Source organism: Solea solea, chromosome 11 (assembly GCF_958295425.1).
Source record: "Solea solea chromosome 11, fSolSol10.1, whole genome shotgun sequence".
NCBI lineage: Eukaryota > Metazoa > Chordata > Actinopteri > Pleuronectiformes > Soleidae > Solea > Solea solea.
The window spans coordinates 22,085,295-22,190,937 of NC_081144.1; the positions used below are offsets into that span (position 1 = coordinate 22,085,295).

A 105,643-nucleotide genomic window follows, 5' to 3' on the forward strand; every position below is an offset into this window, starting at 1 on the left:
AAGTGGACTCAACTCCTGAAATCTTCGTTAGCAAAGCCAAGCCAAGAGATATAAATAAAATCATATGTAGCTAATGGTGGCCGATAGGATATTTGCACAGTACTGTTCACAAGCATGCTTATGGGTAGCATTCAGTTTTGACCAATAACCCCTTTTTACACACTGGACCTATAGCCTAAAGCACTTGTATAAATACAAACCGGTTACCATTATCTTAACTTACCATTTCATTATTTTGAGCACTGAAGTTGCTACTTGTGTGTGTATGTATGTGTTTACATGGATTTAAATCTTTGAGAGGACCAAAAAAACAGAAAATCCTGTCTGTAAGGGACATTTTGTACAGTCCACACAACTTTAAAGGACTTAAAGGATGTCTCTGAGTGTCCTCACTAAGATATACAAACAAGTTTGTGCTCTTGTATATTTATATCTTTGTGAGGACCAAAAAAAAACATCCTGTCAGCCCTTAGAAAGACTTTTGAGGGTGAAGACTTGGGTTAGGGTTAGAATAGATCTGAGGTAAGGGATAGGAATAAGTATTTAGTTGTGATGGTTAAGGTTAGGGTGAGAGGCTAGGGAATGCATTATGTCTAATGTCCTCACTATGAATACTGCGCAAACATGCGTGTGTGTGTGTGTGTGTGTGTGTGTGTGTGTGTGTGTATCCCTCCTCCCTTCCTGCCCACCAGCAGCCCTGAGCTGAGTGCATGTTTGTCGGCAGGGAGTAGTGAGAAGTGGAAATTTACAGTCTCCCACGTCGGTACCTGAGTTGTGTGTCACAGCGAGGCTGTGTCCAATCTCCACTGTGGATTTAATTGTCTTTAGCCGCGCGGGGGCGGGTCCTGCTGTCAGCTCCACTCCGGGTCACCCGTGTCTGCATAAAGGCGTTCAGTACAGAGGAATGGTGACAGCTGAGAGAGAGGATCACAGTACACAGCCGCAGCCATGAAGGAAATGTAAGTTTCTAAATGTATGATTTTTATTTAATTGATATTTAAATTAATTTGTAAAGCAAATAAATGTATTTGTATATATTTACTGAGTTTGCTATCTGTGTTTTATATTTATGTGCGTAAATATGGTAAAAAAAATCGAATGATTTAAGAAAATTATAATAATTATATATAATTATATAATATATTATATTATAATAATGACTGTTTAATAACGATATCATAGAGAAAGAGGCTGCGCACGTCTTACTGATTTAGAGAACTAGACATAACAATTAAATATCCTCTCTTTTTTTGCACTTTTTGCACATTTAATATGCTGAGATTTATTATTAATTCCATCTTAATGAGGGTGAGGAATTCCGGTTGAAAATAAAGCAGTGTTGTGTGAAAACCTACAGCATATTTGCGCGCCGAGGAGGCTCGAGGAGTAAAAAGAGGAGAAAACGGGGGGGGGGGGGGGGGGTAAGAGAGACAGGATGAGAAACGGAGTGAACAAGAACTGATCCAGTTATGTAAGCAGGTTTGCTGCGAGTGGAAACGCGGCTCGCGCTGACTTGTCATGCATAACAGGAAGAGAGAAATCCTCGAAAAATGATGCGCGCGCCAGGGGATATGGTTAGATGGATGGACGGTGGATGGATGCAGTGCTTGTTTTTCAAACCTTAATTAAATCAGGAGACCCGTAGCTCCCAAAAGGAATGCTGCTGGTTCTCGTTTTCCTCATGCAGTTGCTGGTAGAGATAACGCTCCCTGAGAGGGTTATTAAATAGTTCTTATATTTTTATTAGTATTATTATGAACGCTGATCTACCAAGTAAATAACTGATGACATTAAAGTTTTACGTTGTCCTTGGTCTGTGTGTTAGGGTTATTGTTTGCCAGCTGGCAAACAATAAATCAAATTCAGTCTTGACATGTCTCACATAGCTATTTCTGTCCTATCAGGGTTTCATTTAGGCTCACACACAGGGACACAGGATCTGTTGGTCTGTAACAAATCCAGTCTTTCTTGGAAAGACGGTTCGGAGTGTAAACACATTAGTGGACTTGAATGTGATTATCCCCTTCCTTTTAAATTTAAATCACAATGACAAAATAAGAGCAAAAATGAAACGGAAAGAAAAAGAAAGTTCCCCTCTGGTGCAGGCGAGGTCAAAAAGCCGAACATCCTGTGCAAACTTTCTCTTCCCTTTGTGACAATGTGACTCCCACAGAGCAGAAAAATGAACCTTGAGGCTCAGAGGGAAGTGTAGCACTGCACTTGTGACTAAGAGAAACATTAATGTGAATATGCAGATGCTGTCAGTGGGTTTCTAAATCACACAGTGTATTATGTATGCAAGGCTGCTGTAGATGTTTTTACTCAAACCCAAACACTGTTATCTGACTGCCTGAGTGAGAGTCGCTGATAGGGAAACACAGTGGGCATTCTTTCTGTTTGATTGTCCTTGTGTAATGTATGTGTGATGCTGGGCTTGGACTTGGTTTGTATTTTTATCAACAGTTTCAATTATATAAGAACTTTGACCTACATTTGCATGTTTTTTTTCCACATTCTGATTTGATTTAGTTCCATTGTGTGTCGTAAATCAGCTCCCCCAACATTTCTGCAGTCCGAATGACCTCCATGCATCACTCTCTCAGATTACCGAGATTAGAATAGTACTGTATATCATGGACACAACCTGTAACGCAATCAGGAGAAAGCATTATCAGCCTAATGCTCCTCACTATCTGTGTCTTATCCCGGTCACCTCTGCCTAACTCCTCTGTTTCTCTTTGACTGTGTGCCCTTTTCCCTTTCACTGTCCACAGCATCTCACAAAAAGAGAAGTTACAATGCCTGAAGGATTTTCACAAGGACACGCTGAAACCGTCGCCAGGGAAGAGCCCAGGAACTCGGCCTGAGGATGAGGCAGAAGGGAAGGTTACGCAAAGGGAGAAGTGGTCCAGTAAGCTCGACTTTGTTCTGTCTGTGGCCGGAGGCTTTGTTGGATTAGGAAACGTCTGGCGGTTCCCTTACCTTTGCTATAAAAATGGTGGAGGTGAGCAAAAGCTATGCGACAGATGCCAGAGATGTGGAGATTGAGATCATGAAATGACTTCAAGTTGATTATTGTGTCACTCTTTCAGGTGCATTTCTCATTCCTTACTTCATCTTCCTGTTTGGTGGTGGTCTACCTGTGTTCTTCCTGGAGGTTGCACTGGGCCAGTACACTTCTGAGGGAGGCATCACCTGCTGGGCCAAGCTCTGCCCCATCTTCACTGGTAAGTTCATACAAAAGCTGTGTGTCCATGATTGGTCCAGTATGGTATGGTTGAGCTGCCACGTCGGCGAGATACGTAGTGTGACGTCGTACTGGTGCGACGACAACAAATGACAACTTCAAACGCGACACAACAAACAACACTGGAGGACATCCAGCAGCTCTTTCTCCTGCTCGGGTTGTGGCTGTTTGTCAAACTTTGTGTGAGAATAGACTCTGGGTGTGGTCGGTCTTTGGTGTGTGAACGAAGTGGGGCAGACGTACCGTACTTAGCCATTTGCAGTGTGTGCCTGAAAATATTGCAGGGTATATAAATGGGTTATTGGTGGTAATAAAACACAGGTGCATGTAATCAGCCAGTGCCACGCAGCTCCTGCACACATATAACAAAGACACACAGTTAAAACCACAAATGGAATGAAGGACTGTGACAAAACTGAAGAAGCATTTCCTGATCGCTGAATTTCTGATTATTTTTAGGTGGCAGATGATTTGGAGGAACATTTGGTTAGAGCACAGTCATTTCTTTACTGTCCAAACTGTTTATGTTACCATAATGTTACAATGGTTACAGCTTGTAGTGTTGACTTGCAATGTAAATTACAGTCAAAAAAATGTACGTTGTCTACAGGACTAGGGATTAGACACCATGTGACTGACCATCCAATAGGTGCCTGGCTGCAGGTGGTAGGTGGACATGCAGTGGATAAGCTCTCAGTCAGGCTCCCCTTTGTTTTTCCTAACATGGTTTCTTGTGGTTACCAATGTGGTGCTGGCCAAAATATTAAACTTGAGGCTTCAAGATGGGAATTCACAAGCCACTGGGTGACATCACGGACAGCGGGTTGCCACTAGTGTAAACAACAGTAAACAGCAGAAGTGCCGCAAGAGCTGAACACTAATAGTAACACAGAACTGCTTCAGACAGCAGATCTGCATGTGTGTGTGTGTGTGTGTGTGTGTGTCATGGATTGATGAGTTTTTTCCACTGTGGAAACAGACACAGTGAATACTTAGTTGTTAAGCAATGAGGGTAATGTCGTGCAGCAGATTTAAAACAAAATCACCATACTACTTTTTGCCAACATGGTACTACAGTGAGGATCCACCGGTTTGTTTTAGCGTCCTGGCTGTTTGCCAAAACAATTGACAGATAAGTATTTTTATTTAGTGTGACCTAGCCTTACACTTCCTGATTTTGAAAAAATGCCCAGAAATGGGCTGAGGGTGGAGGGAGGGAGAGTGGGGAGCAGTGCATGGGGTGTAGTCGAGTGAGACGAGTCTCTCAATCAGTTACCCTGCACTTCCAACGGTGGCGAGAGAAAGGCTCTGGCATTTATAAAAGAAGAGACAGCGAGCCTCACACTGGTTTGACAAGAGGGCAACGAAAGATTGTACCAGTGACGCAGACGGTACTAAGAAAACCAGTAGCAACATTGTAGTGCAGTAGCAGAGTCAGTAGATGTCCCAAATTTTATCTCAACATGTATCATTTCAATACTTTAGATTAAACTGTGAAGGTTAGTACCTGGATCAGCAAATAACATTACTAGATACTCATATACACTGGTTTACAGCTGAAAAGTGAACACTAGCATGACACTGGCTCTTAAAACTGGAGAACCCCAGGGTACTAATCTTTGTCTTACTATTTCATGGAGAAAAATATCTGCTGTGAAAAATGTCTCTTACGCCAAGACATATATTGTACGAGGGTAACTCATTGACAGTTTGCTAATATTTAAGACAAACTTTCAGTCACATCGTTCTAATCCAAATACCGATGGTAACAAAATTTAACAGACAAAAAAACCAACTTTTACACAGTACTGTAAGTGTCCTCCATATAAGAGGTGTCAGGGCGGGGTTCTCTCATTAGCATCTCAACCAGCAATTGAGATCTTCTTAAACTACTGATACTTAGATAAGATACTTTCAGGGTCTGTCATCGCTCTGATATGCAATCCATCTATCTTTGAGCGACAGCTGTCGCAATAGGCATCCTCAGCTGCTGTGACCCCCTTACTCATGTTCACACAAGGTAGTGACACATGAAAAGAGAGGAACCTGAGTGGCACCGCCTTTCCAGCAGCTGGTCGCTGCTATTCAAGGAATGCCGAGGCTGTTGTCTGTCAATCTGGTTCAGCCCCTGACACGACGGCAAACGAGCAAATCTACATCTGCCATTATTCGTCCTGATTTCATGTGTTTTTGGCCTTGATTCAAATACACCCTAACGACACATCACATGCCAAGAAAATGCCAGCAAACAGCAGATAGCTATTGCTGTCTGTTGTGTCGCGTTCGGTGACGTCGCTCATTGTCGTCGCACCACTATGAAGTCATGTATCTCGCTGGCACAGCCCACACCAACTAGGTATTCAAGCCTGACCCAGGGCTTTACCATTCCAAGCCGTGCCGCATTGTACTAAACCAAACATACCATGAAGGAAACACAGCATTTGTCTACTGCTTAATCCCAGCTGACATAAGGCCAAAGGCGGGGGACACCCTGGACAGGTCGCCAGTCCATTACAGAGCCAACATATAGAGACGAACAACTATTCACTGTCACATTCACACTTACAGTCAATTTAAAGTGTCCAATCAAGCTCTGCATGTTTGTGGACTGTGGGAGGAAACCCGCAGAAAACTCTGGATTTGAACCGGTGACAAGTACGGTAATTCAGAGAACATCAGCTGAGGAGATGCGTCCTCTAATGAAGATGGATTGAGTTCATAAATGGTCAGGAATGTGGCCACATGCATCAGACCACCTCTCAATGTGTTTCTTGTGATCAGATCTGAGGACGCATTCATACTTAATGCTGCTCATATTTGATTGGATCACTCAGTTCACTTTTGGTATGTGGGACTGATGAGAAAGGCCAATCCAGATGATGAGTTTAAAAATACCCTGAAGCAGTGGAAAAGTACTGGGAATTGCAGCGTCTGGGTTCATGACAAAGTCATTTAAAAATAGCATCAACACTGTAAGGACATTATAACTGTTGATACGTGAGTCTAAGTTAATGTAGACTTATCTGTTCTGAGTTTTTACTTTAAAGTTCTTTATCTCACATAAGCAGTTAAACCCTTTGCATACATTTTTTTAAAGAGTCATTTAACGACAGGCTGCGCCGTGGAGGGCGGTTTATGGCACATACGACCAGAAGAGATGTTCCAATCCACGGGCGGGATCCTCTGGATTGTTCATTAAACTGGATGTTGTCAATATGCATCAGAGTGGAGCAATGTAGGCGGTCACATTTTAGTTTGAGCCGTCAAATTCTCCAAATGCAGCCAACATTTGCCTGGCCACCACCTTTGTGGTCGACCATATCCCAGAATTTGTTGCCTGCCAGCGTAACAAAATTGGTGACATAACCAGCAGGTTCTCTGAAGGCTAGAGCACCTAATTTCAGAGCACTTTACTTCCGTCTCCTCTGAAGGATGCAGTTCACAGACTGGACTCTGTCAACCAGCCCATGGATTGGAACAAAGCTTGTGCTTCTTCATCACTGCAGCAGGATAAGAAGTTAAACCACTAAAGGACAGGAAATGATAGATTTTCAGCTGCTGCAAAAGTGATCATTATTATTATTATTATTATTATTTTTACAGCAATGCATCAGACTGCTGCCCTGGGTTATTGTAACTTCTTTCTGACTCTCAAAAACCATGATAGCGTCTGTCAAAGTGACAAAGACCAAACATGGTCTTTTGACCACCCCATTGCAGTTCTGATGGTTGTGTGTCAAGGAAGCAAGGGGAACAACAAAAGAAGTCAAGTGTTCCACAACAGGTACTTACAAATAATAAAGTCTGAGAAGTCACCCATTGGTTTGTGAACTGCTTTTTTCCAAGCTTTGAATTTTATAAAGTTTGTCAAAAACCAGAAGAGACCATATATGAATGAGAGGAAGGCACTGGGGAAAAAGTCAGTGGGTCTTACTGAAAAGGCGAGGACCAGGAGTTGAAGTCACAGCATTGGCTTGACTTTCCGACCCCACAGACTACGAAATAGAAATTTAGAAATTACAACCTTGAGCTGGAACCTTGTGTGATATTTTAAGTTAGTTTTGTAATCTGCTCTCTCTTTTTTCCCAGGTATTGGCTACGCCTCTATCGTGATCGTATCTCTACTAAACATCTACTACATCGTGATCTTGGCGTGGGGCCTCTACTACCTGTTTCATAGCTTTCAGGCGGAGCTTCCCTGGGCAAAATGCAAGCAGCCCTGGAACACAGAATACTGTGTGGAGGACACAGTCCGCAAAAACAAGACTTTCTGGCTGGCAGCCAACATGACCAACTTTACCTCCCCTGTCACGGAGTTCTGGGAGTGAGTATTCACTCAAAGTATTACTGTCACAAGACATGCACATGTGAAAACAGGAACACAACCCAGCCACATGGTTAAACATTTCCTGAGAAGGCTGGTTTGCTTTTTAAATGTACTTTTATTTCTTTGACAGTTTATTATGTTTGGACTGCACCTTTTTACATGCAGCTCAAAGTTTGACTGTAGTTGTCAAACTAAACTGAAGTACCAAGTGTTTGAACTTGATTACAATTTCTCACAGCATGTATTACTTACAGTACGTGTTTGGACTTTATCAGACACTTAAAAGTTCTGGCTTCAAAGTGTAGTATATTGCACAATCATTGCAACATTTTACTGTAGTCTGACTCTGGACGAGCAGCAGAACGAAGGCCAAGATTAATTGACTGTATTTGAAAATGTGCAGGATACCCTTTTCTGTTTCACTTTCCACAAAATGCCTATAACTCTTTCCTCTGTATCCTGTGTAGACACAATGTCCTGAGCATCTCCTCTGGGATTGAGGACATAGGGCCCCTGAAATGGGACCTGGCCCTGTGTCTCCTAGCAGTGTGGGTTATCTGCTTTTTCTGCATCTGGAAAGGAGTCAAGTCCACTGGGAAAGTGAGTGCTTAAGTGTATACACATCCTGTGCTCGCTGTGTTGCCTGGATGCTGTTTGGCCTTTAGTTTTTACCCCAACAAATGAGTGACAAAACACTGTTGCTTAGAGAAAACCCACATGCTTGGAAACAAGGCTGATTTAGAGACACAAGTCTCTGGACTGCCCTGAAAGTTGCTTCTTGGCCAGACTTCCTGTCGGCTGTAACAGTTGACTGCTGCTTCTTAGAACCTGTCTCTGTTCCTGTTAGCAGGACTGGAACTGCTGCTTGGTCTCAATTCATGTACTTCAATCCTCAAATGTGCTGTTTTGAGTACATGTTAGTGTGTTAAACTATGACAATATGCATGACAATGTAAGCAACGCATGGATACTTCTCACCCTCAATGGTTGTCACCTTGGTGATATAGACGGAGTAGAACAACCAACTTATTGTGAAGTCCACATTTAAAACAGATTTAGATCTGATCACTCTGATGAGCTCACATCACATGCTCCGGAACATTTTAGCCACCCATCCAAAAAGCTGGACTATTATTATTATTATTATTATTATTATTATTATTATTTATTATTATCTACTAATGTGAGGACTGAGGAGAGTATTGCTTCATGTGTTGGCAAATGCTAGCTGCCTAGCTGCTGATGTATAATTGGTTTGACAAAGCAATTGTCCGATGGTTTAGCCCAGCACTCAATCACAGTATCAGCTTTAGCTTCACATAATGAGATGAAACCTTTATTAAAAAGTCATTAGTGATTGTGACATTTATGTGGCTTTTGTGCGTTTGATAAAGTTGTAAGAGAAGAAATCGTAAAACCATTGAGTTAATTAGCAATAGTAACATTTACTATGCTAGTTTGTTAAACTTAGCTAAATGCCAATAAGTAGCATCAATGTTGAAAGTTATGTAATATTAATTTAGTAGCTTTATTGCTCAATCTGTTATCGTAGGCTTTGTCAATAATGACACACCTTATTAGCATTTAGGGAGGTTTTGCTAATCTCCCATTAAACTCACATTGTGCAGAAACAAAAGATCAGGGCGTGAGTGATGAAAGATGGCTGCTAATAGTTGGAGTTTGGTTGAAAATGCTGAAGGGCCTGAGAAAAGTTTATAAACGGATAATGCTGCTGAACAAACTCTAGACTATACACACCTTGATAAATACTAAATTGAAAAGAGAATTCTGCAGAATGTTGGTTCATACCCAGAGTTCCTCAGAAGGGCAACAGAACTTCAACACAGGAGCTTTTACTCGCCTTTTTGTAGCCGTAACTGGTGTTTTAATCCAGAATGCAGCTGTTTCACTCAGCCACAGGTAATTGATTAATATAGCTGGTTTGCCAAGTCTGACCATGCATCTTGGCTATACAGTAATGTGGCCCCCCTAGAAAATTCTAGATAAATTTGAAATTTGAAATTTGGCACAGATAGGATCTATTTTGGATGCATGAAATAAACCCCAACTGGAAGGTGGCCATTTTGGATCAAACAGCCATTTTAGGGCAAGTTTTGCAATTTGGCACATGTATTTTAACAAACTCCTCCTACAGATTTAACTCTTAAAGTTTTCTTCTTTATTGCAATCAGATCACAGAGGTGTAATTGGGGTAACTGTTTGTGGATGAGTGGCATAACAAAGACAGCTTGAGATACTGTTTATTATCTCAGGTTTTATGTGTCATAAGTCTATGTTCTGATCGTGAGCAATTTGTCTCATACTTTCCCTTTTCCTGTCTAGGTGGTCTACATAACAGCAACTTTCCCATTTATAATGCTGATTGTGCTATTGATCCGCGGTGTGACTCTTCCTGGGGCATCTGAAGGAATTAAATTTTACCTTTACCCAGACCTGACCCGCCTACAGGACCCAGAGGTACAGCTGAAAACGTCTTCTTTTTTTTTTCTCACAGTGTTACAGCTCTAGACCTTATCTTTTGCATTTCTATCTGTAAAAGAATAGTTTGAGATTTTGGAAAATATATTTGTTATTCTCTCTCAATGTACACCAAATCTCTCTAGATAAATCTGTGTACTGTACAGTTTTAAATGACAATGAGGGTATTTATTTAGTATCAATAACTTGACCAATTAATTTCTCATTGAATCAGCATCAAAACTAACTCAACAGGTGTTTATTGGCTTTCCACCATGTGCTCATGCTGATCTATTTAAACAAATGACATTGAGCTCTGCTTCTGCCCACAGAAAATGTTTGCTCACCTCCGCAGCTCCCTTCTGCTCAGTCGAGTTTTTGATTTTATGACCCTTAAGTGTTGTTTCACTTTTCCCTACACCCAGGTTAAATTTCAAGCCTCTATTCATCTTATATTCACAAACATAACATCCAGAGTGGCCAAAAAATGGGGATCATGATATAATTTCCAAAGCAGAAATGAAAGCAGGTTCATTTCCTCCAATCTGGATAACCCTGTGAAATTCAGCACAGCACGTCTTCTCTCTCCTCAGGTGTGGATTGACGCTGGAACCCAGATCTTCTTCTCCTATGCCATTTGTCTGGGAGCCATGACATCACTGGGGAGCTACAACAAGTACAGATACAACTGCTACAGGTGAGCCGCATATCTGCTGGGAGCTGTGGGACTGTAGTAGTGACAGCAACTCGTGTCAGAGACGGTTGCGTGAAAAGAAAATGGGAACTTCGGTTCCTCCTGTGTTCATTAACATCCTCCATGACATATGTGTGACATAGGGACTGTTTGCTGCTGGGAGGCCTCAACAGCGGTACCAGCTTTGTGTCTGGCTTCGCAATATTTTCCGTCCTGGGCTTCATGGCACAAGAACAAGGGGTGGACATTGCCGATGTGGCAGAGTCAGGTACGAGGGTCCGAGGTGATGGCAGCAGTGATGGTGGGCACTGCTGCAAAAAAGAAAGAAAGGAAGAAAAAACAAACAAACAGGAAATTGGAAACTTAAAAAAAGTAAATGATGGGAAAAAAAAAAGATAATGCTGAAATGTAGAGGTATCGGCAATTGCACACTCCTTGAATAAAAGCCTCAATGAAACAGAATTGTTATTACAGTGCCAGATACTGTATGTTCCACCTTTTTGAGGACAGACTACTCTGGTCAAGTGTTGTCTGTTTTGTGCTCCACATTGAACTGTGGTGTTCCTTGTGTACTGGGCCGACATCATTGTTATCACAGGTGCTCAGTGACCACATTCAACCTGCTCATGTTTTCCAGTAGCTTTATTTCTTTTTCATCAGTGGGGCCTGCTGTATGTGCACCACTGTTGGTGATTTTTTTTCTTGCACTGCACTGTAAAACTGTAAAGCCCAGTTCTGTTAACAAGCTGTGGATTTCCTGAGTGTGGCGGAGTGCCAACAGCTCTGTTTCTGCCTTGCTATGTGGATTTTGAAGGAGATGCGTCTTATTTCAGCATGCTTGCTTTGTTTAGTTCAAACTAAGTCCTTAAAGGGACAGCTCGGGGTTTTTATTAGTGCGGTTGTATGAAGCGCTGATATATTGTCAGCGTTGCCCCCTGGATGCCCTCTGTCAGGAGGCCGCCAGACACAGGAAAGAATGCTATCAGTGAAAACATTGCTGCCAGGGACACAAGGAAAAAGTGATTCCAGCTACATAACAAAAGATTTGTCTAATAAAATAAACGCCAGCTTAAGAGAACTCTATATTAAGAATGTGTTTGTCACTGTATTTCACTGTCAGATAGCCTGTAACGCCTGGAAACCCAAGTTTGTCTTATAAACTTCTTGCTATCCTGCGCCAAACTCCATAGACAAAAATCTGCATTTTGAGCTCCGTAGGACACAGGACTGTTGCCTGTTTTGGTGTGGCAGGATGTAAAATCACTCATTTTCTGTATGGAGCAAATTATAAAGCAAACACAAATTTGTTTATTTATTGATTTATTTATTTTGTCAGGCATAGATTTTATTAGGCGAGAGTTTGTTTGTTTTTTATTGTGGCTAAACAGCTGGCAGCCACGTTTTTAGTGCTCTCAGGTGCTCTCGACACAGGTGGGTGTGCAGCGGTCAGCGCTGATTTCATGCCAGTAAATCATACAACTGCACTTCAAAGAAACCTGAACTTTGCCTTTTAATGATTGCAACTTGAAAACAATGATGTGAAACTGTATGACAATGCAGTGATTCTGTGGACAAATACGAACACACACACACACTCTCGCACACACACACACACACACACACACACTCTACATACATATTCCACCCTTGATTGTGTGTCTCATTCTTTGTCGTATCATGTTGAGCTGGTTCACGGCTTTGTCAAAAACCTCATCTGCTTGATGGAGTTTGCATTAATTTAGTTTGTTGCACAAGATTAGCAGTATTACAAAACCAGGTTAGCCTCTTACAAACTGTTTCCATACATGTGGATGTATAGATAACATAATGTACAGAGTTAAAAGTATGATGCCATCAAATGGGAACTTCATGACTTCCATGACGTGATGTTTTAAACATGACATGCTTGGCATTTGGATGTTAAAGTTATGAGAACGCTGTTGCCTGGCAATGACAACACCAGCTAGTGTCCCTATTTGGAGGCACGGATCGACCTAGAACAGGAGAAAAGAATCAAACTGTGATACGTGTGGGACAATATACTGTATATGAAATGTTAAGCACATGTGTTTGAAGTAGCAGCAGAACCTCATCAGTAGAATGCTCTGGTTCCGTCATAGATGATTTCAAATATGAGCAGATACAACACTTACACCCTAAGCCACATCATACATCATTTCTGTTGTCAGATTATACTGTATATTATTGTTGATACTTGTGGTGCACATAAACACAAACACATGACACCTTTAGCATGAGAAAATCTGCTCAACAGTATCAACAAGTCCATCCAATTAAATTTATCTTGTTTCATCTGGGGGCCAAATTAGTGTTGGATCCTTTCGCATCAGAACCTGCTCAGCGTTTACATCATCATTCAGATCCCCTTACAGAATGTCGTCCAAGCTGAAATCAGATAGAAATGTTAATTCTGTCCTCTCTCCATCTCCCCCCCCCCACTTCCCCATTCTGTTTGCCCCCCAGGTCCTGGCTTGGCCTTCATCGCCTACCCCAAAGCTGTGTCCATGATGCCGATGCCAACGCTCTGGGCCATCCTCTTCTTTATCATGCTGCTGCTTCTGGGCCTCGACAGCCAGGTCAGTGTTGTCACAATGAAACTGCCGTCGAGGTATATACACAGAAGCACAGAATATCAGTTCTTTTGTATGATCTCCATTCATTTCACACACAAGTCCCACATGTTAGTTTGCTTCCTGCCACTTGCAATGTGTAAAACACATTTGGTGTCTCTCAGATCCGTATCTAATATCCACAACGTATCAGATAACTGACAGCTATGTAGTACAGCCCATCATCACAAAGACATTTTACGACCACTCGCGATTACCCTGTGTGTGAAGACGTGAACCTTTTTCATGCTTTGCAATGTCACAAATGAGGTTTTTAGCAGCTGATGGGCGATTAGTAGAGGTCACTGCAATAGCCTGGGACTTATTTATCGAGCACTGACAGATTTGAGTTAGACAAGATAACCCAAGTGGACAAAACCCAAATGTACACCAGAGGGATTCTCTGGCTATATCACATTTCCTGCATTCAAGTGTAATTCTACTCGTGTGCTAACTCCGTCCTGTAAATGGCCCGCGACTCCTCTCAGCCATTTGCGATATCAGGCCAATGCTCTAAATTGAGTTCATGTAAATAGTCCCATGCAAGTGCAGCCACTTACAAACCAGTGCCAGTGTGTGTGTGGGGGTGTGTGGGTGCATTTTTCCACCATAAATTTCATGCACATTTGTGGTCATGAATGCTATATATTGTTATCATCTCTCACCCACATGCCACTGTTATGTAAGGGCTTTTTGTTTGGTTTTCATGTAGCAGACGAGTGTGTCCTTGGTGCATAAAGCCAGTGCAGTCTGATAAATGGGGCTAATTTTGTAATGTTATGACATGTACCAGTGTGAGGCAATGAGCCACATGGAAGCAACAGAGAGACACAGGCACTGTTGTTTTGTCTCTGTGTCTCCTGGTGTCTTGGCATATTATAAATAAACTGACTTAGACTGTACTTGTGTACAGGACGTCAAGCACTTGCACTTATTCTTGTTTTATTTCTGTTGGCATCATTTCTCAGTTTAAAGTGTGTTAAAAATGCCCCAACATTGCATTTGAGTAGTCATTTCTGCGAGGCGCCAATTTCTCTGTATGGTAATTTTGCAGAAACGTGTTGAGTTGGCTTATGAAATATCTCAAATCTGAGTTTTTATTCAAATAATTAAACATGCAAGTACAAGATTTCCCACTGTAATGTCTGTGCACCCCTCTGCTTATGTGTATTAATCCAAAGTGGTAAATGAAGGCAGTTCTCTTCCTCTTTTGTCCCAACAGTTTGTTGAAGTGGAAGGACAGATCACCTCTATTGTGGATCTGTATCCATCTGTCCTCAGGAGGGGTTACCACAGAGAGATCTTTATAGCTGTGATTTGTTTCATGAGCTATCTCCTGGGACTTGCCATGGTAACGAAAGTAAGTTCACCAACAGGCTCCTTCAGTGAGCCTCTGCACTCTTGCCTCATGCCGCCTCATCCTGTTTGGAAAAGGGAGAGAGACCTGAGTGTATTGGGCTCTCCACAGCAGAGATAACAGACGTTCCGCTCGCCCGACGCCTGCTGCATTTCTACGACCAAATATGGCTTCACTTCACTTTCACCATTCACATCCTGTGTGTCTGAATGGTGCAAGCTGGAATGCCATTTTCCATCCAGCAGTTCACTGTGGGCTTCAATGACGTTCTCAGCACCTGTTGAACTCTGCCTCTATTGGTAGAGTGCCAGCATTCTAGTGTGCTGCTTTCAATGCCCTCTGCACACTCGGATTTTATGCCCTCACCTCTATTTCAGTAATCCTCTTTCTTTCCACACACAATAATTGATGTCGTTTTCTGCCTTTTCTTTTTTCCAGGGTGGCATGTATGTGTTTCAACTCTTTGATTACTATGCAGCCAGTGGTGTGTGCCTTTTGTGGGTTGCATTCTTTGAATGCATTGCTGTAGCCTGGGTTTATGGTAAGTGGAAATCAGTCTGATGAGTGTGTCGTTTTGTTTAGTTTTTCTTTTTTAAAGTAATGGTCGTGGAGAATTACTCGCACAAATGACTTCTATGGCGATAAACAAAGGTTTTCCTTGTGGTTCATTACACATCAGCACTAAATAAGTTTAACTGCTTGCAGAGGTGTGGCGAGTGGGGCCGTCTTGTAGCATGGGATTGGCTAATCTGGGATACACCTCTCATCATTGGTTAGAAAAAAACGAGCCCCATTGGACTATGTAATCAACATGTTGTTAAGTGTGTAAGGCCATTTGATTCTTTTGATTAGAATGAATCATTCATTATTCAGGAAAACACAGTAGATCATGCACACAAAAAGGCCCTGCTATTCAAAATGTTGACCACTGACTGCCTGTATTAAATCTCACTGTGGCTGAATCACAGAGAACAGTAGCGCCTCTTCACAGGGACTGTTTTTGTTTGAGGACAATAGAGGCATCTTAAAATATTGGCTCCCAGCTTAAAGTTTGGGACGTCTAATTCTAGTGAACTGTAACTAAAGACCCCACAAAGATGTATTTTCCCAGTCGAATTATTGGCAATTTAGAAATCGAAATAGAATCATGTATTTTCATCATTTGTGTCAATTGTTTTGAGTGTTGAACACAACAGTTTTGAGCGTTTTCTTTACATTAGTAATAATAGTAATGATCAGAATATCTATTTACATAGTACCTTAGTACCATGGTACCCATCGAGAACAGAGGTTTAATAATAATAACTGTCAATGGGTTGGATAAAAAAGTGAAAAAATAAATAAATAAATAAAAAGACAAGGTTACGCGAATGCCAGTCTATAAAAAAGTGGGTTAAAGTGTTTTAAAAGAAGTCACTTATTCTAATATTGTTGTTGCAATAATATTAACTAAATATGAAAGACAGTTAATGGGCTGTTTCCTAAAAATGACTGGAGAGTTTGATCTCTTCATTTAAGTTTTTATAGAAATATGCTAATAGATGGTAATGCAGCATCATAGAGGTCTTTAGTAGCTAATTTATTTATTCATTTCTATCTGTGGCCCCTAAAATGGAGCTAAACAGTGAATAAGTCAACAACAAAAAAGATATAAAAGTTAAAAGTGTAAAGCACAGTACACTTACCCTAGTAAACAATGCAGTAAAAACATAATACCTAGCATTAAGGAAGTATGAATAAGCAGTTTTATCTGACAAAGCCTAGACTGTTTACCATATACTGGTACCTGGCTCAGTGTAAATATGGGCCTGTGATGCCGTTTATGGCATACAGAGAGATAAAGGCCTCATAAATGTAGTCATTTCCACAGATGCTCGTGATAGTAAACAATAGCACGTGCACAGTTGACAGCGATTATAGTCCGTCCTACATTCAATAATTAAACCCACTTTCGTCATTTGCAAGCACTAATTCTTTATCCCCTTTGTGTTGCATAGGAGTCGATAATTTCTATGACGCAGTGGAGGATATGATTGGCTACAGACCAAACGCGTGGATGAAATGGAGCTGGACCTTTATCACGCCTGTCCTTTGCATGGTGAGAATTCAGAGTCAGGTTATTGTTCTGGAGGGGGCGAGAGATACTGATGACATGTGACACATGTTGACAGGTCAAGGTCACAGAGACGTGTAAAAATGCAAGTTCTAAATGTAGCACGTTTGTTGTTTCCCAGGGATGCTTTGTCTTTTCCCTGGTGAAGTACAAGCCCCTGACCTATAACAAGGTGTACGAGTATCCTGACTGGGCCATCGGTGTGGGCTGGTGTTTGGCTTTGTCCTCCATGATCTGCATCCCATTGGTGATGGTCATCAAGATCTTGCAGTCTGAGGGATCACTGATTGAGGTGAGCGGACATGACTCCCCTGAGGTTTTAAAGCAGCAAAACAAATGAATAAGTACATTTGTTGGCATGTTTTTTCTGTTCATCTGATTTAAGTTAAAGGGTTTTTTGATCATTTGTTTCTTTACTTGGAGTTTGTTCAGATAAAGTATCATAAGTTAAAGCTCAGGCCAGTACATGATTAGCTTAGCTTAGCTTAGCTTAGCATCAAGACTGAAAACAGGGTGAGACAGCAAGCATAGCTTTGTTCAAACAAACATTTATAACATTATATAACATTATATATTTTAACATTATAATACCTCTTTTGTTAACTCTGTCAAAGGGGGAAAAATTGCATAGTTAGCTAATTGGCAAGCTGAATGCATCTGTAAGCTAGTTTCTGCTACACATTTTGTAGTAAAAATCTGTTATATCCTTCATTAATTAGATGCTAGGCTAAGATTATCTGCTGCTAGCTACAGATATGATAGTGTTACGGCCCATTTATAAACCATTTACACATTACATCCTCTAGAGGCCAGTGCAGACTACCAAGTTGCAGGCATCAACATAGCGACCATTAAAAGAGCTTATTTTTTTTGTGCTTGATTCAAGATCAGACCACTAAATGTAAGTCGTCCCATTCATGGGGAATATTACTCATTGGTGTCAATGAGAGAGATGGATGACGAGTTGCTTTTTCAAAATGTCCGTATATATCTGCCACGACATTTGACAACTGAGATCGGTCACTCTCCGTTTTCTGGCTGCAGGGATGAGCCACTGAGCTCTGGCAGCATGTTTTACACTTGTTTCACTGCAAGTGTGGGTTGCTTCTTCTTCATCTTCTTGACTGATTGGACTATTGACTCAATACTGCCCCCACAATTTCCAGTGGTATTGCTCCATTTTGTCCGTCATCGTAGGTTGGCGCACAATGAAATGAAATGAACGCCAAGTACGGATGAAAGGCTCCACCTGTCTCCGTCTTTTGCGTAGACTATGAATTGGCCTAAAGTAACATAAAGTTACCATAACAAGTACCTTGAATAAAGATTTACGCCATTTGAAAACAGATGCTCATTTCTAGCTTAAAACTGCTTAAAACGTTTTAAGATTGCTATCCTAATCGTTCCTGTCCTTTCCCACAGAGGATCAAAGCAGTGGCAGCTCCTGCAAAGTCAGGTGTGAGCTCCCGCCCAAAGGAGTACAACTTGACGGCCAGCGAGTTGACACAGCCCCTGGACCCAAGCGGGAACAATGGCTTGAACAAGCCCACCGACACCATTGTGGAAACAGTGATGTGAGCGCTCTCTGTGAGAGGAATACGATTGTTGTGCTTTCTGTGTTACCTTATTTGCTAACGTTGATAAAGGTAGGTTTACGTTGTCCAATATATTCGCGTTAGAGAGATTCGATTTGTATGACGAGGGTTGTTACTGTTGTTGTATTCTTTTTCTCTTGTTTTTTGTTTTTTTTCTACTATACCAATATTGATGTTACACTTGTTGCTGTAGCTGGCACTGATCTCAGTTGAAGCAATGTTTTCCGATAGAACATGTTCAGTGTTTAATACCTTCCATTGATTCAATTGAGATAGGGAATTGTTTTGTTTTTCCGTGTAATAGAAGAAATGATGAAATTCTCATAAACCTAAATAACTGACTATGCATAAGGTAGAAAATGTCTAAACAATCTTTGGCACCGCTTTGCCAATTCTAACTTCTAATATTAGTTGTTGTGCATCCCACAGTGAAAATGAATGTAGCTCTACAATCCACCCATATCTCTCACGTCGTACTCACAGGATCATATTTGTCGGTAGCGATGTCCAGAAGCCCGCGTAAATATTGTTGCCGGAAGAAGAGAGAGGAAGAGCGGCAACGTCTTTTCACTGTTAAATTGATGTTACTCTGATTTTAAGAAGTAGTAGAAGTACAAACAGAAGTCATGTAGATGTCATCTCTGGATGACCACGTACTTAACAGTAATACAGGCTGAAACATGTCGGTGAAATCTCGATGCTCAAGTTTAATTTGAACTATTCCAACAAGCCTGTGGATGTCATTACTAAGTGCAATGACGCGACACATGAGGTTATTTTCATTCTTTCTCATTAAATGCCGATACAGTTTCCTATTTGGAATTTTTCCATGGAAAGTTTCGAGAAATGTTTTGTGCCCCCTAGTCCTTACATTAAGTTTGTATGTAATTTGGTGGTACAACAACATTTGAATTCCATTTTGGTGTAAACACATACATACATATCCAAAACATGTGAAGGGGTAAAGTGGATTGTGGACTGCAGATTGAATTTAGTTCGACACCCTTTAAATTGCTAGTTCACCAAGGCCTTGGCCAAATACTGTGAGAAATGCATTCATAAATAGAAACATCCTTAAAAAATAACCAAGATAAAAAAAGAAATAATGGTAAATAGCAGTGAAGAAAAAGAAGAGTAAGGAGAAATGGAAAGTGGCATTTTTAGAGTATTTGAACACTGCCTGTGTGACTACTATAGTCAGTCCCAGTGCATTTATTGAAACCTCTTTTTTGCACTTTATATGTCGTTTCACCTTTATTGTAGTATTTGTTGCGTTTGCAACACTTATCAGGAGGAAATATTTTTAGCTTCTAACTTTTTGATATTGTAAACTTTGATATTCAGTATCTGGTTGTCAACTTTAGACAATGGAGACAATAGAGTAGACATTTGATATCAAATATTCTGATTAGCCGAAAAATAAAGCTGTGAGAGTATATCGTTTAAAAGTTAAATGCGTTACTTTGATGTCCAAACATCCAGATAGCTCTTTCCATCGTGCTCATTCAGGATTACCACTGGATTTTACAGAAGTTTCTAATGTTCACTTTGGAAATTTCTATGTAGAAATTGAATTGTTTATAATTCACGCATGCCTTTTTGTAACAATTTTATACTGTACATCATATTACACCATTATTGATTCATTATTTTACTTAAAACTCATTAATTTCCAAATATTGAATACATAATGAGCCTAGATGACGTTTTCAGTGTGCAATACTCATTGAAGCGATGCCGAATTCTCTGTTCTTTCATATGACATTTGAAAGAGCAGAGAATTCCATACGCATTAAATATAAAGTAGATTTAATGACTACTGAACGACTTGCACAATTCAATATGAACATCATAGCACATGAAGGACTCACCACAGCGCTGTGCTGCTTAGGAATTCATGTGTACCAAAGTATTTTTGCCTCACATTTTGTCCCCTTTGAGATGCACATTGCATCATTCTATAGATTATGAATAAATATCATTTTCTTTGAATTTACTGGTGTCTTAATGTGTTGTGCTGATATTTTATTCATAATCTCTTTAGAAACTGGAAATGCTACACACCTCCAGCTTGTCGTCCAGATTGTTCCACACATTTACTCCTGTTGGTTCTTGTCTGCGGTCTTAGTTCTATAAACAGATCAACAGCTACGTTCGCGTGCAGTTGCTGAAACGCTGTGATGAAACTGGCTCTCTTGAGGACCATCCCAAGAAAGTAAGAGTTTCCCATGTTGCGGAGGGTGCGGCCATTTGACTTACACCAGTCTCAGAAAGAGCAGAATAAACAGATTAGAGCATGAATGATTCACAGAGTTCAAATAATAGACACAGCTCAACATCCGCTGTTCAGAGGAAACCGTGTGGATCAGGTCTTCACGGTCAAATTGCTCCAAAGAGGAGGACGGAGAAGTGACTTGCCTGTGACAAGAAACACAAGGTGGATATGAATACTTGGTTCTGAGGAGTCCAGATTTGACATTTTTGGTTCCACCCACCATGTCTTTGTGAGACGCAGACAAGTGGAGCAGACGGTTTTCTCTCTTTCTCCATGTGTGGTTCTCATCATGAAGCGTGGAGGAGTCGTCGTGATGGTGTGGGAAGGCCAGTGGATCACATGACACGGAAGTCTTTTTTCCCTCATTCATTCATTGGGTCAGTTTAGAGTGTCCAATGAAAGGAATACTTTACCGATTTGCATTTAGCTTTTTATTACTAGAATAGGGGTAGTATTTGAAATATCTTCATTCTTTTTTTTTGTTACATGCCCACCAGTGACACTTGGTCCGAGGCTTTAAACTGCAACGCTAATTCCGCGCAAATTTTAAACTGACTCGTAGGGGGACGGGACCTCATTCCCAGAAATGTAAACAGTGTCCGCCATCTTTGCTAAGTGTGGGCACGCAACAAAGAAAAGAATGAAGATATTTCTCAACTCAGGGGAAACTGAGGTCGGGAAGCACATTTTGCATGGAGATGCAAACTCCATGCTGAAAGGCGCTCATTTGGACCGGGTTGCAAACCTGGGTTGTTTGTGCTATAATTACTGTGCATATGAAAAAAGGTCCTAAAATAGCTCATGCTTGACATTACAATGTAACAACATGGTAATAGTAAGGTAATCATATTGTAGTGTAGTGTAATATCTTGTGTCTAACGCAATGTCCACCATAGAAGAAATGACCATAATATCACTCAATTATTACAACAATATCACCATATCGTTACTGTATTGTGATGTCAAGTGTTACACTAACATAGTAGAGACATGAAAGTCACTTTATTTTATTTTAAAATGATATAATATACATACAATTAAAATAAACTGGTTTTTTGATTGGTTTTCATGTCATGTGATCCACCGACTTCAAACCAAAGCTAAACTGCATTATTAGACAAAAAGGACACACCTTTTTGGTCAAGTCTGGACCTAGGAAGGCCTTAGAACCGAAACCTTGAACAAAAATGTGTTCTCACAACCACAGCAAGTGTTGACATGCAGCGTCTGGGTCAGAGTGTGATTTGTTCCTGTGGGAACTGCGTGAGTCAAAGTAAAGAACGTGCTGTTCAGACACCACATTCAAATCCTCTACTGTTTCCATCCATACTTTATTTCCATAAAAAGACCACTCTTAGTTTATAATAAATTAAATAACAAAAATAAAATCATGTCCGTCCAATAAATCTCAAGTTGCTTTGAAACGATTCTGAAATCATATTCAGGGATGTGAGAATCAACCAGAACTGTGTGAGCACATTGGGTTTCACATCTTAGTTGAACGCACTGCATTGTATGTGCATGTGCTACAAAATAAATCACTGGATATCATGAGATGAAAAATAAAAAGATACAATACAGAACATGGATATAAAAACTTTAAAATAGGCCTCAGTATACGAATCACTTTCTAAATATGGCAGCAATGTTATCACATGTTTCACGTTGGCCTAAACATGGAATAAATCATGTTAGTGTTTATTTCCAGAGAGGCAGCTTCATTGGCACACAAATACTTTAGAAATCACAATTTCATGATTTAAAAAAAAAAAAAAACTTTCACAAAGATCCTATTGTGCAGGCAAAGACTGTTCCAGTACTTTTTTTTTCTTTTTTTGTTTTGTTACAAAGAGCTACTCTCCGAGGACAAACCTCATGCATGCTGAACAAGCTTACACACACACACACACACACACACACACACACACACACACACACTGACGGGAGAGCGAGGATTCAGACAAGTCAGCCCAGTGGGATGTGGAGTGAAATCACTCATCACTGGAATTTGAAAGCCGTTCTCTTCCTCTGCTTTTGTTCAAGGATGTGATTCAGTGATAGACCACAAGACACCTTTAGAGTCAGACTCCCACAGTGACAGTGACGTATTAAAACGTGAAAGGGAGGCGTGCACTCACAGAACAATGTGCGTTGTGTATTCAAATGAAAAAAAATTACGTGGAAATGAAAAACGTGTTCGTAAACGTGCTATAGGTTCTTTAAGGTCAGTGCAAAAAAAAACTTATTTTTATTTATTTTATTTTTTTTTAAACAGAAAGGGTTACGTGTCCCCGCAAGCATCCACGGTGTTAATATATAGGAGGGTTTAAATTCTAGTTCATGATACTTGGAAAGGCGCATGGAGCGTTTGGTCTATTTGGAGGCACCGTCACCTTCTCTGTGGCAGAGAGCGTGGACGAGAAACTGGAAACGAGGGCAGTGAGCCATGACATGGCTGAAATAACTCAGTCTACAGGAACCTCTGTGTGTGTGTGTGTGTGTGTGTGTGTGCTATATGAACATAAAGCAGTGCATGTATGTGTATGTAATGTATGTGAACATAAATCCCGTTAAAGCAAAAGATGGTGCAAATGTATACGTGTGTTAATCTCCTGGCTCCATCAGAAGATGTGACTCCCACTGTTTTATGACTCTACATGTGGATTTGGCTCTAAAGAATGAAGGCGTGTGGGGTGGGGGTATGGGGGGGGGTGTTACCTCTGAGCAGTGACTAAAACTGGCAACTGGTGGCAACTGGGAGCATTTGCACTTGTGAGCTGTGTGAGTAACAAATGTTCTCAGGTGGTGGGAGAGAAGTGTTCCGTTGTGATTGTGCATGTGAGTGAGGGGATGCTCTGCATGCTGTGAAGGCCTCACAATGTGACCGACTGAACCGTACGTGATGCTTGTGTGTGTGTGTCTGTGTATGTGGGTCTCGGCACGAGTGTGTTTTAACAGCCGTCAGTTTGTCTTTGGGGTCACAGGGCGACGCTGCCGGTCCTGTGCTCAGGAAAGCAGAACAGTGAGTTTGAGGGCTCGTCACAGTCGTCGGACAGCCCGCTGTCGGCCGCCGCCAGTGGATTCCTGCTAATGACCAAGTCCAGACTGTCTCCAGCCTCCATAATTAGGGGCACAGTGAGACAACAGTCCAAGTCCCTTGTTCTCACACGGTTCACCTGGAGGATTAGAGTCAATTAATAGCATCATGAAGTGTGCCGTTACATTCACGGTAACTTAGTTTGACATTTCGGGGGGGGCGGGGGATGCTGCAGCTGGAGACCACATGCTGAGATTAGCATTTAGGGGGAAAAAAACAGAGACCATCAGAACCATAGAAGGTTAAAAATACTATGTCTACTGGGGCGTTACTTCATTAAGAATTAAGGAAAGTGGCTCATTTACAGGATTTGATTATTGGCTCTACTGCTGTTATTGAGCACAGTGGATGAAAGCGTGATTGTGACAGACAGTAATGTGATGTGGTGCTTTTGAATGTGACACATTAAGAGTGACTGAGTTTGGATGCTTTTTCCACCTCTCTCTATACAAAGCTCCCACTACAATTTCAGAGTACACCATAAACACCCCCCCCCCCCGTCCCCCTCTCCTGGTCATGTGCACTTATTTTCAACACAAGCCGCGGCGCCATGTCCATGCTGGGCGGCAACTTTTGCATGCTTTTCAGTTCTCGCCAGACGACAAAAGCCGGTCCAGTGTTTACTCGTGTGTGGACCCTCGCTCGCTGGGTTAGACCGTCATTTCCTCTTCCTCACTTCCTCTGATAAGTTTTCTCTGCTTCTTTTTCACCGGCTCTGCCATGATGAACATCTACAATAACGCTATGGCTGCCTTGACCTTACAGCCAGTACTCAGCGACGATGTGTGTGTGTGTGTGTGTGTGTGTGTGTGTGTGTGTGTGTGTGTAGTGCCGTGAAGCACTTTGTGTTTATCGCAGCACCCGAGACTTTGTGAGACCTCCAGATTCTGAGGACTCCGGATCGGGAGCCCTGATCTTGCAAGGCTGGTTTTCTGCTAACAGACATTAAAGTCCTGCATAGTTCTGCTTTAATAAAAATGTAAGCAGCTCAATGTGCTTTTGTTTCCCAAGCATTCTATGTGAAGACCCATTGTTAAAAAGGCACCCAACTAAATTTGAAGTAATACGTTGGGAAAATTCTGCAAACTTGTTTGGGGACCCAAAGAAATCTCCACAAAGCATCTGTGGGTCCCGACCCAGTGTTTAATTGTATTATACAGACATGAAGGAAGACTGTATGGATGGAGAAATGAGTGCAGCTTACTGGAGGGAATGTTATTTCTTATTGATCAGAACGGTTCATCCCATGTCGTTCCTTTTTACAATAAACTTTTTACATCATAAACTGAAAGATATCATGTTTATACAATAAACTTTACATGTTATGGGATAGGTGTCACATCATATACTGATCTATTTTTTTATTTGTGCTGGAGTGGCAGTAATTAGTTTCAGCCAGGCCAACTATATATATATATATATATATATATATATATATATATCATTTATTTTATAAGGTCCAGTGTGTAATGAGTGTCCTCTCAAATAAAATAATATTTCATTACATTTTTAGTAGTAATTAGTGTCATTTTATTTGGGTTTTTGTGCACCTACACTGACTTTATTGTCTTTTACACATCAGTCAGCCAATCTTATATCGCGTCACTTCCTTTCAACCAGGCTTTCAAAATAAGAGCCACAGACTTTGGCTTTTTACTACTTCCTGTGTAAACCTTTTGGCATTTCTGCTTGGCAATAATAAAAAATAAAAGCTTACAGTCATTATTCTTATAACATGAAAATAACGTTTTTAGGTTACATTACCTTTGTTGCCATTTGAGTCATTTTCTTTTAAAATTTGTAATTTTCTATTTCTTTGGAAGTATTCTACTTTGCTACGTTTTAAATCACATCCATTACCGAGTAAAAATATGCTGGCCTGAATAAATAAATAAATGAATAAATAAAAAACACACACCAAATTTTGGCAGTGAATGATGAGGACAGGTAAATGATGACGACAGGACAGGTGAGGTGAATGCATGATGAGGACAGGTGAATGATGAGGACAGATGAATGAATGATGAGGACAGGTGAATTAATGATGAGGGCAAGTGAACGACGAGGACAGGTGAGCGATGAGGACAGGTGAGCGAATGACGAGTACAGGTGTAATTGACGAGGACAGGTGTGAATGACGAGGACAGGTGAACAACGAGGACAGGTGAGTGAATGAGATGGACAGGTGAACGACAAGGACAGCTGCCTCGAGTATATATAAAATCTAAAGCTAAAGCTACAAAAATATTCACTTCTACACACAAACACTTATTTCTGCAAAAAGTAAACCTCCTAAATGTTACATTCTGGACATTTAATCAAAAAAATAATAATAAAAGTGATGTTTTATGTGCTAGATTATTTGCTGCTGGCCTAGAAATATCACAATTATTGTCTATAATAATTAATAGATAAGTAATAGATATAGACTATTATATTATAGACTATTATCTTTCTGTTATGATTCTTACGGCAGTAAAGCTAAAGCCAGATTACCTCATTAGTGAGTGTTAAAAGCAGCTGCCTCATTTCCACTTCTCTCATTCCCTGCACTAAACTTAGATTCCCACATCTTGGCTCCATGTTCATACATTACTGTACACTGAATGTTCAGTTATTAGAGTGGCATAGGCGTCATAGCAAGGAAACAAAGATGAGGTTTGTACCTGAAGAATGCGGTCGAAAGGCTTTAAACCGGCGTGGTCAGCGGGGCCATCGGGCCGGATCATGTTGACAAAAACACCCTTTTCCAGGAGACCATCAGAGACACTGAAACCAAAGTCTTGGCCCTCCAGGTCTTTCCTTATCGTCACCTGCAAACACGGGGGAGATTATACAACATATACTATCAGAAATCAAGGCTTATACACTAGTTTTACTAGAATAGGGGTAGTATGTTGGAAAAATTGTGCTTCCCAACCTCAGTTTCCCCTGAGTTGAGAAATATCTTCATTCTTTTCTTTGTTACGTGCCCACCAGTGACACTTGGGAAGCACAATTTCTCAAACATCTAGTAATACAAAGCTAAATGCAAATCAGTGAAGTATTCCTTTAATGCTGGCAGGTCAGTTGCTGATCACAAAGGCAAGCTGAGCAAGTGGCTGCAGTTTAATAAAAACCAAAACATAAAATGATATTTAGGGCTGCAACTTATGATTATTTTCACCATCACTAAAGCTATTTTTATGATGGAGTATTAGGCCTACATTGAGGAAATCTTTTGACGATTAAAGTCGTAAATTTAAGAGAATAAAGTCTTAATTTACGAGAATAAAGTCTTTATTCAATTTTTTTTTTCCTCAATGTGGCCCTAATACTCCATCATACTTGTCTATAAAATGTTTTGTTTTTGTTTCCCAAACCCGAAAATGAAAAATGCACTGATGATAAGCAGAGAACACTAAGAGGCTGGAAAACAAGAGAACTTAAACCGATCATCAAAATAGTTGTAGCCTCTATATTTTCCTATTGTTGGTATAGGAGTGCAACACATTGAAGGTTTTGAATTGTGTCGGACACTATCGGAATATAGTGAAATATACACTTAACACACTGGTTTTTGTCTTTGGAAAGTTCAAACAAAAAAGAGACCCAGCTCTGTCTTTAATGTCCACACTGCAGAATCGTGATGTGCTCCGTCAATACTGGTTTCATCCCAATCCCAAACACAGCATGACGAGACGCACCAATAACAAACGTGTCCATGTGCACCTGTTGAGGTAATTCTGCGTAATGAGTGTTGTGTGTTTTCGTCGTACACACGGTGCATGTCCTGACTGGCCAAGTATCCACTGGGTCCAGTTAAACTGTATTGGCAGTAACAGGGAGTTCAGTGACGGCAGCACGCACATATAAACTTGATAATGGGCAGATTCCCACAGGACACTGTTGTTTGTACCTTGTTCATCAAACTGTACGCAGATGACTGATCAGTCAATAATTATATTGATGTTTTGGTAACCCTTTGTTTACAGCTTGCATGATATAGTGGGGTCATGTTAGGTCTCAATACAATACTGGAATTTACACATTTTAAATTACTTAATAATTACGTGGTACATTTATATTAAGAGGTAAAAAATAATAGAATATGCAATTGGTATCCATTATAAACTTATTACTGCTACATTAACTATATTACCCATGAGTATAAAAACGCGATTTAACATCTGATAATACTGGTGCAGCATTGTACATGTCATGTCACATGAATGTAGGGTAAAAATGCATTCAAACAATCTTATACTGACAGATGAACGGCATAAATCTGCAACTATTATGTAATATAATCCCTACACAAATGGACAAATCCATTGGATTAATGTCTATAGAGAATTGTATTTTTAATGTAAATGAGTTGCATTGAATTATTATAGTTGGAGGCTCCTGTGAAAGTTTTCCCTCCCGCTTATAATTATTGTTGATATTGTACGAATGAAAGGCTTCTGGTCTCCCGTCTCTACCCTGTAATTTCCTGTCATTTCCTGTAGCTTGAGTCTACAATATCTTAAGACAATGTTTGCCACCTAATCTCACCATGAAACATTCATTTTCAAACTGAAAACAAAGTCTGTGTTGCTTTGTAAAGCATTTACTCTCCTGGACCAAAGCCTACAGGAGAAATCTGTGATTAGCACATAGGAGTTGTTGATCCACTGCTGCCTACATCAGTAAGTTCAAATGTTGTTTGAATTTACCAAAGAAAGAGACATTTACCAAAGTGAGAGACATTTACCAAACGTGACGGCAGGAGACCAACAACTCCTTTGTCCATGTGATGTAAAAAAAAAAAGAAATATCTGATTTTCAAAATGGACTTTGGTGCAGGAGAGTGAGCAGTTTAGAAATGACAGTTTCCACCTGTAAAAGGTTGTCTAACAGCAAATCAAAGCTGCAAACACGTATATTTTTGCATTTCCATTAGGAACAGTACCAAAATATCCAAATGTAAAATGGTACAGTAAGGTCAGGGCGGAGGTAGACCGTCTCCACCCACAACCGTCAGCTGATTGTCATTAATGTTAATCATTTTTGAAATGCTCCGGGCCTCCATCTTCTTCTCTTTCCTCACTCGATGTGAGGGACAGAGACAGTAAAGCCCTTCAAGACAAATTGTGTTTATGATATATAAATAAAATTGACTTGGCGACAGAAAAATGTCACTCCCTTCCATGTTTTTTTTTCCTGCTGTCTTTCTCTTCAACGTCTGCAGACTATTCTATACAAACATACCATGATGGAAACACAGCTATAGCAGCATCTGTAGCGCAAATATAACCCCTGCAATCTGCCATTGTTGTTGTGGTTGTTACTCGACGTCTAGCACGAAAATGCAAGGGTCTAGTTGTCAGATTTTCCCTCGCTTGAGCCCGTATTCAAAAGTGAGTGAATCAGGGCTCCCAAAATACCATTTCAGTGAGGATAAAACACTGATACAATAATGTTTTCGTGTGGATGGCCCCTATACACCACTGACTTATACAACCACACGTCACTCCTTATATACAGTACGTCACCAACCAACCAACCAACCAAACTACCTTGTGCAGTGCCAGAGCTGAAGTGGACATAATATCGCAGGCCTCCCCTTTTCCCCTGGCTCCAGTGGACATGTTCAGGTTGCTTTTATTCTTAGAGGCGGTGGTGATTTCCTCCGTCTTAATGGGACTAATTTCAGTCTGAAACATCAAGTCTTCACTGGTCTTGGTTTCCTCCAGGTATAGACTCAGGGCACTGCCTGTCATTGATGCCTGAAAGAAAACAACAGAGGTTCTGAGCACACACTTGGCCAAGTGAACACAACACACCCTCATATAAATGATATAACCTCAAGTATGTGTACATACGGAGTGATTAGAGGCAGAAGGCACTGCGGTCAGTGTGGCAGCGAGGGCCTGGCCTTTCTTGTCAGATTTAATAACCGATTATACACTGTGGTGATTATTATAATGCTTCATCTGGCATGATCATTTAGGTCGACACCAGTCTATGAATACATGAGGACAAAGAAGATGAAACAGGAGGAGGAGCAGTAATGAGGAGGAGGGGCAGGCCTACCTCCAGCTCCCTGAGAATCTCTGACTGACCGCAGGTCTCGAGGTCCTGCAGAGCCTGGGACCAGAGGCTGTCCTCCTGGTTCAGAGTGCCATGGCAACGAGGGGGGCTGATGAATCTATATGACAATGCAGGAACCAGAACATGAGAGCAGCCCTGCAGTCTGGAGGCCGGTACTGCGTACAAAGGCAGTGTGGGAAACGCAGTTTTTGGGCCGATCGTTGGACAGTTCCCCTTTTGAAAATCCCGCTGGGCCACAGCAAGGGTTTATTATAAAATGTCCTCACTTGACTTTGAGGAGACCGCTAGATTAGAACAAGTTTTAAGAGTTCATGTTTACAAAAGTACCTCCAAGGGAAAAAAAATCTTTTTACAAAAAAAACACAGTACACTGAGAGCATGTGACACAGGGCAAAAAAAAAGTCGTCATATGTGTTGAAACATAAGCCTGGTGTATCCTTGGATGCTTTTGGTGTTTTCTGAGGATTGTTTTGGTTGTTGTTGTTGTTGTTGTTGTGGACGGGGGTGACAGAAAAAAGATGGATCTATGTGAAACACCAAAGAGCTTGTGGGCACAGTTAGTAAAGTAGATGAGAGAGAGAATACCTGAGAAAAAAAAGAAAAAAAGGACAGTTTGGGAAAGCACAAAATGTGAAAACATACAGTACAAAAATGAAGAGACAATAAGAAAAGACTTTTTCAAGTAGGACGAATGACAGAAACTTACTTGTACACAGTGGTGGAAAAAGTACTCAGTAATGCTTGAGTAGCGCCCGGGGAGCATTGGGTACCTTGCTCAGGGGTACCCCAGCCATTTTTGGCCGGGTGGGGATTTGAACCGGCGACCTTCCGGTTACAAGTCAAGTTCCCTTTCCACTTGGCCACGGGCTGGTATTTAGTTAAGTACAGAGGAAACTTAGGAGGCTTTTAATGTATGTATTATAATTATAATAACACATCAGAAGCTCCACAGTGGACACGCTTCCTGTGTGATCAAGAGCTGTGCAAAACGCAGCAGATCATTACAGCGATCACACACTGCACACACAGCTGCTGTGAAACTGTTGATATGCAAGTGCAACATTCACGTATCTGTACTTTATTTTGACTCCACTCCATTTCCTCTTAACTGTCTTTGTTCTTTGTTACAAGCAAATAAAACCAGAAGAAGAGTTGGTCTGTATTTAGATACAGACCAGATAGATAGATAGATAGATATGTGTTGTATTTTATAAAATTATCTTGGGGAAATCTAAAAAATCAACAACCAATGGCTGCCAGATAAATAGAGTACATTTTCCCACCACTGTTAATACACATAATATGATTTAAATGAAATCAAATGTTATTAGCTGTGAAATAAAAATAAAAAAAAAACATCTAAAGCTGCACTGACATACAACAAGCTGATTGGGAGGAAGGAAAGTATACACTCACCCAGGTATCTTGTCCCACTCATCCTCAGTGAACCTCCCATCGTACAGTGCTGTGTGGTGGCCTAAACCTGCAGAGCTGGCACTGGTTTGATTCCTGTGCTTCGGGCGCCTCCAGTCATTTGAGTTGAGCAACATGTCAGACACTTTGTGGAGATAGGTCCCTGGAAAAACGAGAGAAGCCGTTTGAATGTGTGAAAGTGTCATTTTCAGGCAGGGAGCCTCCAGGTGACCTCACCTTGGCTGCTGAAGCCCGCGTCAAAGCCTGAGCTGTCCCAGGAGCTCAGGGCAGAGTCTATGCTGGGAACAGTGGCAGAATAAACGTTGGAGCGTTTACTGGTCTTGTGAGAGTCCGTCAGTTCGTCCTCTGTGTCGCTCAGAAACCCAGCTTCTCTTTCTGCCGGCTGTCGGCCATCAGGCTCTGAGGACAAACATCATGATGTCACATTCTCAAAACAAACACGCCTGTTTAACAGCAAGTATGTATGTATGTACGACGACATGCTGGAGAAAAACTGATTTAAATGACTTTGAACATTGTTGTTGGTCTGAATGTTTCAGAAACTGCTGATCGAGCGGGATTTCCACACATCAAATGTCTCTAGAGTTTACAGAGAACGGCGTTAAAAAGAGAAAATATCCAGTGAGCAGCAGTTTTCTGAGAGGTCAGAGGAGAATGACCACAGTGACCATTGTATTCTTTACTGTATTCTTCATGTCATCCCTCCTTCATCATAAATGTTTAATATTTAAAGGTGAAATGTAAACAATGCCTTCTTGTCGGACAATCAAAGGACAAAGGGAATAAGTGGACAGAAGTGAATGAATGACATTTTTCTAAAATAAAAAAAGGCCAAGAAACGGAGGTAAAGTTGAATACAAATGACAATAAGTCATTAGAAAGTATGCTTTAATAGTCCAGCATGGGAAGAATTCAACTGGAACCTACAAATGAACAAACATTTGATTTTAAGCTCCTCAAAATTTGATCATGAAACAAATGTTTACATTTGAAAAAAGACTACCATCTTAGTATTAGCTCCAACAAAACTTATATCTATTATTGCTTTCCCCCTCATATATTTATTTATTCATTTACTTTTATTATATTTTATCAGTCCTACTATTTCCATTTTTTCCAAGTACAGTATTTGTAAATTCACTGTACTACGTTTCAACAGCAGTTGTACACATGTGGTTTCACCACCAGGAATAAAAATATGGATTAAAGAAATGTCTTGCTGATGAAAATACAAACTGTTACTGTTGATTTACACTGTAATCGATTATAAACTGTTTTGCTTCCTCCTTTATTTGTTTCATTTCCCCCAATTTTTGTAGCTGCTTTTGCGAACTGTAATTAAAAACAACAACAACAAAAAACACATACTGTCTGCTTGTTTCTTGATCTTAAGTGTCACAGACTCCCCCGCCATTTGCAGGAGATGGATGGCCTCACTCAGTGGCTTTCCCTTTAAACTGACCCCATTGATGGCCAGGACCCGGTCTCCGATGTGGATGGCCCCGGTCCTGCAGGGTTCAGAGAGCAGGAAACAGAGACACCAGAGTATACCAGACAGTACCGAGAGGCGGGACACAAAAGTCTTGTCAGACTGCCAGTGTGCTGACTGAGACACAAACAAAGAGGCTTCTTGTTATAGAAAAAGACGAGACATTGTTTACGGTCTCATTTCTCCCAAAGTTTCCACAGTGGACGACCACAGATTTAACTACAGCCTCAGTCTAACGCAAGTATCAACATCTTTTCCGACCTCCATCCTCTCACCTCTCTGCCAGGCCCTTCTTAGTGAGACCAGAGATGACGATGGGGTCAAACGGCTCCTCTGTGCCGGAAATGGTGATGCCCAGTGGTCCGTTGTATCTCTTCAGCTCAACTGTGTAGATAATAGAGCCGGACATCTCCAACTCATCTGTGGCACATGAGGAAACGGACACGATCGACAAAGATTCAGTATTAGATGTTGTTTTATTTACACCAATGTTGCATTTTAATGTTGAATAACTTGTATACAGTGGTAGAAGTGGTCTTTGCACATCTGTAGACTGACATAAGAGCAAAGTGAGGGTAAGAATCACTTACTAACAGGAATTAGAAATAAAAAGTCCAGACGGACATTTTGAGGCTTAGAGGTAAAGGGTTACAAGAGAATAAAAAATACAAGTAATATCCATGCTTTATTAATATATAATCCACAAAATATACTTAACTTCATGTTCTTTTCTGCCATTACCTGTCATTAAGGGATAAACAGCCTAGTCTGATATTGATATATTATAAAACTATGACTTTGGCTGCAGAAACTTTAATATTTGTCACCACTTTTCGATATGTAAATATTAATTTGATAATAGAAGCATAATTAATATAAAATACACCATTAACTTGTACTTAAATGTCCAGTGTGTAACAATTAGGACAGTTTATTGGCAGAAATATAATATATTATCCATAATTATGTGTATAATCGATTTAGAATATAAATCTTTAGGTTTTTGTGACTTTAGAGTATGTACTTGAGGTAAAGTGCTTTGTTTTTAGAAGGCCGCCACCTTGAGCTTAGTTCCCTGATGCGCCTAGAAACTGGACAGGTGAGAGGACGACACTTGTTCGTTGCACTCTGTAGCCATGAGAGGTCTAGAATAAAAATGGACCAGAGTGATAGATTGATGTACCAATGTTGTCCTCGTCCTTCTGGATTCTCAGTTTGACCATGTCCTCGGCCTGCTGCAGGATGTGCATGGCGTCCTCCATGGTGCAGTTCTCCAGACGCATGTTGTCGATGGCCAGCAGTCGGTCGCCAGGCTCCAGAGTGCCCGTTCTAACCAGGATGACAACTATTAAACTGGGACCTGAGAACCGCTGCTCCCTGAGTCACCATCACAATCCTATTAGAGCATGGGATCCATGTGGAGGGGTGGGTGACAGTAACCTGACCTTCAACTTCATCAACACTGAGCCCTGTTGAAACTCTCTGCCCCGTCCTACTGATCCACTTTTGATAGCTCAATCCAATTAGGTCAGTATTACACAGTGGATTCTCAAGTTTTATTTTGTTTGTGATTAAGTCTGGGAAACCTGGTCCGTCCCTGAGTGGTTACATGTAGAGAAATAACAAAATAACACTTCACTCTTGTATCACCAACTAAATGATTTCTTAAGCCCAACTGCTCCACTAAGGTGTCGGCCATCTTGAAAAATGGCCACCATCTTGAAATTATAAATGTCTATTTTCTTGTCAAGTGACACATGGAGACCAATTTTCACACTTGTATCACAAATTGAAAGAAACTGACGCAAATAAGCACTTATCTGACGCACAGTTTTTGTATTTACGCATAAATGTGTACAGCACTGACAACTAGTGGTGAGGAGGAAACACTGTAATCAGCAAATAACTTAGGCTACAATTTATTTTTAACTGCTGTCAATCTGCCAATCCATGTTTGAATGTTCGGAACAATCCCCATCTTTAACTTCTTGCCTAAGAAGTTTATAGTTTTGATTGTATGCAGTGTGGTAAGGCTTGATCAATCTTTAACACATGTAAATATTGATCTGAAAAAAGACGTAAAAGTTATATCGCAAATCAAATCGCATCGGCAACATATGTCCGAAAAATCGCAAGCATTTATTTCACTTAAATAGTTTACTCTCTTACTTTTCATTTGCTCTCACAAACTTAATAAGTGCTTTTAAGTGTACTAAAGTTAGTTTAACAAAGTTTAATGACTACCTGAGACACTGAAGCTTAAATGGTCTGTATTTAAATATTTAATTGTGATTAATCACATGATTGTCCATAGTTAACTCTTATATTTTTTATTTTCAAAATGTCAAGTTTTTAAAGGCTCTGTCAAGTAAAACTATCAGAGCTGACTGAGGGAGTGTTAGTGTGTATACAGCAGCAGTGCAGGGGTGAGTGGGGACAAACATTTATGCCATCAAACTATCACTTCTGAAACTTGCAGCATCTCTTAGTAGTGCAATGTTGCATGAAACAAACTTCCAGTGAATTTAAATACCACTATACTGAGAAACAAAGAGAGTCAAGTGAAGCTGACACACTTAATCATCTATGTCAACTCATTTAACAATGGTTTAAATTTAATAGACATTTGTTTATATTTAAATGACAAACATCAGGACATACCTGTGTGCTATACTTCCTTTAGTGATGTCAGAGATGATCAGGGGTTTGCCCGGTTTCTTACTTGCTGGAACAAAAACAGAGAAAGAAAATAAACAAGTGTTAATAATACGCAGATAAAAAACACCATAACTGTTTTTCTCCTTGTTGCTCCGTTCTCTCTCAACTTCCCTGTTTGTCATTTTGTGAGCCGGTCGCCGTTAGAGGCCGTCATTAATCTGAGGTAATGAGGTGTGTACCTTAGTGCAACTTTGAGTTTTATGTATCAGAGAACATTGATTCTGTTTGGTAATACTGAGCAACACTGCCCCCTGCTGTATGCTTCTGTTGCCAACATACTCACCACTGATGGTGATGCCCAGCTCCACTCCTCTTCTTTTGGGCAGTTTAACATGGAAGGTGCCACTGCTCGGAACCACTGACTCTATGTGAGGTTAGAGGTCAAGATTTAAGCGGGGGGGGGAGGGTTAATAATAAACCAGATGTTGCATCAATAAGAGATTTCAAGTGGAATACATGTGCTATGGGATACCTGCGACATCAAACTCAATTTCTACCGTGACCTTATTGGCCAGAGCAGAGTCTCTGAGCAGCTGATGAGCTTCCTCCAAAGTGCCATCTTCAGTTGGGATCCCGTTGATGGACAACAGTCTGTCTCCAACCTGCAGCAGTCCACACCTGTACACAGGAACACACAGACCTATTAATCATTTATTTAATTGTATTTATACATAATCTTTATTAAGTCAGGAGATCTCAGAGATCAAGTTTATAAAGGTCCAATGTGTAATGTTGTGTTCACACCGAAAATCTGCGTTTGGTGTAAACACAGCTTAAGAATTAGTGACATATAAAAAGGTGAGACTGCAGATGGATTTTTATTTTAAAGTGATCATACGCTTACGGAGTGAAGTAGTTTGTTACAATGTGCAATCTTACACATTGGACCTTTAAATTAACAGCTTTGAAATCAATAGAACTGCACCTCTTTATACTACAGCTTTGCCATTCAGCCATTCACTCTCACATTCATACAGCACATTTAACATCACACATCTTTCATACCCATTCACACGCTGCCGACACAGCTGTCAGGAGCAACACAGGGTTAGGCGTCTTGCCCAAGGACACATCTGTAATGCTTTTACTTTTAACAAGTAATATTGTAAAAGACGACTTCAACTTCCACCAACGTCATTTTCTGGTACTTTGACTCAAGTATCCCCTTTTAGATACTGTACTTTATACAAGACTGCTTCTAGGTGGTGAAACTGCAATTCATATGAGAATGAAATCAACACACGTGGTTAGACAACAACCATAGCAACGTTTTTAAGTAAAAACTGTCCGTGTAGGTTGGAAATTATGGACAGAAATAGAGTCCATTTAGAGATGATTATTTTAATGGACCTCAGCTAGAGAGAGAGTGTGTGTGTGTGTGTGACGTCATCACTCATCACAGACTCCTAATAGTGAGGGCAAACACAGAGGGCCTGTCAACTGATATTAATTCACTATCAACTGCTGCTCATTAACCTTGTGTGGAGGCTGAGACAACAGAACCACAGTCTGATTCTGGACTTGACTCAATGTCCAACTGCTGCCGCTGCTGCTGTTGAACTAATCATGTTAGAAAACCCAGGGGAGACTGTGCTGAGCTGCCGGCACTGACACCATCATTAATCTTGCGAGACAAGGACAGATACAATATGCATCGACCTGATCAGAGAGTGTGTGTGTGTTAATTGGTCTGAAACATGTTGTTGATCAATACACATACCAATATCAACATGGTGGCAGTTTCACTATGAAACAAACAGTAGCTGCATCAATAGACCATGGATAATGTGTGATCAATCTACTTTTCTTTAGACTGTAGCTCCTTTTAATTTGTCAGAAACAGAACTTGGGTCTAAAGTAATGGTCACAATAGTTTCCTGGGAACAATAATTACTAGGACCAGTTCATACGACTGTAGCTATTGCTCATATTTTTTCGACATGTGACCTTTTAATGATGAGCAAAACATCCATTTACACCAATGAGCCCTTTGCACAGCAGTTATTTTAAAATGCTTCAGCAGGAAAACCACAGGTGTTCATGATCACATTAACAATGGTCACACAAGTCAGATCAGTCAGTGCAACAGCGCACCACAATGGACCCTTAAACTGAGGAAGCTAATAATCTAACGCCAATCTGAGGACTTTCTTATTCTTTGTAATTTCAAGATTATGTCTTCATCCAGATATTTTTGCACAGATAGCATTAGTCCTGAAATTTGATTTGCAATCCAGATAAAAGAAGCTCATGACACACAAGGCTTTGTTTGTACATGGGACAGTTCATTTCCAAGCTAAATGACTACAGCACTGAGGTTTTTTTTAGTTCAAGGTGACCCCGTAAATGACATTTTGATTATTCATTAGGTGGATTTTTTTTTTTACCTCTCAGCTGGACTGTCAGGCTCCATGAAGCGGATGACTGGAGGAGCAGACAGGGTTTCTGTGGCGAAGACACCGCCCTGCAGCTGGATCCCAAACCCTGTGAGTGGATCCCCCCTCAGGAAGACCTCGCTCGTTTCCACGTGAAAAATCTGCCCCCCTGGCCCGACAGAACTGGACGCCAGAGACACTGGGAGGTCACATCAGAGAGAGATATTAGTGCCGAAGTGGCAGATAAATGGAGCAAGAGGTTTATGTTGGAGGGAAAAAATACTGCAGCGTGGTAAAACGATGAGACATGAACCCACAGAGAAGTCAACATGGGGACAGGAAAGAGGATGAGTCACTGATCAGAGTCTCCATCAGTCATGTCAGAGATCAGTGTCATGTGCTCACACAGAGAGGTGGAGAATACGAGAGGGAAAAGGTGTCTTCACAGCTTTGACGGCAAAGGCTTCGCTCACGCCTTTCCCAAAAAACAAAACATATCTTCACACTTAACATCTGGTAGTTTGTAGTTGTAAAAATGCCATTTGTCTGGGATTTAAGTCTCAGTGAGAATTATTGTTGTTTTGGAAAAAAACCAGAATGGTTTGCAAGTGTGTTAGTGTAAAGTGCTCATTATTTTAAGAGGCTGGATGGAAATTTAAAAAAAACAAAAAAAAACGAGCAGCTTAATGTCAGTTAATAATCCATCCATCTATTTTCTGCTGGAGCCAATCCCAGCTGACATTGGCCGAGAAGCAGCGTACATCCTGGACTGATCAACAGTCCATCACAGGGCTGGGATCCTCAGGTGGGACCTCCTAATGCAGCAAATTCAACAAATGACCATTTTCAGTTCTTTACAACCTATAAAATGTTTTGAAACTCTGTTGTGCGTAATAATTTGGAACAGCGCATTTCAAGCTGTTTATTTTTGAAAAAAAAAATACTGTAATCATTGAGAGGTTTGTTCAATAACATTTGAACGGTTGATGACTTTAAAATGATTAAAAAATATCATTTGGAACACGGTGTATTATGTATAGTATTTCTTTTAACTCTTTGTTAGTGTTTCTTATTTCTACATTTTTTCTCATTCTTTCTTTTTCCTTTGTGTAACAGTTGGAGACTGTAAGTGATCAGGTAGAGAAAGAAGACTTCATTACAGAGACAACATGTTACTTATTGCACATGACAACAACTCCTGTGAACCCTTGAATCCCCCTACAAGATACTAATGAGGAAATGTGTTTCTGTGTAATCTGCTTGAACTAACCCTTAAATAATAAGACATAAATAAATTAAATAATAAAAAAAAAAACATTAGAGACAGGAGGTTCATCTTACATGAGCTCTTGTGGTCCTTCCTCCTGTTCCTCCTCTTGCCAGTGGAGCCGCGGGGGCTGGTGGGGGCCACAGGAGGGACGGGGCAGGGCAGCGTGTTGCTGCCTTGGCTGCTGAAGCCTGAGGTGGCTGTGGAGGAAGGAGAGAAGCCGCCACTCACCACTGCTGTGAGGAGACAGAGCAAGATCCAACTGTATAACCCCGGGGGCGTGGCCCTTACTAAAAATGTTACTAAAAGGAATAATAGTCCATTTAATTAAAATTGTGTGCGACTGTTTGAATGTAACAGACATTTGTTTATCTTTCAAAGTTACGTTCTACAGCTTTAATCAATATTTTTAATCTCTGATTAAAAAAAATTCATCAGGAAATGTCTGGCTTAACTGAAGAATGTGAACTAGCTGTGTACTAACAGCATCCCTTTAATTCTTAATGTATTCCACTCGTTTCATAATGCTTCATGGCTTAATGGTTTGTGCATATAAATAAGGCCTAAAAAGCAGCACACGCTCATGACAGCATGCAACAAAAGACAGAAATGTGGAGACAGTGTTTGGAGTAAACCTCCTAGAAAAACAGATTTGACAAACGTGCAGGAGAAAAAAAAGAAAGGGTTCCTGCTCTGGTGTCTTGCCAGCAGCAGCGCTGTCACATGTGATAACTTACATTTGCAGTGGTCTTGCTGGTTGTGTGGGTGGCTCGGGCTGCTCCATGTCTTGCTGTGGCTGGCATGTGGGGGGTGACAGTAGTTGCTGTTGCTGCTGCTTTGGTCCCAGTGATAATGATTGCTCTTCTGCACTTTTACTGCAGCAGCAAAAGAGTTAAAAGTTAAAAAATGAAGTCAAACACGTCCATTCCTTCAGACGGTGCCAAACATTTTTCTAAATTCTACCCATGAAATTGCACGTTCATTCCCCATGTCTAAATTTGTACCACAGTGCCTGGAGGATAATTCAGTGCAGAGTAATTGATATTTAATGTTTCCGTCATGGTACACTAGATCAAATCCTGTCCTTAAATGTGTTTTGATGAGCATCTGGGAATCAGTTCGACACAGGGAGCTGAATGGGAAGTGGTGCAGGGTCTAACAAAAACAAAAAAAAAGAAGACGAATCTTACTTTTACTTGCAAGCTTCCAAAAAGCTGAGTGTACACTGAAGATCATTTTGATCATTTCATTTTCAAAAGAGCCCAAAGGTGCAAAAACACTGTGAGTGAGATGAGCACTGGGCATGATGACAAACAGATACTGGCTTCTAGCTGAGAAGCATGTGCTGTAGCCTTGATTGGGCACAGCTGAATGCTTGATGCTTGATGCTTGATGATGTGGGTGTGTGTGTGTGTGTGTGATTGGCAAACACTTTTGTCTGAATAAGTTTCAATGGACCGTATGCAGGGTCACGCGGTTTGTGTAGTGGTTAGTGCTGTTTGTGGTTTTTTCGGTTTCCTCCCACAGTCCAGAAACATGCAGATTGAAAGATTAGTGTAATTGACTGTGATTGTGAATGGTTGTCTCTGTGATGGACTGGCAACCTGTCCAGGATGTCCCCCTCCTTTCATCAGCTGGGATTGGCACTCTCCCGCTTTAATGTATTTCCTTTTCTTTAGGCCTAATGAGTTGTGCATGCATTTGTATTACGTTATTCTGATAGTCTGTTGACTTTCTACTCTTAATCAACAGATAATCAGTTTACACTTCTTTATATATACTGTTCGCAGCTGTTTTTCACTTGAATTAGATGGTCCTGACACATAGTTTCCCTACTAATATTCTGTTGACTGTCAACTATAGGATACTTTTGATGTTTACTTGACAATAAACATGTTGTCAACAGATAATCAACAAAGATTTGATCATACTTCATACGTTGATATGATCCTGTTAACTTTCAAGTGACACACTAATCAGAACTAGAGAGTCAACTAATAAGAATCGGATACAATCTGCAGAGAAGTAGTTAAATGATGGAAAAATTGTATTTACAACTTAGTTTGTACTGAGTCAATAGTGGACTATCAAAATGAAGCATTACCATAAAAATTGCAGTTTCCAGAGACCTAACCCTCAGTCTGTGTGTGCATCAAAGGCCAAAACTCACAGGAAAAAAGGCTATATTTTCAAAAATACCTCCCCATGTGTGAACTGAGCCTTTATGTTTTGCTTGTTTCATATGGATATGGTCTATGTCTGTTTTTTCCTGCTTAAAATTAAAAGCAGGCCAGAGATTGTTGTTAATTCTGAAAGACATTTTATCCTCATATCAAAGCCTGTGACAAAGTGCATTCATTCAAGCAGCACTCGTTTAGTATGCAAAATGGAAACAACTGACCTACAGTACCTCACGCACACTCACACACACGCACACACACACACACACACACACACGCACACACACACACACACACACACCTCGATAATTAACTTTCCTTTTACAGATTTGTGCAGCTAAATTTGTCACTGAATGTTACATGTGACAGTAATCCTCGCTACTTCATTTGCTGGAGTCTAATCACTGACAACTGGCTCATGTGGATGGAGGATTTGCTGGAGACTACAGTATACAGCGTCTGGGATGTTTGCCACATTCATGGAACCTGGTTAAATCCAACTGTATATAATCAGAACACATGCAGGAGACCCTGGGGCCCTTTGCAGACAACCAGCCTGTGTTGGACTTTGTCAGAACCGAAAAGCTGTGCCAGATTATGTTAAGCCCACCTTTAGGGGAAGCTCTCCAAGAAGTGGGGTTTTTAGTCTAGGCTGATGGAAGGAAAAATTAACTCGTAATCTCTTAGTGGCTATATCAGTCTTATTAAATCCCCAGAGGAGATTAGACAAATTGCATCATATAATCATGCTTTGTCCTCAGGGGGGGGGAAAAAATGATTAAAATATTCTAATGATGTCACAGCACCTTATACAAGGACAAAATCATTGCATTTGAATATTTATAGACAAGATTCATGCCTGTAATTTTATAGAGCAGGCATATTCTTGATTTGTATGTCCTGAGTAGTGCTGGAATGTAAAATGACTGTCTTTAAAGGGAGAGTTGTTAGCAAAAGATGTTAGCCACTATACAGTGTGTAACATTTACCAATGTTTATTAGCATCAATATTATATACATGTTTGTGTAAGTGTATGACCACTTTTGAATAATAATAATACCCAGGCCCAGAGCCCAAACGTCAATAATGTCAGAGAATATGTAGAATCTTGTTATACAAATAAACCTGATGCATAAACAAACAGATGTCACTCATTTTTAAACACTGGATCTTTTGCAGAAGGCTCACCTTAAAAAATATACTGGCTTAAGTCTAGAATCTAATATATAATATGCTTGCTCTTTTATCTCACTAATAAACAGCCTTTTTTGACTGGAAACCGAAGTGTGTGTCACTTTGTAGACCTCCTACTCCTTATACCAAAGTCCATAGAGAAAATCACAGATTTTACATCATGGCACACAACAGGTATTGATGCACTGTTGCCTCTATTGGTAAGTTCAAATGTGTCATTGTGTGACTTTAGTGTTTGAAATCCTTTCTTTGGATTTACCTAAGTGACATAAACTTACCAAACGGCAGCAGTAGACCAGCAGCTCATGTGTCCATGTGAGCTAAAAATACAGAGTTTCTCTATGGACTTTGGTGTGGGAGAATGAGCAGTTTACAAACTTTAGTTTCCAGTCAGAAAATGCTGTTTGATGGTGTAAATGCCATTGGGAAGGCAATAGGATAAACATTTTACATTCTGTAATGAATAAAACTTTTAATAATGCAATAATATTTAAAAAAAATTATAATTTTAATGAGTAATTTTTATTATGTCACTTGTAATTGTATGGACAAATACAATATTCAATAAGCACTACTGAGTCATGTGAACTAAACAGACTGCTCTACTGTATAAAAAAGGACATATTAGTGTCATTTGTACTGGTGGGTGGTTTCTAATATTGCTGTTTTTCCATCTGAATGGACAAAATAACTGTTTTGATTATTTTTATTGCTCAAGCATGAAGCAAAATAGCTGTATAATTTGGAGCCATTTTCCTTTTGGCATTAGTATCACTGCTCTTCATAGGATTACAGTCTATAAACGTAAGAAACCAATTAAAAGTAAATCAAAAAACAAGTGTTCAAGGCAGATGCGAGTAAAAGTGTAGCCTGCAGAGCGGAGCAGGCAAATAAAAGTGTAAGGGATAAAGAAAAAAATACGAGGAGAAAGGATTAGTGATGTCAGAGAAAATTAAACTCCAGCACATTTCTCTTACTGTAGAGATTCCTGCTGCGCTCACATGTTAAGTAGCTCCTGCAGCTGCTGACCCACAAATAGGTCTGAGGAACATGGCACGCACATCATCTCTGAAAGTGTGTGTGTGTGTGTGTGTGTGTTTGTGAGGTCCAAAAAACAAACCTATCTTTGTGGGGACAACTTTTTCAGGGTTAAGAAGAGGGTTACTGTCATCAGCTGTAAGGTCCGTCGGGCATTTCATACCCATTCACATGCTCCTGGTACAGCCGCCAGGCGCAACATGGGGTTACTTTAAGTGTCTTGCCCAAGGACACATCGGCATGGAGACTAGCGGAGCCGGGAATCAAACCCACAACCTTTGAGTTGAAAGACGACTGGCTCTAAAGGGGTAGGGAATGCATTATGTCTATAATGTGTCCTCACTAAGATATAAAAACAAGTTTGTGTGTGTGCTTGTATGTACATCTTTGTAAGGACCAAAACTAAGTATAAACCATAGGAAGTGAGGACATTTTGGCTGGTTTTCACACATTTAAAGGGCTTTTTCAGGGTTAAGACCAGTGCAAAGTGTGAGATCAGTTCTAAATCTCCTAGATGGATGTCTAAATACATCCCATTCATGAGGCTTCTGTCATTTTCCTCTGCAGAATTTGTCCACCAGGCGACTTTCACATCCACGAAAAATGCCCTGTAGAAGCCTGGGTAGCTCAGACGGTAGAGCATCAGACTTTTAATCTGAGGGTCCAGGGTTCAAGTCCCTGTTCAGGTGATGCAGTGATCTTTAAGAATTTCTACTTCATCATTCTATATCACAGGCTGAAAGACCATAATGGATTACAGACAGAGACGAAGTAATAAACTTGCTATGATTTAAATGGGGAGAATAATCCAATGAATGTCACCCATCCACTCTCTTACTCTCGGGCTTGAGTCACTCCCCCTGGTGGCGTCTTATTTACCCTCAGAGCACCTCTGCACTAGCTACTATGTTAAGATGTGTTTTTAGGGTTTAGGGGATTTACTGTAGGTTTATGTTCAGGGTTAAGTTTAGGGTTAAAGTTAAGTAGTAAGTTATGATGGTTAAGATTCGGGTAAAGCCCTCGGGAATCCACTGTGTCTATGAGCATCCTCACTATAGATGATGTATAAGAATGGGTATAAAGCTCGCCTTGTCTCGGCACGGCACGGTTTACGTTGGTTTTCCACTACAAAATAGTACCTAATCAATGTGGGCGGAGTCAACACTGCACGGCTGCATGAAACTGCGGTGACTTAGTTTTACACACGACACACACAAACGAGTGACGAGGGACTTGTAAAGCAGTTGTTTTCAGTGTAACTGAATCATTAGAATCAGTTAATTAAAACTATTTGTTCAGTATTTCCTCCATGACCAGAGCACAGACTCCGTCTGACACAGTCACTGGACTGAAATACAGCGGCAGGGTTTGTGATGCCGGTCGCCTAAATACACCAGACCCCTCTGTTAAATATTGAGATTTTAGACATTTCCCTGGTAATTGTTGGAGATTAACCCACATTTTTAGGATTGTTAAGTCTTTTTAACTGAGTTAAAGTTGAGTGGGACGTCACTTCCTGTGATGGCACTCTGACCAGTCAGTGGCCTGTAGTCTAACGACGCCACGCACAGCATCGCCTCAGCTCGCTTGGAACCTCATCAGAGCAGGTACTAAAAAAAGTATGTGGTGCCAGGCACTATGCTAGTGGAATTGCAACTTAACCGTGCCGTGCCGAGGTGAGTTAAGTCGAGTCGAGCCAGTGGAAATACACCATAAGTTCTTGTATTTGTTACCTCTGTTAAAAGCTTTGTCAGGACCAGTACTCCTCATGGAGACCAAAACCTGGTCTTAATGGAAGTCAATGCAGAGTCCTAAGAAGAATTGCTGCATATGTGTGTGTGTGTGTAGCTTGTTGGTATGCATAAGAGGCCATGTGTGAAGGCAGAGACATGGTGGCCAGCAGCGTACGCACACGCACACGCACACACACACACACACACACACACACACACACACACACACACCCTCTCACATTCACAGACCCACAGCAGCTGATTCACAGCACATGGACAAGGACAGCTGAGAGGAAACCAACCTCTTTACAACTAGAGGGGGAAAAACACGAGCATCACAACACTCACATTACATATGGAGAGGACGACATGCTGTAAGCACCACTGTCTGTCTACTCTATATGTCATGGTAAAAACTTAGTCAACATTGCGCTCTACAGCTACAACTACAACTTTAAAATGTTAAATGTTAAATGAATAGAGACGTTCTGAGACAAAATGGTGGAAACTTACACCTGAAATGCAATAAATACAATAAAAGCAGAAAAAAAATGTAATTCAACCATTCACTCTCACAGTGTCCATGTAACCTCTGCATGTTTTGGACTGTGGGAGGAAACCAGAGAACCCACACATGGGAAAAACTCACTCCACTCAGAAAATCCCTTGGTCGAATTGGAATCTGACCCGGCGACTTTCTGGCTGTGAGGCAACAGTGCTAGCCACTTCACGACCATGTCCCCCTTGGCACTGGCACTACATTTTATTTTTAGTTTGCTGTGTCACCTGCACGACATACCTGTGTCCTGTGGCCTGACAGGAAGTCTGCTCTGACTGGCTGGAAGAATCTCCAGTTTGACAGTGTCGGACGTGCTGGCCAGCAGCTGCGTGGCCTCCAGCAGGGAGCAGTGCTCCGCGCTGGTGCCGTCTATGGACAGGAGGACGTCACCTGGACGCAGAGCGCCACACCTGAGACAGTGAGACACAGTCAGGACTAGAGAGTCTGTCTTTGAAAATAAACTGCACAGAGGTAAAAAGAAAGAAAAATATACCTTTCCACCACACTGGCTGGCTTTATCTTGTCAATGATGATAACTTGTTTGCTCCTGTAGATTGTTGTCGTGAGGCTGATCCCTAGGTTGGCAGAGGGACCCTTCACTATCTCCACCAGCAGAGGGCCCGAGGCCTGCTGCACTGACTCTGAAACACACGCACACACACACAGATGTGTGTAACACAAGATTGCAAAACTATATTGTCACTTTGCAATGAACAGGGACAATGAAATCACACACACAGAAAACTGTGCCTGTGATGAAGAAAAAACTAAAGGAAAATGTATTAAAATAATAATAATTATGATGTTATATTTTAAAAACAAACAAAAGAAGTATATTGTTTCAGTGGCTGTATGTCACGCAGAAGCACAGAGTACCAGTAAATTATAATTATGAAGAATAATATATTGTAAATAATGTGAATATTGCACGGTGTATTAAAGAGGCAGATGAGCGTCTGTGTCTGTCATCAGAGAGGGAAATCAGGGTCATTTTACAGAAATAAAAAGGTATTTTCCAGATTTCAGTTCAAAAATATGCTTCAGTAACAAGTGTGAACCCTGTGACTGGTTCCGTTTTAGAGGTCAGAATCTTCCATTACAAAGAGACAATGTGTGTCACCTGTTTCCTTGGTGACCTGATCTACAGTAGTTTACACAGACCAGTGCAAAGTGTGAGATCAGGAGAATGACTCACCTCTTGACCAAATAAAGGTTATAATCAGGCTTTTAGAGTTTTATGAGTGACCTTCTGTGGCATATTTCACATATTAGGTGGAGATTTTAGATTGAATTCACACGTTTGTTTTTGTTTTTTTTGCCACATTTGCTTTTTCAGTGATTCACACATTTCATTTGGCAGTGATTTTATTTTCATTTTTTTACACCTGATGCCCTTCTTGACACAACCCTCCCATTTACCCAGGTTTACGACCAGCACTATAGGACAAGCTGTTGGGATTCAACCTGGCAACCCTCGAGTTCTACGCTTGTTGATTCTTTTTGGAAGAGAGCTCAGGACAGCATTGTAGGTGGCTGATAGTTGGTGTCTTCATCCACTTCCTCTGTTGAGTGATGGTTTCCCCAGTCTAAATCTCCTAGATGGATGTCTAAATACATCCCATTCATGAGGCTTCTGTCATTTTCCTCTGCAGAATTTGTCCACCAGGCGACTTTAAGATCCACAAAAAAACCCTACAGAAGCCTGAGTAGCTCAGACGGTAGAGCATCAGACTTTTAATCTGAGGGTCCAGGGTTCAAGTCCCTGTTCAGGCGATGTGGTGATCTTTAAGAATTTCTATTTCACAGGCCAAAAGACCATAATGGATTACAGACAGAGACACAATACTTGAAGTAATAAACTTGCTATGATTTAAATGGGGAGAACAATCCAATGAATGTCACCCATCCACTCTCTTACTCTCTTCCTCGGGCTTGAGCGACTCCCCCTGGTGGCGTCTCAGAAAGCCAAACAGCCACATTATTTCCCCTCAGAGCACCTCTGCACTAGCTCCTATGTCTCCACATATTCCCTGTGTGTGTGTGTGTGTGCTCACCCATGACAGAGACGTCATACTCAATCAGGAACAGAGCTTCCTGGCTGCTCTGCATCAGCATGGTCTGAGCGTCAGCGTGCTTCTCTCTGTTTAAAGGCATCCCGTCGATGCTCAATACTCGGTCCCCCGCCTTCAGAGTGCCCTCTCTGCAGACACAGACAGAAGAAAAAATAACACTCATGTGAGCAGTCACAGTAAATCATTAAACAGTTCCACACGAGTGCTCCCTCACAGGTGAGATAAACGAGATAAACGAGATAAAAGAGATAAATGGCCATGAAAGTCTTTGATGGTGAATTATTTCTGCTCCGGTGTTTGGCGGTTAAACTTTTCATGAGGACACGCAAACGCTGCCCTTAGCCTCAGGACAAGCAACGTCCTTTCTGCTTTGAAGATAATTGACTATATGCATGGTTCTCAAACTGGGGTATGTGTACCACCAGTGGTAAGTGTGATCAGAGTGGAGCTGAGGAATTTTATCGTAGTGTGTATGAAAGGAAACAAAGAACAAATACTAATAATAATAATGTAAGCATATGTGAGGAAGAGGATGAGAGAGAGGAACTGTGGCAGTGGGGCGTGGTTAGGGCGGCGGCTGCTGGAGGAGAGGGAGGAGTGGCTCAGCTGGACAGAATCAGGTAATCAGTCAGCTATATAAGCATGCTTGTAACCTGGTTCTGGTCTCTTGCAGTAGGCTGGACCAGAGTGGAGACAGGGCAGCAGGTACACGGTTAAGTGGACCCTCAGCCGGCGGCATGCTTTCATGTAGGCTTTTGTTTTGTTTGAGCCACATTTTCCCGGTGCCCTGAATAAACGGACAATTTTCTCACCTGAAAGCTGACTCTTCCTTCTGTCTGACCAAGCCATGAGCAGTGAAGCTCACAGGAACACTGTCTTACTGGGAAAAAATCTGCCTCGTGTGAAAAGGCCGTAGCTGACTTTGCTCAACCTATTTACACCACTGTGTGTTAGTGTTACTTCAAGACTTCAATCATTTCTCAGGTGGTACTTGATGGGAACTGGACGATATCACGCAGTCACATTGTCACATGTCATGTCTGAGCATATACACAAATGCAACACAATATTAACCATCGGAATTTTGTTGCAATTCTCAATTCTTGAGATGAAATTATACCTGAAAATAAAATATCATTTTTGGTAACAAAGTTCTTATAGTAAGGATAGAGATAAGGTCATTCATAAAACACATATCCTTTAATCCAGTGACTCCCAAAGACTGGGTCAAGACCCACAGATGGGTCACAGGAGATTTTTTTTGGGGGTCCCCAACCAAATTTGTTTAATTTTCCCAACCTTTTAGTCTGTGCCACACATGTACATATATGTCTTACTATTGTGGTGTGGACAACCTTATGTCCAGCATATATTGCTGCTGCTACTAGCATGTGGGGGCCACACGGTGGTGTAGTGGTTAGCACTCTCGCCTTGCAGTGAGAAGACCCGGGTTCGAGCCCCGGTTGGAACAAGGGCCTTTCTGCATGGAGTTTGCATGTTCTCCCCGTGTGTGCGTGGGTTCTCTCCGGGTTCTCCGGCTTCCTCCCACAGTCCAAAAACATGCAATGTGGGGATTAGGTAAATTGGACACTCTAAATTGACCATAGGAGTGAGTGTGAGAGTGAATGGTTGTTTGTCTGTCTCTGTATGTGGCCCTGCGATGGACTGGCGAACTGTCCAGGGTGTACCCCGCCTATCGCCCGATGTAGCTGAGATTGGCACAGCACCCCCCGCGACCCTCTGGTGGAGGATAAAGCGGTAGATGATGACTGACTGACTGACTAGCATGTGGGGCTAACAGTAGAGCTATCAGAGGTCATGTTATTAATGGTGCTTTTCTATGACACAGGTTTTTTTTTTGCTTTTCCATTACACATTTTACATGTATGGAGCTTTTTTTGGGAACCTGGCGAGGTTCCAAGTCAGTTGTGACGTCAGCAGACTGCCGGCCACGGATTGGTCAGAGAGGGTCGTCACTGGAAGAGTCATGAGCGCGACGTCCGACACAGGAATCAAACCAAACAATGCCGAATAATGCTGTACATCGGTTCAAAAAGACTGAAACGTGTGTTAATCTCCAACATTTAGCAAGGACATTTCTAAAATCCCAATATTTAACAGAGAAGTCTGGCATATTTTTAGCGACAGCATGAGCCTGCGCTCCGGTCATGCAGGAAACAAGTGACAACTGATTCTAATGATTCAGTAAACTAGTGTGTGTGTGTTTGTGTCGCACAGTGCTAGAACTATAACGGAAAAAGCGCCATTAGTGAGGTTGCTCCGAGTGCCTGGGTTGAAGGTTTGAGATCAGGAGGCGTTCCTGTCAAATGGAATGTACCAATAGTTCCTGTAATCTGCCTAACGGGCTTGGAAATGTGTTTATAGCCACCAGTAAACAGCTCAAAATGGCCCTAATCAACACCCACAACCAGGCCTAACAAAGACTGTGCTCAAAAAGCCTTTTGATATTATGAGGACTGGCTTGAATGTCCTAACACACACACACTGTCTCATTACCTGTCAGCAGGTCCACCAGGTCGCACATACGTAACCACCAGAGGACGAGACCGGCGCCAGTCTTCATGGAAGCCTCCTAAAGGAAAATCCAAAATAGATGAATATGAATATGAATATGTGAAAGTGAATGAGTGTTTTATCAAAAACAACAACAGCACATACCTCTCATGACAAACCCAAAGCTGTTTCCCTCCTTGTGTAAATACACCTCGATGGTTTTGGCTGTGACTCCTGCTGGGGGGGTCTGGACTGAGAGTAGAGACAAAAAACTGATCAGTGGAAGGGGAAACAAAGACATTATACTGAAATGATCTAAGTGTCTGATCTCTGAAAATGATTAAAGAGCAGTGCAGGTTCACCGTGCAGCACTGACTCTACTGCTGAAGACAATGCCTTGATCAGGGAAACCTGATAAGTAACAATTTGGTGATTTGCACGTTAAAAGATGTTGAAGTTAAAATGGAAATGGAGTCCACAATTAATGTGACAGGGACAGTGCACAGCAGGTCCGGCAGCTCTTTCTGCAACTTTTGAATATTATCCTCTTATTTGGCTGCAGGTCAAACAACAGAGTAATATTGAATGTGGTGGTGATATAACCATGTTCACAACATCTGGAGGGTGGCAGAGAGAACTCTCCCTGCTAATGCTGCTGCCTCTTTCATTTCGAAATAAATATTATCAGTGTCCTGATTCAAAGTGATGCTCAGCAGTCGGCTGTCTTTGCAATTTCAGCTCTCGTGTGCACTTTTCTTAACAATCTTCTCACATTTTCTTGATGGTGTTTCTCTACTTCGTGAGACTGTCAAGCAGAGCTGGAGACAGGATATCAGAATTGTAATGTTAACCGTGCACAACCACTTGTCCATTACACTGTCTTTCAGTGTAAAGACGGACGGGACTCTTCACAGGACTCTTGTCCCCGCACGCACGCCCCTGACTGAGATACTTTTAGAACATTACTACAGTACTTGTTGTTTACAGAGGTCGTGGTGTGAGAAAACACATCTTAGAACTGCTGTACAAATCTCTTGTTGTAGTAAAACATTTTAACTTTCCACTTTCCTGTCTAGTACGTTATGTTCTCCTCAGCTGCAAGAATAAAAACAAGCTTTCTAAAATGGTGTCAAATGCAACCACAATAATTGGCAAACCTAAAAAAAACCTTTTACCGAACAGGGGGAAAAGTGAGGAGTATCCTGGCAGATAGCTCCCGTCCACTCTACAGTCAGTTTGAGCCTTTGAGCGCTGGGAGGCGCTACAGAGTTCCCCTGGCAACTAAAAATGTATATTAAAAAAATCCTTCATTCCAAATGCAATAAGTATTCTTTACTCTACAAAGTGAGCACCACACTTTTAATCCAAAGCAGCAGTGAAGAGCAGGTTTTAATGTAATTTAACACTGTTTGTGTCACTTTTATTAGTTTGTTATAATTTTTTTTGTTGTCCTTATAGTCTCTTATTGTCTAGCGACTGTTTTTTATGACTATCTCTATTCAATGTTACCTGTGGACAATAGTTCTGTTCTATTCTATATATTTCTTTTTTTTTATCTTTGTGCATTTGAAAACACAGCACAATGACGTCACCCACCGAATGCAGGCAGCTCGTACTCCACCTCCAGCACAACCCGCTCCCCGATGTTCTTCAGAAGGCTGATGATCTCATCGTGGCGAAGCTTCGACAGGTTGATGCCGTTCACGGACTTGATGTAGTCTCCTACATTCAGCTGGTCGCTCCTGTGTGAAAGTGACATGTTGTTGGTCACGCAAGCATGTGCAAGTATAAAGTCATCGACAGTCGCAGCAGCAGCAGCAGCTCAGTGGTGTCTTCATTTCTGGAGGAGACCATCCAATATGGGATAATATACTTAAAATAAACCATTAACTGGGATGCTGCTGAAGGGAATGTAGGGTTTAGATGTTAATCATTGCTGACCGTTCTCATATTATGCCCATCAATTCATTTGCTTTGGAAAATGTAGCAGGCAGAAAAACACCAGACTTCATATCCCTTTACCTAAAGGCATATTCCTAAAGGACTATCCAAAGATGATCTACTTTACATTGTTGAATATCTGCATTTTATGGAACAGATGACCCAGTCCTTACACCTCCAGAGATAACACTGGGAGAGAAACACTGGAGAAATGTGTATTAATGTGTATACATCAGGGGTGTTAAACTTATTTTAATTCAGGGGCCATTATTACAGCGTCATTTAATCTCAAGTGGGCCGGACCAGTAAAATAATAGCATAATAACCTATAAACTAAACTAAAGAACTCAACATTGTTTCTCTTTTTTTACAAAATATATTATGAGCAACCTAAAATAAGTTCAATTTCAACAATATTACGCAAGTGTTACTATTTACACATGTGCATTACAACTTAGAGATCATGGTGGATCTACAAAGGCACAAAAAAAAACTAAAAAATATAGTATTTCAGTTCCAGAATTTCCACAAATTCATCATGTGGGCTGGATTGGACCCTCTGGTGAGCCGAATCTGGCCCTCGGACCGTACATTTGACACCCCTGGTATAGACCATCCAGTGACCTCTTTTTTTGTGCATTTTGCAATGTGTCTTTGTGTATTTCACTGTCCTTATGCCTTGAGAAATATTCAAAAAATAACAGGTTTTGAAGGGAGAAGTGAACCATTTATTGCAAAATGGAAAAATTATGCTGTTTGAAGGAGGGCTAAATTAATGATATCAGCCTTCATAATAAATAGATGTAAATAATAGTTAAAATTAAGACCCCAAAGATGGGTCACAGAACCCCATTTTATGAGTCCCCAAACAAATTTGAAAAGTGAATTTTCCAATTATTTTTGTGAAGAAAAGTATAAAAATAAAATGAAGATGAAATGATCAATTCACTGATTCAAAATGGTTGAATGCTCTTGTCACATTTGATGGTGTGATTTGGGTCACGACTGTTTGACATTTTTAAAAGTGGGTCCCAATGTTGACATTTTGGAAAACACTGCTCCAGGCCCAGAAAGAGTGACCAAGCAGCACATTCATTTTTGGCTCCAAAATGTCCCATAACAGGAAAATGTAGATCTGATCGTGATGAGATATATGGATAAATATGAACAGCTGATTTTTTTTTACTGAATGATCTTCTGATGTGAAAGAGGCAGAAATGTAAACCAATCAGTGATCAAGTGAAATGAAGCCATATGAAGACTGTTATAGCTGACTGTCCTCAGATATGACTGCACACGTGCTGCTCATTACAGAGCTATATGAAATAAATAGATGTTTGGCCCTGCTCGACCCTTTTCCCCTCTTGGCTACTGCCGATCAACAATGACAAGCGACAGACAGACACACGTCTTAATGGCAGCGCTAAGCCGCCTATCATCCGGTCCAGTCTCATCGCACAGTGTCCCTGCCCGTTTCTTTCCCGTCTTCCTGCCTGCATGTCACCAACTAAATTAGCTATCACTTGCACACAAGCATAAAGACAGCTGCGGGAAGACGAGCTGCTGGGAGGAATTAGCACTAGTGTCTGTCTTTACACTTCCGTGGACTTGACAAGCGATGGCATATTTGGTTAAGATATTTACATAGAGGCTGTGTCATTGCTACAAACTGTGTGTGTGTGTGTGTGTGTGTTCAATCAGACGCTGTTTAATCATCATGAAACATGAGTCTGTGACTCCATAATTCAGGAGGTTGGTGTTGGGGAAAATTAGCTTAATTAAGTTGACATTGGGGAAGATAAGAACATGAGAGACATCCTTATTAAAGAGCCGTATTGATTAATCTCACTCAGTAATCTAAAGTCAGGGAAAGCAACAGTGTGCGACACTTTTGACATATTCCCACAGCCTCCTGTTCGCACTATCACGTCAAAGTTCTGCACCCAAAACTGAAGAAATCATTGTCCGTGGTGGAAACAGGTATTTCGGCTGCACTTTCTTGTGCATGATCTTGTGACTAGCTCACTAACTTCTGGCTACCAGATCTACTTCTGTGGTTTATGTCTTTCTGGTTTGTCATGCAGACTCTCATCATGGGCACAAAAAGGGTGGTCACAGGTGTTTATCACTTAATGTGGACGACGTGTCATAGCAAGAGTAACTACAAGAGTTCATTTTAGAATTAGAAGTAATTTGCCTTTTTTGCCTTTTACTTTGGCTGTTTCTAAAACCTCTTCCTTTAACTGGATGTTTTTTTTCCCCTGTGTGTTCAGACTGAAGTACTACTTTCCTTAATGCAGTTTTAAGTATCTTTTTTAATGTTTGTATTGTTAAGCAATATATGTATGATAGGAGCTAGATCAATAAAATTATTAGTACCTTTGCACCAACTGGTACATGGTCTGTCTATTTTTTATGGTTTCATGATTTTCCTGCTTTTCAACTATACAGTTCCAGCACGACTCAGCAGGACTCCACTCCACTCGGTTTGGTATGAGTTTCCATTACCATGGTACCTCCTCAACATGGGCGGGGTCATCATAACACGGCTAGTACCAGGTACTTTTTTTAGTACCTGCTCTGGCAAGGTTCCAAGCGAGCTAAGGCGATACTATGCGTGGCGTCGTCAGACTGACGGCCACTGATTGGTCAGAGTGCCTTTACACTACACCAATCACATCAGAAGGTTTCCAACCTGCAAAGCTGATCATTGCGCCACCAACTGGCAACAGGAAGTACACCTTCAGTAACAAACATTGTTTAATTGACATGACGTTTTCAGGGTGTGGTGTAGTCTGACATAACTTTTTATTGGTGGCCTCTCTCTAGGGCCACACAATGGCCATTGGGAGTGCGAGGGCTGTTTGCAGCCTTAGCAGTATTTGACCAAATTTGATAAAAGGTTTTTCAGAAACAAATCACAGACACAAGCCTGAAACAGTGTTTAAAATAACATGTATGTTCCTTTAAGACCTCAAACATTCCCTGCTGTGGTATCATTCGTGAAGTGGAATCTGATCTAACATGAGGCTTACAGTCCTGCAAACACATGCGCATTTGCAGGAGCAGAATGACGAGTGTGGACGGCATATTTGGTGGTTGCCAGATTGAAATGACATCACAGAGCATATCTCACCTGGCAGCTAGCCCACCCGGCCGGAGGTTTGACACTCTGGGCTTGCCATCCTTATCAGAGCCTCCAGAGATGGTGAGGCCGAGGCTGCTGCCTTCCCTTTTCATCAGGTCCACTGTGGTCACTCCTCGGTACTCCTCTGCTGACAGATACAGGCAGAGGCACAGATCCACAGTCAGAATTAGCATCTGCTTGACAGAGTCACCCACACTGAGGGGCAACAAAACTCACTATCACACACAACCACACACTTTATTTTCTCACTTTCCTGTCTCTTCTTTGCTTCTGCAGATCTCCCAGTCTGAGAGAATCTGGGTGACAGCTTCAGAATGAGGTGTTTTATTAAAGCTGCTGTCACATCTTTTGGCTAACTTTGTGTTTGTTGCTGCTGCTAGCTTAGCATTAGCTTGCATTGGGGTTCCTAAGGCTTAAAGGCCTGGGCATACTGTACAAGAACAGAGAAATTAGTTTGTTTTCTCGAAATGGCAAGAACAAGAACAACGTTAGTTCTGGCCAGGACATTTCAAACTCCACGAGAAACTGAAGCGCAGAACTCCTGGGATGTCCTCATAAGGTCCTCACCCTGCAGCACACCTCACGCACGCTAAGCATTGTGGGAATTATAACATTTCAGTGTTGCCAACTCCTCAGTAAGGAAAGTAGCGATTGGCTATCTTAAAAGTCGTTAAATGACGTCATCACCTAATCTGCATAATTTGCCATGAATATGTAGGAGAGAGGAATAATGTCAAATTGAGTAAAATAACACCTTAAATGTGTTTAGAACTACAAATTAACTTACTGTTGTCTTCTGTTTTTTTAACAAGGATTGCTTGATTGTGTTTGTCTTCCTAAAAAACCCCGTTCTTTTTAATAAACAAGAAAAAAGGTGGTGGTGGTGGGGTGGAGCTTCAGTGGGATTTAAAATAGTTTTAAAATAATTAAAATAGTTCTACGTGCGCAGACAGACAATGATGCCATTTTTTCCCCCTCTTTTAGTTTCTTCACATTGCGCTTGATGCGCACAGGAGTGTGATGAGAGAGTTAATTATCTAATTCAGACTAAATCTGCCTCCTGTGAAAAGTCCCTAGCTGACTTTGCTCGGCCTATTTACACCGCTGTGTTTTAACGTTGGCGATAACGGTGTTACTTGGAGAGCCCAATAGATTCTCAGGTGGTGCTTGGTATGTAAAGTTTGAGAACCACTGCCCTAAAGGATCTATTATATTGAATTTAGTCAGTGTTATTTAAAGACCTTTCCGATCCATAGTTATTAAAGGGTTGGTCCAATATTGAATGTTGTATCTGCTGCACGGCTTTACATTTTGATGTTTTGCCAGGAGACAGGAAGCTGTAAATACACTAATTGAAAATGACAGCACGCCTACCAGAAAAAAAAAATGTGTGTGCGTGTGCCATGAGAGAACCCATTCTGTCTTGTGCTCTGGATTGTGCTGAGCTCTTGTATCGCTCAACGAGAAGTCCACCCAGTGTGGTTTAGTGCCACTGACAGGTACGCCACACAAGCACTTTTTTTTAACCCCACGTGAGCGTTCAAAATAATGTAACATCAAAAGGCACAAAGCAGCAGACACGTGACAGTGTGCGCTGACAAAAATCTTAGTCAAATGCAGCCCAGCTCGTCTTGTCGTCGAGGACACAGGTGAATAAGCAGCAGCAGAGTGAATGCGACAACCGAGAGAAAACAGAACAATGTGGAGACAGGATTGACTGTATCATACCTGAAAGGCTGTGCCTGCTGGACAAATGTGGTTGGTCAGTTCCTCCGGACTCCTTGCTCCCCTTGGAATATGGGCCTTCATCTGAGGAGACAGCAGCGAGGTTTATCAAGGTGCTGCCGGGGAATCGTGGAGTTACAGTGTATGGGACAACTCTCTCTGCAGGAGGCTGAATAAACTCCACCGTTATTGCACATCATGACAGCAGCCCACACTTCAATGCCTCAAACTGCACCCTGGGTAATATTGGGGGGAAACATCACTAAGCCAACAGCCACATGCATCCGTCAGGCAGCTGAAATAAATTAATCAGCCTGAACTCACCGACCTGGACGGTCATTCCACTACAATCCTATAAATGAGTCGATGATTTAAAACAGCTTCTGCAGCAAAGACCCTTGAAAACCATTAATTTAACACGGGAATTCATTTGTGGAAAGCACGATGATGTATGCGTCTACTAAAGCATGGACGTTTTCCTGAAGGAGCAGCATGCGGTTAATGGACTGTTCGGGGCACAGATAGAAAATTATCATTTTTATGTCATTTACAACAGCTGCTACAGAGAGCCGGGGAACGTTCAATCTGTCTTGCGGGGATTGAAATGTTGTTGTTTTTTTTTACCCACTGCGAGACACAGACCATTTCTGACACAGCCAGGCCTCAGATTAGCAGAGCCACTGAACGGCCATCTGAGGCTGAATGCAGCCATACGAGCACGTCAGCAGTCGCAGTGAGGAGGAAACTGACTTGGCACTTCTCTAATCCTGTCCACTGTGGATTTACCTTCTCAGCCGTCCAGCAGTGATTGAACATCATATTACAATCTTAAAGAAAAGCTGTGCCAAGTTGGCTTTTAAAAAAGTGTGGGCTGCGTGTAAGTGTCTGACACTAAAGGCTTAAATCACTTTCATGACTCATTACTTGAGCACTGACTACATTCAAACTTAAACATTGATAAGTACTGACTTCTTTGTTCGTTTTTTTTTTTGTAACAGGCCATATTAATCTGGCATGCAGTGTTCAAATATTGCTGTATTAAAGGTCTACTGTGTAAGAATTACTGACATCTAATCTACTCAGCTTGTCCTTTCCGAAGTGATGGGATGTCCGGCCCTTTACAAAGATTTGGCTGTTGTGGCTCAGCTCTTATGTTATGGCTCCCAAATGTCAGTCAGTCATCATCTACCGCTTTATCCTCCACTAGAGGGTCGCGGGGGGTGCTGTGCCAATTTCAGCTACATCAGGCGATAGGCGGGGTACACCCTGGACAGTTCGCCAGTCCATCGCAGGGCCACACACAGATAGAGACAAACAACCATTCACTCTCACACTCACTCCTATGGTCAATTTAGAGTGTCCAATTTACCTAATTCCCACATTGCATGTTTTTGGACTGTGGGAGGAAAACGGAGAACCCAAAGAGAACCCACGCACACACGGGGAGAACATGCAAACTCCATGCAGAAAGGCCCTTGTTCCAACCGGGGCTCGAACCCGGGTCTTCTCGCTGCAAGGCGAAAGTGCTAACCACTACACCACCGTGTGGCTTGGCTCCCAAATGGCTCTTCACAATAAAAAAAAATACAGTAACATTTTAATCAAACCTTTAAATGAACGACTGAACATTGAACCTGCATTTAACCTAGTTACCAACCAACCCAACCCTGCACTGCACTGAGCTTTGCAGTCTCCGATATCTTTGAAATGCAGCCAGATGCTGCTTCTTTTTCTGTTTTCACTCATTTCTTGCATTTAAATCTGGATCTCTCTGTCGCTGTGTGTGAACCTGGCGTGTGCCACTACACTGGCTATCTTTGGAGCATCTGCCCTCTTCCTTCTTTTACATAATGGTATGATCCTCGTCTGTCCTCACATGTCATTTGCAGCACGGTGTGTCCATCAAAATAAAGTCGTGCTCTTAGACACTTGGTCCGAGCCTTGGTCCGAGCCTTGGTCCGAGCCTTGGTCCGAGCCTTGGTCCGAGCCTTGGTCCGAGCCTTGGTCCGAGCCTTGGTCCGAGCCTTGGTCCGAGCCTTGGTCCGAGGCTTGAAACTGTAGTAGACCCACTCGTAGGGGGACGGGACCTCATTCACAGAATGTAAACAGTGTCCACCATCCTTGCTAACAGTTATGCTAACAGGACCATGTGTCACTGGTGGGCACGTAACAAAGAAAATAATTAAAATATTTCTCAACTCAGGGGAAACTGAGGTTGGGAAGCAGGATTTTTCAAAAATACTACCCCTATTCTAGTAATACAAAGCTAAATGCAAATCGGTGAAGTATTCCTTTAATGCCAGTTTATAGTTTCCATATGTCCACAAGTCCAACCAACATAATTTTGTATGTCCATGTACATACAATAAATATGGGATCAGTTGCATGTCACACAAGACTGACACAGACTGTAAATTAAGTTTAGATTTGTATGTTAGCTTCTAGTTCAGCCCCGGTGGTCATCATGGAACTCGACTCAACCCAACCTTGACCCTTGTACTCAGACTCTTCTTTGATCAGTCGGATTAGGAATCAAACACTGAAGACTCAAGACTCCGCTCTGACAGCACTGGTACAAGATTAACTTTAGAGTCAGATCTTTCGTGCCGATTCTGATGAAAATGTAAATTTCATTTTTGTAGTCAGGCTCGTTGATTTGGCTTGACACAGGCAGCACTTACAGGCAGCAGCCGCTGTGACACACAACTCACAGAGACACTCGAGGTACTTCAAAACCCATTGTGCCCCATTACTGCAGTTAGAGTCAGAGAATCCTACTGCTTTCATACTTACTGTCATAAATCTGAACACACTGACATGCTATTTATGTGTATTTTTAGATTCAGTGTTACTTACTCCCTCAAAGGATATCATCAACTCTGACATCAATAAACTGGAAAAGTCGCTCTCCTCCAGTTCCAGAAGTAGCTTGAGAATCGTTACACGTTGCAAACGGAGAATACAAGAAACTTTTAATGGGGCCAATTTGCCACAATGTGAACAAATACACACCAAAAATTAGGCCTCGAGTTGTGCTGGTAAGAGACCGGGGGCCCTACAATAAAAGGAACAAATGGAGGTGAGCTAGTGGCTAATGGAGCTTAAGGGAGTCTGTCTCCTATAACCGATTTAAAGGTCCAATGTGTAACATTTAAGATAGTTTATTGACCTTGTTTGACAGAGGCTGCCATCTTGTTTCTACATATTTCGACAGCAGCGTGAATAGAGCATGTGTTTCATGATTTTGAAGGGGTAATTCAAACTCAAAGAGTGGGAGAGTGGACAAAGTTGTAAGAGAGTGTTTAATCCATCCAAGCCACCATATTTCCACATTTGAGAAAGGTAGGGTCAGAGGAGTCCTCTGTAGGTTGCACTCTCTCCAGCAAGGTCATTAAAGGGGGTTTCTCACAAAATGGTTGTTATGGGGATTAAAACAATCGGCTTTTCTTGAAACCCGCTCATAGCCGTGGGGCCCATGAAACTGACTGCTTTGACTCTCCTGTTCCCACGCCCTGTCCACAAAAGATTAGTCTTCCTGCATATAGACCTTATTTTCAGCAGAAACACGTTCATTTCACGTTGTCAAAAACCGACAAACCTACAGAAGTTCATCCAGTACCGGAGAAGGGTCTGGGCTATGAAACGCTGGCAAAACCTGCAAGGTGACGTCAGCGTCCCCCGATAAAACCCACACGTAATTATGATTAATTATTGTCTGTGGTCTGAGTTGGTGTCCCAAGTAACAGTTGATTAAAGTTGTGTCATTCAAACTTTCATTCATTATTTCCTTTAATTGATTTATTCAACCGCAACACGTCATGTCGTCCTCCCACACCACCATTTGTTATCGATAGTTGATCGATGAGTATTTGCGCGACACTGACAAGAATGTCGACATTCACACATAGGTGAAATTAAAGAAATAATCCCAGAAAATATGGATATAATCATCTACCAAAGACTTAACCAAACAATTCAATATTGATGTCTGTGCAGGTCCATTTCTGTCATGTTGCAGTATACACTACATACATGTATTACTTTACAGGTGTTGTCATCATTCAGCGGTAAATGGGTTTTCCACTGGACGTGGAAAATGGCATTTCAGTTCCTACAGCGTGTCGTGCTTGGAATTTATCAAGGCTGATTTGTAAAGACTGGACTTTGGGCAGGCGAGTGCTGGAGGCCACTCATCCCATTGCCTTCGCTCTCTCTACATCAAGTCACCACATGAGGCCAAGTGAAGAATACGCCTTCAGACAGCTGACAGGCATGGATCCTTTGTCAGACCGTCTTTGACTTGAAACCTTTGGGCAAATCTCTTACATGAGGAGTGAAGTAAATCCAGCCTTATTATACAAACAGCAGCGTGAGTCACTCCTTCACATAAGAAATTATCCTTACTGACCTTGAATATTTTAATGAAATGCATACAGTAAATATGCATAACATGGTATTTCACACTAATTTGCACACATCCTTGCACATATAACCTGACCAGTAGCTGTGAGGCACAAACACACATACAGAAAACGAGTGACACATCACAAACATATTAGGCCTCATACCCACATGGGCTCCTGAGGGTCCTGACAGTCCAGCAGCTGTCATCGCAGTCAAAAGGCAACATTTGCTCTGGGTTACGCTGAGCACTGCACGTGACCGAACGCTACTGTACCTCTGAGCTCTCTCTCGCTCTCCCATAGCCATCCTCATTCAGTCTATGGGGGCCATTACTCACCATGATGGCCCAAACAGTGAATTACCCAACTATTTTAGGCATTTTCCACACGGAAACAGGACTTTCCCTAAGCAATACATTTCTTTGTTGTTTTGACTCTTGACTCGCTATAACACATGTCAGGCCTGTATGTGGTGCTGTAACGCTACCAAGGAGACATTGAGCTTGCACAAGTGTACATTACAACCCATACAATCAGAGTCAGACAGAATGAACCACAGCTGGGCGACTAAGGAAAGGAGATATAGATAGCAACAGTGAATGCCAGTTCAAGATAGCGGTGGGACTATGACATCTTGGTTTTCCAAAAGTAGCATGTTGGTTGTCCACATGATTTTGAGATTTTCCCATGTTTCAGAAGAAAACGTACTTAAGCTGATTCATCTAAACTCGTTATTGTATGTACCGCCCCTTAAATTGTCGAGGAAAAAGTCCAGTGTGTAAGAATTTATGACATCTAATGGTGAGACTGCAGAATGCAACAAAATAAAGGACTCCACTGCTCGTCCCTTTCCTTTATGAGTGTCAGGGAACTATGGTGGCCTTCACATACCAGAAAGGATGTCAGTTTGCAGAGTAAGCCTCTGCTTGAAAACCCTCCTGAGAGCAAGGCCCTTGCCTAAAGAACATAATAAAAAGCCTTATGGTGCTTTTCCATTAGACAGTTCTAGCATTTCTTGGCACGACTCAACTACTACTCGCTTGTTTTGCTTTTCCATCAGTAATTGTACCTGGTACCTGATGCTTTTTTTGGTACCAAGCAAGCTGAACCGATACTGAAATGTGACAGACTACCAGTCAGTGAGTGTTGTCACTGGAAGAGTCATGAGCGCGACATCTGACATAATAATCAAACCAAACAATGCCAAACTGAACTGTAGATCAGTTAAAAAATACTTTAAAATCACAAAAACATGTGTTACTCGCCAACATTTAGCAAGAGTCTGGTGTAATTAGCGTCAGCACTGCCGAAAGCCGGCGATCACGAGCTTATAACTGATTCTAATGATTCAGTAACACCACAAACAATTGCTTTGACATCACTCGTTTGTGTGTTTGTGTCGCGTATAAAACGACATCACAGCGGTTTTACACAGCACTGCTATGACGACCCCGCCCACATTGAGGAGGTACTACGGGCCTGATACCAAACCGAGTCATGCTAGATCTATAAAATGGAAAAGCCAAACCATTTTCTTCTGAAGCGATCATTTACCCAGACAAACATACTCATGGTTAGCATATTGAATTTGTGCCAATAAACCTGCCTAAATGTTACACACTGGACCTTTAATTAACTCCTGATGTAATTCAGGACACTGCATGTCATCTCTTCCATATCCAATCAGAATGTAGGTTAAATATGGGGGGCATGACAATGAAATCATAATGCTATTTTCAGAAGTAAAACTCATTTATAAACTGAGGCCTGTCGGACCCAGTTTTCGTCGCTTTATCTGCCCCAGATACACGCGGCAGCGTGGTACGAGGAGCTGGTGGTTGACTCCAGTGACGCGTAAATCTCTCGTAATCCGTCTGCCATAATGCGTACATTAGCTCATCAGTGTAGTGAGTTACAAGTGTCTCCACAACTGTAATTGATCATATTTTCTTTGCATGTAATTGGTCTTTTGAAGTTAAACACATGACACATGTAAAACATGGGCAACACTTAGAAGGGATAGTTCTGGTTTTTTTTTTAAAGCAAGTATAGAAGGAACTTGTGAGGGTGTTACAGCTTTAGAATAACTTCTGGTGCCATAAAAGAGAGGGTAAATGAAAACAATCTGATGACTCAATGACTATTTTCAGTGGTTTACCATTATCAGAAAGCCTTTTCCTTAGGCTCAAGCTCATTCCTACACACAGAGAAATGCAACACAGAAGTTGTGTAACGATGAAGGCAGATCATACTTCCAAAGAGCTGTGTGCCCTTAAATACTGACAGTTTTCTAAATATAGAGTACAGTAGGATTTTTGTTGATATTTTTAGATGGGCCTTCTACAACACAGTTCCTGTGCTGTCCCTAGTCCCATTCAAACAATGCCTGAATCGTGTTGGAGTTGTCCTGTTTCCATCCTCAAACCTGCAACACTGTCTACTGTATGCAACACAGTGACTCTACATAAGAACCTTACGCACGCCCACTACAAAAAAACTCGCCTGTGCCTTTAACCCGTACATGATTCAGTTGATAGTTCACCACCTCCAGCCCTAAACCCCTGACTGTCCGCCTCCCTCACTCTGAATCGCAAATATCACAGTGTGGTCATCTTACCAGTGCTGCTCTTGTTGTCCCTCCTGAGACCACACAGCATGGCTGTACCTCAGTCAGTGCAGGATAAAGTGACCTGCCGATCTCCACGAGTGGACACACAACTCCGCTTCCACTTGAGACTGAAGTAGGAGACCCGACAACTGGAGTCTCAGCTGCTCAGATAAAACATTACTCCATCTTCATTTTTTTTCTCCAGTCCAACATCCGTTTAACCTCTGTCCCTGGTTGTGGAACCCCGTGGAATCTGCAGCTCCTGAGGGCAACTTGTGATCCTCAGATGGGCTCTAGATCCCTTCTCTATTAATCTGGGTGCTGAGAAAGATGTCAGCGTTGAATATTTCTTCTCAGAGCTCAAAAATATGCTTCCAATAAACTCTGTGTTTCCATTAAATCCAAAGCAGGGGCAGAAATGGTTCGAGCTCTCCTGCCATCTTGCTGTGGTTCTGCTTTTGAGCTAATCTTACTAATCATTCGTCCTTTTTCCAGAGGATTTATCATCCCTTGCTCATGCACATGAGCTCACACATAACCCTGCTCTCTCTCTCTCATACAGAGCATAGTGTGGTTGCTCCTTCCTTTTCTCTCTCTCTCTCTCTCTCTCCCTCCCTCTGCCAGAGGGGTTCAGTGAGGCAGGCACACACGATAGTCACTCCCACCCCCAGCATGTACACACCACACATGCACCCACATACACACAGACACACAGGTTTGTGCAGCTATCCTTTTAGGGACAGTCACTGACTTACATTCGTTTGAACGGCCGAAACAAACCGATATCCCTAACCTTAACCATAACCAGTGAATGCCTCACCCTAACCTGAGCCTGACCACAATTCAAATCTTAGTTCTAAACTTAACCAGGTCCTCCGAAATGAGGCTCTACCTCATGAGGACAAGGTCTACAAGGACTACTGGTCCTGACAAATACGAGAACACGCGCGCACACACACACATACAAGCTCACACAGCTCAGATTAGATGTGACAAAACTGCTCACACACCACACACACTCAAATCTCGTCACAATTAACACCACCTGCACATTCATTGTCAGACTGAGCCTTTCACAGTCACGTTTCTCTCTCTCTCACACACACACACCAGCAGATGAATAATCCTGTGCAGCTGCCTGTGTGAGAACATGTGTAACAGTTGAAATTCTTCAACAATACAGTGCAGTTGTCGTCACACCGACGTCCTGTGGAAATATAAGTGTAAAGCAGTCGGAATGCGGCTAAATGTGTATGTGAAAAGAATGTGAACATCGAACTCATGTCATCTAAAGTGTGACGGTGGAAATGACCCTGAGCTAATCCAGAGGCCGCCTGGGACACCTCCACCCAAACACAGAGGGCCTTATGGGTCTGCTGACTGACCCACTGCCACACCTGTCTCACCATTTGTCAGACTCACAAGCTTTAACACCTCCCACTGCCTGACCCCACTGCAGCCAACACCACCCCCAACAACAAATACCTTTTTTCCTCCAGCCTCACCAGCAGCTCTCTCTCTCTCTCTCTCTCTCATTCTCCATCTGCATCACTTACTGTACTTTAGTCACTATAGAGGCAGCTTTATAAATCCAAGCCATCATTATTATTATTATTATTATTATTATTATTATATGTGTTGGAAGCAGGGGATTCAGATATAAATACTGGGGCTACAAACAACGCTGCACCCTCATGCATGACCTCAGTGGCCATTGTGTGGCATTAGAGAGAAGCATGTAGACCACACCCTGAAAGCGCACTTCCTGTTGCCAGTAGGTGGCACACTGACTGGCTTTGGAGGTTGGCATCATGGACCGATTGGCCCTAAAAAGAATAGAGACTGCTTCACTACCATGGTAACCACGGTAACCCACATATAGATCAAAGGAAGAGTGGCGGTGTATGACTGGGCGGAAGCCTGCTGCATGGCTAGTGGGAACGCCACAAAACTAAACCAGATCGCAAAATTTGCATGTTTCGGCACTTTTCCATTACCAGTTCTAGCAGTCCTGAGCTTGACTCGTTTTTTTGCTTTTCCATTCGGGGTAGTACCTGGCACCTGGTGCTTTTTTCAGTACTTGCTCTGACTAGCCTCCAAGTGAGCTGAGTCGATACTAAAATGTGACGTCAACAGAATGCCGACCACCAATTGGTCAGAGAGTGTCGAGTAGAGTCAAGTCAAGTCAAGTAGTGCTAGAACTGTACATGGAAAAGCGCCATTTGTTTTTTGTGCACAGGAAGGCCCTCAGAAGTCCTGAAAAACAAGGCCCAAAACCAAACAGCACAAAAAAACAAACCATTTATATGACTTTTTACCACCTATGCTTCAATTATCAATATATTTTGCAGTGTTTAAATATTAATGTAACAACAATTTCGATTAGGAACAAATATACTCTGGAATAGTGGTACTTTTATAGTTGTATTTTAACACTATAAAGTTGAATACGCTCTATAAATGAGTTTAATTAACTCTTTCAGTGTTACTTAAACCCTGAAGAGTTAAAATGTAAGTTTTCTTACTGGTTATTAACAAAACAGGTGTTAAATTGACTATTTTGGTGTTACTTTAGCACTGCAAAATTGACTGTGACCATTTGTTAATATCGCCATGTAACTACATCTTAGCGTGTCTTTAATATTTCCAAGTTTATACACTGATTAAACTGCAATGTGGATGTAAAGAAACTCAAATTTTCTTAAAAAAAGAAAAGAAATTCTTACATTTTGTAAATATACATAATGTTACACACTGCATAATATGAGGGTTAAATTTCAACAATTGACCTAATCTTCTACATCTGTGAATCAGCGCCCATACATATTGACAATTGTTAATCATTTCCCCCACTTACTCTACGATTATAAATATTTATTAGTATTAATATTCACACATATCAGCCTGTAACTACATCTTGAAGTGTAAATATTTAAAAGTCCATACACTGCTTGAACCACAAAGTGGGAATCATTTACGAAATCTGCAAATTAAGTAAATGAAAATAAGGTCTGACTATAAATCAACAAACAGCACATCAAAAATATAATATTTGTTTGTGATGTTTATTATTAACTATTACTGTTAACTATTTGTGTGTTGTAAATATTAACAAATGTATGTTTTGCACCCCATAAACCAATTAAAAAGGAAAAAGGAAAGACAGGAAATCTACTACTCAAAAGTCCGAAATTGACCATTTGAATATCAATTTCAAACAATTTAAATATTCATTAATAAACATATCAACACTGCTTTTTAAGCACTGCTTTAACTATTTAATTAAATGTCAGGATTATTTTTATTTATTTATTTTAATATCTTTAATTAAAAATAAATAAATAACAAGGTCCAAAACCAAAGAAAAGACCAAAATACATGCATTCAGTAAGCGACAATATGAGATTTTGTTTCACTGTTGATATTACAGATGTGTAATAAAGTTGTTCCAAACAAACATTTCCATGTTTTCACCTGCTAATTAGTCGGCTGTGGCGACTGTGGACACAAAGGTTCTCAGTGTGGATCTTTTCCTCTGAGACTTTTGTCCTCAATAACCCATTTACAGTGTGGGTGAGTGAAGTCATTCAGACCAAGACTAATTAATTTCCAACAGAATAAAGAGAATCAGGAGGCAGAGAAATGTGCTGCACTAACAACAAAAACCCTCAGGGAACGAGGAGAGAAATGTTGGCTTGTGAAAACAACTGACGTATATACGTTATTCATGTTAACAGAGCCATAATGTAATGATTACATTATAGGTTTCTGTCATTATATCAACTTATTCATATATACAGCACTTTAAAGTCCTTTAAAGGTTTAAAATCATGTCAAATTTTCCCTCATCAGCTCTCCACAGTACGACGAAGTACCAGGGCCACATTGACAAAAAAAATTCACAGACTTCGAGAATAAAGTCTTAATTTACGAGATTGAAGTCGAGAAAAAAGAAGAAGAATGCTGTGAAGCATTTCGTGGAATTGTACTTTAGAATAGGTTTCACAAACAAGGAGATACCTCATTGTTTGGCACATCAGCATCACATTGTCATAAGTAGCAGGACTTTAAAAGGAATATGCAAGAAAATGCATCTTTGCCGCAGAGAGAACCAGGCGGACTTGGATGAAAATCACAAAACCCCTCAGTCGACCAGTTCCAGCTATTTCCCCCTCCTCCAAGTCTGCCTCATATACTGAATCATATTGAATATTTTTTTATTATTATTTCAGGTTTAGGGGTCAGAAACGTGAACCTCCTCATTGATTAAACTGAACCACACTGTCATCTTGTGGTGATCCACTGTAGTTGCATGTGGAATTCAGAAAAGGAAAAATGGCTTGATTAAGTTGTTGGCAAGCACACACTACTTACTCACTCACTCACTCAATAAATAAATAAATAAACTTCAGTGCTCAATTGTAAGGAGAGATTTTAGGAGAGACCCTCTGCAAACACACACTCTTTACTCTTTTTCCCTTAGATAAATCTGGTGTCCCTTGAGGGAAAAACCCACTCACACTTAAAGTAATTTAATCCTGTACAGATTAAAGTCCTCTTGCGTCGGTGTTAGTAATCGCCCCTTCTCAGCTTTTGTGAGCCGCACAAAACCAATAAGAGAATGAATCACCTAAGAATGGCTCGACACCACTTTGTCCCGTACTCTTATCACAATCTGAAGTATCGACAGACACCGATATAAAGTCAGATTCCATCTTTCCTGGTCTTCTTTTATCTTAAAAAAAATATACTATAGGAACATATATATATATATATTTTTTTTTACACACATATATATATACATATATATATAGTATGTATACTGTATTTTCTTTGTGGTCATCTTTGCTCCAGTAGATGGCGCCCTAGGCGACAGCTTATGTAGCCTATGTCTAGAGATGTCTCCGCAGCCAAAATAATATATAGGCATCATATATCGGCCGTAGGCTACACTAAATCCTATGGTGTCCAAAATACACTTGTATTAGCTTACTAATATATTTCAGAGTGATGTAGATATACAAGGTAAAAGTATTAATCTGTGCATAAAATTGACAAAACATAATCTTTATGCACAATATTAAACACAGTCATTGAATGCATCACACCTCCCTACAATATGGATGTTTTTTATCTTACCTCTGCCTTTGATGATGCCAAGGCGACATCTGAGAGAAAAAGAGAACATCCTCCTCTTCCCTCCTGAGGACCGGCCACTTTTCATCAGGCTTTCTGACTGAGGGAAGGCAAAGGAGAGCTGCATGGGAGTGAGGCGGCCCTTTCCAAATATCACCCTGGCTGACATGTTCACTTTATGACCCGTGACAAGCAAACAGAAGGATTCTGTCCTCTCTCTGTGACACTTTCACCATCTCTGAGACCTTGCGGTCTCTGCTTGTCCTCCTGTTCTCGTGTTCTTCTCCATCTCTGGACAACCTCCAGGCCTCAGCCTCACTGAGGTGACTGTAAAAAAAAAACCCTAAAAGAAACAGTTAAATATTCACATCCACACAGCCACAGAAAAACTGACCGGTCACATAAATGTGATGTTTTTCCTCTGTCTCTGGTATAATATTCTGTCAGTTTTACATGAACAGATGGCAGAGAGCTCAGAGCTGTGGGTCACAGCTTGGCGGCCAGAACGCAGTGGAAACCTTCTCTGCAGGAAGTCCACTCACAACATCACAACACAATCACGAGCTGGTCATTTCACAGCAATGAACATTGTTACATTCTATACATACATATACCCAAATATAATAATATCATAGTTTTCCACAAATTGAGTGATAACTTTTCGTTTTTTAAGACGTCAGGTTAGGATTTGTATGATCATGTTGATGAATGTTGCCAAAGTCAGTCATTGCCATTAATCCAAACCCTGTGAGGAAAATTGTGATCTTCACAGAATGACCGACGTATGGCTTAGTCTGCTCTGGACCAGAAGATCCAGTAGGTTTGAGATGACAAAGAAGAAATAGAGGGTGCCAAGTTAAAACAAGGCCAAACATGAGCTTTGAATCCCTTTCTCATGCTCTCTGCAATTGAGATATTCATTCACTAAAGACCCATTAAACGGTGGTTAAAAACAATGTCTAATACAGTAGTTCTCAAACCTTTTATACCAAGAACCACCTGAGCTCTCCAAGTAACACCATTATCGACAACGTCACAATACAGTGGTGTAAGTAGCATCACTGATGGTGCACGTACCACAGTTTGAGACCCATAGCTCGAAGACATTTGGGGTAATTTAAATACCCCAAATATTTTCTACAAAATATACAACTCTGGGTGTTTCTCAAGAAAGCAGAGGATATATGGAGTTGCATAAATTGATCAGACACAGAAAATCATAAATCCAATCTTTAGCTGAGTTGTATGACGGGGTATTAGGGCCAAACTGAAGTGAAAAATAAATCTTTTAACAATTGAGTCGTAATGATTATTAATCAGTACCTAATGTATTATTAAATAGCAATAGCAAAGCTTTACTAACTTGAATTTCTTTCAGAAGACATTTGACCATATCTTCAAGGCAAAACTGTTTCTATATAAAAGTTAAAGGGCTTTATCAATTTATATCACAGTTCAACAAACTCTCCTACAGGCGTCTTCCCCCTTGTTCTGCTAACATCCATTCATCTGGAATGAAGTGACGAATAACCTTTTTACTCAAGAGAAAACTAGCAGCTGTGAAGCCTTCACCAACTCCACATCCATACATCATCTACTGCTGCTGCTTTATCCTCCACCAGAGGGTCGCAGGGGGTGCTGTGCCAATCTTAGCTACATCGGGCAATAGGCGGGGTACACCCTGGACAGTTCGCCAGTCCATCACAGGGCCACACACACAGAGATAGAGACAAACAACCATTCACTCTCACACCTATGGTCAATTTAGGGTGTCCAATTTACCTAATCCCCACATTGCATGTTTTTGGACTGTGGGAGGAACCCACACACACACACACACACACACACACACACACACCAGCGCTAACCACTAGACCACCATGTAGCACCCTTCACCAACTCCGTTACCAGCATTTTAGACTAACAGCCATTTATCCTACTGACACTTGGAAGTAGTTTGTACACATTGTGGACATTTCCAGACTCATGTTAAATCCCTGATGAATTAAACGCAGAAAAACAATCCAGGAGCCACTTTCAATTTTTAAACATTTATTGTGAATAAGCAGTTTATTCGTTCTCCTCGCTCCTGAGCCTGGCGTTGGGGTTGGTGATCTTGATGGCCAACTGAGCTGCTCTCTCAACGATCACCTTCCTGTTCTTTGAGGAGACGTTGTGGGCGATCTCAGCACAGTGAGTCCTACAGAGTCCAAGGAAAAAACAGTTAGACAAATTACTCTTGTAATGTTGAAATTAGATGTTTGAGGATTTCATACCAATTAGAAAATAAAGTCAATTGCAAGGTCATAAAATTCAAATAAAGACAGGGTAATGAACAAGTCCAAAATTATAAAAATTACCGTACTTATTTAAAGGTGGGGAAAACAGACAATCAAAATTTTGATAATTCTTTTAAAAGTTCATCATTGAAAATCAATTACACTACTTCCTGGGTCACATGCTCATGAGTGAGGTGAATTTCAGCTTCATTCCAGCTTTACTTCAGATAGATTTGCTTGTTGTGAAACATTTTCAGGCTTTTTCATTGACCTTTGTGCTCAAATGTAATGCCAACTGACTTCAAACTGTCAAACCTCTCTTGAAACATCACCTATCCTCTCTGCTCATTTCACTTTTAAACGCATCATTCTGTTTTTTCCCCAAATACAATCAGGATTGTAGTGGTTTGCACCACAATAGTACTCATTCCATTAGTGAGCACTAAATACCAGATCAAGAATTGTGAATTCCGTCACTGCACTTACTGTAAAGAATATCCCATCTTAAAACAAGACACAATCTCCAATATTGTGAAAACTCTGGGGCACCAACATGACAATGTGATTTGGATTGTGGTTGAAGTAGCTGCTCACACCTGCTTCATCTTTTAGCTGCAGTTTTACTTCCTGTTTTAAAAACCTGGAGCACAGACTAAGCTTCCTTTCCCTTCTTGATGCGAGTAACACTATAGCCAAAGCAGGATTGATGTTAGATTTTAGAGTACTGGGTGACATAGATGTCTAACACTGTAATATGAGGAAGATGATCTTCAAATTTTACAATGCTCCAACCCTGACAGTTACATTAAATAAATGCCCAATAAAAGGTATGATGAGATTTTCTGTAACAAGCATCACTAGCCCATAAAGCTCTGCTTTAAAATATTTAATTAATTGATGCGGTATATTTTAAATGAAAAGATGATTATGTTGTACTTCCTCTTAAAAATGTATTTTTTATAAAACGAAATGTTTGTCACAAAAATCTAGTGCCAGCTATGACTTTTGTCCCATCGTGTGTCAAAGTCTAGAAAATTATAAAAAATAGACATGGTAATAACTAAATTACTGAAATAAATAGGTCCTTTCCTTCATTAGAGTATTGCTTCTGTGAGCTTAACACCTGTTCAAATTCAACCACTTTGCCTTCCGGGTGTCAAAACCTCAGTCAAGTCATCCATGTTTTGGTCATTTAGATTAATGACATTCTTTTGTCAACTCAACAGAATTATTGGAGAATAAATAACTTATTTCCATGTTGCTCATGACAACAGAAATATTGAAATGTAACAAATGCAAGTTGTAAGCAATATACTTGCTCAATACATTAGTCTTGTAAAAATAAAAAGGAAACTGCACATTTTGATGAAATGACCATTACCTGGGCAATTAAGAACTTAAAATGTATAAAACCACTCAACAAATGTTTGCATAAAGTCTGAACCCATTTAGAGGCTTTCCCATAGAGACAGTGCAAATTAATATTCAATTTAGACATAACAGACTAGTCAAAAACTAGCTGCTACAGTTTTTTACAGGGTAAAACATTTCAATGGAGAACGAATTACTATTGATGTAAATACATTTTGACCACAGCATTAGGACTACTAGAAAACACAAACACAGTATATGCTTCTCAAAAAAAAAAAATGGGCAGGCATTTTAACAATTCAATTCACAACGTGTGCTAGCACAACTTACTTGTTGCTCATCAACAGGACCTCAAGTTCCTTCACGTTGTGTACCAGGAACTTTTTGAAGCCAGTTGGCAGCATGTACTTGGTCTTCTTGTTGCTACCATAACCAATGTTGGGCATCAACATCTGACCCTTGAACCGCCTGCGGACCCTGTTGTCAATACCTCTAGGCTTGCGCCAGTTTTTCTGTAAAAGATACAGGGAGGACATACAATGATCAAATGCTTGCAAATCAAATTTGAAAATGAAAAGTGTCATTCAACCCTGTTGTACATTTATATGCGATTGAAACTCACCGCAATCTTGACATATCTGTCAGACTGATGGCGAATGAACTTCTTGGTTCGCTTCTTGACAATCTTGGGTTTCGTGAGGGGCCTGAGGGCTGCCATGGTGACTGGCGAGAGGAAAGCACAGCAGAAATTATTACAGAAGCCAATGCAATTGAGACGAAACGTGTTTTGAGCAGCAAGCAACACAATATAAATAGATGGGAGACATGTACAACAACTGCAAAAGATCCGACAGTTTCTGGATCTACAAACCCAAGAACTGGCCATACATATATACATACACAATAATACTGCTGCCAATTCAAAATTATCTGTATGAACTTCTCTAAGCGTCTGGTTAACCACTATCAATTTACATTTCACTCTGCAGTGAGCATCAGAGCAAACGTGTCTTAACAGCTACAGCTAGCTATGGGCTATCAGGCGTTCGGTGTTTAGCTAGCTATCTAGTTAGCCATAGTAGTCAAATTCGGGCTGTTTAACGTTCAGTCTCATTTGGTCTGACTTTTATTTAAGATAACCAAATGTCAATATTGTTGAAAACGCACAGCTACAGTTACTTCACAATGCTATTCGACTATAACTGAACACGACAACTCCATTTCACCGGGAGAGACATGGCAGCCTCTTTAGTTAGCATCAGCCTCGCTCAAAAAGGACAAGTTAAAAACATATTCAGATACAGACTAAAGGGTCAATATAATCCACCACATTTAGATATAACGTATTTAAATGAAGTACCAAATCATGATGGCCAAATTATGCCTTAAATCGCGTGGATTATCATAGATTCTATCAACTCACCAGCCGATGAAAATCCAAAAGGGACCTCAACGACGCCGGAAAGAGAGAAAAGGACTTCCGAGAGTGCCGCAAAGCCTTATGGGTAAAGTAGTTCTTTCTCCTGATGCTGTTGTATGGCAAAAAGGATAGCAGGACTAAAAGTTTTTTTGTGTTTCAAAAGTGTACCAGGTGAAACAATATGCACATTGTTATGTTAATTAATGTTACTAAATGTTACAATACCAAACAGGGCACACAAATGTACGACCACTGGCAGTCACTGTCCGTTATGTGGTCTTGTTGCGCACTTCCTGATCAGATGTGGGGGTTTTGGGGGGAGAAGGGGCGTCGATCCCTGGGTGAAACGAGTCCACGGTGATATAGACAGAAGTAAAAAAACAAAGGACACACTCAAAACACCTACAAGGAAGTTTCAGTTTTAACGGGAAGAATCAGCTGACTGACAATAACTGCGCGCGAGGGTGGAGCGTGATTGTAGGTAAATTATTGTCTGTTGTCACATGATGATTTGGTAGCTGTGGTTTTTGATGGTCCTCTTGTTTTTACGTCTGTGCCTGTGTGTGTTTACTTTGTAGAGGTTTAACCTCTTTTTTTTTACCCCGTGTAATTCTGTTGTCGTGCCTTTGGATGGAAACTCAGCCTATTATGAAGTGAGTCTTGTTTCTCATTTTGTTTTTTACTTTCCCACTGCTACTCGTAGTCATTTCCTCACAGTGGCTTAACTTTCGTTTCCCGTTATTTGCAGCCCCCAGAACAGAAACTATGGAGTAGCCAACCCTGGTTATGTCCCAGCAGCTGAGGGAACACCTGGTAAGAAACCGTTAAAACTTTTAAAACCTATTATTACTATTTTTGGGCTTAAAGCAAACATACATAATTTGTGACCTGTGTGTCTAATTTGTTGTTGTTCTTTTTTAATTATACGCTTCCGCTGTTCAGTGAACGTGCACACCTCAATGTGACGTCATTGGATACGCATGTAAAGTGAGGTTGGCAGCACCGGATAGAGTCAGGAGTTACTCTAGTGAAGTTACAGAGTGTGTTAAAGGCACAGTAAACCTTGTATGTGTGTATGTTATGTATGGTTGATTAGTGTTACTTCCAAACCTCTCAGTATGGATGCTGCTAATTCGGGACAGGGTAAGTCACTCACTCTGTACGTGTGTGTGTATGTGTGTGTGTGTGTACGTACGTACACTTGTGTTGTTATTTACTAAACACATTACAATCTGCTAACCAAATAGTTCAGCCGGGCCACCTGAAACCTCATTTAAGTTGCCTGTGTGTTTGTCTGTCATCTTGTCTATGTTCGTGAAAGCTTTATGAGAATTGGAACATTTGAAAGGGTTTTTTTCTGGATATGACTAAACTGGTTCTTCTGGTTTGTTGTAGCAATGTTTGCCCCACCCGCCGCAGAGGGCCCCAGCGCTCCTCCAGTCGGCATGTTTGACAGCATGCCTGGCTATGAAGGCACCGTGGCGGGAGGAGGAGGTGAGCAAACACCCGCCTCTCTCTGAAGTCATTATTGTCCCACTGACAACCTCTGAACCCTGATTTCAGACCCACTCTGTGGTGTCCTGTTTTTTAATAACAGGGCTGCAGTAATTAAACGATTATTATTCAAATTGTCAACTATTTTGACCATCAAACAACTTTTCTGGCTTTTAAATGTGAATATTTTCTGGTTTCTTTGCTTCATATAGCAAATAAATCATTACCACTGAATCTTTTTGATTTGTGGACAAAATAAGACATTTGAGAACTAATCAATGAATTGGGAAAATAATCTACAGGTTAATCAATTTAGAAAATGATTGTTAGCTGCAGCCCTAGTTATAACCACAAATAGTTTTTATTAATCACATTGCATCATATAGAGTGCAGCAAATAGTACAACTACTTATGTACTTCTGTACATAATTTGATCATTTTTGGCTTGCAAGCAATAAAATGCTACTTTTTTTTGTAAATCCTTAAAATACGCTTTACAATCATTGTAACAGGGAAAATCTTCTTTCCTTCCTGTTTAAATTGAGTTAAATCATCATAATATGTATGCAATTGACAGATACATAAAATACACAATAATGTCCAACAATGTAAAAATACACTAAGTTGTTTTTCACTAAACATCTGGTTTTATTCATGCTGACTCACTGGAATCAGCCTGCAGTCTGCCAGTTTAACAGGCCTGATTTAAATTGTCTGAAACTTGCACTGTACTGTACACAATAGAGGAACAATATTCCTTTATAAAGCTTACACAAGTTTTTCAAAGGTGTTTATTTAGCTGTCAACATGTGTACAAAGGGTATACTGTATGTAAACAGGCACTTGGTTCAGTATAAACACTTTTAAATATCTGCTTTAGGTGGATTTCTGCCCCCTCCAATGCCCATTCACCCCCAACCTATGCCCGAGCCTGGACCTGAGCAGCCGCAGTGGAAGTAAGGCGGCCTGCGCCATTTCCTTTTGCTAAAGCTACTAAAATCAGTGGTTCAGTTTGTCTGGCAGGTTTTTACTTCCTCTTTAAAGATGAGACCGCATACTGTATTTTTTCTTTTTCTTTTTCTTTTACCACCGGCAGTATCCCATCTATAAGTGAAGACACTGCTCGGGATGCTTTTGTTCTGTTTGCATCCAGTAAGTGCTGCTACAGCAAAGGACCAGCGAAGGATGGCGTGATCACTGCCATGGATGCGTTCAATACGTACAGGGTAAGAGGAGGTCTTTTGTCGGATGAAACTAGAGCAGGAGTATGCATTTTTGTGGCAATTTCTGATTATAAGTAAAGGAACACTTGTGTTTTAATTCCCACATTACGTCTTTGTTTTTAGTATCGACTGGAAACCTTTACTGAGAACAGATCTACAGAGTGGAGCCACGAGCCATATCATGGTACATTACTGTTACTTAATGCATCGTCTGTTCAGGATTTGCTCTGTTTGTTCTGTTTGTAAAATATCAGAAGTGGAAAATGCTCATCGCAGTGTGCCTAAGCTGATGCTACTTATTTTTAAATCGCATTATTTTATAGACAACAGGGTCCAAATCTTGACATTTCAGGAGCTACAAGTAATGACTAAAATAATAATCAGAATAGTTGACAGAAAGACAGAATAGTTGTCTTTCTGTCAGCCTTTAAATGACCGTGCAAACCTAAACCAAAAATGTTGTTTTATTTGGCTCAGGTCAGCCTGTCGATGCCTTTGCCCAACCACCTCCAGGACCATGGGACATTCACACTAAAACCCCCAGTTTTTTTGTGGATGACAAACAGGTTATCAAGGTCCCCTATACTTCATCTATGAAGGTAAATTAAAGCAACACTGTGTGATACTAAAAAGATCTGGAGAAGGAAAAAGATTTCAAGTTATTTAAGATTGCAACATGTTGTCCACAGAGCTGCCATGTTTGTGTGGGGATGGGACGAAAGCCTTGCAAAGACTGTGCCGGTGCTGGAAATGTGAGTTATTTCCACAGATCTCACTAAGAGGGATTCTTGAAAAGACTTTACAGGAGATAGTTACATATTCATATGATTATCTTTTTTTTTGTCTACTTTCAGAAAGTTTGCTGGGTGTGCAATGGATCTGGTTACCGCCACGGAGAGGATCGGTGCCACCACTGCAGTGGAAGAGGAAGGGAAAAGTAAACATAGATTTCAAATAGTTTTTTTTGTTTGTGTGTATTATTTCTAAAACATACTGATAGTGTCTATTCTGTTGCAGCTGCAGCCACTGTCAGGGGCAGGGATCAAGGCAATGTGAAATGTGTCATGGAAAACAACAGCTTCTGGTCTACATCAATCTCACTGTAAAATGGTGCAGTTTCCTTCTTTTGTTTATCTGTCAACAATGCCTTACATAGACTGTGTTCAGACCTGGTATCATTCATTCATATAGAGATCCAATCACTAGTGCACAGCGCTTGTAATTCAGTTGAGATGGAAAATTATGAAAGTTTATTGTGATATGTCTACTTCCGCACAAAACAATAATGTTTAGCAGAAATAATATAATTATGAGTAAAATTAGACTTAAGTTATAATGCAGGAGAAGAAACTCGAGTTAAAGAAAACCAAACGGGTGTTTAAAAGAAAGAAAGGAAGAAACAATAGGGAATTTGGTCTGTTTGGGTTTGGGTTCATTTTATTCCAATTTACCTGTTATTTATTTATTTAATGTTACATGTGCACAATTGTTGTTCCAGTGTTGCATTTAAAGATCCAGCCATTCATCCTTGATAAGTCCAGTTGATGAGCAGTGTTGCTTATCTATCTGATGTCTTCTTACCTGTTGCAGTTCTGCAGGGAAAAGCATATTTACACTCCACATTTGAATACCCGGTGTGAACAGATGTACTCGGAGCTGTCCACTTGTGATCAGATAGCTCAGGAAGCTAAACCTCAGTCTAAACATTTATACTTGTTTTTGTTGTTACTTTACTGCTTAACACCTAAAATAAAACTCAAATCTCCTTTCTTTTTTTTTACGGATTTGCTTCCAGGACCAACAACACTGACAACTATGTTGTTGAACAGTTGAGTGGACTGCCGGCGAACCACCTCAGCGAGGTGTCTGGCAAGGAGCTTTTCAAAGACACTCAGTACATGGTAATATATTGTTTCTTTCTCACAAGGCACAATGAAAATTAGATAGATGGTGGAATATAGTATTGACTTGGTATCCCCAGTTTACCTGCTCATATACATCTGCATAAATGGGCAGCTGTCAGGCAGTTTCACTCACTCATTGTCTACTACTGTGTCCTCCACATGAGGGTTGCGGCTGCCAGTCCTAGCTGACCTGGGGTGAAAGGTGGGATACACACTGGACAGCTTGCCAAGGCAAATATATAGAGAAGGAAACTCTCACATTCATACCTACGGTCAACTTAGAGTGTCCTATTACCTCTGTATGTTTTTTTGGACTGTGGAAGGAAACAAGAGTACCTGGAGAATCCCAAACGCACACAGGAGAACATACAAACTCCATACAAAAAAACCCTTGGTCGAACTAGAGTACTCTCAAAAGATCACAAAGACATAAAGTTAACCTACCTGTCCAGTAGAAACAGAGCCACCATGGCATCACTTTGCAGCCCTTTCTGGGCTTTCAGGTGTTGCCACCATTCAAACACAGCACCGATGATCACTCTGCATCAGCTGTTTTCTTGGCAGGAGCTTTCCCAAAAACTGTCTTTCGTTTATTCAATTATTCGATTATTCAGGCCGTTCAATATGATTGGATTGTGTTTTTTACAGGCCTGTCCGTTCCACAGGTGACTGACATTTTTCATTTTTGTGACAATGCATACATAAATTGCTTACAATCGGAGTGTGAAGAGGATTTTAAGCAATACAGTAAAAAATGCTGCAGAAAGTGATTTCCCATCCTACCTTTAATATATGGACCACTTCTATTTTTAGGTTGAACCAAAGAGAAGCACTGTGGCAGAACACATCCTGTGTGACAGCTGCTGATCATCCGTTAATTTAAAAAGAGGTGACGGTTAAGCACGTTTTTCTGATTGTCCTGTGCAGGTATACCCAGTGATGGGTTTCCCAGATCCTTCAGTGGTGAATGCTGCACAGCGCTTTGTCAAGGAACACCAGGGAAAATACTCCCAGACGTCACGCATTCTTCAACAGGTATTTATAATATTTTAATGCATTTTTTTAGAACCTTTACCTAATGTTTGTGCTCGTGTTACAAGCTCTCGTTTGCTTTCTTTGCAGCGTCAAACAATAGAGCTGATTCCGGTCACCAAGGTGACCTATTTGTGGAAAGGAAAATCCCACATCTACTTTGTTTACGGGAATGAGTTCAAAGTTAAAGCAGATAACTATCCTGCAACCTGTTGTTGCTCTGTAATGTGATTGCATTTTCCATGTATGAAGATGTTTACTTTCCAAGCCAGTGGATATGTCCACCTGTATTACTTACAAGACGCTTCTACTGATTAACAGTGCATGCCTTGACATGTGGGCAGTTATGACTTAAAGTTTGTTATTTGACAGAATTAACAGACACATTTAACCTCTGAACAAGTCTCATAACTCATTTAGCCTCTTGAGTAAACAATCGTGAAGGCCATGCAAAAAGGGAATATAACGTTGGCTGACTGCCATAATATAACTTATGTCAATAAAGTCATATTGTTATATGTTTTATATGCATCCATCACAGAAAAAATGTTTTACTGACACAGTTTACAATATAATCTGAATATAATACTGTTGCATTCCTTTGACCTCAGTACTTATCTGGCTATTTCATTCAGTATTTTACTGCACTATTATTGTATGTTAAATTCACATTGCACCAAATGTGATTTTTTTTTTACGTTTTTTATGTAAATATAAATCACACTTGTATTACATTTGTATGAACTTACGAGATAAAACATATATAATTGCTTTGCAATGATTTGCCCGTTTTAATAAAAGCCGATTATGTCACAAGAATGTTTTGCTCATGAGTCATTACGTCATTAAAAGTCGACTGTCGCATGTGGAATGACGTGGAGAACGTGTTCTCCATAATGATAATAAACCGTGCAGACAAGGATACAGAAAAGCTCATCAGGCTTTTGCTGTGACACGGGGGTCGATACGGGGACAGTGACGATCAGTCACGTTTGGACTAACACCGGTGGACTCGTTAAATTTGGTGGAGCCGAAAAAGAGCTGAGCAACGAGGTGAAGTTAGCATGCTAGTTCAATGTAGCCGGGGCTTACCTATGGTGCTGCTAGCTAACACCTTAGTGCCCGGTTACATGTACAGACAGGTTTATTTTGGTTCGACTATGACTGGAATCTCACACAATAATCAACTCGTGTCCGGGCAGCTCAGACATAGCTTAAACTCAAGCACTGGAATCTAAAAGTGGTGCTTAAAACACGTCGCTGTTGAGCTAAATGTTAGCTTCCTTGTTTAGCCACAGTCGAGCTAGCAAACATCGCAACAGGCGGTGTGTGAGTTTGCTGCTGTCTGGAGCAGTGAGTGGAAGCGAGGGGACATGACAGGTGCTTGAGCCGAGGAAGTTCCCAAACAAATCACAAGATTATAGGCGACCGAAACATGTGTGCCAGCTGCGGTTGTGAGTGACAGTGTTGGTGGTTTGACGTTTACAAAACCACCAACACTGGTTTCCTGCTCCGGCATCATATGATGTTTGTGAAGCTATTATTATCATCTCACTGCTTGTTTTCTTTAACTCAGTGAAATATACAGTATCTTCTGTTTATGTGGCAACATTATTCAGTGATTCAGTGATTTTTGTCAGTGTTTATTAAATGAATTATGTGCAAAGACATGCTATACTTTATACTTTATGATTCCTATACATTTAACTGTTAAAGAGCACATGCAAGAACAGCTGAATAACGGTTCTGTTAGTCAATTGTCCTCATGAAAAGACCTATGGTGACTACTTTGACAGGTGTTTTATTTCTGTGTATTACATAACAGTTTCTAGGGTTTTTTTCCCTAGTATGCTGCTAACAATGATAACGATGACTAAATTAATTGTCAACTATTTTGACAATCGATTCATCAGTTTGTTTGTTTTTTAATAATTAAAACAAGATTTGAGACTTTTCAGCTTCTTAAATGTGAATGTCTATTAGTTTTTTGCTCCAAATAACCAGAAATCATTAAAATTTAATACATTTGGTTTGTGAAATGTGGCAAATAATCGACAGATTAATCGATTATGAAATAATTCTTAGTTGCATTGTTTTGTGTCAGTCAGTCAGTCATCATCTACCGCTTTATCCTCTGCCAGAGGGTCGCGGGGGGTGCTGTGCCAATCTCAGCTACATCGGGCGATAGGCGGGGTACACCCTGGACAGTTCGCCAGTCCATCGCAGGGCCACACACAGATAGAGACAAACAACCATTCACTCTCACACTCACTCCTATGGTCAATTTGGAGTGTCCAATTTACCTATCCCCACATTGCATGTTTTTGGACTGTGGGAGGAAGCCGGAGTACCCGGAGAGAACCCACACACACACGGGGAGAACATGCAAACTCCATGCAGAAAGGCCCTTGTTCCAACCGGGGCTCGAACCCGGGTCTTCTCGCTGCAAGGCGAGAGTGCTAACCACTACACCACCGTGTGGCCCGCATTGTTTTGTGTGTCTTTGTTATTACTTTTTGATCTATTATGACTGTATGGTTTCAAGTATGTCAGTTATTGTTTGTCTTTGGTAATGTGTCTTAAATGTAATGGTTCATTTATGTTTACGATGTACACCATAGGAAAGCAAGCTTATAAAGAAGCAAATAAACAAAATGTCATTTGTGTTTCATATTAGTAAAAAAATCGCAGACATCTTTTGCCCTTAACCTTTAAAGCTTTAAGTAGATTTAAGATGCATTTGGTGTTAGTTTTTTTGACATAGTTATAAGAACTGAATACTCCATTTGGCACTGGTACCAAAACTGAAATTAATCTCTTATAACTATATTCCACCCTGGCAGGCAACGTGATGGCTTCAGCACCTGCCAGTGTGGATTCCAAGGCAGAGCTGACTGCTCTTCTCGAACAGTGGGAGAGAGAACAGCAAGGCAGTACCCAGGAGCTGGTTAACATTCTTACAAAGTAAGAATAAATCATCCTGCTTTTTTAATGTTATATCAGTAGGACAAATTAAGGATGTCATGAAGACTAAAAATCTGGTAATCTTCTATAACTTTCAGAATCTCAGAGCTTGTTGAGAAAGAGACAGAGGAGTACCACAAAGTGGATCCAGACCCTTTTGATGATCGACACCCCGGTATGAAAAAGCAGCCAAACAAACTACACAACAGCAGGGTTACTGCCAATTGGACTGTTGTGCATGTTTTTGACATTTACCTCTCGGCCACTAGGGAGAGCTGATCCAGAATGCATGTTAGGGCACCTGCTCAAGATCCTGTTCAAGAATGATGACTTCATGAACGCAGTAAGAATGAACTTAACAAAGTATCTGATTCAGAATGTTATTTTTGTTGGGTTTAAAAACATTTTTTTCATTTACTTTCCTGCTTTAGCTGGTGAATAGCTATGTGATGACCAGCAGAGAGTTTTCCCTCAATGCAGCAGCTTGTCGCCTGCTTCAGAACATCATGCCAGGATTAGAGACAGCAGTGGTCTTTCAAGAAAAGGTAAGTTGTTCCTGAAATAATTTCCACTATCCTTTTCTCTCATTAAAATGTTTCCTTCATTTCAGCTATGATGTTAGTCTGTACTGTTTTCCAACTGCATATCAAACATGCCATGATCTGTGTTTAAAAATATGTGAGATGTAATGTGCATGTTATTACACATTAACTTCTGGCAACATTATGCATTTATATTTAGCCACATATAACCTAGTTTTAGCTTACAGTAAAAATTGAGTAGAATACAAAGCCTTTATTGTCATTGTACAAGACAATGACTTCAGTGATACATACCAATAAAGTACATTAAACAACAGGGTCGGTGACAATGACAGCTAGAGAAGCATAAAGTAAAAAGCTCAAAAGCACATTACCATTGAGTTGCAAGGACTGACCAATATATTCAGACAGCAGGGGCTACAGCAATTGTGGTTTTTGTTTGTGTAGTCACAGTCCAGTCTGCATAGTAAGTTACACTTTGACCACAGTTCTGTTTGCAGCTTTTGAACTTGGTAGACCTAGAAAACTGATTCTTTTTTTTTTAAAGTGGTATTTGTTTTAAACCAAAGTATTGATTATTTTTAAAGCCCTTGTATTTGACCATAATTGTAAGAACACAATGGAGTAGAATAGACATTTTGCTCACCTCTTAACCAGGAATCCATTGATATTCTTGTTATTATGTGTAAATTTAATTTGTATATATAATTCACAAGTCTTTTATGTTTGTTCAACAGGAGGGTATTGTTGAACGGCTGTTTAAATGGGCCCAGGAGGCTGAGCAGCCACTCAGAATCTATGCCACGGGCTTGTTGGCTGGTGCCATGGAGAATCAGGACATTGCTGCCAACTACAGGGAGGAGAACTCCGTTTTGGTCAGTAGGGGATGCTGCTGTATTGAATGTCAGGTTAATTTAAACTGCGATTAGTGGTTGACAAGATTTAAATGCAGCTAATGAAACTGTGATACCGTATCTCACCAGGCACCAGACCAATTTGCTCGTTATCAGTGGGTTGTGTGAAGTTGTAACTGTCCATTCACTTCTTTCAATGCTTTACTATGACAGGTGCCTTTGATGCTGCATCGGTTACGTGAGCTCCAGGACAGGGATGCTGAGAACAAAAGAGAAATCAAACGGCCCAGCCCCAGGAAGGCTATGAGTGAACCTCTGCTACCTTTAGATGAGGAGACTGTTGATGGTGGCTTTGAAGAGAAGCTGTTCACACCAGGCAGAAATGGAACCGAAAGAGAGGCAACAGGACCTGAGGAGGGTGGCGAAATTTCCTTCTCGACCATTGAGCCTGAAAACGAACTTTCATTCCGTCTCAACTCCCCTCATAAGGCCAACAGCCGCTCCAGCTCCGCTGTTAAAACTATGATGAAGCCCATGTCTGCCCCAGGTTCACTGATACACCAAGATATTTCTGATGGCAACACTTACCTGAGAAGGAAGGCAGAGAGGGAGAGTGGCAGGACCTCCAAACTGAGGCTCAATTTCTCTCTGCCAGATCCAGAGAGGAACTTCAGTGAGCTTTCCAACAGCAGCTGGTCTGAGATGAGCCCCTGGGTGATTGGCAACAACTATCAGCTGTACCCTCTGACCCCAGAGATTGAGCAGAGGTTAATCCTGCAGTATCTCACTCCTCTGGGGGAGTATCAAGAGGTTGGTTTCTTTCCATCAGTGTGTCCAATATACAGTGGGAGGGATACTTTTTAATAGTATATTGTTTACTCTGTCATATAGGATTTTTGTTATACACTGCCACTTGATACCACTTTTTAATATCACAACCTTGAGTATCTAACAATACTGATACAGTATGTATGTATGTGTGTATATATATATACATATATATATATATATACACATACATACATACATACATACATATACATATATATATATATACATATATATATATATATATATATATATGTATATATATATATATATATATATATATACATACATACATACATACATACATGTATATATGTATGTAGTCACAGACAAGTCACTGCCTTGAACTTAGATTATGATATGCATTCCATGTGGCATCCACTTATCACATTTCTATTTTTTTTTTGCCAAGATCTTGTATTTATGATGGGAGAGTTGGACCATTGTGTTAAGTCTTTTCCAGCAGATGCCAAGCATTCTTAATGGGGTTAAGGTCCGGACTATGTGGTGTACAATCATGACTAATGCTTTCTGAAGCATTTTTTCACACTTTGAGAATGGTGAATACTGGCATTGTCGTCTTGGAATATCCTGAAAATCTTGGTCATTCAGTTTATTTAGTCATCTGACCTCTCAATTTAAGGGTCATAACTTTGCTCAACGTAGCCGCGACCAACCGAAGCAACCCCAGACTTATAACACTGACCCACAGGCCTGTACATGGGCGTTGAGCTAAATATTATAATATACTAGAGCCGCAACTAACATTTATTTTCATAATCGATTAATCGTTTGGTCCATAAAATATCAGAAAACCTTAAAAAATGTTGATCGATGTTCGTCAAACCTGGAAAATATGATGTTCTCAAATGTCTTGTTTTGTCCACAAACCAAAATTATTAATTTTTAATGATTTCTTTGTTATCCGGAATAAAGAAATGAAGAAAATACTCACATTTAAGAAGCTTAAACGATCAGAAATCTTGTTTTAATCACGAAAAAAGCTTCAAACCGATTATAACAAAATAGTTGTTGATTAATTTAGTAATCGATGAATTGTTTAATTGTTTCAGCTCTATAATATACAGTGTGTGACCTTTTCCTTTTGGTTGGTAATGCCACTTATTATCAATTCATATTTTGTATGTATAAAACATATAAAAAGTGATGAAACAAAGTTATTATACAAGACAATTATCAAAAGTGAAAATAATATTCTGATAAAATAGGTCTGCACTGCAGCATATGTTAATTTATCACTGTAGATTGTATATATGCTTCACTTGTGCTGTCACAGACTTACCAGCAGGTGTCAGTCTCTCTCAATTCTGACAAAAGATATTATTCTGTTGCAACATTATAAACAGTTGGTCATTAAAGGTCACCACATCCAAAAAAAATTCAAGATTTTCGAAATTTCATTAGCAGGCTAATTAGGCTAGATTTTAATCAAGTCATATATTGCAGCAATTTTCCATTTTTACACAAAAAAATTATTTGACATCACTTACAGTATATGTTCTTGCTCCATCTTCTGTTTGCAGTTGCTGGCCGTGTTCATGCAGATGGGAGCCCGTGAGTTACTCATGCATTACATGGATTTAAAGCAGACCAATGATGTGCAGCTCACCTTTGAGGCTCTCAAGGTAAACACTCATGTCGTGTAGTTCAGTGGTTCCCAAATGAGGCCAATGATTCATGCAAATGTGGCTCGCTGCACTAGCTGCAAATAATGGATACATTAGTCAAAGGAGTAGCAGGTAAAAAAAACAAATTTTTTTCGATTATTCTCATGTTTTTCTATTGTGCCTACTCAGAATTCAACAAAAAAATGAACATGGAAAGGGCAATCAGTCCTGCCACCACGTTTGCTCTCATCACCTCATTGTGTGACGTTTGTGACCAGAAACAATGTAGATTAATTGTATTCTGCCTCTGTTATCTGAAAAATGAATGATTTTATCAGCTCAAAGCCTGGTTCTAATGAGGCAGAACCTAATTTCTGAAGCTCTATTTCAGGTTGAAATTATGATGTGAACACTTATTATATTTATGGTTAGGGCTAAGCCTTTGGTTGAGGGTTTCGAAATATGTTTCGAGGCTAGTTTGGGAGCCACTGATGAAGTTGACCTCCACAGTGTTCTTTGTAGTGCGGTACTCTTATATGCTCACTTTTCTTTCCTCTCCCTTAGTACCTTGCATCACTGCTGCTCCACAAGAAGTTTGCTGCAGAGTTTGTGGCTCATGGAGGCGTTCAGAAGCTGCTGGAAATCCCCAGACCTTCTATGGCTGCTACTGGAGTCTCTCTGTGCCTCTACTACCTTGCCTATAACCAGGACGCCATGGAGAGGGTACAAAGCTGACACACACCAAATACATTTAGAAATAGCAGACATTTTAGCAAATATATGCCAACTGTAGGTAAGAGTTTATTCACAGAAATTGAATATAGTACCCTATTTGTATAGTCACTTTAAAATATTTATCCTTTTGTTTTCATAGCCTTAGAATAAGACTTTCATATGTACTTTAGGCAAGGGCCTTGCTTAACAGAAACTGCCATGTTTCCTGTTTTGAAGTGCAAGTTAACTATGCAAAGGAGAAAAAATTACTCCACCCACATAAACCTGTTGCATAATTTAACGGTAATGGGGGGGCCACTAGACCGACCAGCCTTCGAATCAAAGAATCCGGTTTATTGCCCAGAAAATAAGATTACAAAATTGGATGAATAACGATTTAGGCAAATTCAATTGAAGACAATGACAATATTCTAAAATGTTAAAGCTGGGACAGGCAACCTTGTGTTATTATGATGTTAAAGCTGATTGCAGCGTGTAATAGTGATTAGATAAACGATGTTGCCACGTTTATATTGATCCCCTATATTTTTCTTAGCAACCAGTATGGGTTTTTTGCAGAAAAATGGCAAATTAATCCTGGCACAGACATTATTATAAATCAAAAATGATAATGCTTTCATCAGTAGCATGTAGAGTCACTGTCCACATTTGTAATCATTGCCGTGTCCTCTCCTCGTAGGTGTGTATGTTGCCTCACTCCATCCTGTCAGATGTTGTTGGTTACACGCTGTGGCTGCTGGAATGCTCACATGCATCAGGTTGCTGCCACGCCACCATGTTCTTTTCCATCTCCTTCTCTTTCCGTGCTGTCCTGGATCTGTTTGACAAGCAGGACGGGCTCCGGCGCCTTGTCAACCTGGTATGACCAAAACCACACTGATCTTAAACCGTGTAAACCTAACCACATGTAAAACATAACAGATACTGATTGTGTTTTTAGATTAGCACACTGGAGATCCTGAACCCTGAGGACCAGGGGGCGCTGCTGAGTGATGATGAGATTTTCTCCAGCAGGCAGACAGCCAAACACACCTGCATGGCCCTGCGCAGGTACTTTGAGGCCCATCTGGCTATCAAGGTGGAGCAGGTGAAGCAGTCCCTGCAGCGCTCAGAGGGGGGCGCTCTCATTCACTCTCAGCCTTACTACAAGGTACAGAGAAGACCTACGACATCTGAAGAAATTACTGGACACAGATAGTATGTATAGCTGTGTCTGTATTTGTGTTCCCATAGTGATAGCTTGTGGTGTCGTCTTATTTCCCAGGCGGTCAGCTATAGCCGTGAGCAGGTGGTGGAAATGATGGAGTTCCTGATAGAGTACGGACCACTTCGGCTTTACTGGGAACCAGCAGAGGTTTTCCACAAGCTCTCATGTGTGCAACTCCTCCTCCAGCTCATTTCTATCGCCTGTGATTGGAGAACCTACTATGGCAGGTATGGACAAACCATTCTGCCTTCTTGCCCATCCAAATAAATAATTTGTCAGTTATACATATACAATTGGAATATTAAGATTAATACATTTAGCAATCAAACAAACTATAAGTGACATTATAAAGAACCAGCATCCTTATTTCATGTAATATATACATTAAAGACAACGTCTACAGGTTTACAGTACATCTTGATGAAGAGTTATTTTTCCTCATGTCCTCTAAAAAACGTTTTTTTTTTTTGTCATTTTCGAATTTCTTTTTTTTACCACATTCCATCTCCTCACTGAGACTGTAATATTGTGATCCAGCAATTATCATTCCCCCCTCTCTACAGGAGTGATACAGTCCGTTATGCCCTTGACATCCTCAGTATTCTCACAGTTGTTCCAAAGACCCAGTTGTTATTGTCAGAGGCCATTGCTGTGCTCGACGAGGGAGGATCCACCGTTTCCACTGTTGGTGGGTGTCGTCAACTAATTATCCATCTGTGAAAATCTGAACTTACAGTTATATAATATCATAGTTGTTCAAATATACTCTTAAAGGATTCAACAGTGTCAAACTACTAATATGTAGCCAAAAATCTTCAACACATTCCTATGATTATTTTAGCAACAGTTATTGCAAATGTGTTTGCAGTTCATTAGTTCATTGCGCCATTAAATTTCTGGCATACTGTGAACATCAAGTTTAGTATTTAGCAGGTTTTTTTGGGAATGTAACACTATAAAATGAAAGTTACTTACCTTCAGCAGAATGGAAAGAAATTATTTTCTCATTTTACTTATTTGATAAGACTCTGTGTGAGATATGGCATGACTCCTCTAACCTTTTTCACTTCTTTTCTTCTTTCAGGAATGAGTATAGTCCTGGCAGTGGCGGAGGGAGAGGTGTTTGTGAATGACGCGGAGATTCAGAAGTCAGCTCTACAGGTTGCCATCAACTGCGTCTGTGCTCCAGACAAGCGCATCTCCAGCATTGGAAAGTTCATCGCAGGCACCCCCCGCCGTCGCCTGCCCCAGCAGACCAAAGCCAGTGAGAGTGTGCTCACTAAGATGTGGAATGTGGTGCAATCCAACAATGGCATCAAGGTACACTGACCTTACACCAGTCAACAGTATTGGCATGTTTTTTTTTTACAGCAATTACAAATGTGACCTGTGTAGTGGCCGTTTATACAAAAGTCCAAGTTTCTACTGTTGGCCACTTAATCTGCAACGGTTTTGTTTCTGACTTGTGTCCAATTAATTATCTACTCTTCTTGAGAAACCCAGTGTTACTCACAAGTAGTCCACAGGAGGCAGGTAAACGTTTACTTCGATTTTTTAAAGACAAAAACAAAAGTCTGGTCCAGTACCAGCATAATGCAGTCCAAAATCTGAACATGTTGTACTTGCTATCTTGGAGCACACACTGCTAACCACTTTATGCAGTTATACACATACACTGCACACGCCACAAACTGCCTTAAAGCTCCATTAACTGTCGTAAAGACAACACAATATGCTTCAACTATTCATATACTATCGTTTAACTGTTGCATGAACTTGAGTATATTCAGAACATATTGCACATACTACATATACTAAACACATTTAACCCTACCATGTCGATGTTTTCTCTTGGGCAAAATTACTGCACTGCAAGATTTATATTGTCTTGGCTCCAGTCAGTGTTGGTGGAAATGTAGGATGAACTTTCTGATATGATCTTTGTCTTTGTCATTTTAGGCAGCAATGCAAATTGTGACATCAATTCAAGTACAATGCTGAGATGTGCATTCATCTTCGGGCTGTTAGCCATGGTTTTAGCATTACTTACTTAGTACAACTAAGTTTTTTTTTTCTTTCACCTTGCTTACCATCAATGTATAAGCACCTTAAAATGTTGGGTGTAACTAATAAACTGACAGCTGAGGTGGTGTATAGAAACACACCCACTGTTGCACCAACTACTCTTTGACTCTGTGATGTAAACACAAAACCTGAGACTAAAATATTTCATTAGTTAATTGTATAAATAATTGATTGGTTTTATAATATGTATAAAACCAAAACTTCATATTCTCTAAGCCTTTAGGCGGATTAGGATTCAGTTTGTCATTGTTTTGGGTTAGTTGTGAACCACTAGAGCAAGTAAAGCAATATTAAATTTTTAGCACTCGACAATTTTTTTTCTTCCCATTAAGACAATTTGTCTGTCTCTCATGATGGATGTTGCTTATGGACAGGGTCAGGGTTACGAGCCTTCCATTAAAAAAATACTTCAACAAGCCTGCAGTTCTGTCTTCCATTGTTTTTAACCTCCACTGTGCGTTTGTCCTGCAGGTCCTGCTGTCCCTGCTGACAGTGAAGATGCCCATTACAGATGCAGATCAGATCCGAGCTCTCGCCTGTAAGGCTCTTGTGGGTCTGTCTCGCTCCACCTCCGTAAGACAGATCATCAGCAAGCTGCCTTTGTTCAGCAGTGGGCACATCCAGCAGCTCATGAAGGAGCCCGTGCTCCAGGATAAACGCAGCGAACACGTCAAGTTCTGTAAGTTTGCAGCAGAGCTGATTGAGAGGATCTCTGGAAAGCCGCTGCTGATCGGTACAGACGTGTCACTGGCATGGCTGCAGAGGGCCAGTGTGGTTGCTCAGTCCAGGATCAACTTCCCAGAGAAAGAGCTGCTGTTACTCATAAGGAACCACCTTATGGCCAAAGGCCTTCATGACACTGCCTCCACACTCACGAAAGAGGCTGAGCTCCCAATGGCTTGTCTGTCTCATTCATCACATTCAGCTTCTGCTTTCCCTTCTGTTGCTCCTCCTCCGCCTTCCTCTCCCGTCACCACTCTCCCACGCACACCACGGCTGGCCAGTGGTGTTGGCTCAAGACTCGCAAACCTCACTCCTCACTCATCCACGCCTGGGTCCAGCCACCTGCAAACCCGTCCGTCTACATCACAACCCACTGGCACGACCTCTACTGCCTTCCCCTCAACATCTGTCCCCCACTGTAGCAATGGATCCCCGCTGATAGGTCGAATTGTTTTCTCTCGTGAAAGACAAACGGGTTGCTCTGTGATGAGCTGCAAGAAATCCCGGGTGCTCCGGCAGAAGTCCGACCATGGCGCCTTCAGCCAGAGTCCAGCCATGAAAAAGCAGTTTGACAGGCACCTGCCTTCTCCTCCTGCACTAGACAGCATTATCACAGAGTACCTGAGGGAGCAGCATGCACGCTGTAAAAACCCAGTAGCAACATGTCCGCCCTTCTCTCTTTTTACACCCCATCAATGCCCCGAGCCAAAACAGAGACGCCAAGCACCCATTAACTTCACGTCCCGACACACACGGAGAGTTATATATCCCAAATATGGAGGAGTCGACGGAGGATGCTTTGATAGACATCTCATCTTCAGCAGGTACGTTTCCACATCTCTGTGGATTTTCTTACTTTTTTTGCCCCTCCTCTACATTCTTTCTTTTCCTTTGCGTCCAGGTTTCGGCCCATCTCCGTGTTCAGGGAGGCCGATGAGGACGAGAGTGGATTCATGTGTTGTGCCTTCTCAGCCCGCGAGCGGTTCCTGATGCTCGGGACCTGCACGGGACAGCTCAAGCTCTACAACGTGTTCACGGGCCAGGAGGAAGCCAGCTACAGCTGCCACAGTTCAGCCATTACTCACCTGGAACCGTCAAGGGTCAGGAGAGAAAGTTCTTAATGCATCAGCTGTTTCAAATTATGGCTACACCCACACGACTCTGTGTTTGTTTAAAAACTCATAAATTCTAGTTTGGATCGTCCACACTTAAAAACGCTGCTGGCTCTGTTTTAATTTAAAAACAGAGGGGGCCGTGCTATCATCTGCGACTTCCTTGTTCATACTTTTGTTAGTTATACTCTCTGAAACTAAGCACACAGCTGCAGAAGACAAAATCAACTTCCTGTTTACACTGGCATGCACATGAAAATTACATTTCTTAATGAAAACATTGTCATGTCTGATGCCTGGGCCACAGTGGATGCTAAGTAATCTATTTCAAATCGAAATTTTACAATTGTATTTTTGATTGTTGGGGTTGCAGTACTAATAATATATAAGATGATCAGTAAATTAATTGCCTACTGTTTTGATAAGTGATGAATCAAATGATGTGGTTTTTTTTATTGGACACAAAAATGACCCGATTAAGCAATTGTGAAAAGAATCTCATGTCTTGAGAGGATTTCTTTAATGTCGTGTTTTGTATTTTTAGGACGGCTCTCTGCTCCTAACATCAGCCTCTTGGAGTTACCCGCTGTCTGCACTGTGGGGCATGAAATCTGTGTTCATCATGAAGTAAGTCATGTTCACACATGAAACTGATCTCATATTTTCATATTTATATGAAGTATTGAAAAAATTACCACAGAGCATAGGGTAATAGTCCAATTAGGTTCTTGTCTGTGATTCCACGTTGTCATGTATGTGTGGTTTCCTCTGTCTAACGGTTCAGCAGCTTTTTGCTGTCTAAAAAAGAAACTGCCAAAAAGAGATGACATACTCTTTAATTATGCACGTTAACAGCCTGAGGGCTGCAGGCTTCACTTCATGGTACACTTCATTCATCCACACACTGTAACCAAATCTCTCTGACACTATGCAGCATACTAAATATGTGCTACGATAGTTTAAACTCTTCAGATTGAATCATCCAGGGTCGATAAAGAAATTCTTGGAAAAGTTTTTAAATTAGAAAAACAGTTTTCCAGGCCTGGAAATGTTTTGGAAAAGTTTTTAATTAATTGGGGGATTGCTGGATTCCATATCAAATATATTGGATATAAGACTCCAAACTGCATGGACATCACTCCCTTATGTTGCATTATGTCACGTGATACACTTTATTCACGTATTATGTTCATTTCTGAATGAAATTGGCAAGCTAATAGAATGCTAATCTGCTGAAAGACCAGGCAAGTGGGTTTATAAATAATGTAATGTTTTTCGAATGACAAATATAAAGCCGTGTTTCCATCAAGTTGAACGGTTCTGGGACAGTACATTACAAAATGTGTTGCGTTTCGCTTTGGAAAAGTACCAACAGAGTAAAATTGTATGGCAAGATTAGGGTGTAGCTAGACTAGCTCCACCCATGGCAGAAAAACGTCACTCCCTTGTAACCGGTGTTTCAAAGCTTGACGTCTCTCAGCCACAAACTAGGAAAAAAAAACGAGCTGCTGGATGTCCTCTATTGTTGTCTGTTGTGTTGTCGTCGCTGGTGTCGCGTTCTGTACCAGTAAGATTTCCCACAACGTATCTCACTGAAGCAGCCATTGGCCACAGCCCACACTCCGCTTAACAATTAAAGGTACTGCTCTCAGTCACAACGCAAAGTGCATAGAAGAGCCTCATTACTGTGCCCTACAGTCACTATAGGAGCCTGCTTTTGTTAAACTACTTACATTGAGTCATGAAAGTTGGGTAAAATGTTGTGGAAGTTTTGAAAATGGTTTGGAAAAAATACGTGGGAACCCTGATCATACTTATCTCCATGTGTTCCTCTCGTTGTCTCCAGGCATTCATTTCTGGGCGACCATTATGTGGAGTTCAGTAAGCTTTCACAAGATCACGTCATTGGAACAAAGGAACACATAGCACGTGTACGTATGTCAGCACTTTTGTGAATGTCACAATACGAACTATTAAATACAGAAGAAGTTAAGGTGCGTTGGTGAATGCTCACAGGCTGCTCTTCTTCTCTTGGCTAGATTTATGACATCCAGACAGGGCAGGTGACACTGACTCTCAACAACCCAGACCTGGCTAACAACTACAAGCGGAACTGTGCCACCTTCAACCCCACAGACGACCTGGTAATGAATGACGGCGTGCTGTGGGATGTGCGCACAGCTCAGGCCATCCACAAGTTTGACAAGTTCAACATGAACATCAGCGGTGTGTTCCATCCCAACAGCCTGGAGGTCATCATAAACACCGAAATTGTATCCTTGACACCAGTAAAAGTACAGTACAGTACAGTAGGAGGAATTCAGTTTCACAAGCCTTTAAGCAGTGTTGTGCAAATAGTGTTGACAGAAGGTAAGATTGACTGGATTTTAAGACCGCTAAAGACCGAACCCGTCCTTATCTCTCCATCAAATTGAATTACCGTTTTTCAAGTGTGAGGCAGAGCACCAAGTACTGTAGAAAAGGTGGTGAAACTGCATTATGTATACAATGTTTCCCATTAATGATGTAGACTAATTTGATTAATTTGTTTCGTAATGATCCAAAACATTCTTAACACTTCTAATTGTAACAAATTGGATTATAATTTAGCATTATTTAGTCCCGTTGCTGTGTTGTAGGTCTATGTACAGTGTCGATTGTTTGCTTCTTTGCTATTAGAGGCCGTTGACATGCAGCTTCTTTTGTGTGCACAGATATGTTATTTTAAATGGAAAAGCCCAAACGTGAGTGACACAGGTACAAAGTGCATTGGTTGTGTCATTCATCGTGACATGCGAGATGAAAATATAAAAATGCAGTGCATCCTATGACACTTGGGAAAAATAAGTATGGCAAACTGCTGATGGCCAAAGAATTTTCCCACTCTTGTCTGATAGATCCTGCCAAATGGACATGGTTGTATGAATATTTGCATGTGTACATGTATATGTATATATATATATATATATATATATATATATGTATATGTATGTATATATGTATATGTATATATATATGTGTGTATATATGTATATGTGTGTGTGTATATATATGTATGTGTGTATATACACACATACATATATATATAAAACTGCTAAACGTGATTACATTCACCAAGGGGAAAAAAAAGGATGCTTGTATCTGTGATTGAGTTTGTTGTCACTTCATTTATGGGATGACTATTGAGCTTTTATTTCACTTCTCAATATTAAATATGCATCGCACTAAAAATTGATTTTACAAGCCTGGCGACGGTCTAAAATAAATCACTGTGTTATTAAATTTGTAGCCTCTTTAGTTGATTTGTTTGCTTAACTGTAGAAACAGTGGGATCTGCGGACCTTCCACCTCCTCCACACGGTTCCTGCTCTGGACCAGTGCAGAATAGTCTTCAATAACAACGGCACTGTCATCTATGGAGGTAATTAAAGACACCATGATGCATGATGGGTAATTTTGCATCGAGTCTTCAACTCATTCCACAGTCTGTGCGAGTGTGTGAAAGGCGTATTTTAGTGGAAAACTGATCATTATGAAGCAAAGTGTGTTTGTTTTTGTGCATGTACTGTATTTGTTATCTCTTCAGGATCTTCTCTGGTACAAAGACGTCAGTCATCCTAATGGTAGACCAAAACCTGGTCCTAATGAGGTAGAAGCTCATTCCTGAGGAACTGGTTTAGTTTAGTACTAAGGTTAATTGTGGTTAGGGTTAGACATTAACTGGCTGTGGTTAAGGTTCGGGATAATGCTTTGTTTAGACTGTTCAAATGAATGGAAGTCGATTCATGTCCTTATAAGAATAGTATTGTGCACCTGTGTGTGCTCAGAGCCATATGGGCAGGAGGGTTGGCATTGGACTGGCAAACGACAGAACCAGCTGGTTCACACCGCCTCACAGGAAGAGAAATAGGCGTGCCATCATGGCTCTGAACATATGAATCGACCGTTTGAAGCTCTTATGAGCCAGAACCCCACTGCACAGATTCACTTACTGTGGCCTTTTGTTTTTGCAGCAATGTTGCAAGCTGACGACGAAGACGACATGATGGAGATGCAGATAAAGAGTCCGTTTGGTTCGTCGTTCAGGACCTTTAACGCCACAGACTACAAACCAATCGGTAAGACTAATAATCTTACACAATCTTAAACACCGATACCTGTGATATAATATTCTGTACTTGTTTAAACCCAGATATTTTTGACCAGTGGTTATGTTTTTAACCAGCATTTATTTCCGGGTCAGACAACTCTGCAATGCACATGGGTTTTTATCTGCTTTGGCTCAGATCTGCTTCCTTTTTGTAATTCCAGGAACAATACTAAGACGAGTATTCATCTTTCAGCCGTTAGCCATGAATGTTTCCTTACTTTTTACAACCAAGTTGAGACCGTGCCCAGTTTTGTCTGTTTACATCTTTGTCCTTCATCCGAGTTTGAACACAGAACGAGAGTAAATGAAACATAATACTAACTACTGTAACATTGTCTCGAAGTGCCTTTGCAGTGTTGTTTTCTTTCTTTGACTTGTTTTGTTTCCTGAAAATGGGAACATTATTTCCTGTCTTTATTTAGCTGTTCACCCAGGTTAAAAAAAAAATCCAGCGTGTACCCACTAACTAGTGTGAAAGAGGCTTCTAATTATATTTGTCATATTTTCATGAACTGATCCCTGACACCTTCTCTGCTCTTCTCTCAGCCACTATTGACGTCAAAAGGAATATATTTGACCTTTGCACAGACACAAAAGACTGCTACCTTGCTGTAATTGAGGTACATTCTTGTTAAAGTGCCAGATTAAAATTCTGTTTGTAATGATATGAAAAGATTTTAACTTTATTTTCCTGTCACTAGAACCAAGACTCGGTGAACACAGACACCGTGTGCAGGCTGTATGAAGTTGGCCGACAGAGACTTGCAGAGGAAGAGGAGGAGGATGAGGACGATCAGGTTTGTACTATGTTTTTATATATTTTTTTAGTTTATTTTTTGATAAATTCTAGTATCTTTAAGCCTGAGATAGAAAGGAATAATAACTGACCTCTGTCATCGTCTGCACCAGGAGGATGATGATCAGGAGGAAGATGACGATGAAGACGACGACTCAGACGATGACATCGACACGGACCCCCTGATCGCCGAGCTGGAGAACGAGAACGGCGGAGAAGACGAGGACGACGAAGAGGAGGATGATGGGAATGACGAATTCTCTGACGAGGAGGTAGCTCGCCTCCTCGAAGAGGACCCAGACGTCGGGGACGAGGACGACGAGGACGACAATGACGAAGACGACTCTGATAACGACGTCGATCTGGACGGAGACAACGGTTAGTAATCTATATGACACTGTGGTGTTATTGATGCATACATCAAGGTCCAGTGTGTAACATGTAGCAGGGTTCACTGGCAAACATTTAACGTACCATTTTCTATTATTACTCTCACTTTTAATCATGCAAGGTTAAATACCTGTTGCGCTACCCATGACCTCCATCACCCCCTCACTCTGATGGAAAGCTTATCAATCAATCAATGTCTGATAGTATCTGCAAGGTAATCAAAGTGCTTCACTTAAAAAAAAAAAGAAAGAATAAGAACACTCCAATTTGCAGGAATAAAACAGACAATGAAACAGTTAGGAAAACCAAAAAATAAGAAAATGTACAATTAAGAACACGACCCAGGTCAGTAGCTGTTGACCCGAGAAGGGTAAAACCCTGTAATTTGCCAAATAAGGTGGAACAAGGCCATAAATGGCTTTAAACGCAGAAAGTAAAATCTTGAATCAATTCTAAAATGAACTGGCAGCCAATGGAGTTGATCTAAAACAGGGGTGATGTGTCCGCGCCTTGGGGGTGTTTGTAAAAAGCGAGCAGCTGCATTTTGAACCAGCTGGACGCACGAAAGGGAAGACTGGCAAAGACCAACGTAAAGTGTGTTGCAGTCGTCGAGCTAATAAAAGCGTAGTGAAGCTAACGGGTGAGACTGCAGTTATGTTTGTTACTTTACCGTCGGTTCAGTTTGCGTTCACCATTTTCGCAGCGAAAAGACTTGACATCACTGTTATTTTTCTAATGTGCCAAGAAGGCATTTAAAATGGATCTACTGCTGGACCAAGTGCTAATTACTTTAGTGTGTAGTCTAATGGTCTGATGCACTTCTAGGCTGTATATATTCAACTCAAACACATTTGAAACACCTACATTTTGAACAGATATCCGAATGCATTATAAAAAGAAACACCACTTATAAATATATTTATATTATGTGGGTTTTTTTTTCATTTCGGCTCCTCCCTCTTTAGGCGTCGCAACAGCAGATTTGTTTTGGAAGAGATTTTTTTGACTCCCTTTTTGATGCCCTTCCTGATGAGACCCCCCCCATTTATTCAGGCTAGGGACACGTTTATATTATGTGTAACCACTTTTAATAAAAAATAATTGGTTTAAGTAGCTTTAGAATAAGCCTATAGATGTACTTTAAGCAAGGACCTTGCATTATGAAGGCCACCATTTTGTGCCACCATGTTTCTAGATGGTAGAACTGACGTGCTTCAGTTTGATACAGTGCAGTACATCATTTTTTTTTGCGTTTCCATCAGGAATATTACCAAAATAACTAGCCCTAACCGTTCCATTTGTTGGCACCCCTTACTTGGGGTACCAGAATAAGATGGTACAGTCTAGCCCCACCCACAACGGTCAGCTGATAGGAGCGACAGAAAAACGCCACTGCCTCGATCGGTGTGAATATTGCTTGGAAGTTGAGGCAAACGCCCGTAGTCTGTTCTCATACAAAGTTTAACGTCTGGTTGAGACAAAAACCGAGCAGGAAAAAAAAAGAGCTGCTGGATGTCCTCCATTGTTGTCTGTTGTGTCACATTGTCGACATCTAGAATACCTTATTTCTGTCCTTGATTGTTCAGCCTGATAACAGCACGTTAGCTTGGATTAGTTAAACCTCATTTGAAGCAATGATCTGATCTCACGTTTCGTTTTTGCCAAACCTGCTTCCCCCCCCTCCCCTCACCCTGTGACCTCTGCAGCACCCTGTCTCTGTTTGTATTCCTACATTTCTAAATCTGTTGTTTGTTTATTGCATAAACAGACAGCTCTGACAACTCTGACCTTGAGGATGATATCATCTTATCCCTGAACGAGTGAGGAGTCTCCGGCAGCCAGGGACCGAGGTACCGGGCAACATGTCAAGACTTCTGCCTAGCAGACATTTCCTGCTGCAGAACAGCAGGCAAGAGAAGAGAGAGAGAGAGAGAGAGAGAGAATGTCAGCACATGAGGTTGGAGAGCATTTGGAGCACTGCCAGTTTGAAAGAATATGTGTCCACACACTTTGGAGTGGCTGCAATGAGGAAATTGACATAGTGGAGGGTAAAAATGATTGTATATGACATAGTTTTATAAAACAAAAGTGGGCTTAATGGTGATTGGGAAGAGCAGCGTGTAGATGCAGTGAAGAGTTTTATATTTTATCACATTAGTGGCTCTTTAATGAGCCTCCTTATTTGATATTGATCCGCTCACTTTGTAAGCCTCAGTTTGGCCACAAATTAGTCTTTTTGTATAGGAAAGGACTTCCAGTGCAGGGCTATAAGTCAGCAGTACCCTCTCAACCTCCTACGTGACATCCAGAATCGTCACAAATGCTCAAATATGGAATCGGGCAGCTAATGAGATGCACAAACATGTTGCCAATGCTTCATCCGGCGTCAAACTCACTTTTCAGGGTTTTTTCTTTCACCATAAACCAAAAATGACCAAAACACCGCACACAGCAGTGCCGTTCATGAACCTCCAGATTTCATTCTGTAAATAGAGAAAATGACATCGGCCTGGTGCTCTTGAATCGCTCAAGAAACCGTAATCAGTGTGGACGTCGACAAAAGCCGTTGACACCCGTGCTCACTGTCAGCAGCTGACAGACGTACAGAGGTCTCTGCAGCTCTCGGCTGCTGCATTACTTCACTCACCTTTTTTGAGCCACACACTGGTTTCAGTGAGTGTTGAAAATGGCAGTGAATCTTACTTTCTTTTTGAAAACTGATTTTTGTTTTTACAGTGTGGTTCAGAACTGATGATATAAAAAAAAAACAAATGTGTTTGTTTCTTCTTCTAGAGACTGATGAGAAGCTTCATACTCAACTTTGTCAAAACAGATGCCTAGCACTTGCACACTTTTTGAAGTGCAAACATTTCATGATTTTTTTTTTTTCGCGGTTTGCCTTCTATTTTGATTTTACCGGTTTTCTTTTCCATAGGGACACTTTCATGTTGACTTTTTTGAGACAATTTATGTACATCTTGTATGTATCTAAAGTATTTTTACTATAAATAAAGCTGCAAAAATAAACTGGTGTGCGTCTGAGTGTCGCTCACGGCCCATTGAAGGTGAATCAGCTGTTGCAGCAGCACAGTTGTTGATTTTAAATGAGAGAAAGTAAAAGCAAATGGTGTGATTGGTGCCACTGTCGAGAGCAAAATATCACAGATGTTATCAATATATGATGAGATTCTTTGCTTTTGTGTTACATATGATACACAACTGAATGTCTTGGGGTTGCAGACTAAGAGAAGACAGATGCTTTATACCATTTTCATACATTTTAGAAAACAACTGGAAGATGTAATCTGCAAACTAATCATTAAATAGTTGTTAGTTTCAGCCCAACCCAGATCAGCTTTACTTTCAAATAACCATGGGAGTACCACAGGGTTCTGTGCTTGGTCCACTGTTTGTTTTTCAATTTATGTTAACGTGTCAGTTTAGCACAAACTCATAATATCCCTTTCATACCCATAATCTATTTTGCTATTCAGGTTGTTTTCATGGCAAACACTGTTTAGATGCCTTCACATAACCTGAAGTCGTAATTAATGTGTAAAAGATCTCGATCACGATGAGACTCCCAGGTTATGATAATGCAATAATGATTCTATCCATCCGTTTTCTATAGCTTTATCCTCCACATGAAGGTCGTAGGAGGAATTGGATCCCATCCCAGCTGACATGGGGTGAAAGGCGGGGTAAATGGACACGTTGCCAGTCCATCGCAGGGCCAACACTCACCATTCACTCTCACATTCACACCTACGGTCAATTTAGAGTGTGCAATTAACCTAATGTGCATGTTTTTGGGCTGTTCTTGGAAGAAGCTGGAGAACCCGGCGAGAACACACAAACTCCACTGCACCACCGTGTGTCCCATACAACATATCGTTCTTTTTCAAAGTGAAAATGTTTGGGTTTTTTTGATGGTGTCAAAGAAGTGAATGTCTGTGTCGTGTACGTTACAAAAACACACACCATTAGTGTTGTATATTTAATCCATTTATGCTGGAGTGTGTTTGATTCTTAAACAAAATTCAAATACGATTTCACTCCAATCTTCTGGTGTAGGTGCTTGAGCATCTGTCGAGTGATTGATTGTCTTCTTGGCCTGCTGCAGCTACAATTATTTCCCCTCCTCGTTATACAAACGTTTTAAAAATAAAAACATGACCTAGATCGTCTCCAAATTCGCATGTCGACTCTCCTCTGCTGTATTTTAATATTAAATTCCGCCTGTGGTGAACCAAACAGTGAAGCGCTATCTGCTGTACTTATCAGTCAAGTTAGATCTAGTGGATTATTACGGTGAGACAACAGTTGTTGTCCACGGTGCGTGAAGAAATTATGCAGATGAGAGACAACATGTGAGGGAAATGTCAACAGAATATACTGTACACACACACACACATACACACACATGAGTCACATGAGAATAAGCCTTTATCTTTAAAGAATGTATCGTCCCTATAGGAAGTGTTTCTACATGCACATTTACATAAAGTGGCATTACTCTGCTCTGTTGATTGCTGAATTGAGCACATGCAGGGATTTGCCACTAAATGTTCCCGTGGCCTCCCCCACAGTTAATAATAGAACACATTAAAATAGGCTCCTGAAGCACTTTAACATGGATCAAAGAAGCCCGAAAATGTGCGTGTATGTGTGTGTACGTGTGTGTGTGTTCTGATATGTGAATCTTTGTGAGGACCAAAAAATAAAGTATAAACCAAAGGAAGTGAGGACATTTTGTCACACTTTTAAGGGCTTTTGGGGTTAAGACCTGGGTTTAGGGTTAAGTATTTAGTTAAGGTTAAGGTAAGAGTCTACAGTAGGTATGCTGCATAAGAGTGTGCATGTTCGTTCTTGTGTTCTTGTGTGTGTCGTTCTTGTTTGTGTTTGTTCTTGTGTTCTTGTGTGTGTGTCTCCAGGACCTTTTTCTGGCATACACACTGACCTTGTTTTATTTAGTTTACATGTACAAAGAACATGAGATCATCATGGGTGTTACACACAAACGACCACGGCAAACTCAAGATGAAGAAGAAGAGAGTTTGGCTGGAAGAATGTAGTGGGATTTTTCATAAGTCCTAAAATAACAGCACTGCGAACGGTCACGCAGAGGCGAGGTTTCTGTTGGAGACAATGTGGAGCCTCTATGGCTATCTTTTAGCAAGTAGTAGGAAAGCAATAACCAGAAAATGGTTGTAACTACGGCCGCCAACTTAGGTCCAGTGTCTCCCAATTCAAGACTAACCTGTTTCTCATTTGTAACCTCCTCGAAACATTGATTCAAACTGTTATATTGTCTTTCAGCTTGCTTTTTATTTCCTATTATAGATTGTATTGGAATTTTTATCTGTGTAATTTCCAAGCATTTCCATTTAGATTCATACTTTGGGTTTCAGCTGTGCAGTGTAATAATAATCCTGTAAGCATGGCAAAGCGCTTCCTCCTCTTTCAGCTGCAGTGTCTTGAACTGAACCCTTAGTCTTCTGAGGAGCTGGTTAAGTTTAGGGCTAAGACTTGACTTGAATGCAAGTCAATGTAATGTCCTCTGAAGCCATGGAAACCAGACTCTGTGTGTGTGTGTGTGTTCTTGCCTGCCTGCAGAGTCACGTGTGTGTCCATGTGTTGGAGGGCCATTTAGTGTGTGAAACATATGATTCCTGTGAAGTGGAAAGAGATAAGTGTGTGTGTGTTTGTTTGTGTGAAAGCAGGTGATGGATGAGATGGTGGGACATGTTTCTTATTACCTTCTTGCCTGGCTCTTATTGTGCGCCGGCTTTGAGAGTGTTGTTGTAACAGATAGCAGCTCTCTCTCTCTCTCTCTCTCTCTGGCTCATCAGCCTCATTGTGCTGCATCAGGAGCAGGAGCTAAATGTAGCCACAGCATAAAAAATAACGAAATAAATAAATAAAAGCACGATGCATTTTTGTTTAAAGTCTGTCATTTTAAATATCCTCTGTGCCGTGTTTCTGCTGCGTGCGTGTGCACGACTTGTCACTCAAGCACCATTCTTTGAAAGCATGCATCCCCCCATTTCTTCCCCCCATTGTTTATTTGCCGGGATTTGCATGTTTAGATTCTGAAAATGCCCCGCACGCCTCCAGCTTTTTTTATGTCTGTGCTTGGAACACCGCCCACAGTGTTCCACTTGAAGTAATAGACAGATGGGAGTCAGTCACAGATTCGCTGTGATGGAGAGAGATGACCCTCCTGAAAAGTGCCCTCCCTCCCACACCACTGCCAACTCACAGGACTTTCAATATTTACCCAATCACTTTGTTTGGTCCGGTCCCGCCTGCTTTGGAGGATATTGTGTATATTCAGGGGTCACAAGCTCAAATGACCTGAGGGCCACTGAGCGTCTTTTACATGTTTTTAACAGGACCAGTCACACGGTTATTAAAGAGGAAGTTTGCTTAGTTGTGATGAAGCAACAGTGACGTCACCTGCTGCTGTCCGTGGTGCTGAAATGCAGGGAAAGGAAGGAGCCGCACACAGGTTTACACAGCTATTCTTCATTTGAACAACCCTAAACAAAACTTTATCACTACACTTAACTAGAGCTGCAACTAACGATTATTATTATTATAATCGATTGATCTGTCGATTATTTTCTCGATTAATCGTTTGATCCATAAAATAACAGAAAACCTTAAAAAATGTGGATCGGTGTTTGTCAAACCTGGAAATGATGATGTTCTCAAATGTTTTGTTTTGTCCACAAACCAAAATTATTCACTTTTAATGATTTCTTTGTTATCCAGAGCAAAGAAATGAAGAGAATACTCACATTTAAGAAGCTTAAACATTCGGAAATTGTTTTAATCATGAAAAAAGCTTTGAACTGATTAATCAATTATAAAAATAGCTGTCAATTAATTTAGTAAATTTGTTAATCGATTAATTGTTTCAGCTCTACACTTAACCATAACCAGTTACTGCCTAACTCTAACCTTAAAGGACAACTTCACCGGTTTGCATTTAGCTTGTATTACTAGACTAGGGGTAGTATTTGTTTCCTGTTTTGTTTCCCCTGAGTCGATATATCGCCATTCATTTTTTTGTTACGTTTTGTTACACTTAGTCCGAGGGTTGAAACTTCAGCGCTAATTCCGCACTTTTTAGACCCACTCGTAGGGGGGGCGGGACCTCTTTCCTAGAAAAAAAACAGGAAGTATACCAGGGCCTTTAGGGAGTGAAGGAAGCATCTATGTTAACCTGGAGAAACCATCACTCCATGGAGGAGGTGGACAAAGACACCAGCGATCAGCCGCCTACAATGCTGTCCTGAGCTCTCTTCACACAAAACCTCAACAGTGAAGTCCACACAATAGCAGACTCTGTCTCTCAGGTGACCCTAATGACCCTAATCACACCTTGACTCAGGTGAAAACGGCCTCGGAAGTTAAACACCTGGTTTTTCCCCAACAGTTAGTCAGAACTGAAGAAGCCTCTTGGATGAGACATGAA

General features: G+C 40.9%; 5 protein-coding genes and 2 non-coding genes across 13 annotated transcripts; 5 read left to right on the forward strand and 2 right to left on the reverse strand.

Annotated features, from left to right (window-relative positions):
* Positions 1 to 757: 757 nt before the first annotated feature.
* Positions 758 to 20,433, forward strand: slc6a6a (solute carrier family 6 member 6a). Its single transcript, XM_058643741.1, has 14 exons — positions 758 to 959; positions 2,775 to 3,004; positions 3,093 to 3,227; positions 7,337 to 7,571; positions 8,042 to 8,174; positions 9,918 to 10,052; positions 10,646 to 10,749; positions 10,890 to 11,014; positions 13,231 to 13,343; positions 14,599 to 14,736; positions 15,172 to 15,274; positions 16,731 to 16,831; positions 16,968 to 17,138; positions 18,269 to 20,433. Exons 1-14 carry the CDS (start codon positions 949 to 951, stop codon positions 18,422 to 18,424), a joined length of 1,890 nt encoding a protein of 629 aa, XP_058499724.1. The 5' UTR covers positions 758 to 948; the 3' UTR covers positions 18,425 to 20,433.
* Positions 20,434 to 22,028: 1,595 nt separating this feature from the next.
* LOC131468983 (glutamate receptor-interacting protein 2-like) lies at positions 22,029 to 69,806 on the reverse strand. 5 transcript variants are annotated; one of them, XM_058643738.1, is made up of 24 exons: positions 69,427 to 69,806; positions 57,280 to 57,360; positions 55,540 to 55,675; positions 52,059 to 52,204; positions 50,628 to 50,714; positions 50,466 to 50,541; positions 47,931 to 48,076; positions 46,370 to 46,517; positions 46,117 to 46,286; positions 39,909 to 40,046; positions 39,246 to 39,371; positions 37,917 to 38,103; positions 36,002 to 36,147; positions 35,813 to 35,893; positions 35,473 to 35,536; positions 33,995 to 34,140; positions 33,087 to 33,231; positions 32,691 to 32,830; positions 31,539 to 31,721; positions 31,305 to 31,464; positions 29,871 to 29,985; positions 29,354 to 29,563; positions 26,480 to 26,626; positions 22,029 to 23,892 (listed from the first exon to the last, which is right to left on the reverse strand). In XM_058643738.1, exons 1-24 carry the CDS (start codon positions 69,590 to 69,592, stop codon positions 23,695 to 23,697), a joined length of 3,342 nt encoding a protein of 1,113 aa, XP_058499721.1. In that variant the 5' UTR covers positions 69,593 to 69,806; the 3' UTR covers positions 22,029 to 23,694. The 5 variants fall into 5 exon arrangements, with proteins under 5 accessions (XP_058499721.1, XP_058499720.1, XP_058499719.1 ...); XM_058643737.1 differs by having other exon boundaries at positions 39,246 to 39,404; XM_058643736.1 differs by having other exon boundaries at positions 39,246 to 39,407.
* Positions 44,201 to 44,273, forward strand: trnak-uuu (transfer RNA lysine (anticodon UUU)). Its single transcript has one exon. It is a non-coding gene; the product is annotated as a tRNA-Lys (tRNA).
* trnak-uuu (transfer RNA lysine (anticodon UUU)) lies at positions 47,577 to 47,649 on the forward strand. Its single transcript has one exon. It is a non-coding gene; the product is annotated as a tRNA-Lys (tRNA).
* A 1,652-nt stretch (positions 69,807 to 71,458) lies between the features above and the next one.
* rpl32 (ribosomal protein L32) lies at positions 71,459 to 74,614 on the reverse strand. Its single transcript, XM_058643480.1, has 4 exons — positions 74,497 to 74,614; positions 73,696 to 73,796; positions 73,404 to 73,585; positions 71,459 to 71,623 (listed from the first exon to the last, which is right to left on the reverse strand). The coding sequence occupies exons 2-4, from the start codon at positions 73,789 to 73,791 to the stop codon at positions 71,494 to 71,496; spliced, it is 408 nt and encodes a 135-aa protein (XP_058499463.1). The 5' UTR covers positions 73,792 to 73,796; positions 74,497 to 74,614; the 3' UTR covers positions 71,459 to 71,493.
* Positions 74,615 to 74,805: 191 nt separating this feature from the next.
* On the forward strand, positions 74,806 to 80,732 carry ssuh2rs1 (ssu-2 homolog, related sequence 1). 3 transcript variants are annotated; one of them, XM_058643478.1, is made up of 14 exons: positions 74,806 to 74,974; positions 75,072 to 75,146; positions 75,242 to 75,306; positions 75,889 to 75,987; positions 76,868 to 76,943; positions 77,084 to 77,213; positions 77,334 to 77,394; positions 77,688 to 77,809; positions 77,900 to 77,962; positions 78,065 to 78,147; positions 78,228 to 78,320; positions 79,006 to 79,111; positions 80,042 to 80,149; positions 80,237 to 80,732. In XM_058643478.1, exons 2-14 carry the CDS (start codon positions 75,124 to 75,126, stop codon positions 80,375 to 80,377), a joined length of 1,170 nt encoding a protein of 389 aa, XP_058499461.1. In that variant the 5' UTR covers positions 74,806 to 74,974; positions 75,072 to 75,123; the 3' UTR covers positions 80,378 to 80,732. The 3 variants fall into 3 exon arrangements, with proteins under 3 accessions (XP_058499461.1, XP_058499460.1, XP_058499462.1); XM_058643477.1 differs by having other exon boundaries at positions 74,806 to 74,970; XM_058643479.1 differs by lacking the exons at positions 74,806 to 74,974; positions 75,072 to 75,146; positions 75,242 to 75,306 and adding an exon at positions 75,377 to 75,636.
* Positions 80,733 to 81,010: 278 nt separating this feature from the next.
* Positions 81,011 to 101,187, forward strand: LOC131468594 (DDB1- and CUL4-associated factor 1-like). Its single transcript, XM_058643027.1, has 25 exons — positions 81,011 to 81,199; positions 82,990 to 83,110; positions 83,209 to 83,285; positions 83,380 to 83,453; positions 83,542 to 83,655; positions 84,390 to 84,527; positions 84,720 to 85,316; positions 86,879 to 86,980; positions 87,527 to 87,685; positions 88,377 to 88,556; positions 88,638 to 88,847; positions 88,962 to 89,131; positions 89,468 to 89,592; positions 89,989 to 90,224; positions 91,461 to 92,536; positions 92,614 to 92,812; positions 93,369 to 93,451; positions 94,671 to 94,755; positions 94,864 to 95,097; positions 96,152 to 96,245; positions 96,838 to 96,942; positions 97,521 to 97,594; positions 97,676 to 97,771; positions 97,884 to 98,148; positions 99,929 to 101,187. The coding sequence occupies exons 2-25, from the start codon at positions 82,998 to 83,000 to the stop codon at positions 99,982 to 99,984; spliced, it is 4,662 nt and encodes a 1,553-aa protein (XP_058499010.1). The 5' UTR covers positions 81,011 to 81,199; positions 82,990 to 82,997; the 3' UTR covers positions 99,985 to 101,187.
* Positions 101,188 to 105,643: the final 4,456 nt, after the last annotated feature.

Excerpts from the sequence above, each read along its gene's own strand:
- LOC131468983 (XM_058643736.1), bottom strand. The coding sequence starts at position 69,592 with ATGTCAGCCAGGGTGATATTTGGAAAGGGCCGCCTCACTCCCATGCAG. Across the intron at positions 46,287-46,369 it reads CCAGCCAGTGTGGTGGAAAG|GTGTGGCGCTCTGCGTCCAG; the intron begins GTATATTTTTCT and ends TCACTGTCTCAG. Across the intron at positions 38,104-39,245 it reads GAAGGACCACAAGAGCTCAT|TGTCTCTGGCGTCCAGTTCT; the intron begins GTAAGATGAACC and ends GTGACCTCCCAG.
- ssuh2rs1 (XM_058643478.1), top strand. The coding sequence starts at position 75,124 with ATGGAAACTCAGCCTATTATGAA. Across the intron at positions 75,147-75,241 it reads GAAACTCAGCCTATTATGAA|CCCCCAGAACAGAAACTATG; the intron begins GTGAGTCTTGTT and ends CGTTATTTGCAG. Across the intron at positions 79,112-80,041 it reads TCAAAGACACTCAGTACATG|GTATACCCAGTGATGGGTTT; the intron begins GTAATATATTGT and ends TGTCCTGTGCAG.
- slc6a6a (XM_058643741.1), top strand. Across the intron at positions 13,344-14,598 it reads TTCTGGGCCTCGACAGCCAG|TTTGTTGAAGTGGAAGGACA; the intron begins GTCAGTGTTGTC and ends TTGTCCCAACAG. Across the intron at positions 16,832-16,967 it reads TCACGCCTGTCCTTTGCATG|GGATGCTTTGTCTTTTCCCT; the intron begins GTGAGAATTCAG and ends GTTGTTTCCCAG.
- LOC131468594 (XM_058643027.1), top strand. The coding sequence starts at position 82,998 with ATGGCTTCAGCACCTGCCAGTGTGGATTCCAAGGCAGAGCTGACTGCT. Across the intron at positions 89,132-89,467 it reads TGGAGAACCTACTATGGCAG|GAGTGATACAGTCCGTTATG; the intron begins GTATGGACAAAC and ends CCCTCTCTACAG. Across the intron at positions 97,772-97,883 it reads AGGAGGATGAGGACGATCAG|GAGGATGATGATCAGGAGGA; the intron begins GTTTGTACTATG and ends CGTCTGCACCAG.
- rpl32 (XM_058643480.1), bottom strand. The coding sequence starts at position 73,791 with ATGGCAGCCCTCAGGCCCCTCACGAAACCCAAGATTGTCAAGAAGCGA. Across the intron at positions 73,586-73,695 it reads ACAGATATGTCAAGATTGCG|AAAAACTGGCGCAAGCCTAG; the intron begins GTGAGTTTCAAT and ends TATCTTTTACAG. Across the intron at positions 71,624-73,403 it reads GTCCTGTTGATGAGCAACAA|GACTCACTGTGCTGAGATCG; the intron begins GTAAGTTGTGCT and ends TGGACTCTGTAG.